The sequence below is a fragment of the Pristiophorus japonicus genome, chromosome 2 (assembly GCF_044704955.1).
Source record: "Pristiophorus japonicus isolate sPriJap1 chromosome 2, sPriJap1.hap1, whole genome shotgun sequence".
In the NCBI taxonomy this organism is placed as follows: Eukaryota; Metazoa; Chordata; class Chondrichthyes; family Pristiophoridae; genus Pristiophorus; species Pristiophorus japonicus.
The window spans coordinates 245,820,069-245,964,247 of NC_091978.1; the positions used below are offsets into that span (position 1 = coordinate 245,820,069).

The following is a 144,179-nucleotide window of genomic DNA, read 5'->3' on the forward strand; positions in this document are numbered from 1 at the left end:
GGAAGCAAATTTGTATACATTAGAGACCTTTGGTGTTTGTCACCTCTTCCCACTTTCAACTGGGTCACAGAGAACATCTATTTCTGTTACCTTTTACTCCCCGAGGATTTCTCTCTGTCTCCCTTTCACCTCAGTTTCAAAAGGGGAAAAGTTAGAGTCTTAAGCAATGATGACAAGGACAATACATTTAACTAACAAAGAGGGAGAAAATTGGCAGACATGACGGTCACAATGTAGATCTTAGACTCAATAGGATAGATTCAGAGGGGGTGCAAAGTCCATATGATTGGCGTCCCGGTGGAAGTGCTCGGATCTACAAGCTGGTGACTTCCACTCCTGATCCCTCCAGAATATGCAGGATTGGTGGGGGGGGAGCTTTCCTTATTTAAATATTGCCAGTGTGCATCCACACCACCAGGGACATACTTGGGTGTTTGCCAGAACAAGAGGTGCAGGAACTGCAGCACTGGCAAGATGCTTGCTGCCTTGCAAGCACTATTGACCTGAAACAAAGGAAGGCAACCTCCCTGGTCACCTTTTTAAAAGAACTGAAAAATCTTTAAACTCCTCAAAATCTTTAAACTCCTCAAAATCTTTGTGTTCCAAACCAAGTCCCAGGTCTGGACCGTCAGGTGGATCAAACATCTGTAGGCCAGCAGGCTGGTACAACTATTCTTACCCAGCATACTTGCAGCAAGTTCTCAGGCTGGTGCAAAGGAAACTCCCAGCCTGGGAGTCCCCTGCCCTAGCTTGGGACTACACTGTCTCTTCGACACTGGTAACCTTTTTTGGGGTGGAACTTCCAAGGATACTTGAAGCAGAGGCCAGGGCCTAGTATATCCAGGACCCAACCTATTTCCTGGGCCTTCCACACGATTTCTGATGGATGGAGAAATTCAGGGTCAAGAATTTTGTTATAAAAACTTCAATATGTTCCTTGAGAATTTCTGTGGGGTTCTCCCTCCCAGATGTCTCGCCTTAATTTCAGCGGAAAATTGACAGGAACCCTGAAGAAATGGCGTAAAGGGCCATTTTAGGTATTTCCACCATCTCTCTGGGTGTCCTGCCAATCTTACACTGAACTTGCAGCAGTAAATCGGGAGAACCATTGCAGAAATTCCAGGTGGTTAAATTTTGAAAATGTTTCTTTGTCCACTGGAGGTCTAATGCTCGAAAACATTGACAAACAGGAAAATATTCAGAAAGTTAAGTCTTCTGTTTCTTAAAAACTTTTTCTCTCTTGTGCTGCCTTGCTTCCTAATTTTAACGTATTTACTGAACATGTCACTAAAGTTCTCTGTCTGTTTCAGTTGTTACAGGAATAGCAGTTTAGCACCTGGAAGCAATGCTGGGTTTTCACAATGAGCTTTTAAAAGAAGAAAGCAACCTGCAAGGAGTTTCCTGTTTAGACTTCGAACTGGTTGCCAAAAGTCCATGATTTCTTTATGCCAGTGAATAATTTCCAGCAGTAATTCAAATGAGGGAAATGGCACGTCACACAATAAACTTCTAAAGCTCCACTCTTTACTTAGAAAAATAAATACCCCCCAAAAAATTCACATTCATGGCTGTTTTGTTGTAACCTAGGTTACAGGCTTAGATTGGCCTGATTCCTTGTTTTTTCAACTCCTTTGGGTATTTTGTCTCAAAATCTTTATGGTTTTCAGCTAAGGACTGTAAGTCGACATTTAATTTGACTGACTCAGAGCAGCCTCTTACAAATACACTTTCTTGGAAATGCAAACAGGTTTCACACTCACCAGAAAACATAATACACTTGTACTGCACTTTTGTAACCTTACCCATGCACAACTGAAATAAAGACACTTTCTTATTGCTTAACATGTCATAAATTTTAAAAGTCTTAGCAACTTCCTGACCTTTAAAGTGCTGAGAAAGTAAGCCCCTTTTTCTATTCTAAACAGGATACAGCTGGAAGCAACTTCACCAAGGAGAGACAACTTACATTTGACCAGGCTGGTTGCTGGGAGCTAATAAAACTTGTGGAAATAGTACTGGGATGCCAATGAGCAAATTGCAGATTTCCCACAACCTAATGTGTGGCAGTATCCTTGTATGTGCTAATTAACTCTGTAGAATAGGCTTTTTTGAGTCCTCACCTGCTGGCAGCACATATTAGGAAATCGCAGACAGCACTTACACAATTTTCCAACATGCATTGGTGGTGAACATATGCATCAGTAAAACTTGAATTTTTAATGTAATTACCCACATGCTATATAAACATGATGCACACATTTGTGAACACTGGAATAATAGCCTACTTATTCAGCTTGTTCGGAAGTCTTTCAGAAATATTTCAGATATGACTGTCGATCATGAAATTGGAGGATTTTCTTACTCATGAAATAAATTGGGTATTCCACTGCTATGGTCCTTCATTGTGTGCTCTCTATTTGTTATTTTGTTTCATGTGTCGCCCTTTTTTTTACTTGTCTTGAATTAGAGAAATACCCTAAAGCATCTCAGTACAGCCAGATATGAAGTATAGCAGGAGCAATATCAGTATAATGTTGTGGGTATAAAACCAAACAATCTGATATCACTCTCAATCGCGATAGAATTATATCACTACCTGAAATGTTTTAACTGTAGTATAAATACTACTTAATATTCAGAAGCAGTATTGAAGATACTCAACTTGAATTTCACATGCTATTTGCATACTTTCTAGACCCAAACACAAAGGGGATGTTTCGCCCAGGCGTGGAGAGAACAGCGCCCCTCCCCTCGCGGGGGTTTTGTGGTGGCGCTAAAAGGTAACCAATCACTCCTGCCGATAGCGCCCTACTCGGCTGCACCCGGCGATGAGGCTATTCCCAGGCTATTTCGGTAGCAGTTCTTCTGCATCAATTTCACTGAGGAATGGTGTGTTCGAAGACTGTGCTTCAGCAAGGATGTGGTCACAGAGCTCTACCATCTGCTGCAACCAGACCTCGAGCTTCAGACCAGGGTGGAGACGGATCTCTCAGTGGCAGTCAAGGTCACCATTGCGCTCAATCTCCACATCAATGGATCCTTCCAGAGTGCGACAGGAGACATCTCCAACATCTCTCTGTTTGCCGTCCATTGCTCCATCCGCGAGCTGACAGATGCTTTGTACAGAAGGAGAAAGGACTACATTTCCTTCCCCATGACCAGAGAGAAACAGCATGAGCGTGCATGAGGCTTCGTCAAGATAGCAGGCTTCCCCATAATGCAGGGTGCCATTGTCTGCACCCATGTCTCTTTGCAGGCACCGCATAACAATCCTGAGGTATTCCATAACCGCAAAGGCTACCACTCACTGAATGTGCAGTTGGTGTGTGACCACACATGCAGAATCCTCACCGTCAATACCCGCTATCCTAGCAGCAGCCATGATACCTTCATCTTGTGCCAGACTGGTGTGCCAGATCTTTTCCAGCCACCACATCAAACTCGCAGCTGGTTAATCGGCGATAAAGGCTATCTGCTCTCCACGTGGCTCATGACTCCCCTCCGCTACCCCATACAATGAGAGCCATGCCACCACCAGAAATATCATTGAGCAGACCATCGGAGTGCTCAAGCAATGGTTCCGCTGCCTTGACGGCTCAGGAGGAGTCCTCCAGTACTCGCCTGAGTGAGTGTACCTATTTGTTGTCGTCTGCTGCATACTGCACAACATCATGAGGGCACAGCCATTGCCAGCAGGCATATCCGCACCACCTGAGGAGGAGCAGAAGCAGCAACTCCAGCAACGGAGGAGGCAGCCACTCAATCGTGATTCTGCAACCATCGCATCAGAATTCAGTTCCAGTGAATTCCATCCCACTTCTCGGTTCTTCTGGATGTCCCCATCACCACATCAATTTGCCCTTCCATCCCAAAGCCCCAAAACTGAAATGCGAGACAACAGAAAAGATGAAACATTCCAATAAACATTTATATAATAATAATACTGAACTGTATCATAATGTATTTAAGAATCACCCTTGTGCATTTCCTTATATCCCTTCTTTGCTTTAACTATTCTAGTGCTCCTCTGCAGTGTGTCTCCTGTGGCTGCAGCACGGCTGGTGGAAGGCTGCGTGTCAGGGCCAGAGACAACAGATGGCCTTGCAAGATGCCCACGATCCAGCTCTGGGCCTGGAAGGCTCGGCTGTAGACTGCACCTCCTCAGGCTGGGCAGCGGCTGGCTGGGTGGCAGACAGCGACGTGCAATGGCGGAGTGGCAGTGGTGGAATCATGAATGCTGTCATTGGGAGAGAGGACAACAGGTTCCTGCTCCACTGATCCAATGCCACTTCCCTGGGGCAGCACCATAGCATCCCCACCAATCTGCTGGAGCACCGTTTAGTGGGCTGCAGCGACACAGTGAGATCCCCGGTGGACTGTGGTGGACCCAGTGGCAATGGCAGCAATCAGAGCATGCATGGCATCCAGCTGAGATTGCACAAGAACAGTCTGAGACTCAGTGGCACCAACCATGCTCTGCATCACAGCAACAAGACATTGCGTTGCTTCCGCCTGTGCTGCAATGGAAGCTGCCACATCGCATCATGAGGTCTAGATACACACGATCTCTTTGGGAGTCCACCATCATCTGTACACTGGCAAAGATGGGCTAAATGGTGTGCGCAGAGCTCTGCAATGCTGCAGGCGGACTCCTCCATGCTCTTTAGCACTGCCGAGAGGCTCTTGGGCACCCTTGCCATTACACCCATATGTCAGAGTGCATGGCAATCACCCTTTATGTGAACGCCTCCTCATCGAGATCCTCATCTGAATCCTGTGCTGCAGAACTCGTGCATGAAATTGCCCTCTGGGGAGATGGTTCCCGAGGTTCCCTTTCCCCTTTTCCTTCTCCTCCTCCTCCTCATTCTCTTCCTCCTGACTGGCTGTTTATCTGAAAGCATAAATTGCACAAGACTCATGTTAAGTTGAGGGCAGGGGGGAAGGAATAGACCAAGGAATGCAGACAATATCAAGAGCTGAAAAGTGATAAGGCCTTCTGGTTTTACAGGGAAGTGGGATGAGAAAAGGAGAGGGGATAAAGATACCGTTGTTGCCCCCAGCGGGGTCAATGTCTCCGCCGGCCATGCGCCCACCACCTGTGGGCCAATGAGCTGCAGCACTTGCTCCTTAAGGTCACTCAGCTTGTGCAGTTCAGGTTCTCATCCTCCAGGCTGCTGCTGCTCCCTCCTGTTATGTGTCATCTTGGCCTGCAAAAGAAAGGAACTTCTTTGAATAACAATCCAGCTATGTATGTGGAAAATATGCCTGCTGTGGTTGAATAGCTGTGAATGTAGGCAAGGCATGAGATGAGGATGTGAGTGTGAGTTGCTGCAGATGCTTGGTGGTTGAGTGGTCTGGAAGTAGTGGTTTGCACAGTGTGCACAGACAGAGGTTCAGAGGCCGGTATGTAGGAGGTGTGGAAGCATGTACTCATCTTCACCACCCGACTGAGGTCGTTGAATTTCTTTCGGCACTGTGTGAGGGTTCTGTCTACCACTGAGCTGGCCGACACCTCCTCGACCACCTAACACCAAATGGCCCTGAATACTTGTGGAGATGGCCTCCTTCCAGATGGAGGGAACAGCGACTCCCTCCTTCTCTCCACTGCCCCCACCAATGTCTCCAGCGCCACATCATTAAACCACGTGGCCCTCTGCCTTGACGCAGGATTCGCACCAGCTATTGCACAAAGCTGTCTCAGTTGCTGAGATGTCTGACTAAAGTGCAGCAATGCTGAAAATGAGCAGCAGCAGTTTGAAATTACCTCCCCTTTAAGAGCTAGATTGAGCTGGAGGCAAGGATTGAAGGCTGATTGCTGAATGCAAGTCAGCTGAAATTGGATAACTCTCTGTCAATAGCGCCACTGCGGCACCCAACTGAGGCCATTAGCACCTCATTTACCACCCTTCACACCTGGGCGAAAATGCCCAATTTCCCGCAATTTTGCAAGCCATTTCGCCGGGAGCAAAATTTTCAAAAAGTTAACAGATAGCACCCGAGACCGAATTACGCCCCCAAAGACTAAGGGGGAGAAATTTGGCTGGTTTGTGCCTCCCATTAGTGTCTGCAGGGGCGGTAACAGGGCGTTAAGGGGTTACCGACCGGGCGCAGCAAAATCACTGGCGGTTTTGCGCTGGCACTAAGACTTACCGCCTCGATCTCTAGCGCCCCATAGATCGTGATGTCATGTGGTGCGCAGCATCCTGTTACTGCCCCAGATGTAATATTCTCTTCCACCCCTGCAGCATCACCAGGGGTGAAAATGACAGCTATAGGAGGCATTGTCACCTCAGCTTGCCTTTTGGGTGTGCTATTTTAAAGCAGTAGTGGGCAGGTAGGGCATTCTGGTGCCTCCTGCTTTCTTTTGTCCCTGCGATTGCTCAGCCCTGCCCTCTCTTAGCGCGCTTGGGGCTGCTATGCACATAGCACAAGTGCCGCTGCCCAATAGACACAGCCTTAGGATTCAATCAACGCAGCATTGGCCTTTCCCTTTAAGGGAGGGATGGAGCCTGTAAAGATGGCAGTGCTGCCCTGAATATTTATACAGCCCCTCTCACTCCCTTTAGCACTCTGAGGGAAGTGGTGGTGCCTGCTTCAGTGCTCCACTTGCCACTTGGAACACTGAAGCAGAAGTTCCCAGCAGAATCAAATCTTTACCAGCCTGAAAAGTTCTCGCCCCAAACGGGGTGCTACACAATTTCGAGCTCTATGTGTATGTGCACTGATGGGACAATATTGTCCTCATAGTAGAGAGATCACTCTCGGCTTCTATAGTCTGACTCACTGAAGAGACACTCTGATCTTTTAATCAATTTAGAAAAAAAAAATTAGTTTAATAAAAACTGAGAAATTAGCTTTCTCTACGTCTAATGTAAATTCAGCCAGGCAACCACTTCAGATCTAAAGATGGTTTCTCCCCTTTACCTGTCCCCATATCGTTTCCTAAAAACCATCCTGGCAGAAATGGAGGGCGAAAAACTCAGGTGTAAAATAATCTACTGCTCTCAACTGAATGCCATCAATGTATGGAGCACTGGGTTCTTCAAATCATTCCAAAACTTTCTGGAATGATGTCTACAACCCACAAGCCAAATCTTAGACTTTGTATTGTTGGGTGTAGTTGTTCTCCTGAGTCATTTGGTTAATGTGCTATTTCACTTCCTATTCTCATCCATTAATACATTTGTTCAATCTATCAGTAATTTCAGCAAGAAGTCATTACGATCCCTTTTCCCAAATAATAGTTTACTTCTCTACTATTTTGAAATGCCTTATTTCCAAAAATATGAATAACTTCCTTTTATACTAAATCATTGCATTATGATATTTCACTGTAAGTGGGAATAGGGGAGGATACTTAGTATGTTTGATGCAATGGAATGCCTGAAACTTCTGTGGGGTTATTCCAATTTTCTGCCATAACTTCAATGGAAGATTGGCAGAACCCACTGGAGAAACTATGCAAATGGCTAAAAATATCCATTTATGCTGTTTCTCAGCGGCTTCCACTGATTGTCCAGCTTAGTCACAGCAGAAGAATCCTGTAGAAATGTTCCCGAAAAAGTTCAACACTATCACTAATTTAAACCCATCCTCCTCCCTCCATAAATTCCAACTTGTACCGTGCTAAATCTCACTTGCCTATCATCCCCATTCTCAAAGACCTAACATTGGATTCCACCCCCATGTTAAATTTCTCATCTTCATTGTTGTCTATAATTTCCTCCTAGGTCTTGCCCCACCCTCCCTCTGCAAGCTCCTCCATCTCTCTAACCTCCCTCAAATGTTCTGCTCTTCTGTTTCTGGACTCCTGTTATTGCCCTTTTCCTTTGCTCCAATAATCAAGTTTACAATCACCCTTCCTAATCTCTCTCTTCATCGCTTGCCATCCATTTCCTTACATCCATCTGGAAAGAGCCTCAGGATGTTTTGTTACGTTAAAAGTACCATATAAATTCAGGTTGCTGTTGTAATAGTGCTGTTCTGTTTACCATATAATGAGCTATTCCATTCCTTTACGCAATGGTGCAATTTCTGTTGTGTATCACAATTCATATCATCATCATAGATAGTCCCTCGAAATGAGGATGATTTGCTTCCACGCCAAAAAAGGATGAGTTCACAGGTGTTTCAATGAAGGACCTAATATTCCAGGTCCTGAACTACATCCTGAAGGGTGGAAGATGCCTGAGTGTGGATTTTTTTAACTTGTGGTGGCCGTTGCACATCAGCCACCACACGGGCTTGACAGAGCTAAGTCTTGGTCCAGTGGCAAGAGTTATCCAAGACGACTGGAGACTTGCTCTGCTGCACGGACCTAGTGCGCACATATATCGCAGTGTGGGCTGGCCTGTGCTGCCCCTGGGCCCCTGGCCCCGAAATCACGCCTCCTGGGATCACAATTACACGTACATTAATGCATCATTTTAATGTGCACTATTGTTACAGTTTGAGGTTTTTAGAACTATCCTCTTAATGATCTAACAACAGTTTCAGTAAATGGACCTTGTTTTCTGTGATTGGAAGCTGCGACTTTTCTGTATTATGACCACCTCACAATGATGCGTATCCATTGGACTAACAATTTCCCCATTGCACCAATCTGCTTACTGCAATTAGTGTATACTTGTGCTACAATACCACATTTCCTTTGAAATGGTAGCGATTATCACACAAAAGCATAGTAATCTATAAAGCAGAGTCTGTGAAATGTACAGAACCTTTTTTTTCAATCAGCTATCAATCATGTTTCTTTCATAATCCATGGCATAATCTCTTAAATAAACCGATGGCAGATATCACATTCATGCCTCTTCCCATGGTCTGGGCCTCAGCTAGCCACTAATGGTCCATGTAAGAGAGTGTTGCATGTTAACATTCTTGTAATTTTCCTACAGATATGTTTTGGAGAAGCACTTCAGCTGTTGTCAGCTCCCGTGCCACAGTGCAAATGTGTGGCACCACTGAGCCATCTCACACACAATGGGCTAGATTTTCCATTATTTTTGCATGCATAACGCCCACTTAACATACAATTTAATGCTGAAATGATGTATAACACCCAAAAAATGCCCATTTAGCCACAAAATGGAAACTGACGCCCATTTCTCGGTCACTTATCGCTGAGCGTTACTTTCCGCATGTGCATAACGCCGAGAAAAAAATAATAACGCCCGGCCACTGTTTTTTGTCGTAAAGATCACATTTGCCGGAACTAACGCCCAGTATATCACCCATCCATACTTTCAGCACCTCACACACATCTCGCCTACAATATCGCTCGCCGAAAAAAACGCCTGGAAAAAGTGGAACTACTCACAGCGTTATGGATGCCATGTTCTAAATCACATGTCGCATCATTTAAAAGGCTGCTCTGCTTCAACCTCGGGGGAGGGGAGTTCGGATGTACTCTGGAGATATTTGGAGGTGATGTGAACATCTGAACAAACATCATACTGTGGACGATTGGAATTTAATAGGTGACTTAGGGGACATTCATTCTTTGTGACCAATCGGTGGAAAACAGATAGCTATTGGAATGGAGCCTGTCCTTTCTCACCCTCTCTTGATGACCACTTACATGCTGCAGACTTGAGATGGCAGAAGGTACACTCGACAGCATCATGGGCCCAATGTAAGACGTGACAGACTGATGAGGAGGACCAGATGTTACTGCCCCCCGCAAGTACAGGGAGAAGCAGTCTTACCTCAACTTGTGCGACACCACCTGCCTTCGGAGACTGCTCTTCCACACAGAGGTTATCACTGAGATATGCCAGCCCATCAGGGGAGATCTGCAGCTTGCTAGCACCATCAAGACCGCACTGTCCGTCGAGGTCAAAGTCACTGCGCCACTGTCGTTCTACACGTCGGGTTTTTTTCAGGCCTCAGCTGGCAACATTTGCGGTATGTCTCAGCATGTCATACATTGCTGCATTAGACAGGTCACTGAAGCCCTGTACGCACACAGGATGGACTTTATCAGCTTCCCTATGACCAGGGAGGCTCAGACTGAGCGGGCTTTAGGTTTCTACTGAATTGCTAACTTCCCCAAGGTGCAGGGAGCAATAGACTGTACGCACATCGCAATGCGGGCACCTTTTCGGGATGCAGAGGTTTTCAGGAACCACAAGGGATTCCACTCCCTGAATGTGCAACTCGTTGTCGACCACCAGCAAATTATTCTGGCAGTGAATGCTAAATTTCCGGGCAGCATCTATGATGCTCATATCCTGCATGAGAGCACTGTATCTGATTTGTTTAACAATCAGCCACAAGGTCAATGCTGGATGTTTAGTGACAAAGGATATGGCCTCGTCACCTGGCTGATGAACCCCCTCCACCCCCCCCCCCCCCCGCGTGACACCCACACCGAAGCCGAGAAGCAATACAACGAGAGCCACAGAGCCACTCACAATATCGTGGAGAAAACCATTGGAGTGCTTAAGCAGCGCTTTAGATGCCTGGACCACTCAGCAGGCGAGCTCCAAAACCACCCTGAGCAGGTAGCTCAATTCTCCATGCTGCACAACTTGACTATCAGGAGGGGTCAAGAATTGCCAGAAGGGTGTTACGGGCCACCTCAGGAGAGAGAAGACAAGGAGGTGGACGCTGACCTTGGGCCACACAATCAGGCTGACGCTGAAGTCATGCCCCCGCCCCCTTGTAGATCGCAGCAAAGGGCCTGTGGTGGCATCATAGCTGAAAGACTCTTTGGTCAGGAGCTCATAAATGAGCGCTTTGCCTGAAAGAACATTAGTGATATTTACAAGGCTGACACACTGCTGGGTGTGCAGGTCATACATCAATGGTGGGCATCACCTTGGTGACAGTTAAAGTTTAAGTTGATTGAAATTAAGTGTAATTATACCCTTTGATGTTAAGGAATCACCAGTGTGTAACGGTGCAGCTATCTGAGTCAATGCTCAACAAGGTTATGTTAAATAAAAAACATTTGAACCGACCATTTGTATGAAATCATTACATCTGTAAAAAACAACCCTCCCCCCCCACCCCGCTTCTCGTCCCCACCTCTACCCCTTTCCCTTCTGACTCCAAGCCATCTGGCCGAGGAGTTCCTTAGGCGCTGCTTCATTGGGTGGGGGAAATGACGGCCGAAACGCTTCTTGGACGGTTATGCGAAAGGACGGTTCCGAGGTGGGAACATGCTCCGAGCCAGAAGCAAGATGTTGCTCCTGGCTCTCATGTGTCATTGGCAATGGAGGTGCGGCATCTTGGAGTGCAGTGCCGTGCTCTGGGACCACTGGGAGCCCTCTGCCACCAGTGTTCCTGGCTAACAGCTCCAGGGCCTCCTTCATCCCTTCCATATTATATATTATTTGTTGGACAAAAATTCAGTGCCAACTATGTTCTTGGTGCTTAGTAGGCTTTTTGCTGCTGGTGAATCTCCCTCTTGCCACCCACAACAGCCAAACAAGCACATACCACACCCACACATGCTTTCAGTCCCTCTCTGCTCCCTCTCTCTCTGTCTCCTCTTCTGCACATGTAATGATGACCCCTGATCTCCTGACTCGTGGAAAACGAGCGTTGCCATGCCGTTGCTAAGGACAGCGACACTTTACGGCAGAAGGTCAGAGAGATTTAACGCCCATTTCATATCACTCGCGGTAATGCCCAATTTTTAAAATGGAGACAAGGGGCTTTGAAAATGGGTGACAAGCCGGCGATCTGAAAACCCATTTTTACCACCCACGTCGGAAATAACGCCCATTTTTGGGCGATCTGCACAAAAGTGTAAAATCTAGCCCTACGTTTCTTTACTCATAGAAATCTTGGAATAAACTTACCAAGTGTGATAACGTCATTCTTTATTATTTCAGTATACAAAGATTAATATTCAACCTTGATATTAACTGAAAACTGTTAAGTGCTTTGGAAGCCCATTGTCTTGCTTATCAGTGAACACATATTTGGATTGCTGTGGTTTCCATAGTTCAGCCTTGGAGTGGTTTTACATTTATGTAACACTGAAGAGCACCCAAGTTATTTAGTTCTATGATGTTTGTAATTATACTGATCATTTTATTCATATTGTATCGAACCTATAATTTGCACAGCATTGAGGCAGGCCTTCTCAAAAAGGTCTTTGCAAAGTTTCAGGTATAGAGCTTTTGAAAGAGGATTGTTTTAGCAACTTTCCCTTTTTCATTTTCGTTTACACTGTCATTGTTATGCTGCATGGTGCAAGTTATTTCATGTCACCAAAATGTAGGAATTTGAGCAAGAATAATAAGTCCTTTATAGATAAGTACCTCTGATGGAAATGAGATAATACAGTTGTCATTAACATGGAGGATATTTCACTGCTACAATGGTTAGCTGGCTGGGAAACTTCGGGAGGGACTGCTATAGATGTTAGATATATAATAGAAATTATCTGAAGCAAGGCCAACTTTTTGCCTTGCAAACTGAGCAGCCCAAAATTAATGTGCTTTATGAAGCAAAACCTAATCTATAAATATCTTGCAAATTGTATGCAGTACCTATTTGTTGAGCACTTCAGCTATGTACATAATAGATACAATCACACAAACAATACTCCAGATGTAATTATACAATCTAAATTGTTCTTAAACTGACAGTTTATCAGAGGCACAATGTGGTGGAGCATCAGAGCATGGTGATGGGGTTATTTGGATATTGGCTTGATTCCCAAATTTACTGAGATACTGATCTGAGGTGTACTGGTGTGGGGAGGTACTGAGCAGTTGACAGGTGCTCCAACCACCACAGAGAAGAAGACAAAATCTGAGGGAGGCGATTTAAGCCAGTCTTGTACATTACAAGATATGTGGTCTAAGAGCAGAGGCCTGAAAGTGAGTCAGTCATGTGCTCATTTGACCATCAGTTGGATGGTCCAGTGAGATTAAAAGTGAAGGAAAACAAAGGAAAAAAATTGAGTATAAATTTATCTTCAAAAATCAACAGTGTCTGGTAACAGTATACAGAAATGTCCAAGAAATATAGAATATTTTCTATGTATTAGCACTAATACGGACAGTAGCTGATATCCACAACTTCACAGCATTAAAGATGTATTTGTTCAGTTCTATAAAACAAGATTTTGCACTATCAAGCAGATGTTTAGGTTAAAAATCATTGTTATTATGTTGAAACACAAGGGAGAAATGGCCCACACATATTGCCGTTGCTACAAATGGCCTTTCTACAAGATTGCATTTTTTTCTGAAAAATGGTTATGATGAGCACTAATGTCACATTGGCCCCCTGCCTAGTCAGAGAAAGGAATACCAATACTGACAGTTTTAATTATTAACCAGCAGAGAACTGGGTGGTCGAGTAGCGTTCGCATACAATCCTTTCACCTCTGGGATCTGAGTTAAATTCAGCTAGCTTTGGGATAAAAGTCTCCTCTCTCTGTTGATTCCAAAGATCCAATGGACAAGTGGTTGTGTTGCTGGACCAGCAATCCAGAAGTACTGAGTTCAACTTCCACTATGGCAAATTATGACATTTAATTGAATAAATCTAATCGTTTGTGGGCAACATAAGAAAAACAATCATGAAATAAAGTTCAATAATAATAAAATCAGACAGACCTAATGGCAACGGCCCAGACATTGTATCAGCATAAGACTAAGGTAATCTCAGCTCAGTCAAGCCTGCAATGTCCTCACCAACATCTGGGAATTGCTGTCCAAGTTGGGAGAACTCTCCCACAGACTAGTCAAGCAACAACCTGATATAGTTGTACTCACGGAATAATATATATTACCCAACATCCCAGGGTTCTCCATCACTACTCCTGGGTATGTCCTATTCCACTGGCACGATTGACTTACCAGAGGTAAGGGCACAGTGATATACAATCAGGTGGGAGTGGCTCTAGTAGTCCTCAACATTAAGTCTGGACCTGACAAGATCTCATGGCTTCAGATCAAACAAAGTCAAGGAAATCTGCTGATTACCATCTGCCACCTCCTTCATGAGACCAAGCAGTACTCCTCCATTTGAACATCACTTGGAAGAAGATCTGCGAGAAGCAAGGGCACAGAATGTCTTCTGGATGGGGGATACCAATGTTCACCATCAAGAGTGGCTCAAGTAATAACACCACTGACTGAACTGACCATGTTTGAAGGGGTAAGCTACTAGGTGCTGAGGAAACCAACATAATGAAGTAACCTACTTGACCTTATCCATGCCAACCTACTTGGCAGAAATACATCTATCCTGAATAACATTGGTACAGGTGACCACTGCACAGTCTTTGAAGAAGAAAACTCATTTCCACCGTGTAGTGTGGCACTACCACTGTGCTAAGTGGGACAAACAAAGGATAGATCAAGCAGCCAAAAACTAGACATCTCTGAAGTGCTGTGGTTCATCAGCAGCCGACTCTTATACCACCACAGTCTGCAACCTTATGGCCTGGTACATCACTAACTGCTGACCTAGCTTTTGGTGACCTGCACTAATTTCTACTTATACGGCTCGGTTTCAATTTTTTTATCTCATAACATTCTTGTGAAGCGCCTTGAGGCATTTCACTACGTTAAAGGCACTATATAAATACAAGTTGTTGTCTAATCATTGTCTGGCCAGGACCAGCCCTGGTTCAATGAGAGGTGTTTAAGGCATGCCAGGAATAGCACCAAGCATATCTTAGAATCAGGGATAAACCTAGTGAAGGCTAAACACGTGCTATAAACACATGGCTCCCTGTGTGCTAATCACCAAAAGCAGCAGACCATACACCGAGATAAGTAGTCTCACAAAGAATGGATCACAGAATCCAGTCAAGAATGGGGGTGGATAACCAAGCAACTAACGGGATGAGACTCCATGAACATCTCCATCCATGATGGAGCCCAGTATGTGAGTGCAAGAGCATGAGACTGAAGTGTTTGAAAACATCTTCCACCAAAAGTGCTGTGTGGACGATCCTACTTGGACTGCTCCTGAGGTCCCCATCATCAGCGATACTACCAATTTGGTTCACTTCATTTGATATAAAGGATCAGCTGAGTGCACTGGACACAGGAAAGTCTACATACCCTGATAGCTCTTGGTGATAATGCTGAAGACCTTTTCACCACAGCTAGCCACTCCCGCTAAACGAAGTTGTCCAGTATAGTTTTGACAATGGCATCTACCCAACAATGTGCAAGATTGCCCAGTAATGTCCTATTCACAAAAGGAGTGGCGAGCGGCGGCCATGGGCAGCGTGGAGACCCCGACATGCGAGGGAACATCAGCGGCAGGTCGGGGCCATAAAAGGAGCGTGGAGAAGTGGCCATGCACAGCGTGGAGGCCCCGACCTGCAAGGGAACATCAGCGGCAGGTCGGGGCCATAAACGAAGCGACGAGCAGCAACCAGGGGCATACCACTTCAGGGAGCAGCGCGAGCTGGTGCAGGAGGGCGACGGCAGTAAAGAGTGACGTCAGCAAGGTCCAGGTCAGTGAGTGGAGCGTGGGCAGGTACAGCAGGAGCGGTGAGGTCGGGGCGAAGGAGCGGCAAGCGAAACATAGAAACATAGAAAATAGGTGCAGGAATAGGCCATTCGGCCCTTCGAGCCTGCACCATCATTCAATAAGATCATGGCTGATCATTCACCTCAGTACCCGTTTCCTGCTTCCTCTCCATACCCCTTGATCCCTTTAGCTGAAAGGGCCATACCTAACTCCCTCTTGAATATATCCAATGAACTGGCATCAACAACTCTCTGCGGTATGGAATTCCACAGGTTAACAACCCTCTAAGTGAAGAAGTTTCAGTCTTAAGTGCCTTACCCCTTATCCTTAGACTGTGTCCCCTGGTTCTGGACTTCCCCAACATCGGGAACATTCTTCCTGCATCTAACCTGTCCAGTCCCGTCAGAATTTTATATGTTTCTATGAGATCCCCTCTCATCCTTCTAAACTCCAGTGAATACAGGCCCAGTCGATCCAGCCTCTGCTCATATGTCAGTCCGGCCATCCCGGGAATCAGTCTGGTGGACCTTCGCTGCACTCAATCTATAGCAAAAACATCCTTCCTCAGATTAGGAGACCAAAACTGAACACAATATTCCAGGTGAAGCCTCACCAAGGCCCTGTACAACTACAGTAAGACCTTCCTGCTCCTATACTCAAATCCCCTAGCTATGAAGGCCAACATACCATTTGCCTTCTTCACTGCCTGCTGTACCTACATGCCAACTTTCAATGACTGATGTACTATGACACCCAGGTCTCGTTGCACCTCCCCTTTTCCTAATCTGCCGTCATTCAGATAATAATCTGCCTTCTGTTTTTGCCACCAAAGTGGATAACCTCACATTTATCCACATTATACTGCATCTGCCATGCATTTGCCCACTCACCTAACCTGTCCAAGTCACCCTGCAGCCTCTTAGCGTCCTCCTCACAGCTCACATTGCCACCCAGCTTAGTGTCATCTGCAAACTTGGAGATATTACACTCAATTCCTTCATCTAAATCATTAATGTATATTGTAAATAGCTGGGGTCCCAGCACTGAGCCCTGCAGCACACCACCAGTCACAGCCTGCCATTCTGAAAAGGACCCACTTATCCCGACTCTCTGCTTCCTGTCTGCCAACCAGTTCTCTATCCACATCAGGACATTATCCCCAATACCATGTGCTTTAATTTTGCACATCAATCTCTTGTGTGGGACCTTGTCAAAAGCCTTTTGAAAGTCCAAATACACCACATCCACTGGTTCTCCCTTGTCCACTCTACTTGTTTCATCAAAAAATTCCAGAAGATTTGTCAAGCTTGATTTCCCTTTCATAAATCCATGCTGTCTTGGACTGATCTTGTCACAGCTTTCCAAATGTGCTGCTATTTCATCTTTAATAATTGATTCCTACATTTTCCCCACTACTGATGTCAGGCTAACCAGTCTATAATTACCCGTTTTCTCGCTCCCTCCTTTTTTAAAAAGTGGTGTTACATTAACTACCCTGCAGTTCATAGGAACTGATTCAGAGTCAACAGACTGTTGGAAAATGATCACCAATGCATCCACTATTTCTAGGGCCACTTCTTTAAGTACTCTGGGATGCAGATTATCAGGCCCCAGGGATTTATCGACCTTCAATCCCATCAATTTCCCAAACACAATTTCCAGCCTAATAAGAATTTCCTTCAGTTCCTCCTCCTCACTAGACCCTCGGTCCCCTAGTATTTCCGTAAGGTTATTTGTGTCTTCCTTCGTGAAGACAGAACCAAAGTATTTGTTCAACTGGTCTGCCATTTCTTTGTTCCCCATTATAAATTCACCTGAATCTGACTGCAAGGGACCTACATTTGTCTTCACTAATCTTTTTCTCTTCACATATCTAGAGAAGCTTTTGCAGTCAGTTTTTATGTTCCCGGCAAGCTTCCTCTCATACTCTGTTTCCCCCCTTCTAATTAAACCCTTTGACCTCCTCTGCTGAATTCTAAATTTCTCCCAGTCCTCAGGTTTACTGCTTTTTCTGGCCAATTCATGTGCCTCTTCCTTGGATTTAACACTATCCTTAATTTTCCTTGCTAGCCATGGTTGAGCCACCTTCCCTGTTTTAGAGATTGTAGAGGGTCGCGATCGGGGCCCAGGAGAGGGACGAGTTCAGGGCCAGGGGCAGCACGGGCCAGCCCATACTGCGATATGTGTGCACACTAGGTCTGTGCAGCAGAGCTGTTGTCTTGGGTAATCCTTGCCACTGGTCCAAGACCAAGCTCTGTCAAGCCCGTGTGGTGGCTGGAGTGCAATGGCCACCGCACGTTAAAAAAAAATCCACACACAGGCATCTTCCACCCTTCAGGATGTAGCTCAGGTCCTTCATTCGAAACACCTGTGAACTCATCCTTTTTTGGCGTGGAAGCAAGTCATCCTCGTTTCGAGGGACCGCCTATGATGATGATGATCCACAAAATTACAGGATAAATCTGAAAGGCCAATTACCATCCTAACAGCGCCCTCCCAATCATCAGTAAAGTGATGGAAGGAGTCACCAACAGTGCCATAAACCAAAACCTACTCACCAATAACTTGCTCACTGACATTCAGTTCAGTTTCCAGGCATTGTCACAGTCTTGATCCAAATATAGATGCAAGAGTTGAAATCCAGAGGGGAAGTGAGAGCAGCTGGCCTGATATAAAGGTAGCATTCATCCAAGTATAGCATCAAGGAAGTTTAGCAAAACTGAAGTTAATTTGGGTCAAAGGAGAACCCGTCATTGGTTGGAATCATACCTGACATAAAGAATGATAGCTGTGGTTGTTGGAAACGAGTCATCACAGCCCAGCATATCACTGCATGAATTGCTCAAGGAAATTTCTATGGTCCAACCATCTTCAGTTGTTTAATCAATTATCTCTTTGTCATAAGATCAGGAGTGAGGTTGTTTGCTTTTGATTCCACAGTGTTTAGCACCATTCACAATTTCTCTGACAATATCAGCCTACAGCTAGATCAGGATAACATCCAGGCTTGTGCCAACAGGTGGCATGTAACATTTGCACAAACTAAGTGCTAGGTAATTACTATTTTAAATTGGAGACAGTCCAGCCACCTTCCACGACCTTTAATAGTGCCTACCCATAACATTTAAAGGATCACTAACCAGAAGCAGAACTGGACCAGTGACATCAATACTGTTGCTGCAAGAGCAGGTAAAAGGTTGGGTACTCTGCAGTAAGTGGCTCGCTTCCTGACCCTTCAAAGTCTCAACCATATAAAAGTCAGATGGCTGGGCCTGCAAACGCTCCAAGTCTCACACCATCCTGACTTGGACATATATTGCCATTCCATCATTGCTGGGTCAATGTCCTGGAGTTCCCCAGCTAACATACTTTTGGGAGCTCCATCACCAGTGTTCTGCAGTGGTTCAAGGAGCAGGCCTACCACTACCTTATCATGGCAACTAGGAATGGTCAATAATTGTGGCCTTGTCAGCATCATCCAAATCCTGAGAACAAACAAAAACAAATGTGACACACATTTGATCCATCTAAAACACTTCCTTTGAATTTGCTAACAACAGCCCAATGTGCCAAAACCTATTATTTATTTTTGATTCATAGAAACATAGAAACATAGAAAAAAGGTGCAGGATTAGACCATTCAGCCCTTCGAGCCTGTACCACCATTCAATAAGATTATGGCTAATCATTCACCTCAGTACCCATTTCCTGCTTTCTCTCCATACCGCTTGATCCCTTTAGCCGTAAGGGCCATATCTAACTCGCTCTTGAATATATCCAATAAACTGGCATCAACAACTCTCTGCAGTAGAGAATTCCACAGGTTAACAACTCACTGAGTGAAGAAGTTTCTCCTCATCTCAGTTCTAAATGGCTTACCCTTTATCCTTAGACTGTGTCCCCTGGTTCTGGACTTCCCCAACATCGGGAACATTCTTCCTGCACCTAACCTGTCTAGTCCCATCAGAATTTTATATTTTTCTGTGAGATCCCTTCTCACCCTTCTAAACTCCAGTGAATACAGGCCCAGTCGATCCAGTCTCTCCTCATATGTCAGTCCTGCCATCCCAGGAATCAGTCTGGTGAACCTTCGCTGCATTCCCTCAATAGCAAGAACATCCTTCCTCAGATTAGGAGACCAAAACTGAACACAATATTCCAGGTGAGGCCTCACTAAGGCCCTGTACAACTGCAGTAAGACCTCCCTGCTCCTATACTCAAATCCCCTAGCTATGAAGGCCAACATACCATTTGCCTTCTTCACCACCTGCTGTACCTGCATGCCAACTTTCAATGACTGATATACCATGACACCCAGGTCTCGTTGCACCTCCCCTTTTCCTAATCTGCCGCCATTCAGATAATATTCTGCCTTCCTGTTTTTGCCACCAAAGTGGATAACCTCACATTTATCCACATTATACTGCATCTGCCATGCATTTGCCCACTCACCTAACCTGTCCAAGACACCCTGCAGCCTCTTACTGTCCTCCTCACAGCTCACACCGCTTAGTGTCATCTGCAAACTTGGAGATATTACACTGAATTCCTTCATCTTAATCATTAATGTATATTGTAAATAGCTGGGGTCCCAGTAATATGCCCTGTGGCACCCCACTCGTCACTGCCTGCCATTCTGAAAAGGATCCATTTATCCCGACTTCTGCTTCATGTCTGCCAACCAGTTCTCTATCCACATCAGTACATTACTCCCAATACCGTGTGATTTAATTTTGCACACCAATCTCTTGTGTGGGACCTTGTCAAAAGCCTTTTGAAAGTCCAAATACACCACATCCACTGGTTCGCCCTTGTCCACTCTGCTTGTTACATCCTCAAAAAATTCTAGAAGATTTGTCAAGCATGATTTCCCTTTCATAAATCCATGCTGACTTGGACCTATCCTATCACTGCTTTCCAAATGCGCTGCTATTTCATCTTTAATAATTGATTCCAACATTTTCCCCACTACTGATGTCAGGCTAACTGATCTATAATTACCCATTTTCTCTCTCCCTCCTTTTTTAAAAAGTGGTGTTACATTAGCTACGCTCCAGTCCATAGGAACTGATCCAGAGTCGATAGATTGTTGGAAAATGATCACCAATGCATCCACTATTTCTAGGGCCACTTCCTTAAGTACTCTGGGATGCAAACTATCAGGCCCCGGGGATTTATCGACCTTCAATCCCATCAATTTCCCTAACAATATTTCCCGCCAAATAAGGATTTTCTTCAGTTCTTCCTTCTCACTAGACCCTCGGTCCCTTAATATTTCCGGAAGGTTATTTGTGTCTTCCTTAGTGAAGACAGAACCAAAGTATTTGTTCAACTGGTCTGCCATTTCTTTGTTCCCCATTATAAATTCACCTGAATCTGACTGCAAGGGACCTACGTTTGTCTTCACTAATCTTTTACTCTTCACATATCTATAGAAGCTTTTGCAGTCAGTTTTTAGGTTCCCAGCAAACTACCTCTCATACTCTATTTCCCCCCTCCTAATTAAACCCTTTGTCCTCCTCTGCTGGATTCTAAATTTCTCCCAGTCCTCAGGTTTGCTGCTTTTTCTGGCCAATTTATATGCCTCTTCCTTGGATTTAACACTATCCGTTTATTTCCCTTGTTAGCCATGGTTGAGCCACCTTCCCAGTTTTATTTTTACTCCAGACAGGGACGTACAATTGTCGAAGTTCATCCATGTGATCTTTAAATGTTTGCCTATCCACCGTCAACCCTTTAAGTATCATTCGCCAATCTGTTCTAGCCAATTCATGTTTCATACCATCGAAGTTACCTTTCCTTGAGTTCAGGACCATAGTCTCTGAATTAACTGTGTCACTCTCCATCTTAATAAAGATTTCTACCATATTATGGTCACTCTTCCCCATGGGGCCTCGCACAACAAGATTGCTAATTAGTCCTTTCTCATTGCACATCACCCAGTCTAGGATGGCCAGCCCTCTAGTTGGTTCCTCGACATATTGGTCTAGAAAACCATCCCTAATATACTCCAGGAAATCCTCCTCCACTGTATTGCTACCAGTTTGGTTAGCCCAATCTATATGTAGATTAAAGTCACCCATGATAACTGCTGTACCTTTATTGCACGCATTCCTAATTTCTTGTTTGATGCTGTCTCCAACCTCACTACTACTGATTCATTCCTGGGTGTCGCTAGCAAGGCTAGCATTTATTGCCCATCTTAATTACCCTTGAGATGGTGGTGGTGAACCGCCTTCTTGAACTGCCGCAGACCCTGTGGTGAAGGTACTCCCACAGTGCTGTTAGAGAGGTAGTTTCAGGATTTTGACCCAGCGACGATGAAGGCACGGCAATATATTTGCAAGTCAAGATGATATGTGACTCAGGGGAACCTGGAGGTGATAATGTTCTCATGCACCTGCTGCCCTTGTCTTTCTAGGTGGTAGAGGTTGCAAGTTCGGGACGTGCTGTCGAAGAAGCCTCAGCAAGTTACTGCAGTTCATCTTGTAGATGGTACACACTGCAGCCACGGTGCGCTAGTGGTGGAGGGAGTGAATGCTTAAGGTGATGGATGGGGTGGTATGCAAGCAGGTTGCTTTGTCCTGGATGGTGTCGAGCTTCCTAACTGTTGTTGGAACTGCACTCATGCAGGCAGGTTTCCATCACACTCCTGACTTGTGTCTTGTAGATGGTGGAAAGGCTTCGGGGATTCAGGAGGTGAGACACTCGCCGCAGAACACCCAACTTCTGACCCGCTCTTGTAGCCACTGTATTTATGTGCCTGATCCAGTTAAGTTTCTGGTCAATGGTGACCCTCAGGATATTGATGTTGGGTGATTCGGCGATGGTAATGCCATTGAATGTCAAGGCAGGTGGTTAAACTTTCTCTTGTTGGAGATGGTCATTGCCTGGAACTTGTGTAGCGCGAATGTTACTTGCCACAATGTTATCTGCCTAAATGTCTTCCAGGTCTTGCTGCGTGTGGGCATGGACTACTTCATTATCTGAGGAGTTGAGAATGGAACTGAACACTGTGCAGTCATCAGCGAACATCCCCATTTCTGATCTTATGTTGGAGGGAAAGCCGTTGATGAAGCAGCTGAAGATGGTTGGTGTTATAGATGTGGACTTGTATTTACTCTGTACAGCCACCAGAGGGCTCATTCACTGGAGTCCCAAGGGATCCCATAATCCCTTGGGAGCACAGGTATTTAAGAAGGCTTCACAGGTTAAAGAGGCACTCTGGAGACCTGCAATAAAAGACTACGGTCACACTTTACTTTGAGCTCACAGTGTTCAGTCTGACTCTTTCTCCATACACAACAACTGGCGATGAGATACAGATAGCGAACCCAAAGATGCAGAGAACAGTGGGCATCCTGGAGAAATTTTCGGAGGGAGATGATTAGGAAACTTTTGTGGAGCAACTCGACCAATACATCGTGGCCAATGAGCTAGATGGGGAAGAGAGTGCTGCCAAACGTAGAGTGATCCTCCTCGCCATCTGTGGGGCACCAACATATGGCCTCATGAAGAATCTGCTCACTCCAGTGAAACCCACGGAGAAATCGTACGATGATTTGTGCACACTGTCCGAGAGCATTTGAACTCGAGGGAAAGCATTCTGATGGCGAGGTACTGGTTCTACACCTACAAAAGGTCTGAAGGCCAGGAAGTGGTGAGTTATGTCGCCGAGCTGAGATGCATTGTGAATTTAAAGGACATTTGGAGCACATGCTCAGAGATTTTTTCGTACTTGGCATTGGCCACAAAACCAGATTTCGCAAGCTTTTGACTGTAGAGACCCCAACCTTGAGTAAGGCCATAGCAATAGCCCAGGTGTTCATTGCCACCAGTGACAATACTAAGCAAATCTCTCAGCACACAAGTGCTGCTACAAGTACTGTGAACAACGTGATGTTGTTTTCGCATCATAACGTACAGGGCAGGTCACACATACCTGCAGCTACACGTCCGCAATGTCTCAGAGTCCACCATCAAGGGTGAGGAATGCAAGACCATTAACACCTTGTTGGTGCTGCGGGGTGATCATCATTTCCATTCATGCCGATTCAAAGGATACGTTTGCAAGGGCTGGGAACAATGGGACACCTCCAATGAGTGTGCAGGTGAGCTGCTAAGCCTGTTAAACCTAAAAACCACCACATTGCAGAGAAGGACAGATCCACGGAGGATCACTACGAACCAGAACCTCAGATAAAGGAGGCAGAGGTACATGGGGTGCACACACTCACCACGAATTGTCTCCCGATAATGCTGAATTTTGAACTAAATGGACTGCCGGTGTCAATGGAGCTGGACACGGGTGCGAGCCAGTCAATCATGGGCAAAAAGACTTTCGAAAGGTTGTGGTGCAACAAGGCCTCAAGGCCAGTCTTAACTCCAGTTCGCATGAGACTAAGAACTTACACTAAAGAACTGATTCCTGTAATCGGCAGTGCTACCATAAAGGTCTCCTACGATGGAGTGGTGCACAAGCTACCAATCTGGGTGGTACCAGACGATAGTCCCACGCTGCTCAGCAGGAGCTGGCTGGGAAAGATACGCTGGAACTGGGATGACGTCCGAGCGCTATTGCCCGCTGATGACACATCGTGTGCCCAGGTCTGAAACAAATTTCCTTCGCTGTTCGAACCAGACATCAGGAAATTCCAAGGAGCAAAAGTGCAGACCCACCTAATTCCGGGGGCGTGACCCATCCATCACAAGGCGAGAGCAGTACCGTACATGATGAGAGAAAGGATAGTGATCGAGCTAGACCAGCTGCAACGAGAGGGCATAATTTCACCGATCGAGTTCAGCGAGTGGGCCAGTCCTATTGTCCCAGTCCTCAAGGGAGACGGCACCGTCAGAATCTGTGGTGATTACAAAGTAACTATCAATCGTTTTTCCCTGCAGGACCAATACCCACTAGCAAAAGCCGACGACCTCTTTGCAACGCTGGCGGGACAAAGACGTTCACAAAGCTGGATCTGACCTCAGCCGACATGATGCAGGAATTGGAGGAATCATTGAAGGCCTTCACCTGCATCAACATGCACAAGGGTCTTTTTGTTTGTAACAGATGCCCGTTTGGAATCCGATCAGTGGCGGCAATATTCCAGAGAAACATAGAAAGTTTACTGAATTCGATCCCGCACACCGTGGTCTTCCAGGCCGACATCTTAGTCACAGGTCGGAACACAGTCGAGCACCTGCAGAACCTGGAGGAGGTTCTTAGTCGACTCAACTGCGTGGGGCTCAGGTTAAAACACTCAAAATGCATTTTCCTGGCGCCTGAAGTGGAGTTCCTGGGAAGGAGGATTCCGATGTATGGGATCAGGCCCACCAACGCGAAGACGGAGGCAATCGATAAAGCACCGAGGCCACAGAACGTGACGGAGCTGCGGTCGTTTTTGGGACTCTTGAACTACTTTGATAACTTCTTACCGGGTCTCAGCACACTGCTAGAACCACTACATGTCTTACTACGAAAAGGGGGCGAATGGGTTTGGGGCAAAAGCCAAGAAAATGCCTTTGTAAAAGCGAGAAAATTGTTATGCTCAAACAAATTGTTTGTGTTGTATGATCCATGTAAGCATTTGGTACTAGCATGTTCTGCGTCATCATATGGTGTCGGGTGTGTATTGCAACAAGCTAATGATTTTGGCAAACTGCAACCGGTTGCTTATCCATCCAGGAGTCTGTCTAAGGCCGAGAGAGCCTACAGCATGATTGATAAAGAAGCGTTAACGTGTGTCTATGGGGTAAAGAAAATGCATCAAAACCTGTTTGGGCTAAAATTCGAATTGGAAACTGACCATAAGCCACTTATATCCCTGTTTTCCGAGAGTAAAGGAATAAATACCAACACATTGGCCCGCACCCAGAGATGGCCGCTCACATTGTCCACATACAACTACGTCATCCACCACAAGCCAGGCACAGAAAACTGTGCCAATGCTCTCAATAGGCTGCCATTGCCCACCACGGGGGTGGAAATGGCGCAGCCCGCAGATCTAGCCATGTTTATGGAAGCATTTGAGAGTGAGCAATCACCCGTCACTGCCCGGCAGATCAAAACCTGGACAAGCCAGGACCCTTATTATTTCTAGTCGAAAGCTGTGTGCTTCACGGGAGCTGGTCCAGTGTCCCAGTGGAAATGCAGAAAGAGATAAAGCCATTCCAGCGGCGCAAAGATGAAATGTCTATACAGGCAGACTGCCTTCTGTGGGGCAATCGAGTAGTGGTCCCCAAGAAGGGCAGAGACACCTTCATCAATAACCTCCACAGCCCCCACCCAGGTATCGTAATGGTGAAAGCAATAGCCCGGTATCGATGCGGACATGGAGTCCTGCATTCACAGACATAATACATGCTCGCAGTCAAGCAATGTACCCAGAGAGGCGCCGCTAAGTTTATGGTCTTGGCCCTCCAAACCATGGTCTAGGGTACATGTTGACTACGCAGGCCCATTCTTGGTTAAAATGTTCTTTGTGGTTGTAGATGCGTACCCCAAGTGGATTGAATGTGAGAAAATGTCGGCTAGCACGTCCACTGCCACCACTGAAAGCCTGCGGGCCATGTTTGCCACTCACGGCTTACCCAATGTCCTGGTGAGCGACAATGGGCCATATTTGACCAGTGCTGAGTTCAAAGAATTCATGACCCATAACGGGATCAAACATGTCACATCTGCCCTGTTTAAATCAGTGTCCAATGGTCAAGCAGAGAGAGCAATGCAAACCATCAAGCAAGGCTTGAAGAGGGTAACTGAAGGCTCACTGCAGACTCGCCTATCCCGACTCCTGCATAGCTACCGCACGAGACTCCACTCACTCACTGGGATTCCCCCTGCTGAACTGCTCATGAAAAGAACACTTAAGACAAGGCTCTCGTTAGTTCACCCTGATCTACATGAACAGGTAGAGAGCAGGCAGCTTCAATAAAGCGCATACCATGATAGAGCAAATGCGTCACGCTCGATTGAAGTCAATGATCCTGTATTTGTATTAAATTATGGACAAGGTCCCAAGTGGCTTCCTGGCACTGTCATGGCCAAAGAGGGGAGCAGGGTGTTTCGGGTCAAACTTTCAAATGGACTCATTCACCGGAAACACTTGGACCAAATCAAACTCAGATTCATGGATTACCCTGAGCAACCCACCTTGGACTCTACCTTTTTTGATCCCCCAACATACACACCATTGGCAACCGGCACCACGGTTGACCACGAAGCAGAACCCATCATCCACAGCAGCCCTGCAGTGCCCAACACACCAGGTAGCCCAGCAAGGCCAGCTGCACAGCAACCCAGCGAGGGCCCAACAAATGATTCAACAACACCAGCTTTCACACCGAGACGATCAACCAGGGCAAGAAGGGCCGCAGATCGACTCATCTTGTAAATAGTTACACTATTGACTTTGGCGGGGAATGCTGTTATATATGTGGACTTGTATTTCCTCTGCACAGCCACCAGAGGGCTCATTCACCGGAGTCCTAAGGGATCCCATAATCCCTTGGGAGCACAGGTATTTAAGAAGGCTTCACAAGTTAAAGAGGCACTCTGGAGACCTGAAATAAAAGACTCAGGTTACACTTTACTTTGAGCTCACAGTTTTCAGTCTGACTCTTTCTCCATACACAACAGTTGGGCTGAGGATACTGCCCTGAGGAACTCCTGCAGCGATGTCCTGGAGCTGAGATGATTGGCCTCCAACAACTACAACCACCTTCCTGTGTGCTAGGTATAACTCCAGCCAGTGGAGTGCTTTCCCCTGATTCACATTGATTTCAATTTTACTAGGGCTCCTTGCTGCCACACTCGGTCAAATGCTGCCTTGATGTCAATGGCAGTCACTCTCACCTCACCTCTGGAATTCAGCTCTTTTGGCCATGTTTGTCCCAAGGCTGTAATGAGATCTGGAGCCGAGTGGTCCTGGCAGAACCCAAATTGAGAATCGATGAGCAGGTTATTGGTAAGTGCCACTTGAAAATGGTTTAGTTTGGAGTGGTTTGAAGTGGTAGAATTCCAGCATAACAATAGCTAATGTTGGGTAATGGAAATATCTAGTACACCGAAGGTTTGGGTTTAAGTATGTTGTTGAGCCAGAATAGAGGGAGCTTTGTTCCACATCTGGCTCATATAGCTGGCCAGGGCATGCTTGATCCTGCAATTGAGTGTAAATAGTTAAAAGAAATTCCAATCCTCAACATTGACAACTCATTTTGACCACATAAAACCGAAAAAAAACCGAAAGTAGCAAAACATGGATACAGTTGCTACCGCTATGCTGATTTCAAGGTCAGGTGTTTGATGTTGCAGGCAAGGAAATTGCTTGTGGTTGCCCTGCAGTACTCAAGGACGTTTGCCTGTCATCCTTTAAATATAATGGCAGACACAATATTAATCAAGGGAATAAATTATGTTAATCTAGTTATACGTTGTTAGATAGCACCAATGCCACACATGTTGTGTGGTGATGAAATGGAAATGCCCACGATCTTCAGTGAAAAGCATTGTAATATATTTGCTTCAGTTATTTTCTTCAATTTTTCACACTTCACTCTTTAAGACAGTGAATCATCATGAGTACAGTTTCACAGGTGGTGATATTCCTTTGGTACATCAATGAGTTTCCATTCTTCATTTATAAGCCCAGTGAAGTTTGGCAAACTATTTGAACCTGGAGGCTATAAAAGCTGAGGTTGATTCTGGGCCTAATCATTGCCTACACACATGATGTTCCAGTGGGATAGCTGGATTATGATCAGGATCAGGAATTCTGGCTGTCTTTTTCTCTCCCTAGGCCAGAGGCACTGAGGCAAATCACAGCACCTTTACTGCAGGCTTGACCAAAGTCATCTTATTCTGATAAACCAGGGATGAAAGCTGGAACTTTTCTCGCCACTTTGAATTAGTGCTACACCAACCATTGTATTTAAACACTGAGCCATTGAGGAAGATGAATTTTTACTAGAGCAACCATGCCACATCATTTAACCAGCAAATATGAAGTTCATGTATTTGATGATCTGATCCCCTGTGCTAAATACTTTTTGGAAATTGTACAATTTTAAGAACTTAGAAACACTTTACAAGTCGATTACTTTATAATGGATGATAAAGGAGCATCAATTGACGTGGCTGCTTACTGTCAATTCAGTCAAATCATGTTTTATGATCTCATGGGTGAGGATGGCATCTAGAAAAGTGCTTTTGCAGATTATATTCTCATGACAAATGCAACTGAAGGAGATGACGATTGGTATTGGTTAAGGAAAGATGTTATGAGAAATATATGTGTAAATTGATTTTTCCAACAATTACAGCATTCAAAGGCTCTGACATTTCTTTGTTAAATGGTTTGGAATACATTCTTTCAAAAATTTCAGTTTCTCCATGCATGAATGATCACCAGAAATGTCCACAGAAGGTCATACAGCCACTTTGTGATTTTGTCTGGTCAAACGAGTGCACAATATTTTCTATGGTGAACGAGGTATGGAATGCATGGGTTGTGCATTTGCACGTGTGTGCACTATATACAAACAATTTTACAAAAATTGATTTCAAATGCATTTTTGCAGTAAATGTGCAACTATTCCCATGGTATTTTCAGCAGCCAGTTGTGATATGCTAAGTTCCTTCCTCTCAGCAGCATAGTGTAAAGATGTGTAGCTATTGGAAGAGAATTAGCCAACTCAGTGGACAATTGAACATTTTACTGCAAATTTGACGTTTAAATTTTATTTGAGAATAAAATGACTCAGAGGAGCAAGAACAACTTTGTTGCCTTTAAGGTGAAAGTGTTTGAGGTTCTTGAGGATAAGGCAACAGAGCAGTGACATGTGAATTCAACATAAGCAAGTCTAGCATGCACGACTGGCAAAGAAGGAAGGCCTAATATGGTCTAACGAGAAAGTGGCCTGAATTAGTAAAAAAGGATGCAGTTATTTGCACTGTGAAAATGATCATTGGCTCTCCATTATCACATGATCTGATTGCTGATTGGTCCCCTTGGAGTATAAGCCACACCCAGAATGTGTAATTGGAACCGTCCAGCCCACGTTCTGAGTGACTTTGCAAAGTGTAATTCGAGCCATTCTGACTTCAGAACCCAGAGAGGATAGAGCTCCACCAACCCAGCAAAAGCCTCCCAAGTTCCTGACCCCATCCCAGCCCAAGTTCATGCCCCCCCCAGCCCAAGTTCCTGACCTTACCCCCACCCCCCACCATAGATGGGTATTGTGTGTGGGTCACGGATTGTTAACAGGTTTACTGGTTATGAAGTGAATAATGACAGTGTCGTGACTTCCGGATTTCATCCACTCCAATGATGCCTCTTGTAATACACGCACAGAAATTTCCGAGAAATCGGATGTGGGTGTAAAGGGGGTTGGAAGAATGTGATACGTCTTCCCTGAGTTCCCTCTCTTCCCACTGATCCCTCTGTCTCTCCCCTCATCTCTCTCCCTCCCCGTTTCTCTCTCTCTTCCCCCCTGGTCACTCTCTTCCCCTCGTCTCTCTTTCTCTTCCCCCGCCCTCGTGTGTCTCTCTCTCCCCGTCTCTCTCTCTCTTCCCCGTGCCTCTCTCTCCCCCCCGTCTCTCTCCCATCTCTCCCTTCCTCCAGTCTCTCCCTTCCCCCAGTCTCTCTCCCCCCATGTCTCTCTCCCACCCCCCCCCCCACCCACTCACCGCCTCTCTCCCCCCACCCACCCGCCGCCTCTCTCTCTCTCTCTCTCTCTCTTTCCCACTACCTCCGATGTTTTCTTTCCCACAGAAGGCCGTGAAAATGTTGGAAAATCAGTAGCATCTCGTTGCGGGGCCCCACTTCCAGTTCCGGTTCCGAAGAATCTGCACATGCACGAGAGGCGCCGGGGATGGAGTCCAGAGGACGCAAGTGCAGAAAAAACACAATGCAAATTGTCACTCTGTAGTAAAAAAGTAAAAAAGCTGCTGGACTGAGAGTTAGTAACAAAAGCAGTTTGAAGAGCAATTAGCACAATCAAAATGTGACTGCAGGCCACAGAATATCCCTTGGAGAGGAATCTCACAGGTTACAAATTGATGATTCTTCAAATAAGACCCTTCAACACATGAAAAAGTATTCTTCAGCATTATTGTCAAGTGTGACACAAAAGAGTAAGCTGACTGGAGTGCCGATGGTGGAATGAATCAAGGCTGTTTGGCATTACTGCAAAAGAGATTTTTTTAACCGAGCACTTGACTTTGCACAGACCCATAGACTGAATAGTTTTAAAACTGTGCTGCAGCATTAGTTTGACTGAGTTTATAACACTTTCACCTCTGAGCTAAAATAATGCAGCTTCAAGCCCTGGTCCAGGATTTGAGCTCATCCAGTACAGAATTGTCGAATATGCCATTTTCTAGGTGAGATGTTAAACTGAAATTTGTTTACTGATTCAAATGGATGTTAAAGATTCCATGATACTACTCAAAGAACAGGAAGGAGTTCTTCCTGTGTTCCAGCCAAAATTCCACCTTCAACCAAAAACAACTCAACTGGTTATGTTTGCAGGATCTTGCAGGACAGAATGACTGTCATGTTTCCACATAACAGACAACGCACTTCAAAATAATTTATTGTATGTGAAGCACATGTGGACTTTTTAAAAGTTGTGATAAGGTGCTGAAAGCGAATCTTTCTCTCAATCAATCAATCACTCAACCAATCACAATTCCAGAGCGGTGGATTAAACAGAGTGTTTTATTTGGGAAGTCAGAGAAAAGGGGGAAGGACCTAATTGGAGATGCTATCAGCAGCGTCAGTACTTAAAACAGAGGGAGACCAGGCAGTGCGGACCTAATTGGAGGCAACATCAGCGGTGGCAGAACCTTCGACGATTTCCCCAAAAAACAAGCAGTGATGTCACAGGATAGCAGGTAAGTGATTGGTTGGTGAGTGCTAAGATTTTTTTTCTCCCTTTTCTCTCTAACCTAGGACAGTGGTTTAAACTAGATGTGGGAAACTATAAAGCACAGTATTAAATTTAAAGCTTAACTAGTTAAACTAATTAATATAACTATAAATAATCATTGAATACTTTAACTTATTAAATAAATAAAATAAGGCTAGACTAAGATATGGCAGAGCAGGTTGTGTGTCTGGATGCAGTATATGGGAGTTTGTGGACAGCAAGACTGTCCTGAGCAAACATGTCTGCAGGAGACGTCTCGATCTCGAATCTCTCCAACTCAGAGTCATTGAGCTGGAGTGTGAGTTGGAGACACTCCGACACATAAAGGAAGGGGAAAAATACAAAAAGATTAGGAGAGAAGTCAGAGAAACAATTAGGAAGGCAAGGAGGAACTATGACATTAAATTATCAATGAATATAAAACAAAATAGTAAAATATTTTATAGGCACATCAATAAAAAAAGGAAGGTTGCGATTGGAATAGGGTCATTCGGGGGTGGACAGGATAATACCACAGGTAACGATGGAGAGATGGCAGAAATATCAAATAATTATTTTGCTTCAGTGTTTACCAGACGGATAGAGCAGGTGGACATGACATTGGATGATGAGATTAGTAAAGAGATAAGTGCATTTAAAATAAAAAGAGGCTATATAATAAATAAGCGAATCAAACTCAAAGGGGATAAAACCTCTGGTCCGGATGGATTGCATCCATACATTTTAAAAGAATCTAGGGAAGAGAAAGCAGGAGCATTACTACACATAGTTAATAATTCATTAGAAAAAGATGTAGTGCCAGAGGACTGGCGGATAGCTAACATAATACCTATATTTAAGAAGGGGGATAAAATGTGTATAGGGAATCATAGACCAGTCAGCTTAACATCAGTGGTAGTAAAAATAATGGAATCCCTACTAAAGGAGAAAATAGAAGCAAAAAATATAATAATGAATAGTCAGCATGGATTTCAAAAGGGAAAGTCTTGCTTGACCAACCTCATTGAATTTTTTGAAATGGTAACAGCAAGAGTAGACAATGGTAATGTAGTAGATGTAATTTATCTAGATTTTTAAAAGGCCTTCAATAAAGTACCCCATAATAGACTGATGAACAAGGTAAGAGAATGAGGAGTCAGGGGACAAGTAGCAGAATGGATAATTAGCTGGCTTCAAGACATAAGGCAGTGAGTAGGGATAAAGGGTAGCAATTCACAGCGGCAGAATGAGGGTAGTGGTGTTCCATGAGGATCAGAGCTGGAACCACTGTTGTTCACAATTTATATTAATGATTTAGACTTTGGAACCAAAAACACAATTTCTAAATTTGTGGATGACATCAAATTTGGGGGGGGGAGGGGGGCAGTGGGGGGAAATCAATACTGAGGAGGACTGCAACAAATTACAAGGGAACATTAATAAAATTGTAGAATGGGCATATAATTGGCAAATTATGTTCAACACAGATAAATGTGAGGTATTACATTTTGGTAGGAAGAATAGGGAGGTCACTTATTACTTGGAAGGTGCGAGTTTAGGTGGGTAGAGGAACAAAGGGATCTCAGAGGACAAATACACAAATCACTAAAGGTTGCGACACAGGTTAGCAAGGCCATAAAAAAGCAAACCAAGCACTAGAGTTTATTTCTAGAGGTATAGAATTGAAAAGTAGGGAAGTTATGCTAAACCTGTATCGAACCTTGGCTGGACCACACTTAGAGTACTGCGTTCAGTTCTGGTCACCATATTATAAAAAGGATATAGAGGCACTGGAAAGGGTGCAGAGATGATTTACAAGGATGATACCAGAAATACGAGGGTATACATATCAGGAAAGGATGAACAGGCTGGGTCTCTTTTCTCTTGAAAAAAGAAGGCTGAGGGGTGACCTAATAGAGGTCTTTAAAATTATGAAAGGTTTTGATAGAGTGGATACATAGAGAATGTTTCCACTTGTGGGGAAGAACATAACTAGAGGCCATCAATATAAGATAGTCACCCAAGACATCCATTGGAAATTCAGAAGAAACCTCTTTACCCAAAGAGTGGTGAGAATGTGGAACTCGCTACCACAGGGAGTGGTTGAAGCAAATAGTATAGATGCATTTAAGAGGAGGCTAGACAAGCATATGGGAGAGAAGGGAATCAAGGTTTATGCTGATAGATTTAAATGAGGAAAGATGGGAGGAGGCTCGACTGGAGCATAAATGCTGGCATGGACTGGTTGGGCCGAATGACCTGTTTCTGTGCTGTATATCCTAGGTAATCCTATGTAACCATCTATGATATCTGGACATCATCCAAGATTAATCAGATGTTAGATGCTGCAGTTAATACCCCATTCAAAATTACTGTCAGGGAGCTGCGGAAGATCTAGAAAATCTGCGAATCTTTACTACAGGTGGCAGAAAGAGGAAGGCCCCTTATCTATAGTTGTAATCAGATATACTTTAATTGTATTCTGAAATCAGTGATGATGACTCACTGGAGAATCATCAAAGGTTTCTTTGGAAGATTATTCGGATGGAGTAAAATGAGTTATTCCAGTTAGACAATGGTGGTTTCCAACTTTAGTGCTCACACAAAGGAGTCTCACTCACACTAATGCTAAAATGATGCAATGTAAATTCAGAGTTGGGATTCTAACTAACTCTGAAGCAAAGCAAAATAACATTTCCGAGGGAGTCTCACTACTTTGCTGCAGTATCAGATCAGATTCTAAATCTGAATTTATACTTCAATTTTAATGTCAGAGCAAGCTACAGCTACTGTGTTTTTACTGGGCGGCAATCAGGCTTTGAGGGGCTCTTGGGAAAGTCTAGCCCCATGAATTTTAAAAGAGTTTATTAGCTCTGGTCCAGAATAGTGACTATAGCAACACATATCAATAACAAGTTTTTTTGTTATTTTGTTACATTGCATCATTGATTTTTGCTTGTTTATTTTTATAATATTTCACTGTTGATTGTGTAGTTCAAAGATTATAGTTGGGACAATCAATTTGTTTTGGTGCAATATAATGTGACAAACCTTGCAATGTTCACCCTACAATGCAATTTTGCCTGTCAGTATTTCTACTCAGCTGCACTTTAAAGCATACCATTGATTAAAATTAACGCAATTTAAAAACTGTGAGGAAGTTGCAGGTCAAGTGGCTAAAACTGCTACCATTTGCATGAATATTTCCTTGAAGAGCTAATACGATTTTCCACTCATCGCACTTTAATTTTAATCAGCAATATATTTTAAAGTACGAATATTCTACCATGCTCAGTCCCATAAGAATCAGGCATGTTTTTAACTAGTTTGGATAACAAGTGTTCATACAGTCAGGCAAGGGCTCAGCTCATTGGCACTGTAACAAGGAGGTCATTAGTCAACATTCAGTAGCCTTATTGGAAAAAAAAGATTGGACTTATATGATGACCTAGTAAACAACTCCACTGCCTGACGAAATCTGGAGCCAAACAGATCAAAACATTCTTAAGTTCAATCTCTGGTCTATGCTAAATATTTGCAGAGGCAATGGGGAGAGGGGACACACTCCAATTGGTGCCTGGAGTTGAGAAGGGAAAAATCAGTCATGGGTCGCATTCCTGTTTCATATCTGATGACTTCTGCTTGAAGTACTTGTCTGAGAATTTTGGATGAGAACAGCTTTGAACTTGGCTGTGATATCCTTACGAGTTGCTAACACTTATCGTCAAGCCTCATGTGAATGGTCACTTGATAGCAGACTCCTTTCCATAGAACAACACGCCTGTGTTAGTCACTGTTTCAGGACAGAGAGGAAATGAGTGAAAATTGAAAGGAAAGAAAAAGTAGGGAGAGAAAAAGTTATTGTAGTTGAGAACTGAATGAGAGGTGTGCAGTGCAGTTTTGATAGCATAGGCTGTTAAATTTTTCCAACAGAGAATTTCACTATTTAATGTCTTTGCAAAAATTGAGACTACAAGATGATTAATCAAACTGTTTTAGACACAGGACAGAATAACCAATTAGATCACCTGAATATTTTGTAAAATATTGTGAGCCTCACTGCTAAGCATAGGAATACAATCACCAGAAAAAATAATTGTGCTGACAAAGCTTTACTGACTGGTATGCTGCTAAATCAAAGCTTTTTAAAACTATTTCAACTTGTGGGGCAAACAAAACATGGACAGTAGCTGGTATAGCAGGTTTTTTATATTTGATTAAAAATTAGGCCTAGAATTTCCTTGGATTTTCTGCCGCTGCACCACTGTAACTTTGCCAGAAATGCAGCGGAAACTACAGCTATTTGTGTAAATTTTGGTTCCGACGCACTACTGGCAAAGTTACTGCAGAGCAGCAGCAGAAGTTCCTGGAAATTCAGGGCCTGACTAAAAATCAACACATTAGCCACTGGTTTACATTTCTTTACATACTGTTTGCAAATGCTTATGTTTATTTGGACTATTTTGTAGTTTGGTATGAATAATTGTTAGGTTGAAGCACAAATAATATATATGTATATTGAAGGAAAAATGCCTTGTCTGTATATTCAAAAGCACCATAATATTTTAGAGGTCATCTGTTTCAGGAATGATTGCTTCCAAAGTCAGATCTTCAAATACAGTTGGAACGTTGTTAGATGTCCAGCCCTGGGCAGTTCTGTTGAAGCTTGGCCGACCAGCGGTACCATCTTGGAAGACAGGCAACCTGAGCTCTGGTTCCAGTAATGCAAAATCCAGCTTTGGCAGCTTGAAACTCATCATTTTGGAAGCTCTGTCAAAACCACCATAAGGAGTTGCAACTCTGTGGATTTAGAAGTGAAAAATCAGAAATGGAAACAGGCAGAGTTTAGCCTTCTTAGCGGTCCCTCATTTGATCTTTTGTAGAATTCTGGGTAGTAACTGTAAGGCTGGAAACTGCATTACTAGGTTGAAACTGTAAAGCCTCTTAAATTTACTAGTTTTAATTTAAAGTTCTGTTCACTGCCTTTCCCACACTCTGCCTCCATTGTGCGATGTTTAGCTTCAAATGGGACCACGTTAAGTATCACATCCATGCTTCAGATCCCAGAGTACATTACAACAGCAACTACACTCCAAAAATGTATCATTGGTTGCAAAGCACTTTGGATGTCCTGACATCAAATGGAAGTCTTTCCTTTTAAGGTTGTGAGAAATACCACTGGATATCAGTTAGTTTATTGTAAATACGACTGAAAGTTGATTTTCACCTTTTCAATTCTGAAGTGTTCCAAATGCAATCAGTGATCGACAGAATTTTACATTTAATTTAAGAAATATGGAGGAGGCTTGTGCAGGCCTGACCTTCCCTACTCTACCCTAGTTCTGCTCGGTATTTATGGTTAGAATGGTTATTTTATGTTGGAATTGTTTAACAGAGAGCTCACAAAAGCCTGCGATACTGCAAAGTCCTTTAATTAAATCAGATAACATAAGAATATAAGAAATAGGAGCAGGAGTAGGCCATACGGCCCCTCGAGCCTGATCTGCCATTTAATACGATCATGGCTCATCCGATCATGGATCTTCTATTCAAATATAGTATCTCATTTATAACAACAACAATAATAATAATTGCATATAGCGTCTTTAACATAGAAAAATGGCCATTGCGCTTCAAAGAGATTCAATCAGATAAAGAAGGAGATATTAGGAGGGGTGAAGAAAAATTTGGTCAATGAGGTAGGTTTTAAATAGGTTAAAAGAGGAGAGGGTGGTGGAGAGGTGGAATAGGTATAGGGAGGGAAATCCAGATCATGGGGCCTAGACGGCTGAAGGCATGCGCCAAATGGTAGGGCGAAGTGTAAGTGGGCAGATGAATGGACGTGTCTGGGAGGGTTGTAGTGCAGGAGTAGGTTACAAAGATAGTGAAGGATAAAGGGATTTAAACACAAAGATGAGAATTTTAAATTGGAGGCATTGGGAGACTGGGTGCTAATGTCAATCAATGAGGATAGGCACGGTAGGTGAGTGGGACCTGTGGCAGTAGAATATGAACAGCATTTTTTGATGAGCTAAATTTTATGAATGGTGGATAATGGGAGGCCAGCCAGGACAGCATTGCAATAGTCTTGTCATGAGATCACAAAGGCATGGATGAAGATTTCAGCAACAATTGAACTGAGGCAGAGGAGGAGCTCGGTGATATTACGGAGGTGGAAGTAGGTGGTCTTTATGAAGGAAAGGATATGGAAGCTCAGCTCAGGGTCAAATAGTACACTGAGGTTGCAAACAGCTGGCTTCAACCTCAGACAGTGGCTAGAAAGGGATGGAATCGGCCACAAGTGTACAGATTTATCTGATGGGGGCCAAAGATGATGGCTTCGTTCCTGTTTAACTGGAGGAAATTGTTGATCTACCACGATTGGATATTGGACAAACAATCTGTCAACACAGAGCCAGGCTTGGGAGAGGTAGTGGAGCAATAGAACTGGTGTTGTTAGCATTCTTGTGGATCCCATGTCTGCGGATGATATCGCCAAGGGACAATGTGTTGATGAGGAAGAGAAGGAGACCAAAGATAGTTCCTTGTAGGATTCCAGAGGAACCAGTGTGGGGGTGGAAAGAGAAGCAATTGCTGGAGTTGCTCTGGCTATAGATGGGTAAGGGTGGAACCAAGCGAGGTCAATCCCACTCAGCTGGACAATGCAGGAACAGCATTGGAGGAGGATGGTGTGGCCGACCTTGTCAAAGGCTGCAGAGAGGTCAAAGGGAATGAGGAGGAATAATGCACCATAGTGACAGTCACAGAGAATACCATTTGCAACTTTGGTTAGAGGCATTGCAGTATTGAGGCAGGGATGGAATCCTGATTGAAGAGATTCAAACATGGAGTTGCAAGAAAGATGGGCACAGATTTGGGAGGTGACTTAAAGAAGTAGTGCATCAGTAAGCAGATATAACATGAAGGCTTGCTGTTTGTTGCATGCTGCATTTTTCTGGGTGAATAGAAATGACCCAGTTTCCAACAGAGGCTTATGACCTTTGTATTCAGCGTGTTATTAGGCATGTCCGCATCCTGATGTTTCACAACAACTCACTTTAGGTCATTAGCAACAGACCCTGTATTGTAACACAGAACATTAAAGTTACAATTCATCAGTTTTATAGCTGCAACACTAGAGCTGATGAAATCATTCGACTACTTACATGGAGAGGCATGGAAAAACTTGAAATTGTCAGGCTCGTACAACGAGTTACCAAAAATCTGGACCGAAAATAGCCATTCATTAGTTTAACAGTTGCAATACTGTGGACTTTCAACAAAGCGGTCTGGGTTTAAATTCTATTTTTGTCTGACATTTGCATTCAGGCTGTCCCTTGGGAGTGAATTTTGCCAGACGCAGACACATCATTCCACAGAAGGAAAGAAAAACTGCGTATGAAAGGAGGGAACTTCCATTTCAACTAAACCTCTTTGCGAGCTGAAACTATGAAATTGACAGCATTTTAGGAGATGCCTGCAGGTTTAACTATCTTAGTCTTCCAAACAAAACATAGTAAAGGAATCTGATTTGGTTTGGGAGGAGGGAGAAAGGAAATAGGATGAACTACAAAGTCAAATCTATTTGAAAAAATAGCCAATGTAGTCAAAATCTCACTAATGTGGTGGATCATACATTTTATCATGAGGAGAAATAGCAAATGTATATGTAAATATATATAAATATATTCTCAGATATACCACAGGCTCTGATGTAACACTAATAAATTGTGGCTCTCTAGTATAGAAAATTACACTTTTTCTTTCTTCTGCTTAATATATATTTTCCAAGGCTGTTCTTAGAGAAAGGGTGCAATGCAGCAAATTAAATCATTGTTACACTATTGAAAAACATGGCAATTCTTAAGAAGTCTCTAAAAGATCTATTGTATCACACCATACGATATAATCTGGATCTGCTGTTCTGAGAGCTTATGTTATCATTTAAACTTATGACTGCTTGGTGGTCAAGTCAAAATGTTCCTCTTGTTATTTTTTTCATGTTCTTTGTGATAAGTATCTGATCTTTCTAAAATACTTATCTAAGTACGAAACAATAGAAGAATGTTTGGAAGGCTCTACACTATTAATCGTGCCATTGAGAAAGTGTCACCCCAGCAAGAGTGATATTTTGAAATGCATCACAGAGTCGCGGCATATGTAAAGACAAACAAACAATATCACCGTGAAATTTGGCACCTTGCTAGTCACCATCTTGGTGAGGGAGATAGCATGGGCAGGACGTGCGTGTGCCGGCGGTATTTAGAGTAGGCAGATTATGACGTCAGTCAGCGTGTAACACTGATTTGATGCATGACCTGCCATTATCAACATCGCCATTCCACACGACACCCTCTCCTAAACATGCACAATTGAGCTGCGTTCAGCTTCATGAGGAACCCCCACCAGTGCAATTTAAAGGGAAACATACAATTTTAAGTTAAATTGATTATTTCTCTTGTACTGGCTCTTGCAGAGTTTATATGAATAGTGGCTTGCTGGAAGGCATTTATAATGTTGTTAAAGCATGCAGAGAGTGTTTCTGGATGTTGAGAAGGTGTTGGCTGCTACTGAAAGGCCACTGACTACACCACTTGCTCCCACTCACGGTGGCTCTTATTGCAGCAACTTGACAGGGAGATGGAGCAGAGGCAGTAAAGTCAAGCTGCTCACAGAGGGAGGAGGAGGAGGAGAAGGAAGGCTTTTAGCAGGAGGCCTTGCCCACCTCGGGCCTTCAGGGAGCACTTCTCCTCCCTACACCTAAGCCAGGAGCAGTGTGTCCAGTGGCTCTGCTTCGCCAAGGAGGTGGTCACTGAACTGTGCCACCTCTTGGAACGAGACCTTCAGCCTCAGAGCAGGGCGATGAAGGCTCTGCCAATGGCCCTCAAGGTGACCCTGAATTTTATTCGCCAGCAGAGTCTTCCAGGCTGGAGCAGGCAACAAAGCAAACATCTTGCAGTTCGTCGTCCATCTCTGCATCTAGGAGGTCACAGAGGCTCTGTACTCTCGGAGAAGAGACTTCATTGTCTTCTCTCTAAACAGAGAGAAGCAGGAGGAGCAAGCACATAGCTTTGCCAAGTTATTGGGCTTCCCCATGATGCAGGATGCCATCATCTGCACACATGTGGCTTTGCAGGCACCACATATCAACGCTGAGATGTACCATAAATACAAAGACTACCACTCACTTAATATGCAGCTGATGGATGACCATGCCCAGCATATCATGATGGTGAATCCCCGGTATCTTGGCAGCAATCATGATGTTTTCATCCTGTGTCAGTCCACTGTGCCAGCAATCTTCCAGCCACCATGCCAAATCCAAGGGTGGCTGCCCGGAGATAAGGACTATCCATTCTACATCTGGCTGATGATTCCCCTCCGCAACCTCACTACTCATGGCCGGCAATTATATAATGACAGCCATGCTTCCATGAGGAACCTCATCGAGTAGATTATTCGGGTGCTCAAGCAATGGTGCCGCTGCCTTGACCGCTCGGGAGGAGCTTGCCACTACTCACCAGAATTTCCCAATTCGTGGTGGTCTGCAGCATCCTCCACAACTTGCCACCACAGGTTCTGTGACTACTTCAGGAGGAGGAGGAAAAGGAGAAAGAATAAGAAAAGGAGGAAGGGAGGAAGCAGACTGTCCCCGTTCTGGACAGGCTGACATAAGCACATCATCGGACTCCGATTCCCCTGAATGAAACCCCAGATCCGCGTTGCTCAAAAGTTCCTCAGCTTACCATCTCTCTGTCATGGAACATCACAGCGTCCTCTTGCTACAATACTGAAATGAAAACGACCACAAAAAAAACATTCCAAACATAATTATAAATGATTCAATTCAATACTGCATAACAAGGTCAACTAACCACACTTGTGCATTCCCTTAGTGACTGTCTTTCATGTTCCTTTGCTTGTTCTGTTGTTCCTATATAGTGCTACCCTAGTGGCTGCAGCATGGCTGGTGGAAGGTTGCTGACTTTCCATGGAAGACACTGCAGATGGCCATGGAGGACGAGCAGCTCTGGGCCTAGAAGGCCCAGCTGTAGACTGTACCACCTCGGGATGGACAGCAGCAGTCTAGGCTGCCTGGCTGACAGGCATCTGCAATGGCACTGGCAGTGGTGGTGGAAGTACAAATGCTGTCATCCTGAGAAAGGACAATAGATTCGAGCTCCACGGAGCCACTGCCACTTCCACCAGTGGTGCATCAGCATTCCTAGCCAACTGTTGGAGGGGCTGGACTACTGTGACACCCTGCAAGCTCGTTTCCACACTTGTAAACCCAGCCACAATAGCAGCAGTCATATCTTGTGTGGCAGCAAGCTGAGCCTGCATGAGAGCAGTCTGAGCTTCCACTGCAGCACTCAGACTCTGGGTCCTATGTTTCCTCTTATTTTTAATTTTATGCGCAGTTCCTTGAACTGGCTGCGCATTCACATTTTTGTGCATGCGCAGGTTCTTCCATACAAAAGTCAGTGAGCGGCCTGCCTGGGACCACCAGACCGCTGTGCGGTCGTGTGGTCGCACAGCTTAGCGGTAACATTGGTTGGGTCACTGCTGCAATGGAAGCTGCGACATCGCCCATCGTACACACCATTTTGGTTAGGTCCACATGCACTCCGGAAATCATGGGCTCCAAGCTCCGTGCAAAGTCTTGTGCAAAGTTGGAGTCAGACTCCTCCATGCTCCTTGACAGTGACGTGGCTCTCTGCCAATGCACCAAGCATTTTTGTGTGCATGCCCATCACCCTTCTTCTGTAGGCCACCCCATTGAAGTTCTCCTCTGCAGCAGAACTCGTGTGCGACCTCACCCTCCAGGGAGCTGGCACCTGCGCTACCCTTTCCCTGTGCCCTGGCTACAGCCCACTTGTGCCTGGTGATTCACTACGTGCAGACCCTGCCTCTATACTATCCTCTAAAGCTTGTGCAGTGCCATTTTCTGAGGTGGTGCCTGGGAGTGTCAGTTCGAGTGATGGTTTCTCTTCTCCATCCTCCTCTACTGCTTCTTCTTACACAGGCTGGGCTGGTGGCAGTTCTTGGGTATCTGAAAGAACAAAGGCACATGGGTCAGGTTGTGGTGAGGGGAGCAGGGAGGGGGGCAAACCAAGCTGTGCATGCTTATACCATCAGCAGCTTGTAAGCAAGAAGAGATTGTGGGATGGGGGGGAAGTGGAATATGAGAAAAAGGATTAGGTATGAGCATACCATCATCATTAATGCTTTCAGCCTCGCCGATCACCATGACCTCAGTGACAGCCCCTCCAATTATCTCTGGAATTGTCTCCTCCAGTGGGGTCAGGTTCTATGGCCACACTTGCCCTCCCTCCCCCCCCCCCCCGCCCCCCAACCCTGTCTGTTAGATCCTGCTTGCGCCGGTTATGCATCGCCTTGGCCTACAAGAGAAAATGATGTGTGTCAGTGAGTTTGGTGCAATGTGTTTGAGTCATGTGTCTGTCATGGTTGAGTAGCTGGCAATGTATGCAAGGTGTGAGATGCATGAGGCTTGTAACTGTTATATATGCAGACTATAGTTATACTCTCTGTGTAGTCACTGTATAGTTGCACAAGATGGAGACTTGTTACCTGATGTACTATTAATAAGGTTTACACCATGTATATACTATGCTGCTACCACTAGAGGGTGCAACTGGTGGAGATTAGGGTTTCCTGCCCCTGTGGCAGAGGCTGTCCACCAAAGGGCACTGTGGTGGGAGACCTTAGGGTCACCTCCATAGGTGTGCAGGGCCCAGTATAAAAGGCTGCCCACCATGCGTGTGCCTCACTCTGGACTTAGAATAAAGGACCAAGATCACTACAGTTTGAGTACAACACATTGCCTTGTGGAGTCATTCAGAAGTGCATGACAGATATAACAACTGGCGACGAGAATAAAAACTTTCATGCGATTATGGCTACCTTTGGCACACTAAAAGACTGCGAGGGTGATGATTGGGATGTCTCCACGGAAAGGCTCGAGCAATATTTTGTGGAGAAGCGCAAGGCTATACTGCTGACCAGTTGTGGGCCCGAGGTCTACCACCTCGTCAGAGACTTGTTGGCACCCACGAAAGCCAAGGATAAAATATACGATGAGCTGACTGAACTAATTCACAACCAACTAAAACCAAAAGAGAACATCCTCATGGCCAGGCACAGCTTCTACACTCACCGCAGACCTGAGGGCCAGGAGATTGCAAAATATGCTGCCGACTTCAGGAGACTTGCAGCACCGTGTGATTTCCATAATGAAGATGTCTCGCAATGCTTCATTGAGGTGCATCTTCGTTATGGGAATTGGCCACGAGGACCTCCTTCACAAGCTATTATCTGCCGACACCACAGTCAACCTGCAGAAAGCCATCGGCATCAGTCAGGCATTCATGACCTCGACCTGCAGCACCAAGCAAATTATTCATCCTGTGGACTCAAACCCGGCAAGTACTGTACACAGAATGGTGCCTTTCACAGGCAAGACTGTAGAACATGGCTCTGCTCAGGGCAGAGAGCACAGACCTCAGGGTTTCAGAACTCAGAGTCCGCCGAGGGGTGCTAATCGAGTAGCACCATGCTGGCATTGCAGAGGAAACCATGGGGCTCACCAGTGTCGGTTTGCTGAGTACGTATGCAAAGCCTGTAACATGAAGGGCCGCCTCCAGCATATGTGTAAAAGAAATACGACTCACATCTAGCAGAGGAGTTGGTAGATGCCTTTGAATTCAGCGGGGAATATGATGATTTTGCCAGAGAGGCAGCTCAGCCCCAAGAAAAAGTGTATGGAGTGTATACCTGCACCACCGATTGTCCTCCAGTGAAGATGGAAGTCGAGATAAACGGCGTTCCAGTCTTCATGGAAGTGGATGAGTGAGCAAGCCAGTCAGTGATGAGCCAGGATGCCTTTGAGAGGCTATGGAACGAAAAACAATACGAGCTGGTTCCAGTACAGGAAAAGCTGCGCACCTACACCAAGTAGCTGATCCCAGTCCTTGGTAGTGCGGATGTAAGTGTAATCCATAATGGCATGGAGCACAAGTTACCTCTGTGGATTGTTGCAGGTGATAGTCCAACGCTACTCGGAGGAAGGTGGATGGGGAAGATCCAGTGGAAATGAGAAGACCTCTTCACTCCAGCAATCGATGTCCCCCATACTCAGAGGCAGAGCAAAACCTCACCTTCACTTGGGCCAGGTACCAGAGAACAGACCAGCGCAGCACCTGAGGCACAGACCGTCCATCACGACTGTGTGGCAATGATCCAACCGGAATGAGCTAAAAGTACCTTCCCGGCTCCAGTGGCAGGACTCCTGGGGAGGAAGATCGAATTCACAGGCACTCTTCCAGTTTTTGTGGCAGAATCGTGGGAGAGAAGGATCAAGGCACTCGACCTCAAGGACAGAGGCAAGATGGCGTCCCTGCTGCAGCGAGGTGTAGCATGGCTGAAAAAAAAGATGCCCGCGATGATATCACGAGGTGCAACACTGAGGGACCAACAAAGGATTTGATTGGGGTAAAGCAAGCAGGGTTCTCTTAATGGAGACATAGAAACATAGAAACATAGAAACATAGAAAATAGGTGCAGGAGTAGGCCATTCGGCCCTTCTAGACTGCACTGCCATTCAATGAGTTCATGGCTGAACATGCAACTTCAGTACCCCATTCCTGCTTTCTCGCCATACCCCTGGATCCCCCTAGTAGTAAGGACTACATCTAACTCCTTTTTGAATATATTTAGTGAATTGGCCTCAAAAACTTTCCGTGGTAGAGAATTCCACAAGTTCCCCACTCTCTGGGTGAAGAAGTTTCTCCTCATCTCGGTCCTAAATGGCTTACCTCTTATCCTTAGACTGTGACCCTTGGTTCTGGACTTCCCCAACATTGGGAACATTCTTCCTGTATTTAACCTGTCTAAACCCGTCAGAATTTTAAATAGATCCTCTCTCATTCTTCTGAACTCCAGTGAATACAAGCCCAGTTGATCCAGTCTTTCTTGATATGTCAGTCCCGCCATCCCGTGAATCAGTCTGGTGAACCTTTGTTGCACTCCCTCAATAGCAAGAATGTCCTTCCTCAAGTTAGGAGACCAAAACTGTACGCAATACTCCAGGTGTGGCCTCACCAAGGCCCTGTAGTAACACCTCCCTGCCCCTGTACTCAAATCCCCTCGCTATGAAGGCCAACATGCCATTTGCTTTCTTAACCGCCTGCTGTACCTGCATGCCAACCTTCAATGACTGATGACACCCAGGACTCGTTGCACCTCCCCTTTTCCTAATCTGTCACCATTAAGATAATAGTCTGTCTCTCTGTTTTTACCACCAAAGTGGATAACCTCACAATTATCCACATTATACTTCATCTGCCATGCATTGGCCCACTCACCTAACCTATCCAAGTCACTCTGCAACCAACTGAACTTAAAGAGACATTGTATGCATGGCAGTCAATATAACGAACCGATAAAGATTGTGAACAAAATGTTGTTGCAAGATGTCGGTACTATTCCTAATGTAAAGAACAAAATATTGTTGCGAGATGTCCGGTATAGATTGTCCCCAAAAGTAGCAAGCGACCGAATTCAGGAGGGTAAAGGCGTTGATCCTGATGCAGGCACCCGATGGCACTATTTGCCACGGACCTGGAAACGAAACCGGCGCCAATACGTGCAGTCGGCCGCCGTTGCCCACCACCCGGGTGGAGACGATGCAGCCCCCAGACCCAGTCGCTACCTCGGCCATGTCTGGGAGCGAAAGGTCAGAACCAACAAGTTCCCCAAACGGGACCTGGAACAGCCAGGTTCCCAACACCGTTAGAGAGCAGGCAGAAGATTCTGCAGCCCTCAAGGGAGGACAGGGAGGCCACACACATCTGTGGCTCTGCCCCACACTAGGCAAAGGCAAAGGCCCTGAGTCCTGGCTAGATGAGTGAATCAAACCCACCCCGCTAGCAGGGGGCGCAGCACCGCAAGCAGACGACTAGGACCCCGTCCGGTTGCTCTGGAACCTGCATCCTCGCAAACCTGTACTACTACCTCAGTACTTACCATGACTGAACCATGAATGCAATTTACCCAATCCTAGCAAACGACCACAAAACGTAACGAATGTAAGTCACTGAACCAAGGTGTCACGATACGAAGTGTAATTTCCTTTCTTTGTACTTGCAGTGTGTCTGATCCTGTATGTTAATTTAATGGGCCAGCTGCACGACCTTATTGTAGGGGGGGGGGCAGGGGGAAATGGATGTATGTAGCCATGGACACACACATTGATCTCACCCAGACCACACTGGAACCTCCACTGCATCATCGAACCATCCAAACTGGTAACCACTACCCAACATTGTGGCAAAAGGACTTGGGGGTTAACAGACAGAGAGCTAAGCCAAAGCACAGCCAAGGTGCAAGGGCCATTGGTACTTAAGTCTGGGGAGAGCTAAGCCAGAGCACATAGTGCAAAGATAATCGGCACAAAGGACTTGGGGGAGAGTGATATGCAGACGATAGATATACTCTCTGTGTAGTCACTGTACAGTTGCATAAGATGGAGACTTGTGACCTGATGTATTATCAATAAGTTTACACTGTGTATATACTATGCTGGCACCACTAGAGGGTGCAACTGATGGAGACTGGGGTTTCCTGCCCCTGTGGCAGAGGCTGTCCACCAGAGGGCACTGTGGTGGGAGACCTGAGGGTCACCTGCATAGGTGTGCAGGGCCCCGTATAAAAGGCTGCCCACCATGCTTGTGCCTCCCTCTAGAGTTACGAATAAAGGACCAAGGTCACTACAGTTTGAGTACAACACATTGCCTCATGGAGTCATTCATAACTACACTACAGACATAACAGTAACAATGGTAGGTGTGTGAGGGTGACGTAAATCTATGATTGTGAGGTATGAGTCATGATTGCTCGAGATTGTTAGTAGTTGAGTGATGGGGGTGTGCTATTTCAGCCATCCAGTGGTAGCACCCTCACCTGAGTCAGAAGGTTGTGGGTTCAATTCCCACTCCAGGACTTGAGCGAAAAAAATCTAGGCTGACACGCTAGTGCAGTACCGAGGGAGTGCTGCATTGTCTGTCCTTTCAGGTGGACATAAAAGATCCCATGGCATGATTTGGAAGAAGAGCAAGGGAGTTATCCCTGGTGTCTAAGCCATTATTTATCCCTCAACAAATATCACTAAAGCAGATTATCTGGTCATTATCACATTGCTGTTTGTGGGAGCTTGCTGTGCGCAAAATTGGCTGCTGCGTTTCCTACATTACAACAGTGACTACACTTCAAAAAGTACTTAATTGTCTGTAAAGCACTTTGGGATGACCAGTGGTCGTGAAAGGTGCTATATAAATGCAAGTCTTTCTTTTTTTTGGTGCATTGAGCAATGTGTGAGGCCATTGTTGCAGTTGGTGATGTATAGCAGTTGAAGATGCATTCATTCACTCACCTGAACCACTCATGTGAGGTCATTAAATATCTTCCGGCACTGGATCCAAGTTCTGGGGGAAAGACTGGTGGCACTGACTGCTTCAGTGATCTCCTCCCACTGCCTTTGAATAGTGGTTTTGGAAGGCCGCCTAGTCCCCTGTGGGTAGAGGATCTGTCCTCCTTCTATAGACCACCAAGGTACCCTTCCTCTTCCCTGTTGTGACATTGCTAACTTTTCCGTGGCGTAGTTCCAGTCAAAATTAGGTATTTCTTTCTTAATGCACCTCCCCTTTAAGAAGTGCAGACAGCCTTTCGCTCTGCAGGCAAGCTTTAAATACAGAGCAGACTACCCATGATATTGGGCCCCCGGTGAGCACTGAGCCAACGAGCAGTGCATGTAGTACTGCGCTCAGTGCTTCAATCATGTGAATGAGCACGCAGCATGAATTTCACATGCTGCCTGCATTACTTACAAAGGGCACAGGTAGATCACGCATTGTGGTCCCCATGCCTGTTTTGGGGCCTTCTCCAATTTGGCCCCCTATATTTTTAACTATTCAGAGGATAATGGTGTCCAAATTCCTTTCTACAATCAATTTCTTAAATGAAGCTGATTCTTCACATGACTAATATCAATTTTTTTAACAGTTAATTGTGCATGTTTAATTAATCTAGTTACAATAAATTAAAAGGCATGACTCAGGCTTGTAGTTTTCTTGTTACATTTCAGTTGGATATTGTAAATTGGTTTCTATTAAAAATAAAAGCCGTGAAATTGAACACCTTAGTGCTGGCTGTTAAGGCCACTATAAACAAAAAAATGGCGGCAGCCTCGCTTCCACCCACTTCCAGCAGGGCCGAGGCGGCTGACATTTTGGGTGGTTAAGTTGTGCGGCCATTGCCTGCGTTTTCCAGAAGATTGCCAATGAGGCAGATTGTGACATCAATCAGTGTGCAGTGCTATTTTAGACATTGCTGCTTGGCTGCACACCTTCTCCAAAGCACGCACAGCTGAACGTGCATTCAGCACCACGATGGATCCCCTGAAAGTACTACTTAAAGGGACACATGCAACTTTGAGATAAGTTACTTTTTGCTTTTGTACTGGTTCCTGTCCAGTTTATTTGAGCAAAGGCTTGGTGGAAGACATTTAAAACATTGTTAAAGTGTCCAGAGAGTGCAGCTGGGCATTTGCAAGGCTTTGACTCTTAAACAAGGCCTCTGAGAACACCACTTGCTCCCAGTCCTGGGGGCTTTAGTTGAAATCACCCTTGGGCTGCAGCATGACACAGAAATGGAACTGATTCGGCAAAGGAGTCAGGCTGCTTGCAGAGGGAGGAGAAGGAGGATGAAAAGGAGGAAGAGGAAGTGAAAAAGGAAGAAGCGGAAGAGGAGGAGGCAACCCCTTTCTGGTTGGGACATCCAGGATCGAATCACCCACCTGCAGTACCAGTGAACACAACCTCAATTCCCCTTTCAACATTAGTCCCACAGCTTACCTTCCCTCTGTTACTGACCATCACAGCGTCCTCTTGGATGTAATGCTGAAATAAAAGCCACCATAAATTAAACTTTCCAATCCAACATTATCCATATACGCATCCAATATTACATCAAAAATCAACTTATCACCCTTGTGCATTCCCTTAGTGACTGTCTTGAATGTGCCTTTGCCTATCCAAGTGCTCCTATGCAGTGCTACCCCAGTGGCTACTGCATGGCTGGTGAAAGGCTGCTGACTTTCAGTGGAGGACACTGCAGTTGGCCTTGCAGGACAACCTCGGAGTTCTGTGCGCAACAGGCCTGGCTTCGGACTGCAAAACCTCAGCATGGTGGCAGTAGTCTGGGCTGAGTGGCTGATAGGCAACAACAAGGGTACTAATGCCATGGCAGTGGTGGGAGGACAGATGCTATCATCCTGAGAGAGGACAGCTGGGTTGGCCACGCCCAGGGCAGTGCCTCAGCATTCCTTGTAATCCGATGGAATACAGATTGCTGTACTGCTGTGACATGCTGCAAGCCTCTTTCAACACTGGTAAACCCAGCCATGATGACATCAGTCTGTGGTTGCGTTGAAGCAAGCTGAGCTTGCATAACTTCAGTCTGAACTTCCATTGCAGCACACAGACTGATAATTGGGTGGCTTTTGCTTGTGTTGCAATAGATTATGAGACTTCAGCCATCAAAAATGGTATAATGTTTGGGTTGAACAAGGTCTTGATCCAGTGGTAAGGGGGTCCAAGACAACTGGAGACCAGGCACTGCTATATGAGCCTCTTATCAACAAGAGCAGACATTGACGGCGAGATTCAACACCGCCTCCAGTGCAGCCTTCGGTCGCCTGAGGAAAAGAGTGTTTGAAGACCAGGCCCTCAAAACTGCCACCAAGCTCATGGTCTACAGGGCTGTAGTAATACCCGCCCTCCTATTTGGCTCAGAGACATAGACCATGTGCAGTAGACACCTCAAGTCGCTGGAGAAATACCACAAATGATGCCTTCACAAGACCTTCAAATCTCCTAGGAGGACAGACGCACCAACATTAGCGCCCTCGACTCGGCCAAAATCCCCGGCATTGAAGCACTGACCACACTTGATCAGGTCCGCTGGGCAAGTCACATCGTTCGCATGCCAGACACGAGACTCCCAAAGCAACTCTACTCAAAGCTTCTTCACGGCAAACTAGCCAAAGGTGGTCAGAGGAAACGTTACAGGGACATCCTCAAAGCTTCCCTGAAAAAGTGCAACATCCCCACTGACACCTAGGAGTCCCTGGCCAAAGACTGTCCTAAGTGGAGGAAGTGCATAGAAACATAGAAAATAGGTGCAGGAGTAGGCCATTCAGCCCTTCGAGCCTGCACCACCATTCAATAAGATCATGGCTGATCATTCCTTCAGTAACCCTTTCCTGCTTTCTCTCCATACCCCTTGATCCCTTTAGCCATAAGGACCATATCTAACTCCCTCTTGAATATATCCAATGAACTGGCATCAACAACTCTCTGCGGCAGGGAATTCCACAGGTTAACAACTCTCTGAGTGAAGAAGTTTCTCCTCATCTCAGTCCGAAATGGCCTGCCCCTTATCCTAAGACTGCGTCCCTTGGTTCTGGACTTCCCCAACATCGGGAACATGCTTTCCGCATCGAGCCTGTCCAGTCCAGTCAGAATCTTATATGTTTCTATGAGATCCCCTCTCGTCCTTCTAAACTCCAGTGTATAAAGGCCCAGTTGATCCAGTCTCTCCTCATATGTCAGTCCAGCCATCCCTGGAATCAGTCTGGTGAACCTTCGCTGCACTCCCTCAATAGCAAGAACGTCCTTCCTCAGATTAGGAGACCAAAACTGAACACAATATTACAGGTGGGGCCTCACCAAGGCCGTGCACAACTGCAGCTAGACTTCCCTGCTCCTACACTCAAATCCCTTTGCTATGAAGGCGAACATACCATTTGCCTTCTTCACCGCCTGCTGTACCTGCATGCCAACTTTCAATGACTGATGAACCATGACACCCAGGTCTCGCTGCACATCTCCTTTTCCTAATCTGCCGCCATTCAGATAATATTCTGCCTTCGTGTTTTTGCCCCCAAAGTGGATAACCTCACATTTATCCACATTATACTGCATCTGCCATATATTTGCCCACTCGCCTAACCTGTCCAAGTCACCCTGCAGCCTCTTAGCGTCCTCCTCACAGCTCACACCGCCACCCAGTTTAGTGTCATCTGCAAACTTGGAGATATTACACTCAAATCCATCATCTAAATCATTAATATATATTGTAAAGAGCTGGGGTCCCTGCACTGAGCCCTGTGGCACTCCACTAGTCACTGCCTGCCATCTGAAAAGGACCCGTTAATCCCAACTCTCTGCTTCCTGTCTGCCAAACAGTTCTCTATCCACGTCAGTACATTACCCCCAATACCATGTGCTTTGATTTTGCACACCAATCTCCTGTGTGGGACCTTGTCAAAAGCCTTCTGAAAGTCCAAATACACCACATCCACTGGTTCTCCCTTGTCCACTCTACTTGTTTCATCCTCAAAAAATTCCAGAAGATTTGTCAAGCATGATTTCCCTTTCATAAATCCATGCTGACTTGGACCGATCCTATCACTGCTCTCCAAATGCGCTGCTATTTCATGCTGAATGATTGATTCCAACATTTTCCCCACCACCGATGTCAGGCTAACCGGTCTATAATTACCCGTTTTCTCTCTCCCTCCTTTTTTAAAAAGTGGTGTTACCTGAACGCACGCAGCATTCGAAATAAAGTAAATGAGTTGACAGCACAAATCATTACAAATGGGTATGATTTGGTGGCCATTACAGAAACATGGCTGCAGGGTGGCCAAGACTGGGAATTAAACATACAGGGGTACCTGACAATTCGGAAGGATAGACAAAAAGGGAAAGGAGATGGGGTAGCTCTGTTAATAAAGGATAATATCAGGGCAGTTGTGAGAGATGATATTGGCTCTAATAAACAAAATGTTGAATCATTGTGGGTGGAGATTAGAGATAGTAAGGGCAAAACGTCACTGGTGGGTGTAGTTTATAGGCCCCCAAATAATAACTTCACAGTGGGGCAGACAATAATCAAGAGAATAATAGAGCCATGTGAAAAAGGAACGGCAGTAATCAAGGGGGATTTTAACCTACATATCGATTGGTCAAATCAAATCGCACGGGGTAGCCTGGAGGAGGAATTCATAGAATGCATACGGGATTGTTTCTTAGAACAGTATGTTACAGAACCGACAAGGGAGCAAGCTATCTTAGATCTGGTCCTGTGTAATGAGACAGGAATAATAAACGATCTCCTCGTAAAAGATCCTCTTGGAATGAGTGATCACAGTATGGTTGAATTTGTAATACAGATAGAGGCTGAGGAAGTAGTGTCTCAAACGAGTGTACTATGCTTAAACAAAGGGGACTACAGTGGGATGAGGGCAGAGTTAGCCAAAGTAGACTGGGAACACAGACTAAACGGTGGCACAATTGAGGAACGGTGGAGGATTTTTAAGGAGCTCTTTCATAATGCTCAACAAAAATATATTCCGGTGAAAAAGAAGGGCGGTAAAAGAAGGGATAACCAGCCATGGATAACCAAGGAAATAAAGGAGAGTATCAAATTAAAAACCAAAGCGTATAAGGTGGCCAAGGTTAGTGGGAAACTAGAAGATTGGGAAAATTTTAAACGACAGCAAAGAATGACTAAGAAAGCAATAAAGAAAGGAAAGATAGATTACGAAAGTAAACTTGCGCAAAACATAAAAACGGATAGTAAAAGCTTTTACCGATATATAAAACAGAAAAGAGTGACTAAAGTAAATGTTGGTCCCTTAGAAGATGAGAAGGGGGATTTAATAATGGGAAATGTGGAAATGGCTGAGACCTTAAACAATTATTTTGCTTCGGTCTTCACAGTGGAAGACACAAAAACCATGCCAAAAATTGCTGGTCATGGGAATGTGGGAAGGGAGGACCTTGAGACAATCACTATCACTCGAGAGGTAGTGCTGGACAGGCTAATGGGACTCAAGGTAGACAAGTCCCCTGGTCCTGATGAAATGCACCCCAGGGTATTAAAAGAGATGGCGGAAGTTATAGCAGATGCATTCGTTATAATCTACCAACGGACTCTGGGGAGGTACCAGCGGATTGGAAAGCAGCTAATGATTTGCCTCTGTTTAAAAAGGGGGCAGACAAAAGGCAGGTAAATATAGGCTGGTTAGTTTAACATCTGTAGTGGGGAAAATGCTTGAAGCTATCATTAAGGAAGAAATAGCGGGACATCGAGATAGGAACAGTGCAATCAAGCAGACGCAATATGGATTCATGAAGGGGAAATCATGTTTAACTAATTTACTGGAATTCTTTGAGGATATAACGAGCATGGTGGATAGAGGTGTGCCGATGGATGTGGTGTATTTAGATTTCCAAAAGGCATTCGATAAGGTGCCACACAAAAGGTTACTGCAGAAGATAAAGGTACGCGGAGTCAGAGGAAATGTATTAACATGGATAGAGAATTGGCTGGCTAACAGAAAGCAGAGAGTCGGGATAAATGGATCCTTTTCGGGTTGGAAATCGGTGGTTAGTGGTGTGCCACAGGGATCAGTGCTGGGACCACAACTGTTTACAATATACATAGATGACCTGGCAGAGGGGACAGAGTGTAGTGTAACAAAATTTGCAGATGACACAAAGATTAGTGGGAAAGCGGGTTGTGTAGAGGACACAGAGAGGCTGCAAAGAGATTTAGATAGATTAAGCGAATGGGCTAAGGTTTGGCAGATAGAATACAATGTCGGAAAGTGTGAGGTCATCCACCTCTGAAAAAAAAACAGTAAAAGGGAATTTTATTTGAATGGGGAGAAATTACAACATGCTGCGGTGCAGAGGGACCTGGGGGTCCTTGTGCATGAATCCCAAAAAGTTAGTTTGCAGGTGTAGCAGGCAATCAGGAAGGCGAATGGAATGTTGGCCTTCATTGCGAGAGGAATGGAGTATAAAAGCAGGGAGGTCCTGCTGCAACTGTACAGGGTATTGGTGAGGCGGCACCTGGAGTACTGCGTGCAGTTTTGGTCACCTTACTTAAGGAAGGATATACTAGCCTTGAAGGGGGTACAGAGACGATTCACTAGGCTGATTCCGGAGATGAGGGGGCTACCTTATGATGATAGATTGAATAGACTGGGTCTTTACTCGTTGGAGTTCAGAAGGATGAGTGGTGATCTTATAGAAACATTTAAAATAATGAAAGGGATAGACAAGATGGAGGCAGAGAGGTTGTTTCCACTGGTCGGGGAGACTAGAACGAGGGGGCACAGCCTCAAAATACGGGGGAGTCAATTTAAAACCGAGTTGAGAAGGAATTTCTTCTCCTAGAAGGTTGTGAATCTGTGGAATTCTCTGCCCAAGGAAGCAGTTGAGGCTAGCTCATTGAATGTATTCAAATCACAGATAGATAGATTTTTAACTAATAAGGGAATTAAGGGTTATGGGGAGCGGGCGGGTAAGTGGAGCTGAGTCCATGGCCAGATCAGCCATGATCATTTTAAATGGCGGAGCAGGCTCGAGGGGCTAGATGGCCTACTCCTGTTCCTAATTCTTATGTTCTTATGTTCATTAGCAACCCTCCAGTTGAGAGGAACTGATCCAGAGTCGATAGACTGTTGGAAAATTATCACCAATGCATCCACTATTTCTAGGGCCACTTCCTTAAGTACTCTGGGTTGTAGACTATCAGGCCCTGGGGATTTATCGGCCTTCAATCCTGTCAATTTCCCTAACACAATTTCCCGCCTAATAAGGATATCCTTCAGTTCCTCCTTCTCACTAGACCCTCAGTCCCCTAGTACATCCGGAAGGTTATTTGTGTCTTCCTTTGTGAAGACAGAACCAAAGTACGTGTTCAATTGGTCTGCCATTTCTTTGTTCCCCATTATAAATTCACCCGAATCCGACTGCAGGGGACCTACATTTGTCTTCACTAATCTTTTTCTCTTCACATATCTATAGAAGCTTTTGCAGTCAGTTTTTATATTTGCAGCAAGCTTCCTCTCATACTCTATTTTCCTCCTCTTAATTAAACCCTTTGTCCTCTGCTGAATTCTAAAATTCTCCCAGTCCTCCAGTTTACTGCTTTTTCTAGCTAATTTGTATGCCTCTTCTTTGGAATTAATGCTATCCTTTCCCATTTTATTTTTACTCCAGACAGGGATGTACAATTGCTGAATTTCGTCCATATGATCTTTAAAGATTTGCCATTGCCAATCCACTGTCAACCCTTTAAGTATCATTTGCCAGTCTAATCGAGCCAATTCGCGCCTCATACCATCAAAGTTGCCTTTCCTTAAGTTCAGGACCCTAGTTTCTGAATTAACTTTGTCACTCTCCATCTTAATAAGAAATTCTACCATATTATGGTCACTCTTCCCCAAGGGGCCTCGCACAACAAGATTGCTAATTAGTCTCTTCTCATTACACATCACCCAGTCTAGGATGGCCAGCTCTCTGGTTGGTTCCTCGACATATTGGTCTCGAAAACCATCCCTAATACACTCCAGGAAATCCTCCTCCACCGTATTGCTACCAGTTCGGTTAGCCCAATCAATATGTAGATTAAAGTCGCCCATGATTACTGCTGTACCTTTATTGCACACATCCCTTATTTCTTGTTTGATGACTACTATTTGGTGGCCTGTACACAACTCCCACTAGCGTTTTCTGCCCTTTGGTATTCCGTAGCTCCACCCATACCGATTCCACATCATCCAAGCTAATGTCCTTCCTTACTATTGCATTAATTTCCTCTTTAACCAGCAACACCACCCCGCCTCCTTTTCCTTTCTGTCTGTCCTTCCTCAATGCTGAATACCTTTGTATGTTGAGTTCCCAGCCTTGGTCACCCTGGAGCCATCACATCATATCCGTTAACTGCTATCTGCGCAGTTAATTCATCCACCTTATTCCGAAAACTCCTCACATTGAGGCACAGAGCCTTCAGGCTTGTCTTTTTAAAACACTTTGACCCTTTAGAATTTTGCTGTAAAGTGGCCCTTTTTGTTTTTTGCCTTGGGTTTCTCTGCCCTCCACTTTTACTATTCTCCTTTCTAGCTTTTGCTTTTTTCTCCATTTTATTTCCCTCTGTCTCCCTGCATAGGTTCCCATCCCCCTGCCATATTAGTTTATCACCTCCCGAACAGCACTAGCAACCACTCCCCCTAGGGCATTGGTTCTCATCCTGGCTAGGTGCAGACTGTCCGGTTTGTACTGGTCCCACCTCCCCCAGAACCGGTTCCAATGCCCCAGGAATTTGAATCCCTCCCTTCTGCACCACTGCTCAAGCCACGTATTCATCTGAGCTATCCTGCGATTCCTACTCTGACTAGCACGTGGCACTGGTAGCAATCCTGAGATTACTACCTTTGAGGTCCTGCTTTTTAATTTAACTCCTAGCTCCCTAAATTCGTCTTGTAGGACCTCATCCCGTTTTTTACCTATATTGTTGGTGCCTATATGTACCACAACAATTGGCTGTTCACCTTCCCTTTTCAGAATGTCCTGCACTCACTCCGAGACATCCTTGACCCTTGCACCAGGGAAGCAACATACCATCCTGGAGTCTCGGTTGCGGCCGCAGAAACGTCTATCTATTCCCCTTACAAATGAATCCCCTATCACTATCACTCTCCCACTCTTTTTGCTGTCCTCCTGTGCAGCAGAGCCACCCATGGTGCCATGGACTTGGTTGCTGCTGCTCTCCCCTGATGAGTCATCCCCCTCAACTCTACCCAAAGTGCTGTATCTGTTTTGCAGGGGGATGACAGCAGGGGACCCCTGCACTACCTTCCTTGTACTGCTCTTCCTGTTGGTTTTCCATTCCCTATCTGGCTGTGTACCCTTCTCCTGCGGTAAGACCAACTCACTAACCGTGCTATTCATGTCATTCTCAGCATCGTGGATGCTCCAGAGTAAATCCATCCACAGCTCCAGTTTTGCATCCGGGAGGGCGCTGATCACCTCGTGTCTCATCGCTGAGAGCATGCAGAAATCAAGCGCAGGCAGCGGAAATGGCGTGTGGCAAACCAGTCCCACTCTCCCTTTCCTTCAACGACTGTCTGTCCCACCTGTGACAGAGTATGTGGTTCTCGTATTGGACTGTTCAGCCACCTAAGGACCCATTTTAAGAGTGGAAGCAAGTCTTCCTCGATTCTGAGGGACTGCCTATGATGATGATTATGATGATGGATGCTTGGGTCCACAAGTACATTAATAATCTGCCCACCCCTTCCACGCTGGAAAGTATGGGCTCCAAGCTCTGTCCACAGCACTGTGCAAGGCTGAAGCTGGATTCCTCCGTGCTCTTTAACATTGCATTCAGGCTTTATGGCAGACCTGCTAATGCACAAAGCATTTCATTGGGCATACCCATCAGCGTTCTTCTGTAGGCTGCCCCATCGAAGTTTTCATCTGAATCCTGTGCAGCAAAACCTATTTGTGACCTCGCCCTCCAAGGAGCTGGCACCTGTGCTACCCTTTTTCCCTGCCCTGAGTGCAGGCCACTTATGCCCAGTGTCTTACCACATGCACATCCCAAGTCTAACCTATCCTCTAAAGTACGCAGTGTGTCAGTATTTGAGCTGGTGGCTTGGGGGTGTGAAATAGAGTGGCAGCGTTTCTTCTTCTTCTTCTTCTTCACTCCTCTCTCCCTCTTCAGTTGACCCACTGGCTGTGCAGGCTGGATTTCTTTGATGTCTGAAATGAGAAAGGCACAAGGATAGGGTTGTGGTGACGGGAACAGGGCGGGAGCAAGAGGTGCAGGCTTACATCATGTGCAGATTGTAAATCAGAATAGATTGTAGGTTGTAGGATGTAGGGGAAATGGGATGTGAGAAGGAGGATAACGTATAAGGATACCAGCATCTTGCATTCTTTCAGCCCCACCGCTTGCCATGGGCTCAGCCATGCCCCTGCCAGGATTGGCCAGTAATTGTCACCTCAAAGTGGATGAGGTGATGCAGGCGAGCCTGTCCCCCACCAATTAAGATCTGCTGCTGGTTATGTGCCACCTTTTCCTGCATGAGAAAGGGAAGTGTGGTTGAATAACTGACAGTTTGTCCAAGCTGTGAGATGTGGATGTGCGGCTTGCAGCATTGGTAATTATATGAGGGTGAGGTGAAGCTATGATTCTGACGTATTCCTCGTGTTTGGTAGAGATTGTTGGTAAGTGCATGATATGATGTGTTGCATTGAGCAGTCTGTATGGCTAGTGGTGCAGTTGGTAGGCGACAGCTTTAGAAGATGCATTCACTGACCTTGACCAATGGTCTGAGGTTATTAAGCTTCTTTGGGAACTGGAGTCATGCAATGTGCGGGGGGGGGCGGGGACACAGTAACCGCCTCGGTGATCTGGTCCCACATCCTTCTTATAGTATTTCTCGAGGGCCTCCTGGCCCTCTGTGAGTGGAGGACTTCTCTTCAAGTGTTCACGCCCTGCACAAAAGCCTCGTGCATCTGAGACCGTGGATGCCCTTTCCCTGGCCTGTTGAGCCATTTTGTTTCATGCTGAAGCAGTTTTAACATTTTTGATTGAAGGAAGGCAGCTCATCTTTAAGAGGTGCAGACTGCCCTTAAGAGGTGCAGACTAGTAAAGCTAGCCTCACACGAACATTGCAAACTTTAGCCCTCTGCTGAGTCCACAGCTAGTCAGCAGTGCATTCAGCGTTGTACTTTGCGCTGCAATCATGCAAAGTAGCAGGCAGCATGAATTTTACATGCGGGCACAGGCCGGTATTCAGGCTTCATCCATTTTCACCCCCAAGAAGTACTAATAATGGTTTTTTGAGATAGATTTTAAACTGAAAACATTCCAATGGATACTGAGCCTTCTGGTAAACAGGGAAAACATTTGTGAGATACTCATTATTAATATTTATTTATATTTTTTGTAATATTTCCATATTATATCTGAGACTCTTGTATAAAGTTGGATCATAATTAAATTATATAGATCAAGTTAAGGCCTACCAGAAGCAGTTCTTGCATTTTGCTTTCAAGTGTGCCGAAGTCCAATATTATTGTACCTCTCATTGGCCATTGAAAAGAATCAAACCAACCATTATTTTCTGAGTTGACAACATCCCATCATCAAATTTACAAATTGCTGCAGTTTCCATATTATGTTTCCAGATTAAATTACACTTCCAGAGTTATAAATATAAATTCACCTTTGAAGTAGTTAATCTCATTTATATGGTTTGCATTCGATTTTTTGTTTTGATATCTTACTTTTAATCTGCTCGGAAGGATAGGTACAGAACCTGCTCCTTGTCAATATTGCACTGGAAATTTCCACAGAAGCTGTACAATAGCAGGCCTAATGATTTGGCTGAGATTGAAGAATCGCTGAGTGGGGTATCACGGTTAAGTGAGTCTCTGCGAAGACAACTATTTATCAAGAGCCTATTTTGCTGTAGTACCACTGCATACCTAGGAAGAAAGTCTATTTAAAATTATTTTCTAATGTTACTGTGTGAGAGTTTCAATTTTGAGCATATTAACTGTGATGGGAAATCTGTATTTTTAAAGATAAGTTTAATGGCATATTTATGTATAAAAAATCCCTTGATTTACTGTAACCTTATATAAGACAGCAATGACTTCAGTGAAGTATAAAAGTTGTTAGACTGCTTATTCATGTAATTTATAAAATGCTAAATGCCTTCCTTATAGAGGCATCAGGAAGAGCTGGAGCTGAAACTCGTGATTAAATCATGTTTAATTCCCTTTGACTTGTATATCTCTGACATCTCCCAAAAGCAGTTATCCGACTGTGATGTGCAAATCAGGAAAACACTGATGCAGGTTGCACTTTCTGGAGTGGATAGTTTGTTAGTGTGTTGACACACATTGATATTCCCATGATGTATATGTTACTGGGAGTTGTATAAAGCAGTTGGAGGGTAATATTAATAGCTACTCTGGCAGAACTGGTAAGTTATTTATTTTTGTTAGAGAATTGCACTGTCTCAATAGTTGAGATACATAATTGAAAGTTTCCCGAAGGACTTTCTAAATGTAGTTGCTTGCTGGATTAAATTTTGGAATGTTCTTATAGAGAATTCCATACAAATATGTTTGTAAATATGATTAAATAACGGAAAGTCTCCATCCTTCATTTTATAAAGCCCAATGTAATCAACCTAGTGGATAAGTTTATTAAACAGTAGGAAAAGTTGTTAATTCATGAGGCTCATCTCACTGTGGTTTGGAACTACAGCTGTATAAAAAATGGGGTCATTTTAGGGTGTTAGTCACCAGGGTGTGTCATGTAGCTTTCTGTGCAAGCCACCCAACTACCAACAACATGGGATGCAGCATTTTCCTTTCAGCATTAGCGTGACTTCTAGCTAGTGAGAAGTTAACCACTCAATCAGAACAAACAAGAAATTATGCTGTTGATCTCCATAATACACCAAGTGGGTGGTTACCCAGATATCTTGTTCAGAAAATTGGAACAGGATGATACTCAGCTCTACTTCTCCACAACAACAACTTGCAAATATATAGCGCATTTAACATAATAAAATGTTACCCTCTTGACCCCTTCACGGCTTTTATGTTGTCAGACTGCTTGTGTGAAAAGGATGAGCTACAATTCTGTCCAACACATCACTGGCTACACTAAAGGATCTTCAGCTCATGCCACAAAGTCCGTATCCTTCCCACTGATTTCATCCCCACCTGCCGCCTCCCCCCCCCCGCCCCGACCCCACTCATCAACATCTCCCCCGCCCCCCAGCCACTGTCTTCTGTGGAACTAGACTGTTTGCAAACTCACTGATCTACTGGGCTCCAAAATAACCAAAAATAATCCAATCCGGTCAATTACCGCCCCATCAGTCTAATCTCAATCAGCAGCAAAGTGATGGAAGGTGTCATCGACCATGTTATCAAGAGACATTACTCGTCAATAACCTGCTCACTGATGCTCAGATTGGGTTCTGCCAGAACCACTCGGCCCCAGACCTCATTGCAGCCTTGGTCCAAACATGGACAAAAGAACTGAATTCCAAAGGTGAGGTGAGAGTGACTGCCCTTGACATCAAGGGAGCATTTGACCGAGTGTGGCATCAAGGAGCCCTAGTAAAATTGAAGTCAATGGGAATCACAGGGAAAATTCTCCACTGGCTAGTGTCATACCTAATAGAAAGGAAGATGGTTGTGGTTGTTGGAGGTCAATGATAGAGAATTCAAACAGGCTGCATTTAGACAAGTTGAGAAAACACAGACTCCAATGACTACGTGCAGTTCAGCATGTTGCATTAAGTCATCAATCAACTTGACATTTTAGGACCTTGGGTAGCGAGCCAATTAAAAGGTTAAAAGACTATTAATTGAGCCAATAAGGTCAAAGAAGGCGAGTTCTTTTCTGTAAATTGATCCAGGTATAAGTACAGCCATTTTGACCATGTGGTCCCAGAAGGACAAAGACCTGGCTTAAAGCCAAGAACTTGTTACTGCTGTCTGCCAAAAATAAAGCAGTTAAAACTACAATCGGAGTTCGTATTTCATTGGAAATTAAGAGATCTAACAGTCAATCATCACAGCCCCAGAGCAGGAGTTCCTTAGGGCAGTAACCTAGGTCCAACTATCTTCAGCTGCTTCATCAATTACCTTCCCTCGATCATAAAGTCAAACGTGTGGAAGTTCACTGACAATTGCACAGTATTCAGTTCCATTCGCAACTCCTCAGAAAATGAAGCAGTCCATACACGCGTGCAGCAAGAGCTGGATGATATTCAGGCTTGGGCTGATAAATGGCAAGTAACATTCATGCTACACAAGTGCCAGGCAATGACTATCTCCAATAAGTCAGAGTCTAACCACCTCCACTTAATACTCAATGGCATTACCATCACCAAATCCCTCACCATCAACATCCTGGAGGTCATCATTGACCAGATACTTAACTGGACCAGCCACATAAATAATGTGGCAACAAGAACGGGTCAGAGGCTGGATATTCTGTGGCGAGAGTCTCACCTCTTGACTCCCCAAAGCCTTTCCACCATCTACAAGGCACAAGTCAGGAGTGTGATGGAATATTCTCCACTTGCCTGGATAAGTGCAGCTCCAACAACACTCAAGAAGCTCCACACCATTCAGGACAAAGAAGCACACCTGATCAGCATCTCATCCATCAACGTAAACATTCACTCCTTCCACCGGCACACCGTGGCTGCAGTATATACCATCTACAAGATACACTGCAACAACTAGCCAAGGCTTCTTCGGCAGCACATCCCAAACCTACGATCTCTACCACTTAGAAAGTCAAGGGCAGCAGGAGTATTGGAGCACTATCATCTGCAACTTCCCCTCCAAGTTGCATACTATCCTGACTTGGAAATATATTACCATTCCTTCATCGTCGCTGGGTCAAAAACCTGGAACTCCCTCCCTAACAGCACTGTGGGAATTCCTTCACCACAAGGACTGCAGCGGTTCAAGAAGGCGGCTCACCACCACCTTCTTAAGACCAATTAGGGATGGACAATAAATGCTGGCCTTGCCAGCAATGCCCACATCCTGGAACATATAAAAAAAAACATTCTGAATCCATGTCCTCTCCATCACAAAGACTACTTATTTCCATTTCAGTACCATCACTTGCCTCTGGCCCTACCTCAGCCCATCTACAGCTGAAACCTTCAGCTATGCCTTTGCCACCTCCAGACTTGACTAATCCAATGCTGTCCTGGCTGGCCTCCCATCTTCCGTCCTCTGTAAACTTCAGCTCCTCCATAATTGTGCAATATAATATTGTAATATTCAATCCCATACCAAGTCCTGCTTATTCATCATCCCTTGACGATCTCCATTGGCTCCTAGTCCCAAAATACCTCAAATTTAAAATTCCCTTCCTTGTATTAAATCCTTTCATGGCCTTGACCCTTCTTATCTCTGTAATCTCCTTCAGCCCTATAAACCCCTCCTCCTGAACTCTCTGTTCCTCTGACTCTAGCGTCTTGTGCATCAGTTGAAGCATTTGACAGGAAATCTGAGGAAAAGGTTCGGCATCAAGAAAACAAGGAAGGAAAATGTTGCCACCAATGTGACAAGAGTACTCGTGATTGATGGAAAAGGGGGTCACATTTCTCATTGACATCAGCCTATGAAATAGATTTGCATTCACTAGTGTTTAACCTTAGCATTTCTATTGGTCTATTCAACTTGGGATAATCTGTTTCCTTTCAATATTGAAATAACCAAACAAGGGATCGTTGCGATACTTGCACAAGTACAGGCTGAAAGAGAACTGTCACTAGAAATATTTTCTGGATATTATGCCTGTATATTAACATTTTTATTAATACGCCTTTGGACACAAGTACAAATCATGAGTGTCTCTCTAGCCTTGTTAGAGAATTTAAAAAATCCAGAAGACAGTGGGTAAATGGCCCACTGAATTCTAGTTTTAGGAACAGTACTGTAAAAGTCAGCTGAAAGTGATAACTTGTTACAGAGACCAGATGCTGACAGAAACCATTGCTAAAGAACGAATGAGATGGAACAAAAACTGTCACCTTATAAAATTAACCCTGACAAGTCTCATAGGGGGAGAAATTCGGTCGCGCCTCATTTGGGGCGGTAACCCAGGCGGAGCGATAATTTTAGCACCTTGAAAAAATTTGCGCCTCCTGTCGAGAAACTTGTCAGAATAGGATGAAGAGCTGAAGGTGGTGCAACATCAGCTATCACACACTTGACCTGGGGGGGGCGCTAACGAAAATGCTGCACTAAATTTGACCGACCCATTTCTCATGCGCCAAACTCCGATTCAGATCGCGGGAAAAGCCGAGTCTTAAAGCCGCTACATAGTTATGCACCCATTAAAGTTTTCAAAACTACTTGTTTTCAAGCTGTACTGTTATGTCTGTCTGCCGCTGAAAACTCGGAGGCTCATGCACCGTGCTCTGTGTAAACGTTGCACTGACTATGACCTCTGAGGGAAGCGCTTCCTCATCTCTTTAAGTAGCCACCAGTTAACTACTTTGCAAGCATGTCCGACTGTTTTACCAGACGTTGTTATTTAGTGGGCGCTAAATGAAGCCTAATTTAGTGAGCTGGGTGCGAGCATGGGCGTTGCACCAGGACTGACGTCATGATCGGAGTGATCACCAGCAGCCAGGCGCTAGCGGTTTGCGCCCCCGCTAAACCTCGAATGAAATTTCCGGTGGGGCGCTAAAAGCTGCGCACCCGGTCACTAAGCTGTAATGCTCGCACTACCAACCCCTCTGGGTGCTAATCCAGCCCATTGTTGCTGAAATCTGAGATTAAAATTTAATGCTATACATCAACCAATGGTGACTTAAAGGCAATACTCGCCTTCCTATCAACCTCTAACATGAAATTAGTGAACTTCCACTGACAATCCTTAGCTGACAGATACAACCAAGAGATCTCTAACTGGTAAAAACTTCGTACAGATCAGCTTTTGCAAAAAACCTCACCTAAAGGTTCTATTGTAAAAATTATGGACGAAAAATTGGATATGGTCACGAAATGGGCAGTGCCATGGCCCAACGATATTAAGCTGTGCCAGGTCAAAATGGTCTAGGTAGTATGCAAAATTCATGCTCAGTCCCGATTAACATAATTATAGTCTTGCTCTCAGTGCTAAAACTGCTGCTCATTGGTTTACCGCTCATCAGGTCGGCCAATATCGGATCCAGTCTAATTCCCAATCATGTTTGGCACAGGCTTTATTCAATACTTAAAGGAGAGGTGCATTGATGCTACAGTGCCTCATTTTCAATCCAGTTCTAACTTCACCTGGAAACAGATGGCTGAGCATCAGCACAGGGAGAGAGCCTGTAGATTCTCAGATGAGACTCTTGAGACACTGGTAGTGGCTGTGGGGGAGGAAGCAGGCTGTCCTCTTCCCATATACTGGCAAGAAGCCCTCGCCACATATAACTCGAAGGCTCTGGCAGGAGATAGCTGGCTATGTGACGGCCAGTACTGTGGTCCCAGGTCGGCGATCCAATGTCGCAAGAAGTTTACTGACTTCACAAGGCAGGACAAGGTGAGTGAAGGCTTCAGCAAATGCATGTGCTCCACATGTTCAATGTACCATCCCCCCAGCACTCACCTACCAACGATCTCTCCCTATCACCACTCAGATTTTACAATCAGAGCTTCGCTTCACCCTCACAATCTTACCACTACTGCAACACTTACATCCACATCTTACAACTGGCACACAATGACAGCTATTTACCTATGGCAGGCACATCACCCAAACACATTACACCACATTCACTCACACACTTCCCTTTCTCTTGCAAGCCAAGGCCACGCATAATCGGATAGAGCATGGCAGACAGGCGGGGAGCGGGGGGGGGGGGGGGCGGCGGCAAGGTGCCATCTAGGACCTCTGCCAATTGGAGGAGCGAATGCTGGAGATTATTGGGTGGCAGATAATGGAAGCCATAGCAACTGACGAGGTTGAGGCCCATGGAAATGCTGGAAAACTCCTGAAGAGACCGTCTCGACCTAGACATGATGCTGCGTGTGATGGGCAATGTAGCAGCTTCCATTGCAGCACAGGCGGAAGCAACCCAGCGTCTTAGTGCTGTAGCTAAAGGGCAGACCGAACTTATGCAGCCTCTGCTTGATGCCACCCAAGCTCAGACCACTTTAACAGATTGCTAGGAATGCTGAGACGCCTCCCGTTGTGAGTGGTAGTGGGTCAGTGGAGCAGGAACCTGCTGTCCTCTCTCAGGACGACAGTATTCCTATTCCCACCTCTGCCACTTTGCCAGTACCCTTGTCGCTGACTGTCAGCCAGCCAGCCCAGACTGCTGCCGCCCATGCCGAGGTGGTGCAGTCTGCAACCGTGTCTTCTAGGGCCAGGGCTGCTCAAGGTCATCCTGCAAATCCATCTGAAGTCTCTCTAATGGAAACTCAGTCGCCTTCCACCAGCCATGCTGCAGCACTGGGGGAGCACGGCGTAGGAGCACTAGATCAGGAAAGGGCACCTGAATGACAGGCACTATGGGATTGCACAGGGGAGATTAGTTTATATCATATGTGTAAATTCAGTTTTGATAAATTTATTAATTTTATGTATAATTTTTTGTGGTGGCTCTCATTTCAGATTTGTGCCCAGGAGGACACTGTGATATTCGGTGACAGAGGGGTGGTATGATGGGAATGTGATGAGCAACAGGGATCTGGGGTTTCATTCATTCGAATTGGAGTCTGATGAGATGCTCACAGACAGCACATCCAGGAGGGGGATTGCCTGCTGGCCTCCTCCCTTCCTCCTATTTCTCTTCCTCTTCCTCTTGCTCATCTTCCTTTTCCTCCTCTCAGTCGTCGTCCTCCTGAGGTGATCCCGCAATCCCTGATGGCAAGGGCTGCGCTCTCTTGATGACCAAGCTGTGAAGCATGCAGCAGGCTGCAACAAAATGAGAAATCCGCTCTGCCAAGTACTGGGGGTTCCTCTTAAGTGGTCAAGGCAGCGGAACCATTGCTTCAGTAGGCTGATGGTCTGCTCGATGATGTTCCGAGCATAAGCCTGGTTCTCATCATAAGAGTGCTAGGCACAAGTGTTGGATTAGCCTTGGGTGAAGGGTAGCCTCCTGACCCTTCTTCTCTCTCTGTGCGCATCTTCTCGTCTTCTTCGTTGCCTCCATTCTCTCGCCCTAAGATACTCGAGCACGGGCGGGACTGCGAGTAGACTCATGACTGTGAGAAAATGTTGTCAGCAGAAGTCTTTAAATAAGAATGAAGGTGTTCTCCACTTGCAGCAACACTCTTTGTTACTGTAGAACATTGAAATAAGTTAACAAGCTACTAGAGTTGCTGAAAATTCTGTAGAACCAGTCAAACTAAAGAAACATATCAGGTGCAAGTTGTTGCTGATGATCCCTTTAAATATCACTGGAGCCTCCTTCCTGCTTCTCAACACTTGCTCATCTGATCACACTTAAGGCATGCTGGTAACTGGAGCGGTGAAGTCGAAACTCACAGATCAAGCATAAAGTGAGCATTGCACACTGTCTGATGCCATGATCTGCATCATCTCCATAATTTTGGCGAGCACCGACATTGGAGGTGCCAATCGACATTGGTCTAGATCACCAAACTCTGACTGATAAAGGGCATAAGTGCATATTGATATTCAGACTATTTCACAAATTAGATGTAAGCATATTCTATCAAGGATCAAAAAGCATAAATGATGGTGAGTTTTCATATTAGATGAATACATTTGTAGATTCAGAGCACCATCTATCAGATAATGTACAAGGGAGAAACTTTGAAACAGCTGAATTTCAGGAAATATGTAGGATCGAGAAGACCTAGATGGCCTCTAGGGTAGCATCTTTAGTATTGTAGCATAGCTATGATTAAGAACATAAGAACATAAGAATTAGGAGCAGGAGTAGGCCATACAGCCCCTTGAGCTGGTCTGCCATTGAATATCATGGCTGATCTTTGACCTCAACTCCACTTTCCCACATGAGTCCAAAAATCTATCTATCTCAGCCTTTAATATACTCAATGATTCAGTATCTACAGCCCTTTGATGTAGAGAATTCCAAAGATTCACAACCATCTGAATGAAGAAATTCCTCCTCATCTCAGCCTTAAATGGCTGACCTCTTATGCTGAGACTGTGTCCCCTAGTTGTAGACTCTCCAGCCAGGGGATACAATCTCTCAGCATCTACCCTGTCAATCCTCCTCAGAATCTTATGGTTCAGTGAGGTCATCTTTCATTCTTCTACATTTCAGAGAGTATAGGCCCAATCTACTCAATATAATTGATTGAGAAGATAACTGCTGTATTCTCTGTTGGCTAGCTTGATTGAGCTTTTCAGCTGAACTATAACAAGATTTTCTTTCAGTTTATGTCAACAAATCAAATAAATGATTGGCATCCCATGATAAATGATGGAAAATGACAATCAGTGAAAGTATTATGGCACTGAATATGGTACTGTTTGGGGAAGGGATTTTTCTGCAGGGGCCAGTCTGTTTGAGGTGATCTTTAAGTGGCTAACGAGAAGCAGAAAACCCATTATGATTTGAGCTTCACAATCAGTAGTACTGGAGAAGTTGATGGCTGTGCAATATTGCACAAGAAGCTATAATATTGGCAATGTAATTAATAGACAACATTTCAATTGTGATGTGTCCTTTGCCACAGATGGATAACTATTAACAACTAATCAAAGTTTCTTAATTTGTTTACTATTTAAGTTACAGAATGTTCCAGTAAATTATGACACTGAGTTCTAATCATCAAAGGAAACAGTTCAGTTTCCCGACAGTAAGTAAATGTTGGATCTTCTTTATCCTAGCATCTGTACATTCAAAGTATGTAATGAAAAGTTCATGCACCAGATTATATATTAGTCTCGTGACTTCAGTCAGAGCAACAGATTTGCTGGAACTCTAGATTGAAATCATTGTAGCTGTGACCAGGTCATTTCAATAAAGTCACTCACAGGGGAGAGGGGAGAGGGGAGATAGAAAACATGAGGCGGGGAGTGGGTACGGGTGGGATGCAATTTTCAACTGTCTCTTGCCTATTTCTCACCTGAAAAATGATAATCAGCAGAGGAAAATCGGATGGGCACCTTCAAGCAGGCAGCAGGCTGTTTAAATATGCAAATTGCAGACCTATGCCAGTTGTAAGATCCTATTACCATTTTTATGTACAAATGGATGGAGCATGTACCATGCATGCTTGTATCAGGTGTTGAGTGGCCTAACCAATGGTCCTTAAAAGGACAGCTAGAGACTTGTCTAAAAACAGCCTGGGTTTTTTTGGAGCGGGAAATTTTTGAAGGGTCCGTAGGAGCAGGAGACAAATAGCGGAGCATCTGTTTGGTACCTGCTGCTCGCCAGTTAAATTTAAATGAGGCCTGAATCTGAATATAGCTCGGGCCTCCAGGCAGTGGCTTTGGGCCGGTGTTACAGATGCACTGCTGCCTTTACCATCATTTTGAGACAAAGGGGCCGAAATTCATCAACTCACCGCCCGCTGCCGCCGACTGCCGCCCACTGCCACCGACATTCCTCCTGAAGATCCACCCAGTGCCAATTTGGAGGTGGCCTGGAGCAGACCGGAGCAGGCGGGAGGAGAGAGCCGCCGGGAACTGCCCGCTGATGTCAGCGGACGGCTGAGTGGCGCAACTGACCTCCCGCCCGCCGACATCCCAGATTCCTGCAGGCAGGACTCATCGGGACTCGGCGGCAGAACGGGGGTGGATCGCTGGCTGGAGGCTGGTCTGTACCCGGCGGTAAGTAGGAAGAACCTGAAAAAAAGGTAAGTGAACACTGTAAAAAAAATTTCCAACAGCGACTTACCTATATGGGGTCCCTTGAAGGACTTCGGATAGTTTTTTTATTTTTTAGTGTTGATTTTTTTTTTCAGGTCTTCAACCCTCCGTGGGCCCGACTCTATCCTCGGTGGCACTTGGGCTGCGAGCGCCTCTGCCACTGAAAATGTGACCTCCCACCTGCTACCGCCCAGATTGGCAGCGTACGTCGTTCATGTGCCGTCCGCCGACCTTCGAGGGACCTCGGCCATGAATATCCCACCAAAAGTACCGTCCAGTACCTTGGCGCCATCGGCAGCACTTTGGGCAGCACTTGGTGGGCGGAGGCCTTGATGAAAATCGGCCCCAAAGTTCAAAACATTTCTCGAGACAGGGAAAATTGGTGGCTGCGTCAACCTGAGTTTCCTTTAAGGTTGGATACACAGAAAGATATTTAAAACCAGTTTTGATTGCCAAGTTAAAAACGTATTTTTATTTGTGTGTTTTTCAATTTTTATTTTTCACAAAATGGAGGAGCAAATTTGCAGAGAAATTATAGAGACATGCAAGAACTATAAAGTAGTTATAATGGTGGACTTTAACTATCCTTATATAGACTGGGGTATTAATAGTGTAAAGGGCAGAGAGGGAGAAGAATTTCTGAAGTGTGTTCAGGAGAACTTTCTTGATCAGTATGTTAACGTTCCAACAAGGAAGGAGGTATTGTTGGATCTGGTTCTGGGGAATGAGGTAGGTCAAGTGGAGCAAGTGTCAGTAGATGAACATTTAGGGAACAATGATCATAGTATCATAAGGTTTAGATTAGCTATGGAAAAGGACAAGGAGCAATCTAGAGTAAAAATACTTAATTGGAGGAAGGCAAATTTCAGTGGGATAAGGATGGATCTGGCCTGGGTAAATAGGAATCAAAGATTGGCAGGAAAAACTGTGGTGGAACAATGAGCTGCCTTTATAGTTTGAGTACAGTTGAGGTACATACCCACTAGGGAGAAAGTAGGGCAACTAAAGCCGCAGCTCCCTGGATAACTAAAGAAATAGAGAGTAAAATGAAGCAGAAAAACAGCATGTCTGACAGATGTCAGTTCGAGAATACATCTGGGAATCAAGCTGAATATAGAAAGTTCAGAGGAAAAGTGAAAAAGAAAATAAGAGGGGCAAAGAGAGGATATGTGAATAGAATGGCAGCTAACATAAAAAGTAATCCAAATGTCTTCTATAGGCATATAAATAGTAAACGGATAGTAAGAGGAGGTTGGGGCCAATTCGGGACCAAAAAGGAGACCAACGCATGCAGGCAGAGGGTATGGCTGAGATACTAATCATAGAACCATAGAAAAATTATGACACAGAAGGAGGCCATTCGGTCGAAAAAGAGTTACACAGCTTAATCTCACCTTCCAGCACCAGGTCCATAGTTTTATACATTATGGCTCAAGGGGAACCAATTTTGGCCATGATTTGCTCCAATTTCTTTGGAGTAAGTTGGTTTTTCTGGCTTAAGTTAAAAATTGCAATTTTCCCCAATAAACTTGCTCCAGAGTAACTCGGTTACGTACGATTTTTTTTAGTTAAGTTTCTTTTTCAAAAGGGGGCGTTCCCAGCCACTTATGCCAGTTTTGGCCATTTATGCCACTTTGACCAATTAAAACTTACTCCAAATCGACTATGTGGCCAGCTCTGAAAAACATTGCGGGCAGTTAAGAATTCGGTGCAGGTTAGTATATTTAAATCACCACAGTTCCGAGCTTCACACCATTTATTCTGATCTATCTTTCTTGGGTCCAAAGTCGATAATCTCAGCCAGGGGAAACAACCTTTCAACATCTAGTTAATCAACTTAACATAGTTTTTTTAACTCATTACTTGATCTAGTTTAAGTTATAGGTAGATTATATGAAATATTTAAATATGTAACATGAACCACTACAAGTATTGAAGCCAAAAAACAAAACCTCCTTCCCTTCTCTGCACCGCATTCCCACTTACCAAATTCCCAACTTTTGCACTCCGTTTCTGACAACTCTGAGCGGCCCTGAATAAATACTGCAGGATATTCCCCACTCACCAGGCGAATATCGGGGCATTCCTTTGGCCAGGGATAGAGGCTGCGAGCATCGGGTCCTGCTCACAGCCTGCAGGACACGCTGGGAGGGCGAGGAGCATGCGCGCAGACTCCACTGCGCATGCGGACATCTACTGGCAGTGTTTTCTGCACTGGGCTGTTGCTTCGCCCCCCCACTGCACTATGTAGGACACGGGCAGGATGGGGCCACTTTTTCTCGGCACCATTTCCAGCGCGCATAGTCGGTGCATTTAGGGCAAATGCACCAAAAAAAGGGGTTGGGGAAAATTGGACCCTTTAAGTGCACATCCAAGTACTTTTGAAATTTGATGAGGGTTTCTGCCTCTACCACCGTTTCAGGCAATGAGTTCCAGACTTCCACCACTCTCTGGGTGAAGAAATTTTTCATCATTTCCTCTCTAGTCTTTCTACCAACTACTTTAAATCTATGCCCCCTTGTTATTGACCGTTCTGCCAAGGGAAATAGGTCCATCCTATTCACTCTATCTAGGCCCCTCATAATTTTATATACCTCAATTAAATCTCCCCTCAGCTTTCCCTGTTCCAAGGAAAACAACCCCAGCCTATCCAATCTTTCCTCATAGCTAAAGTTTTCCAGTCGTGGCAACATCCTCTTAAATCTCCTCTGCACCCTTTCTAGTGCAATCACATCCTTCCTGTAGTGTGGTGATTCGAACTCCATGCAGTACTCAAGCTGTGGCCTAACTAGTGTTGTACACAATTCTAGCATAACTTCCCTGCTCTTGTAGTCTATGCTTCAGCCAATAAAGGAAAGCATTCCATATGCCTTTTTAACTTCTTATCAACCTGTCCTGCTACCTTTAAGGATCTGTGGACATGCACTCCAAGGTCCCTCTGTTCCTTCACACCTCTCAGTATCCTCCCATTTATTGTGTATTCCCTTGCGTTGTTGCCCCTCCCCAAATGCATTACATCACACTTTTCCAAATTGAATTCCATATTAAATGAGTACTTTGCATCTGTCTTCACCAAGGATGAAGATGCTGCCATAGACATAGTAAAGGGGGAGGTAGAGGAGATACTAGAAGGGATAAAAATTGAAAAGATGATGTACTAGAAAGGCTGGCTGTACTTAAAGAAGACAGGTCACCAGGATGGTATGCATCCTAGGATGCTGAGGGAAATAAAGGAAGAAATCACGGAGGTACTGGGCATAATCTTCGTTAGAAACCAGGTTGGTGCCAGAGGACTGGAGAATTGCAAATGTTACACCCTTGTTCAAAAAAGGGTGTAAAGATAAACCCAGCAACTATAGGCCAGTCAGTTTAATCTCGATAGTGGGGAAGCTTTTAGAAACAATAATTAGGGACAAAATTAACAGTCACTTGGACAAGTCTGGATTAATTGAGGAAAGCCAGCATGGATTTGTTAAAGGCAAATTGTGTTTAACCAACTTGACCACATTTTTTGATGACGTGACAGAGAGGGTTGATGAGGGAAATGCAGCTGACGTAGTGTGCATGGATTTCCAAAAGACGTTCGAAAAGTGCAACATAATAAACTTGCCAGCAAAGTTGAAGCCCATGGAATAAAAGGGACAGTGGCAGCAAGGATACGAAATTGGTCAAGTGACAGGAAATAGGGAATAGTGGTGAACGGTTGTTTTTCAGACTGGAGGAAGGTGGTTTTCCCTAGGGGTCGGTTCTGGGATCGCTGCTTTTCTTGATATTTATTAATGATTTGGATGTGGGTGTACAGGGCACAATTTCAAAATTTGCAGATGACACAAAATTTGGAAGTATAGTGAACAGTGAGGAAGATAGTGATAGACTTCAAGGGGACATTGACAAGCTGGTGGAATGGGCAGACATATGGCAGATGAAATTTAATACAGAAAATTGCAAAGTGATACATTTTGGTAGAAAGAATAAGGAGAGAAAATATAAACGAAAGGGTATAATCCTAAAGGGGTTGCATGAATAAAGAGACCTAGGGGTATATGTGCATAAATTGTTGAAGGTGGCAGGACAGGTTGGGAAAGCAGTTAAAAAACTTATGGGATCCTGGGCTTCATGAATAGAGGTATTGAGTACAAAAGCATGAAAATTATGATGAACCTGTATAAACACTGATTCGGCCTCAACTGGAGTATTGTGTCCAATTCTGGGCACCACACTTTAGTAAGGATGTGAAGGCTTTAGAGAACATGCAGAAAAGGTTTATGAGACTGATTCCAGAGATGAGAGACTTCAGTTACGTGGACAGACTGGAGAAGCTGGGGTTGTTCACCTTAGAGCAGAGAAGATTGAGAGGAAATTTGATAGAGGTGTTCAAAATCATGAGGGGTCTGGACAGAGTAGATAGAGACAACTGTTCCCATTGGCTGAAGGGTCGAGAACCAGAGGACACAGATTTAAGGTGATTGGTAAAAGAACCAAAGGCGACATAAGAAAAAACATTTTTACGCAATGAGTGGTTATATTCTGGAACGCACTGCCTGAAAGATCAGGAGATAAAAATTGGAGATCAAAATATTATTTTCTTGGGTCATAGTGAATTGCATTTGCAATGTTGGCTCTCAGCAGTATCTCAGCCATGCAATGGGAACCTGCCACTGCTAGAGAGGATGTTCCTGTGCTGCTGGATAAGGGCAATTGTTGCAGCACTTCAAAAGTGCCTGAAGCTGCCTAAATGCTTCTGGCCTACATTTAGGAGTGTGCTTGGAATAATTCCAGCTTCAAGTTCTACAACCACGGATGGTCTGAGGCATAGACAGATGGCCATTGTTCACCTATTACCCAGTCCTCCTGCCTTAAACCCCCTCTAACCCCAACCTCCACACCACCCACCCCCTCCAACCCCACCCCCGGTTCCCCATCCCCCTGCCTTCCACTGCCTCCTTACGTCAGTTCTTCTTTGGCCTCAGTGATAAGTGAGGGAAATTGTACAGGGTCTTAAGCTTCACTCTCCACCATCATCTCCATGTGACGGGACAAACCCTGGGTGGGCAGCTGATGTCAGAATGGGGGAGGAAATGTTGGAGATCTACAATGGGGTGAAAAATTGGTGGTAGGTCTCTCTGTTCTATTTTATTTATGATACTGCTTTGAAGCCACTGAAAACAAATGGATTCCAGGAGAAAAATTCAGGCCCAGAGCTTTGTGACTTCACAGTAAATCATTTTCATTCTATAAGCTATTGACATATTTTACTCAGCTGTTGACAGTGGACAGTAATGAGTACTAGTTATGGTGAGAGTGACAGCAATTCTTTAATTTAATCCAAGAACTGACTGATCACTAAATATTACTTTACATTTATGAAATAATAACCCTTATAGATAGGAACATTACCACTTACACTGGTATGAATGTGTTTGAATGAATGTGATTGATCACCATTATTTACCTGTTAAAAGTCTTGTACTCAGCCAGTTCTACCTTAGGTGTAAGCTCTGGCATACTGGGATGTAAAGTTGAAAGCAGCTCTGGGTCCTCTGCAATGGCTTCCTCCCATGGTGTTTGATATGATTTTGGTACAGCTGTTGCATTAAATTTTTCAGGTGGAATTTCCTTCAGTGGTCCAGTATATCCTATGTAGAAGGGCAATGTAAAAATGCATTATATTATTTATAAATCAAGGCATGATTGGAGTGGCTGTCCAGTGTATTAATATGTTATTTGCTCTTGCTGTTCCCACAGTACAAGCTCCAACTTTTGCTGGGCTGTCAGGTGGAGACAGCAAGTGGAACCTGGCTGCTTCCCCAATGGGAGAAGGGGAAAGTATGTGCCTTTTTCACATACCCTTTACACCCTCACGAGAATGGTTTTCACTTATCTTATTGTTGGCAATAACTGTTTCTGAGACATCATTAACCACTTTACCACTAGGTGATATTAAGAGGTTAAAATAAAGGAAATTATATTTTTTAGTGCTCCTATCTCGGAGAAATCCTGCATTTTACCAGGTCTTCAGTTAAAAGAATGGAAACAAGCAAAGAATTCCAGAGCAAAGTGAAAGAAGTTAACATTACAGTAAGAGCTGTTGACCTAGTGAGGTGGGAAGTGAATCAGTCCTTTACAAGGTGTTTTGCTGAGAGCAGTTTATGGCTGTGTGAAAGATAGAAACAACAGTAGCAAGTGAAGAAAACAAATACTAGCAGCAAGAAAGCAAACCAGATAAAAAAAGAAAACCAAAGACATAACAGCAAAAGAAAAACCAAGTCAGAAAAGAATAATAGCAATAAGATGCAAAGAGAATGAAGAGCATAGCCTTGTGAAAGTATACAGAAAAATTTAAATATTAAAATATAATCTTGTATTAGGGAAAACTTACACGCACACAACTGAAAACCCAAAGAAAAACTTGAAAATGTTATTGTTTCTATACTTGACATGTTCTCAGTTGCATATATAAAGGGAAATCGAATGAAATAGAAGAAAAATGCAGAGGAAAAATGTGATATATTGGAAAAGTCTTTTAATAATATGAACATACTGCTGTGACTAAAAGAATGTTCTCAACAGATTGTCTGATAGCCATTAAACTCAGAAATCTTAGATCATTATAATAAGATAATAATTTAACTGGTATCACTGACACTACCCAGGAATATGTAAAATGCTGAAAAACACATTGTTATGGTGGTAGATGAGATTTTTGAAAAACAATGATTTTCAATGTTAAATTTTCTTTTTCATCTGTATTTTTGTTGACTAGTAAGTGTAACAGCAGGTATGGGAAGACAAATGGTTGAACATTGTATTATGTGGAATGGTTGGGGATGAATCAGCATGACCTTCCCCAGCTCTCAGAGCTACCTTATACATTTAAAATGCTGTAACTGTGGCACAATCCAAAACTACAGTATATGTAGTGTAGGCTAAAGTGTATGTCTCTTACCTGGAGCAATAGAATCTGGATTTGGTGGAGTCCTTGGATCAGGAGTATTTGGAGGTGTTTTAGGGGTGTTTTGTTGCCCATCTTGCAGTTCATTTCTCATGGTTTTACAATTCTCTGTTCCACCATCACAATGTGTTATGGAAGGAATATAACTCTGGAAAAGATTCAGCAAAACTAGGGTACATTTGTTATAGTGTACTAAGTATGGGTTAATCTTTTATTGAGAACATTTTCTCAGGCATCAATTGATTTCCAATGTAATCAAAATAAATGGTTGTGTATTTATTAGAGATAATCTGATAAAAAAACATTATACAATGCATTATAAAAGTTTAATTAATAATTATTGAAATAATTACTTTTGTTTAGGCAATTTTCTGCCAAATCTTGGTAAATTAATTTATGTTAGATGATTTTAGATATCTGAAATTGGAGAAAGAAATGTTTCTTCTTAATATTCATTACCATTTTTCAAAGCAATTGCTAAAAATCAAGATTAACTTGTTATGATTGGATTATATCCCTCTTTTGGAGTTTATCAAGAAAAACAAAAAATGGATTTCAGATTGGATTATTTAATTTACTTAGCAAACAACGTCACTACAGAATCACACATCTACCAGCAATGGCCCTGAAATTCCGCTTTGTCCTTCCCACGGGCATTTTAGAGAAAAAATACACACCTACCTTAAGCTACTGCCCACGTTCGACTTTCCAATGCTGAGGCCTCCTTCTACTGCGATTCGCAGTACGTGCACGTCAGGACGTGCGCAGGCCTGGAGCTGGAATCACATGACTCTGGCCGGCCAATCAGGTAAGGTATCATAGTAATAGGAGTTCCATGAGGTCCTAAACTCCTATTACATTGATAGAGAAGCAGCCCCAAACACTCAAAACACAGCCTCAAACACCCAAAACAGAGCCCCAAACACCCAAAACACTAATAAAAAATAGAAAATATACACTACATTCATTTAAATTAAAGTTATTGTCTTAAAAATATATATATTTTCCCGATTTAAAAAAACGTTTTTTTAAATAAACATTGGTTGTGGGAGGGTTTTTAATGATAAAATATGTTTTCATAACTTTATTTTTTTCAGGCGCAAGATTTTTGAGGACATTTGTATGCGTAAATATCAGAAATTTGCACTTACAAATGTCCTCGCTCCCGATCAGTGGACAATCTGTCAGATTGGAAAAACTGGTTTTCAGCGCATGCGCATTGCGCGCCGAAAACCGGCTTTTCCAATGCCTTCCCGGGTCTGTACAAACTTCATACGGACCCGGGAACGTTGGAATTTCAGGGGCATTATTTAATTTGATGAAACCAAATCTATGACACAACCAAAGTTTATGCAATGTGTCAGTTTCTATGTAATAGTTTTCCATTGTGACCCAGTGTATGTTCAGTTTGTATCTATTCCTGAGGTGAGTGCATTTAAACCCAGCACTAATTCAGCATGTATAAGTTGCATGAGCAGATTTATCAATGGGGCTGAATTGGGTCCAATTTTGAAATAGAAGATCAAACAGCAGAACAAATATACTTGTTTCAACAGCAGTATTAATAATCAAGCAGCATGGTCCTTTTCCAAATACATTTGAATCATGAATTTAGCAGAATTCAATATAACATAGAAAAAAAGCAGAATAGACAAGTTTTGATTCCAGTTTATCTAATATTGACGATAGAACCACGAGAGATTTTGTGTGAATACATACATTCATTTGTGAATTGACAGAGTTCTGGAATCCCTCAAATGTGTATTTCTCAGATCTCCTTTGCCGCTTTTTAAACAATCTGGCCCCTCTGTTGGAAAGGAGGGAAAGCTCTTCCAGCATTATGTCTTTGGGAACGCTGATCTTTTTTCCATAGTCCACATCTAACTCTGAAACATACCACAAACAATAACTCCAAATGCAAACTTTCAATTTTTAATACAGTTACATTTTCTAAATGTCTTGGGGCCGAAATTGCCCAGTACTGGAAACGGGGTGCACGCACCCCATTTCTTGTGTTTTTTACCGCTGCAGTGGATGCGGTGGCCTCTTGAGCAAAATTCCGCTCTTTGGCTTTTTTTTCAAGCGGACCGGAAGTCGCTCATAATAGGGAGGATATGCGGTGGCATTAGAGGGACGGAAGTTGGAGGGGTGTAGTTTCCTTCACTTAAAGGGGAGATCCAGCATGATTTTTAAATTTCGATCCACTGGACCACCAGGGAGAGTTTCGGCCGGGCCAGTGGCCTGGCACCTAAGAGGGGGTACCAGGCTGCCTTTTGGCAGCCCGGCCGAACCCTGAGGGCATAATTGTCAGCCCGACATGGCAGTCAGCCGACAAAAACAAAACATGGCAACAGCAGCAGTGTGTCCTCCCCTTTAATGGGAGCTGCACCACCATTGCAGAAGGCCACAGCCACACTGCACCATCTCAAAAAAGCAGGTTTTGGCACTGCCTGGCGGGAGGAAGACACTTTCTGAATGGAATTTCGCATTCCGGGTGGGGGGGCTGGTAGGGAGGGGGAACATCGGCGGTGCGCACTCTGATGACACACTTAGGACGGATCGCAGCAGCGGAGTGGTGGGTTGTGGGGGGGTGGGGGAACGGGTCGCCGCCGGATACTGCAGGAGCAGAATTTTGATAATGGCGGCCATTACTCGAAATGTCGGCGGCCATTGCACTCCGCAGAGTGGCCGCCGATTTCCGGTCTTAACAGGCCTTAAGGAAAGGAGCAATTTCAGCCACCTTGTATCTTATTGTATTTGTATATATCTGTGCAAAGTATTTTTTCAAGCCAAAAATCTAAGTAAGATATGGATGGCTTCGTTCACTTGGAGGCTTGATAAGGAGATCATTATTTGGATTATGAACTGCACATTCTCAGTGGGAGTAATAATATAATGCATTATAAAATATAGCACTTACAGGCATTTATGGATTTGTCACATTGATTTACTTGATGATATTGTGATCAAAGTTGCAGTAGCTGGTAGACCATTGAATAATCACCAAGGGCTGGATTTTCGGCTTTTTGTATTTCGGGGCACTATTTGCGGCTGTGAGCAAAAGTTAGCGCCGGAAAATAGATTGCGTCCTCGTCGGGAATTTTCAACAAAAAAGTGATCTGGAGGAGCATTGGCATTAAGTCAGGCAATGCCTGACTTTGTGCGGCGGAGCCGAAACTTTCCACACTGAAGGAGGTGGCCATTTTGCGCATGCGCATGGAAATATTTTTTTTCTCTTCTTGGTTTCTTTTCCGGTCACAAACACAAATGCAGGGCGCGCCTCACATCAGCGGCTTCTCCCGAGATGGGGGAGCAGGATGGAAGGCAGCATGCCAGGCGCTTCAGCCAGGAGGCTAGTGAAGCGTTGGTGAGCGCGGTAGAGAGGAGGTGAGCCTGATTCTATCTTGTTGAGGGAGCGAGACCACTCCCTCCTGTGTTTAAACACATATGGAGTGACATTGCACAGGATGTATCTGCTGCAGACACTGTGCCCGAGACTGGCACACAGTACCGAAAAAAGTTCATCAACCTTATGAGGGTCATCAGGGTGAGTACCATTTGCATCTATGCATGCCTCCGTGACTTCTAACATTAATCTCACACACTATGTGAAGTTTTTCATGCACCTGGTCCCTCTCAACACTCTGTGGGGTGGCTTTCACAATGCATAACAAAGATGAAGGTTTACTTCGGCACCTATTGGCTTTTAATGTTCTATACACATTATTTGTATCATTAACATTGTCCCTAGCAATATACTTCAACTGCTCCTATCGCTTTCTGAAAGATCACTTACAGCCCCATGTTAGATGCTTCTAACCTGCGAATACATACTGACAAAGTACATGCAAGATCCAAATAGATTGAACGGAGGCCACCAGAACATTCACATACTATTACCTATTCTACTGTGGTAGGCATATGTAGCACAACAGCAAAGAAACCCTTTTTGAACCCTTCCTATTTTTCTCTTTGCAGACCAAGCACTCCCATAATCGAAGGGAGCAGCTGCTGACAGCCGGGTATCCATGCAAACAATCCCGCTGACGGATGTGGAGGAAAGAGTCTCTGCCCTCATTGGAGTCCTAGACTGGACAGTTGCCGGGGGCGATGTTGAGCCTCCTTCGGGTACTGAGGGGATGTAAATGGATGGCTCGACACAAGACACTGCATTGAGACATATTATGGAGTTGCAACGGCCCTTTCTCATGTCACCCTGCCCCTTCCTCTGTTGATAACCACTCGTCTGTTGTTTTCTACTTCCAGATGACCATCCAGAGGCACAGCATCCTTTGAGGGACGCCTCCACTTCAGGCCGTGCTGCAGATGACGACGAACTGGAGGAGACTGCTCCAGTGGAACATCAGAGCTCACCAGTTGCCCCATCTGCATTCACTTCATCTGGTGACAATGCTGACTTTCCGGGATTTGAGGATTCAGAGGCTCCTGGCCCCAGTGGCGTACATCAACGCAGTGCTGGGGTAGAATCTCGCAGGCCAGCACTCCGGAGGGTGAGTCGGTAAAGACGGACTGCTCAGAGACACGCAGACATTGAACTGAACCTGGTGTAAATGTCCAGGGAAACCACAGTGATGCTCCATGACCTTATGGATGCATTGGGACAGATCCCAGCGAGCATCGACAAGCTCACTGCGACAGTTGTGGCGGCAGCGTCGCAGATTGTCATGGCGAGTCGTGAGTCCAGTGAGGTCATCATTGCCCACACACAGAGGCTGGTGGCCTCAAGCAGTGACAGTGGAGTTCCAGAGAGTGTGGAGTATGTCCGTGATCACGTCGCAGACTCGGGCACATCACAGGCACAAGCTTTGCTTCAGCTTGGGCAAGTGATGCAGTCCATGTATGCTTCCATACTCTCTGCGTTCCCCACTGTCCCACAGAGAAGTGACGGTGCCGAAGCAGGCCAGCAAGTTGTGCGAAGACATCATGTTCCGGTTGTTAAGTCCCGTTGGAGAGTGAGTGACTCCAGGGAAATGGGAGGTGGTGTCCTTTCTCAGGATGACAGCATTCAGGCTCCCACCATTCACTCGCCAACCATGCACCATACACGGTTGACATCCCAGCCACCTGTGACTGGTAACGCCGAGGAAGAAGCGCCCCAGTTGAAAGACGGGCCTTCCAGGTCAGGAACTGGTCCAGTGTGTCCTCAGACACCGTCTGCATTGTCTGGCCCACCAATATAGCAGCCCTCCAGCAGCCTCGCTGTATGCCCTGAGAACTCTTTGAGGAGGAGCAGCAGGCATGGGAGGGGATTGAAGAGAAGGGGGAGGAAAACTCTTACGAAGACCCATTAAGGGCTGGCAACACTTCATTGACAGGAATGTTTGTACCATTGCCCCCATTGTACATAGTTGTGTGATAACAATGCACCCCTGTTCAATGGTGTCACTGCATGAAGCAGTCTTGTGTACTATCACATTTTTTCACTGCAGGGTGCAGTTTTGTGTAACTTTACATTTTGTTCACTGCGTGAAGCAATTTTGTGTTCTTTCACATTTTGTTCGCTGCATGAAGCAGTTTTGTATTACTTTAGATATTGTTGCGTGCAGGGAGCAGATTTATGTTAATTTACATGTTGCTGACTGCAGCGATCAGTTCTGCGTTCATAAATCTTCAACCATTGTATAGTTTTTGGTTTTGGAGGGTGGGGAGAAATTGAAACTGTTGCATTTTGATAAAAATTGTTGTTTGACTTTTGACATTGCTGTCTTGTGTCTCATTCACAGAATCAGGTATAGAATAGCCAGCATGGTGGTATAGAGTAGCGAGACAATGCTCCAACCTCCCCTTCCCCGTTCAAGCAAACCGGTCAATGATGAACTGCCTTCGTAAGGCTCTTTCTGCGGCCACATCTCCACGCTGCCTCCGCTGTGGTTGTGGTGGATGTGGTATGGATTCCTCAGCAGGCTCCTCTTCCTCGTCCTTCTCCTGAGATGGTTCTGCAATCCCCACTGACAATGCCTGTCCCCTCGTGATGGCTAAGTTGTGTAGCATGCAGCACACGACAATAAACTTGGAGATTTGTTGAGTGGAGTATTGAAGGCTGCCTCAAGAGCGGTCCAGGCATCGGAAGCACTGCTTCAGCACGCCAGTTGTCTGTTCAATGATGTTGCGGAAGGCTGCATGGCTCTCATTATAGTGCTGCTCGGCTTCTGTGGCAGGATTCCGAAGGTGGGTCATGAGCCAGGTGGCCAGGTCATATCCTTTGTCCCCAATCAGCCAGCTCTGTCCTTGTCTTTGTCTTACACAAGATGAAAGCATCTTGTGTGCTCCCTAGATAGCAGGCATTGACTGTGAGGATGCACTGCATGTGGTCGCAGACCAGCTGAACGTTTAGGGAGTGGTATCCCTTTCGGTTTCGGAAGACCTCTGCATTCTATATTGGTGCTAGCAAGGTGACATGTATATGGTCAATGGCACCTTGAACCCTGGGGAAGCCTGAAAATCGGCCAAACCCTAAAGCCCTCTCATTCTGGCTGCCCCTACTCATTGGGAACTTTATGAAGTCCATTCTGCGTGCTCTTGTCACTTGGTGAATGCAGCAATGTGCAGCGTGCTGTGAGATGCTGCATATGTCCCCTGTTGCTGCCTGCAAGGAGCCGATGGCATAGGAGGCTATCACCACTGTAACCTTCACCTCGACGGGCAGCGCAGTCCTATTGGTGCTGGTAGGCTGTAGATCTGCCTGTAGGAGCTGGCATATCTCTGACAGCACATCCTTTCTGAAGCGCAGCCCTCGAACACACTGAGCATCAGAAATATGGAGATATGAGCGATGTTTATAGAAACATAGAAACATAGAAAATAGGTGCAGGAGTAGGCCATTCGGTCCTACGAGCCTGCGCTACCATTCAATATGATAATGGCTAATCATTCACCTCAGTACCCCTTTCCTGCTTTCCCTCCAGACCCCTTGATCCCTTTAGCCATAAGGGCCATATCTAACTCCATCTTGAATATACCTAATGAACTGGCATCAACAACTCTCTGCGGCAGAGATCTTCACAGGTTAACAACTCTCTGAGTGAAGAAGATTCTCCTCATCTCGGTCCTAAATGGCTTACCCCTTATCCTTAGACTGTGACCCCTGGTTCTGGACTTCCCCAAGCTCGGGAACATTCTTCCTGCATCTAACCTGTCCAATCCCGTCAGAATTTTATATGTTTCTATGAGATCCCCTCTCATCCTTCTAAGCTCCAGTGAATACAGGCCCAGTCGATCCAGTCTCTCCTCATATGTCAGTCCTGCCATCCCAGGAATCAGTCTGATGAACATTTGCTGCACTCCCTCAATAGCAAGAACGTCCTTCCTCAGATTAGGAGACCAAAACTGAACAAAATATTCCAGGTGAGGCCTCACCAAGGCCCTGTACAACTGCAGTATACTCAAATCCCCTAGCTATGAAGGCCAACATGCCATTTGCCTTCTTCACCGCCTGCTGTACCTGCATGCCAACTTGCAATGACTGATGTACCATGACATCCCAGGTCTCATTGCACCTCCCCTTTTCCTAATCTTTTGCCATTCAGATAATATTCTGCCTTCATGTTTTTGCCACCAAAGTGGATAATCTCACATTTATCCACATTATACTGCATCTGCCATGCATTTGCCCACTCACCTAGCCTGTCCAAGTCACCTTGCAGCCTCTTAGCATCGTCCTCACAGCTCACACCGCCACCCAGCTTAGTGTCATCTGCAAACTTGGAGATATTACACTCAATTCCTTAATCTAAATCATTGATGCATATTGTAAATAGTGGGGGTCCCAGCACTGAGCCCTGCGGCACCGCACTAGTCACTGCCTGCCATTCTGAAAAGGACCCATTTATCCCGACTCTCTGCTTCATGTCTGCCAACCAGTTCTCTATCCGCGTCAATACATTACCCCCAATATAATGTGCTTTAATTTTACACACCCATCTCTTGAGTGGGACCTTGTCAAAAGCCTTTTGAAAGTTCAAATACACCACATCCACTGGTTCACCCTTGTCCACTCTATGAGTTACAGTCTCAAAAAATTCTAGAAGATTTGTCAAGCATGATTTCCCTTTCATAAATCTATGCTGACTTGGACCGATCCTGTCACTGCTTTCCAAATGCGCTACTATTTCATCCTTAATAATTGATTCCAACATTTTCCCCACTACCGATGTCAGGCTATAATTACCCATTTTCTCTCTCCCTTCTTTTTTAAAAAGCGGTGTTACATTAGCTACCCTCCAGTCCATAGGAACTGATCCAGAGTCAATAGACTGTTGGAAAATGATCACCAATGCACCCACTATTTCTAGGGCCACTTCCTTAAGTACTCTGGGAAGCAGACTATCGGCCTTCAATCCCATCAATTTCCCTAACACAATTTCCTGATTAATAAGGATTATCGCTAGACCCTCAGTCCCCTTGTATTTCCGGAAGGTTATTTGTGTCTTCCTTCGTGAAGACAGAACCAATATATTTGTTCAATTGGTCTGCCATTTCTTTGCTCCCCATTATAAATTCACCTGATTCTGACTGCAAGGGACCTACATTTGTCTTTACTAATCTTTACTAATCTACTAGCCTTGGTCACCCTGGAGCCATGTCTCCGTAATCTCAATTATATCATATTTGTTAATAGCTGCCTATGCAGTTAATTAGTCCACCATATTACGAATACTGTTTGCATTGAGGCACAGAGCCTTCGGGCTTGTCTTTTTAACACACTTTGTGCCTTTAGAATTTTGCTGAAATGCGGCCCTTTTTGATTTTTGCCTTGGGTTTCTCTGCCCTCCACTTTTACTTTTCTTTTTTCTATCTTTTGCTTCTGCCCCCATTTTACTTCCCTCTGTCTCCCTGCATAGGTTTCCATCCCCCTGCCATATTAGTTTAACCGCTCCCCAACAGCACTAGCAAACACTCCCCCTAGGACATTGCTTCTGGTCCTGCCCAAGTACAGACCGTCTGGTTTGTATTGGTCCCACCGCCCCCATTATGGGTTCCAATGTCCCAGAATTTGAATCCCTTCCACCTGCACCACTCCTCAAGCCACGTATTCATCTTAGCTATCCTGCTATTTCTACTCTGACTAGCACGTGGCACTGGTAACAATCCTGAGATTACTACCTGAGGTCCTGCTTTTTAATTTAACCCCTAGCTCTCTAAGTCAGCTTGTAGGACCTTATCCCATTTTTTATCTATATCGTTGGTACCTATATGCACCATGACAACTGGCTGTTCACCCTCCCCCTCCAGAATGTGCTGCAGCCGCTCCAAGACATCCTTGACCCTTGCACCAGGGAGACAACATACCATCCTGGAGTCTCGATTGAGCCGCAGAAATGCTTATCTATTCCCCTTACAATAGAATCCCCTACCATTATAGCTCTCCCACTCTTTTTCCTGCCCTCCTGTGCAGTAGAGCCACCCACGATGCCATGAACTTGGCTGCTGCTGCCCTCCCCTGATGAGTCATCCCCCCCAACAACACCCAAGGTGGTTTATCAGCTTTGGAGGGGGATGACCGCAGGGGACCCCTGCACCAACTTCCTTCCACTGCTCTGCCCAATGGTCACCCATTCCCTTTCTGCCTGAGTAACCTTTACCTGCAGTGTGACCAACTCACTAAACATGCTATTCATGACATCCTCAGCATCGCGGATGCTCCAGAGTGAATCCATGCACAGCTCCAGTGCTGCAATGCGGTCTGTCAGGAGCTGCAGCTGGATACACTTCCTGCACACATAGTAGTCAGGGACACTGGAAGCATCCCTGACCTCCCACATAGCACAGGAGGAGCATGGCATGGGTCTGGGCTCTCCTGCCATGACTTAACCCTTCAATTAACTTAATTTGGCAACAATGTCAAATGTTCCCTACCGATAAGGAAATAAAAAGAAGGAAAAAAAGATTAAATACTCACCAATCCACCAGCTAATCACTTGCCCGCTTGTCTGTGACGTCACACTTCGATTTTTTTAACTTCTTTGTTTTACCTTCTGCCTTGATCTCCCGAATTGCTGCTCCTCCTCCTGAGCTCCGCACCCTTTTATCAAGGCCTCGATCTCCTGAACTGTCGCCTGTTCCCTGTAAACCCAAGGGGAGTAGGGCCTCCTCCCCAAACGTTTGTGACCTCTTCGATTCCGTTGCCCATCATGGACAAGAACTCTGCTTCCAGCTTGAAACTGCCTGCCAGTAGCAACCAGCATGATTTGCTGGCGAACTAGCATTGCCCCCATTGAACTCTCTTACTAACCTTGAGAACAAAGGGTTACGTCACGTAAAAGTGTTGCTTTAAACTGTAGACTCACGCAGCGTTCTACACTCAACCGTGGCAGTCACTGAAGGCTGCAATATAAGATTCTCCAGCCTCCATTTAAATATGCTGTCAATTGCGCCTTCTGTACCTTGCGGCCCGCCTGTTTTGTTTTGGTTGGTTCCTGGGGCATTCGCTAAAACAAGTGTTAGGGCCAAAAGTTCCACCCGGATCGCTAGTGCAGCCTTGCACGATGATTTACGTCATCGTGACGATCAAAACTGAGGATAGGGCAATATGTTTTTGCACCACCGCAAAACAATTGGTGAAACTTCCGGCTGGGCGCTAAATCCTGGATGCCTCGTTTGACGCCCACAAATACCATTTACCACACCACCGGGGCACAAAACGAGGCACAAAATAGCGGAAAATCCAGATTCAAGTGTTGTAAGTTTACATAAACTTTCTTATATAAAATATTTTAAAATGCTTTTATTTTGAGATTTTTAATGACAGGTGTGTTTGTCACACTGACACCAATCACATAACTTATTAGCCTGCTAACTGATCACATGCTGAGTACTGCACACTGTAAACAAATAAATGCAATGGGCAAATCCGACTGCTAGGTGGATGTTTCAGGATTTGGAAAAACAGCACTTGTGTCTGAATTACAAAGCAGATACAATTTTGAAAATAATTTTGCAGTTTCAATATCTGCTAGTAACATCACTCTACTTAAGTGAAGATGGGTAAAAAAAAGTAGCCAAAAATAAATATATCGCCAATCCCAAATTCTCCCTGTCCTCACTGTCAGTGATGTAATTAATTTGCTATTATTGCCTTCAAAGCCTTGGACAGAAAAGATATATATGTGGCATGCTGGGCTCTGAATACTTACAGTGGAGTACTGGTAACAGTAAGTACTGGCTAGCTATATGACCCATATGGGATGTTGGAGAGGGCTTGAAACATTTGGGCTACCAATGGGTATGTTTCTTTGGACAGGCACTGCTGCTGTTAATCTATAAATTAGAAAATGAAGACTAGTCCAGCTGTTGCCTCTGACTTTCGGAAATATCTTTTGGTTCACACAATTGGAAAACAGAAGCCAAATTGTGCATTCATTTGATTCTGATTTGGTACTTTAAATGGGGTATAAGTACCTCTTGTATCACTGAAGAATAGGTCCCTCAAACAAATCCACAGAATGAGGACACTGAATGTCACAAGGCACATTCCTTCCTGTTCTTCTGAGTTATTTGTTGCAGACTTGGCAAAGTCCAGGGTGATTTACTCATCAGCTTACAAGTATGATTTTATCCTTCTATCTCCAATCGTTCACTGTTCATTCTTTTGTTTTATGCTTTCTTTTTCTGTTGGATTCTTTGTGGGTTGTTGTAGCTGTTCCTGCTCTCTGATTAGCTCTTCATCTGTACCAATGCTTTATTTATTTTTTCCTTCTTTAGGATTCACTGCTTCTTAAACTTAGAGCTTTTGGTGAGTGAAAAATTAATTTAATTGAGTTCTAAAAAATGTTCTGCTTACTAAGTGGCAAGTAACTTTAAAATGTAAAATCCCAGCAGTGTTGATAAGTGACACTGGTAAGAGGGAGCTGCACTTGATATGAAAGAGGAAAAACATACGAGATGATAAAATTATAATCTATTTCTGGGTTTGAATTCCAAGTCATGGTGTCACACTCAAATAATCAGGACTGACATTTAATAGTGTGAGACAATGTGATCAAATTACTGACGGATGTTTGTAACTTACATTTTCAACAACAGCTGTGTGCAGCACATTCAGATAATGGAATATGTTGTTATTGTATTTTATAGGGTGCTGTCTAAAATATCGCCAACTAGTACAAACTATATTGATCACAACATTTGTAATCAATGTTTGTTGTTGTTACTGGTATTAAATTATATGGAATCAATGTTTATATAGCTACTCAAAGGCACTGACCTCAATGTTGAGGATCTGGCATTTTGACTCCCTCCTATCTTCCAGAATTAACTATCATGTGTGGAAGGAAGTCTTATGATGCAAATGCAAATGCTTCCAAGTATCCTTAAAAACAACTTTGATGTAATTTTTTCTTATAAGTTATCTTATGTTTCTTTGTCCTGCCTGGACTCACACTTGTGCCAACTTTGAAATATTTATTTAAACAAGTGACCTTATTTATTAAAACAAGAGAGGGTCAGGTTGGACATCTGGGGTAGGTAAGCATGGGGAAGGAAGGTCCAGGTGGAGGGTGGTGCACAGCTCAGAGTCAGGATAGGAGTGTGCAGGAAACAAAGTTAGTTTTTAGAGATTAATTTAAAAAAGAAAGAAAATTAAATTAAAACAATGTTTAATTCAGGACAGAAAGGGAAAACAAGTGCACGGGCCTGGTGGAAAGGAATGCATGTAAGAGTGATTGAGAACAGAGTGTGAATTTCTTAAATTAAGTGTAAGGTTTATGGCGACCCAATCCAGGCTGACCCTTTGTGGAAAGCATCTTGGCAAATTACATTGGAGAATTCTTTTTGGCTCCAATCTAATTGGTTAGAGTTTTTAATTTGATAGAATGCTTTAGGAAAGAACATTGAAATTGGGAAAAAAGGGTTTACATTATATGACTGGTGATTAACGGAAGTAACAAATAACCAGTTAGAAAATGCAGAGTTGTAAGCATTTAACCAATAAGGAGGACAAAAATAAACAGACTCAACAATCATAATGAAGATGACAGACTTGACTGATACAAGAAAAGTTATTATTAAGATTTGGACTTATTGAGGTAGATTTTCAACTTGTCCAGGCATAAAACTAACGTTGCAGATCAACCATCTGCTATACATGAAAGATCACCAACCAGAAACGTTAACTCTTTTTCTCTCTCCACAGATGCTGCCTGACTTGCTGAGTATTTCCAGCATTTTCTGTTTATATATATGTTATAGCAACTGCTTATTTTTAATATCTATTGTAAAAGCATTGTGAATGGAAATGAAAATTAGGTAGTTTCTGTTGTGTATGCAATAACTCAATGGACTGAATACTGTAAACTCTGAACAGATACAAATCTGGCTCTTCTTTATTAGGGCCCAAGTGATTACATTACAAGATGGTTGGCCTTTTATAGGTGGGCCACACACATGTGCGCTCAGCCCAATGACCTCCGACAGTGGCGCCACCTGGTGGCTAGTACACCCAAGCATACATACATGACAATATCTCCCTTTAAGATATTAGTAACGGTCTTTTTACAAATTGAGACGGTCTGGGGCTTTCCGCTCCTGAGTTTAACATCTCAGTTCAACTCCAGCCTTGGGCGAGCGTTTTGAGTCTGTTATGACTGAGAGCTGGGTAGCCGATCTGATGGGAGTGGCAATGACCACGTCAGGGATTGAAAGTCCAGATTCATTGACCATGTCAGTGATTGAAAGTCCAGATTCATTAATGACAGCGGAGTCCTCTGATGATTGTGGATAGGTTGGTTGGCCACTGATTGTGTCTTCCTCAGTCTGTTCCGCTTCATTCGTATGCCGCAGTTTTATCTGATCAACATGTTTTCTGCATGTCTGCCCATTCTTGAGCTTAACGATAAACACTCTGTTACCCTCATTGGCCGCAACACTACTGGCGATCCATTTGGGACCTTGACCATAATTCAGTACATATACAGGATCATTGACAGAAATGTTGCGTGACACATTAGTGCGATCATGATACCCTTGCTGACTTTGACGTCTGTATTCAACACGATTATTCAAGCCAGGGTGGACAAGAGAGAGCCTAGTCTTGAGACCTCTCTTCATCCATATTCAGCAGGGGAGAGCCCGGTAAGCATATGGGGTCTTGTCTTGTACCTAAGCAATATGCGTGACAAGCGAGTTTGCAGTGAACCCTGAGTTACACGTTTCATACTTTGCTTGATGGTTTGGACCGCATGTTCTGCTTGTCCATTGGATGCGGGTTTGAATGGTGCTGACCTCACACATTTGATACCATTAAGTTTCATGAACTCTTGAAACTCCATACTGGTGAAGCAAAATCCGTTGTCGCTTACAACGCTGTCAGGCAGACCATGCGTAGCAAACATGACACGAAGGCTCTCAATGGTAGCTGTGGATGTGCTGGATGACATGATTGTACACTCTATTCACTTGGAATAAGCATCCACCACAACTAAGAACATCTTTCCCAGGAAGGGACCTGCAAAGTCGATGTGGACCCTGGACCATGGTTTAGTTGGCTACGATCACAGACTCAGTGGCGATTCCGCTGGTGCTTTACTTAGCTGCATTCAAGTGTTGCACTGATGCACACATGATTCCAGATCAGAGTCAATTCCAGGTCACCATATATGAGACCTGGCAATGGCTTTCATCATGACAATACTGGGATGGGTGCTATGTGGATCATGCACAAATTTCTCTCTGCCTTTCTTGGGCATAACAACATGATTACCCCACAGTACACAATCTGATTGAATGGATAGTTCGTCTTTGCGACGGCTGTAAAGTTTGGTCTCCTCACACATTTGCTTAGCTATGGCAGACCAATCACCACTAAGGATACAACGTTTCACAACTGATAATATCGGGTCCTGGCTGACCCAGGTCTTAACTTGTTGGGCAGTGGCAGGGGTTCCTTCACTTTCAAAAGCATCCATGACTAACAGTAGGTCTACTGGTTGTGGCGTTTCCACCTCTGGTGTGGGCACCGGCAGACAGCTCAATGCATCGTCACAATTCTCAGCGCCAGGTCTATGGTGAATAGCATAATCATAAGCAGATAATGTCAGCGCCTACCTCTGGATGCGGGATGATGCATTGGTATTGATTTCCGAAAACAATGAAATGAGTGGCTTGTGATCTGTTTCCAGTTCAAACCGAAGACCAAACAGGTACTGATGCATCTTTTTAACCCCATACACACAGAATATTGCTTCTTTTTCTACCATGCTGTAGGTTCTCTCCGCCTTTGACAAACTTTTAGAATCATTCGCAACAGGTTGTAGTTTACCCGACTCATTAGCTTGTTGAAGCATGCAACCAACTCCATATGATGAAGCATCACAGGCCTATACTAGACACTTACACAGATCATAATGTACCAGCAGCTTGTTAGAACAAAGCAGATTAGTAGCTTTCTCAAAAACTCTATCTTGAGACACACCCCAAACCCAGTTGTCGCCTTTTCTTAGCAGCATGTGCAGTGACTCTAATAAGGTGCTCAATCTAGGTAAGAAATTACCGAACTAGTTGAGTAGACCAAAGAACGAACGCAGCTCCATCACATTCTGAGGCTTGGGTGCATTTTTGATGGCCTTGGTTTTCGAGTCCGTAGGCCTGATACTATCAGCAAAGATTTTCCTCCCCAGGAATTCAACTTCCAGTGCCACGAAGACTCACTTCAAGCGTTTCAGTCTGAGTCCCACTTTGTCCAGACGATGTAGAACCTCTTCCAGGTTGTTCAAATGTTCGGCAGAGTCACGACCTGTGACCAGTATGTCATCTTGGGACACCATGGTTCTCGGGACGGACTTCAATAGACTCTCCATGTTCCTCTGAAATATGGCTGCAGCCGAATGAATTCTAAAAGGGCACCTGTTGTAGCTAAACAGTCCTTTATGAGTGTTAATGCACGTAAGTTTCTTCGACGTGTCGACCAGCCCCTGTGTCATGTAGGCCGACGTCAGATCTAGTTTTGTGAACGACTTCCTCCTGGCTAGCGTTTCAAACAGGTCATCAGCCTTCGGTAACGGGTATTGATCCTGTTTCAAAACTCGATTGATCGTAACCTTGTAGTCTCCACAAATCCTGACAGTGCCATCACTCTTCAACACGGGAACAATGGGGCTGGCCCATTCGTTAAATTCAACCGGTGATATGATCCCTTCACGCTGGAGTCTGTCCAGTTCGATTTCGACCTTTTCCTTCATCATGTATGGAACTGCCCGAGCTTTATAATGGACGGGTATTGCATCCGAGTCCACGTGGATCTGCACCTTGGCTACCGTGAAATTGCCGATGCCTGATTTAAACAGCGAGGGGAACTTGCTCAGCACTTGAGCACATAGAGTGTCCGACGACGACGACAATGCTTTGATCTCGTTTCAATTCCATTTGATTTTTTCTAACCAGTTCCTGACGAATAGCATTAGATCATTGCCTGGAACAATCCATAATGGTAAATCGTGAACCGCACCATCATATGGCACTTTGGTTACTGCACTGCCAATCACCGTTATGAGTTCTTTAGTGTACGTACACAACTTGGTATTGACTGGACTCAGTTTAGGCCTCACAGCTTTAGTATCCCACAGCCTGTCGAATGTCCTCTGGCTCATTATTGATTGACTCGCACCTGTGTCCAATTCCATCGCTACCGGCACATCATTTAGTTTTACATTAATCATTATCGGTTTTCTCTTTGTTAGGAATGAATACAGTCCTTACACTTCCTCCTCTGGTATCTCGGATTACATATCCGGATCCACGCTAGACTGTTCATCATCCTCCACGTGGTGTGTCGCAGCATGCTTGCTCAGTTGCGGACACATGTGGTGGAGATGCCCCACTCTTAAACAGCCTTTACAAATATACTGTTTAAACTAACACTGATGATGCCGATGATTTCCTCCACAACGCCAATGGACAATATCGGATTCAATCCCGTTGGCGGACTTTGAGCAGCCACAGGTTTCGTGTACGCAGTCAGGTAGGCCCTCCCAAATGCAGCTCTGCCAAACGACGATACTATCTTGTTTACAGTACTTGCCGAGTTCCAATTTTTCAATGATATCTGCTTTAAGCTTTTGTCCATCGTCATGCATGATTGGGCAACCGTGATGGCCTTGCTCAAATCCAACGTCTCTGTCGCCAGCAGCTTATGAAAGATCATTTCGTAGTTGATGCTGATTACAAAGAAGTCCCACAGCATGTCTGCCAATGCAATTTCGAACTTACATGTCCAGCTAGACGTCTGAGGTGAACATCGAATTCCGATACATCCTGGCCCTCAGAACGAACGTGCGTATGGAATCGATATCTTGAGATGATGATGCCTTCATCTGGTTTGAGATGGTCACGTACCAGGGCACACAATGTTTCATAGTCCTTGTCCATTGGACTTAAGGGCGAGAGGAGATTCTTTGAGTCCATAGATTTTCGGACCACAAACCGTGAGGAGGACCACCCGGTGCCGAGCAGCATCTGCCTCTTCCTCCATTGTTTTGGCCACAAAATACTGGTTCAAGCAGGCGACAAAGTCTGCCTGATCTTCTCCCTCCACGAATCACTCCAGAATTCCAATTGTGCTCATTTTTGCATGCGAACGTTCTCGTTAACTCGTCGCCAAATGTTGTGTATGCAATAACTCAATGGACTGAATGCTCTAAACTTCGAACAGGTACAAACCTGGCTCTACTTTATTAGGGCCCAAAGTGATTACATTACAAGATGGCTGGCCTTTTATGCCTGGGCCACACACACATGGGTGCACAGCCGAATGACCTCCGACAGTGGCGCCACCTGGTAGCTAGTAAACCCAAGCACACATACATAACAGTTTCCATAACAGACAGCTTATCTACAACATTGATTTTATGCCAAGCATCAAGTTCAAAATCTACCCTATTGTGTGCATTTGCGCTCCTGAATGGGATAGATACGAATGCTGATTAATGGAAGATGAGTGGTCTGTGCTTAATTCCCAGGCATTTATTGCACAAGTTAAATGAAATGTAGACTATTCTATATCCTAATCATATGCCTGAAATCCAGCCTCAGAAAAGTATCTTCCACTACACAAAGATTATAATTCAATTTCCCACATTGTCTACATTTATAATTCTCTGAGTATAACTGCAGAGTTAGTTTGAGATATGCCAAATATAAGGGGACTTTTGTACCGTGGACTTCCATCAATTGAATGCTAGTTGAGATTTAACATCTACTATAGAAATGTTTTTATCCCATCTGTCTGAGCTGGATTAAAATTAAAACTGCAAGGGCTGGATTTTCGGTCTTCTGTTGCCCCTGTTAGCGCCCCGGAGGGCCGGCAATGGCGGCAGTAAACACTTCCGGATAGGCGGCCAGCTTCCAGCGCCCCGCCGGAACATTCGGTGCTGGTTTCGAGCGGGCGTGGAGCATTACCGCCCGGAAGAGGTGAGCCGGTGTGCAACGCCCCTGGTTGTGACACTGGCTCGATATTTGGTTGCCGTCCGATCCGTAGCGCTCCGTAGTGCGCCCTAGTGGGAACGCCTTTGGAAGCTGCTGTTCCAAGCTGTAGTGGCCGCAGTGAGGTAAGTAATGTTGACCTGAGGTAAGTGTGATTGATATTTTATTTTTTTATTTGTGTAATTGATGTTATGATGGTGTGAGTAATGTATTGGGAATGTTTTTGTTGGCTTTTTACAGATTTTGTTTTTTACGGAAGTCTACTTAGGGTGCTCTGAGGCCAGCTGTTTATCTCAGGATTTTCAGTTGCTCAGTCAGCCTAGCGCCCTAAAAGAGGTGTGGAAGGCCTCCATTTGAACTCCTCTCCACTCAGGGCCCAGCTAGTAGATTTTATAGCTGGAGACGCAAACCAATTTCCCGTGCAAAATTTACCGCTCCGCCTGCGTTCACGCCACAACAGAGGCGTGACCGAATTTCCACCCCCTAAGTTAATGTGCACAATTTTGCATGAGCTTAATTACTTGGACACTTGTGGAATCAGATTTGTTTGACTATCATTGTTTGACAGAGCCCCTTTGTATTTGATGTTTGAACAGCTTTATTATTGTAATACTAGTAGTTGTTTCAACATCACAATGCATGAACTGATAACCTACAAATCTGGTCAGCTCAGGGAAACAGGAATTTCCCAGGATCATAAAACAGTCTAAGGGTTAAACCAAAAGTAAAGGAATTATATAAGACTGCTCTAAATTTAGAACAACTTTTTCAAACTTTTTCCTAGTTCTTTGTTTTTCCCTGTCAATATATATTCTGCAGTTAAGAGGGCACAAGGTTAACCATTAGTCCATTGAGCTGGTTGTTCCTTGTGATTTTTTTCTCCTACCCTCTGGAGAAATACTAGCTTCTACCTGGTACTTCCATAATAGTGTAAATCAGGAATTGCAGGTGAACACCAAACCTGTTCCTGCTACTACCATGATACTGCTGAATGTTGGTGCTTCAACACATAGCAGAATTCTGTAACTCTCATTAAAGTGTTGTTTGGAACTCAGTGGGAGTAACTTAGATTTTGGTCCAGTGTTGTTAGTGACATCAACCAGAATTTGGTGTGACTGTAATCTGATGTGAAATAGGGTAAAATACTTTGTGCATGACAAAAGTGAATTACTGTGGAGAGTTGATGAGCAAATCCAAATAACTAAAGCTTTCTGGTTTGAAATGGTGACCATGTCAAGGTAAGTATATCATGACATCAACTCAGTTGTCATTTATATACAATCATTCTGTCTGTGTTTCTGCCTATGTATATATTTTATATACACACAAGCATACACATAAATATACACATGCACACAAAGCCCCCCCACCCCCCACCAAAAAAATGTATTTTGTAAATGAGACTATTGCTGATCTAATTTCTAACATAGGTCAGAAGGGCTGTATATCGGGAATGTACGTCAGCTGTCAAAGTTCTCAGTGTTCTACAACAGCTACACACAGTTGTTCGAACCAAAAATAACTTTTAAAGGACAGTGGTAATGACAAAAGGATTACTTACCATAGTCAGTAAGATATTCCATTAAATTATTTTTGGTAAAATACACACACACTCCAACATTTGATACTAGACTGGATTGCATGTTAAAGCATTTCAGTATGACTTTAGAGATGACAGTTTAACAGCATCCTACCATTTCCTTGGATTTCTTTTACAATGGCTGTTGCTTGCTGCTTGAATTCCTTTGTGAGGGTACTGTGTGATTGCATTGCGTATTCTTTCCTTACTGTTGAAAACTGTAATGAATACAGTATACACGAATATATGAAAACCTAGCCACTTAGTTCTTCAGTGTCAAAGATCATAAGCTACCCTAACTGGTAATATCATCTAAATAAATAATCAAATTATCTTACTAACTCAGACATAATGTCATACGGCCTGTACTTTAATATAGTGTATTAACAGGAATTAGTTAGAAATTAATAGAAATCTTCACCAAAAATTCTCTATTACTTATAACATTCATAATTTTTCATGGAAACTTATCCAGTGAAAATGTACACTTTGCCCATTATACACATGCTGCTTCCTGCTGTCTGACTTCTTACTATCTCATACTTTGTGTTTTAAAACTTAATGACATTTTTGTATTGTTGTTTATTATATTTGAACACTGATATTAATGCTCTGAACTCTTGCTAATGTTACATTGCATTTATGTACATCATCAACCAGACATAACTTTTACAGTAAGTCAGAAAACTCTAAAATAAAATATCTTTGGATTGTTACAAATTATCAATTTATACATTGATTAAGAAGTTTGACATGCCTTTAAGCTATATAGCAATATTTTCTCATGACTCCTATCATTAAACACTAAGCTTCCTAAACATTTCCATGAACAAATTAGGTTACCTGTGTTAAAACAGTTCAGATCCTTTAAGAAAATTAAAAATATATATGATCGCCTCCTTCCAGTAGTTTTCCAGTGAAATGGTTGGCGATGTCTCTCTTTGCTCAGCAAGTGACAGATCTTTCTAGGATCACATCTGCCGTGGTCTGCACACCCCCAACACCAAGATTAACTGGTCTCTAGGACTGGCAGTAACTGTACATCAAACAGCTATATTTAGTTCTCAGCAATTCAGCCACTCCATTCTACTCAGTAAAAGGTTGAAGATAGAGAACATTCAGTATAGTCATTATCTGGAGTAATGTCTATTAATCCAAATTGTGCAAGACACTATTATGTAAAAAAGACTGGAAAAAATGTCAAACTTAATTAACTTATGAAAAAAGGAAAAATGATAAATATACCAAACCAATAGATGATGTACTTTAATTACTTCAATGAGGAAGATATTAATAACTGGTTAAAATATGTATTTTCACTGTAAATCCAAAACTATTCTCGTGGGCTTATTTTTACAGTTTGTGTTTACATTTTAATTGCAAAAATTAAACTGTTGCAAAATTTTCACTTAACATAATAGCAAAGATCAAAGGTGATAAGTTGCAACATTAAAGCTAAGTGAATTTTTCTTTAAATTCACTTTTTGAAAATTTACTGCACAAAATAATCCTATGTACAATATTTCCTTCAGTTAAGGAAGAATAAAGTTAGTCGTAAAACTGATGGGCTATATACAAAAATTAAAAGCTTTACAAGTTGCTATTCTTACAATTGATTTACGCAGTATGCTTATTTATATCAATAACCAAATGCGGGATAGTAATTATCGCACATTACTGTATACCCTGTATAAGACTTAGGGTAGTTTTCCTGTGGTGAATACAGGCCATCAATGTAATGGGGAGAATTACTGAAAGTCTTGAGCCTATGCTATCTAACTGAAATTTATATTTGATTTTTAATCCTTACAGTGTTCTCCTGTTTCTTCCTTTACAGTTTTTTGAATTGAATACATGTTTGTGGTTTGCACAAAGCAATCTTAAAGGGAGTGGACTTAAACAGAGTGGATTATTTGGGAATTTGGAAAGAGTGAGTCTTTCTGGTAAGTATTGGGTAAGTAGAAGCTGTAAAAAGTGAAATTTAGTTTTAACATTTTGATTTAAACCTAGAACTTTAAAACTGTAGTTCACAGAAGTTGCCCGCCAGTGGCAGGTAGAGTGGTCTGCACAGAGTGGACTTAAAGGGCCTGAAATTGGTGAAGATCCCCGCCCGCCCAAGTGCTACTCAAAGGACAGCCGATGGCCGCCGAGGTACCTGATAGTACTTTGGACGGGATATTCATCGTGAAGGTCCTTCAAAGGGCGGTGGGTGGCAAATGAGGGACTTACGCCTCCAATCTGGGTGGCAACTGGCGGAAGCTCTCATTCTCGGTGGCAAAGGCGCTTGTTGCCCAAGTGCCACCGAGGATGGAGACGGGCCCATGGAGGGTCAAAGACCTGCAAAGAAAAATCATCAGGACAAAAAAAAAATCATCGGAAGACCTTCAGGGGATCCCATTGAGGTAAGTCGCTGTGGAAAAAAAAATGTTTATTAACCGTTTTTCAGGATCTTCATACTCACCTTCAGGAGCTGACCAGCCTCCAGCCAGCGGTCCTTCCCCATTCTGCCGGCAACTCCCACCCGCAGCAATCTGGCATCTGGGTGGGCGGGAGCTCAGTTGCACCACTTGGCCGTCCGCTGACGTCAGTGGGTGGTTCTCGGCGGTTCTCCCCTCCCGCCCGCTCCAGCCCGCGTCGAAAGTTGCACTGGGTGGATCTTCCAGAGGAATGTCGGCGGCAGTGGATGGAAGTTGGCGGCACTGGGTGGTGAATTCATCAATTTTGGGCCCAAAGAGTGGTTTATTTGGGAATTTAGAAAGAGTGGGAATTCGGAGAAGAGGGGGAAGGTTTTGTGGTTTTTTTGCCCACACTATTTGTAGTGCTTTCTTTTACTGGTATATATCTAATTTCATTACCCATTACTTAATCCAGATCAATTAAGAAGTCAAGGAACTAAACTGTAAACTAAGTTACTTAAATACAAATGTAATTACATTTAATTAAATAGAACAAGGTTTCTAAACTTGGGCATTGGTTTAAATTAAGAGCTGTGGTACAGATTGAAAACTATACATAGATAATTTGATATTTCAAAACTTGAAAACCTAATTAGTTAAACAAAATACTATAGAAATGGCAGGGCAGGCTATATGTTGCAGCTGTAGCATGTGGCTGCTGGTGGACACTGTGATCCACTGTGTGATCCACTGCGGCCACATCTGCAGCAATTGTTGCCGGCTCGAGGAACTTTAGCTCAGAGTTGATGAGCTGGAGTCTGAGCTTCAGACACTGCGATATATCATGGAGGGGGAGAGTGACTTGGATGCTGTGTTCCAGGAGGCAGTCACACGCCTTAGATTAAATAATTCAAATTTGGTCCATGGTCAGGGACAGGAGGATGTGACTATGAGTGAGGCAGGTATGGGGATCCAGAAGGTAGCATTGGATGAGCCTCAGCGCTTACACTTGTCCAACAGGTACGAGGTTCTTACTCCCTGTGTGGATGAGAACAGAGACTGCAGGTAGGATGAGCAAACTGACCACAGCATCGTGGTACAGGGGGCCATTCAAGTTGGGGGAGTTAAAAGAAATGTAGTAGTGGTCGTGGACAGTATATTTAAGGGAATAGATACTGTTTTCTGCAGCCGAGAGTGTGAGGCCCAAAGGCTGTGTTGCTGCTCGGTGCCATCTCCTCTGGGCTGGAAAGGAACTTGGAGTGAGAGGTGAAACATCCAGTTGTCGTGGTCCACGTAGGTACCAACAACATAGGTAGGATAAAGAAAGAGGTTCTGCTGAGGATGTATGAGCAGTTAGGGATTAAATTAAAAGGCAGAACCACAAAGGTAATAACCTCTGGATTACTACCTGAGCCACGAGCACATTAGCATTGGGCAATAAGATTAGAGAGATGAATGCATGGCTCAAAGATTGGTGTGGGAGAAATGGGTTTCAATTCATGGGGCACTGGCACCAGTACTGAGGACGGGCAACACTTGAACCATGTGGAGACCAGTGTCCTGGCGAATTGAATAACGAGGGCTGGAGATAGGGCTTTAAACTAAATAGTTAGGGGCTGGGTTCAGGTGAGGGGTAATTTAAAAATTCAAAGAGAAAGGAGAAGGCAATAATGCAGGATAGCGATAGGGGTAATGATAACCAGAGTGTGACAGGAAGGGACATAAGACTGCACCAGAAAGTAGAGTCAAAGTAGGGAAACATGATAAAAAGACATAATTAAAAGCTGAATGCATTCAACAAATAGAAATAAATGGGAATGATCTGATAGCCATGACAAAGTTGTGCTTGCAAGGTGACCAAGGCTTAGAACTGAATATTCAGGGGCATTTAACATTTCGGAAGGATAGGCAGAAAGGAAAAGGTGGTGGGATTGCTCTGTTAATAAAGGATGAGATCAGGAGAGTAGTGAGAAATTATATTGGCTCAGAAGATCAAGATGTAGAATCAGTTTGGGTGGAGATAATAAATAATAAGGGAACTAAGTCACTGGTGGGAGTAGTCTATAGGCTCCCTAACAGTAGCTACACTATTGGACAGAGTATAAATCAAGAAATAATGGAGGCTTGTAAGAAAGGTATGGCAATGATCATGGGCAATTTTAATCTTCATATAAATTGGATAAATCGAATTGGCAAAGATAGCCTTGAGGACGAGTTCATAGAGTATTCGGGATGGTTTCTTAGAACAACACGTTGTGGAACCAATCAGGGAGCAGGCTATTTTAGATCTGGTAATGTGTAAGAACATAAGAACACAAGAAATAGGAACAGGAGTAGGCCATACGGCCCCTCAAGCCTGCTCTGCCATTCAATAAGAGCATCAGCTCCACCTCCTCGCCCGCTCCCCATAACCCCTTATCCCCTTATCATTTAAGAAACTGTCTATTTCTGTCTTAAATTTATTCAATATCCCAACTTCCACAGCTCTCTGAGACAGCGAATTCCATAGATTTACAACCCTCTGAGAGAAGAAATTTCTCCTCATCTCTGTTTTAATGAGATAGGATTAATTAATGATCTTATAGTAAAGGATCCTCCAGGAAAGAGTGATCATAGCATGTTAGAATTTCAAATTCAGTTTGAGGATGAGAAATTTGGGTCTCAGACTAGTGTCCTGAATGTAAATAAAGGCAATTACAAAGGTATGAAGACGGAGTTGGCTAAAGTGGACTGGGAAAATAGATTAAAGGGTAACATGGTAGAAAAGCAGTGGCAGATATTTAAAGAGATATTTCATAACTCTCAGCAAAGATAGATTCCAGTTAGAAGGAAAGACTCTCAGAGAAGGATGAACTATTTGTGGCTATCTAAGGAAGTTAATGATAGTATCAAATTGAAAACAAAGGCATACAATGTTGCAAAGATTGGTGGTAGGCCAGAGGATTGGAAAATTTTTAGAAATCAGCAATGAACAACTAAAAAAATAATAAAGTGAGAGAAGATAGATTATGAGAGTAAGCTAGCAAGAAATATAAAAACAAATATTAAGAACTTCTATAGGTATATAAAAAGGAAGAGAGTAGCTAAAGTAAACATTGGTCCCTTAGAGGATGAGACTGGAGAATTAATAATGGGGAACAGTGAAATGGCAGAGACTTTGAACAAATATTTTGTATCAGTCTTCATGGTAGGACATTAAAAGCATCCCAATAATAATAAATAATCAGGGGGCTATAGGCAGGGGGGAACTTAAAACAATCACTATCACTAGAGAAAAAGTATCAAGCAAACCACGCAAAAGGTGGTCACGTCCCCTGGACCTGATGGCCTGCATCCTAGGGTTTTAAAAGAAGTGGCTGCAGAGAAAGTGGATGTATTGGTTATAATCTATCAAAATTCCCTGGATTCTGGCGAGGTCCCAGTGAACTGGAAAACTGCAAATGTAATGTCCCTATTTAAGAAAGGAGGGAGATAGAAAGCGGAAAACTATAGACCAATTAGCCAAACATCTGTCATTCGGAAAATGGTGGAGTCCATTATTAAGGAAGTAGTAGCAGGACATTTAGAAAAGTATAATACAATTAAGCAGAGTCGGTATGGTTTTATGAAAGGGAAATCATGTTTGACAAATTTGCTGGAGTTCTTTGAGGATGTAATGAGCGTGGTGGAAAAGGAGGAACCAGTGAATGTTGTGTATTTGGATTTCCAGAAGGCATTCGATAAGGTGCCACATAAAAGGTTACTGCACAAAATAAGAGCTCACGGAGTTGGGGGTAATGTATTCGCATGGACAGCGGATTGGCTAATTAACAGAAAACAGAGAGTTGGGATAAATGGGTCATTTTCCAGTTGGCAAACTGTAACTAGTGAGGTGCCACAGGGATCAGTGCCGGGGCCTCAACTATTTACAATCTATATTAATTACTTTGATGAAGGGACCGAGTGTAATATAGCCAAATTTGCTGATGATACAAAGATGGCTGGGAAAGCAAGTTGTGAAGAGGACAACGAATCTGCAAAGGGATATAGATAGGTTAAGTGAGTGGGCAAAAAATTGGCAGATGGAGTATAATGTGGGAAAATGTGAGGTTATCCACTTTTGTAGGATGAATAAAAAAGCAAAATATTATTTAAATGGAGAGAGACTACAAAATGCTGTGGTACAGAGGGATCTGGGGGTCCTTGTACATGAAACTCTTTTAGAGTCTACCTGCAAAACATAAAACATGTATCCGTGCCACCCGACCTGGATGACACACACAAGACATTTACAAGGCCCTTTTTTGTTTTTTTTGGGGGTTTTTTGTGTTTTTTTTTTGGGCACTAAAATCAAATTTTTCCTTTTTCCAGTGCCCCCTATAAAAGGAGAGGGGGACACTAAAAGCACCGGCAATTAAAACAAATTAAACTTAAAAACTTAAAATCAAATTAAAATTTGGTTGCCGGGCGTGATGATGCACTCCAGTCCCTCCGGTGCCCACCTCTCGCGGAAGGCCGCGAGCGTACCGGTGGACACCGCGTGCTCCATCTCCAAGGACACCCTGGACCGGATGTAAGAGCGAAAGAGAGGCAGGCAGTCAGGTTGAACGACCCCCTCGACCGCCCGCTGCCTGGACCGGCTGATGGCACCCTTGGCCGTGCCCAGGAGCAGTCCTACGAGGAGGCCTTCGGACCTACCCGCTCCCCTCCGCACAGGGTGCCCAAAGATCAGGAGAGTGGGACTGAAGTGCAGCCAGAATTTCAGGAGCAGCCCCTTCAAATAATGGAACAGGGGCTGCAACCTCGTGCACTCAATAAAAACATGGAACACGGACTCCTCCAGACCGCAGAAATTGCAGGCGGCCTGGGAGTCCGTGAACCGGCTTAAAAATTTGTTGCACGGCACTGCTCCGTGCACCACCCTCCAGGCCAAGTCCCCGATGAATAGTGGGAGGACCCCCGCGTAGAGTGCCCTCCATCGGGGACCCCCGCCTCCTCCGGACGGCAAGATGATACGCCATGGCGTGTCCGGACGGCCGGCGAGGATGGCAAAGTTGAGGGTGTGCAGGAGCAGCCCGTACAGGAAACCCCTCCGCGCGGAACTGAAAGGCGCGGAGGGGATTTCCCCGAGGCGGCTCAAGTTGTGAGGCGCCGGCCCCCGAGGGAGGTTCCGGGGTTTGGCGCCGATGAGGAATTCCGTCCGGACGGGGGTCAGTTCGGACGGGATCTCCCCACGTGCTTGAGCCTCCTCGATGCACCTAACGGAGTCAGGGCCCAGAGCTGTTTTTAGCGACTCGATGGCATCGGCCGCGTGGCGGACGCTGGCAGAATTTAGGCGCCGCGCCAGCGTGTCTGGCGCCATCCAGCCCGCTCCTCCGCCATCGAGCAGGTCCCTGACCCTGGTCACCTCACCAGCCACAGCCCTCTCTTCCGACCGCCACATAAAGCCTCGGCCGTGGAGGTACGGATTCCCGAGCAGCGGTTCCTGCAGGACGGCCGCCACTCCAGCCGGCGGAGAGCTGCGCTTGGTGGAGACTTTGTTCCAGACCCTGATGAGTTCCCTGTAAAAGACAGGCAGCTCCCGGAGGGCGGTCCTGGCACCCCCCAAGTTCACAAACAGGAGCTGCGTGTCATAATTGAGGTCGAGCTGCTGGCGGAAGAAATACCTCGCCAGAGCACACCACCTAGGAGGGGGCTCGACGTAAAGGTATCTCTGCAGGGTCTGAAGACGGAAAGTCGCGAGCTGGGCGCTGACGCACACCAACGATCCTTGTACATGAAACACAAAAAGTTAGCATGCAGGTGCAGCAAGTAATTAGGAAGGCAAATGGAATGTTGGCCTTTATTGCAAGGGGGTTGAAGTGGCCCTTACGGCTAAAGGGATCAGGGGTATAGAGAGAAAACAGGAATGAGGCACTGAAGTTGCATGATCAGCCATGATCACATTGAATGGTGGTGCAGGCTCGAAGGGCCAAATGGCATACTCTTGCACCTATTTTCTAAGTTTCTATAAAAGTAGGAAAGTCTTGCTACAACTTTACAGGATGTTGGTGAGACCACCCCTGGAGTACTGCTGACAGTTTTGGTCTCCTTATTTAAGGAGAGATATATTTGCATTGGAGGTAGTTCTTGGAATGTTCACTAGGTTGATTCCTGAGATGAAGGGGTTGTCTTATGAAGAAAGGTTGAACAGTTTGGGTCTATACTCATTGGAGTTTAGAAGAATGAGAGGTGATCTTATTGAAATGTACAAGATTCTGAGGGAGCTGGACAGGTAGATGCAAAGAGGATGTTTCCCCTTGTGAGAAAATCTAAAACTAGGGGGGCATAGTTTCAGAATAAGGGTCACACATTTAAAACAGGGGCACGGAGAAATTTCTTCTCTCAGTGGGTTGTAAATCTTTGGAATTCTTTACCCCAGAGAGCTGTTGAGGCTGGGTCATTACATATATTTAAGGTAGAGATAGACACATTTTGCATGAAAGGGGAGTCGAGGGTTATGGGGAGCGGGTAGGAAAATGGAGTTGAGGCCAAGATCAGATCAGCCATGATCTAATTGAATGGCTGAGCAGGCTCGAGAGGCCAAATGGCCTATTGCTGCTCCTATTTCTTATGTTCTTATGGTGCCAGAAATAAGACATCAAACCAGGACACAATCAACAACTTAGCAAAGTTTACTTGAGGGAAATGGATACATTTGAGCAGTTTTGGAATATAGCTTTAAACCCAACTACCATGGGTTAAAGTGTGCTAGAGTGGCTTTCTGGTTCTTGACTCACTTGTACAAAGGTGAAAACTGGATAGCAAATGGTCTTGCAGTGTAGACAACTAATGTATGTAGATGCATTGATCTGCACATACACCACGCACGGACAGAATTGATTTGATTGTGAGACTTGATGCAGAATTCCATTATCATGTACATTGTTCTGTGTACATTTGCTGGCATTTAGCTCTGCAAATGCAGCACATACTGAAGAAAGTAAGGCCTTTAGCATCTGGTCTCAGTAAATTGATCATTGAATCAAGGAAGCGCAAGTAAATGTAGATCATTCTAATTTGTTGCATTTTAAAACTAGTTTTAAATAAAAACTGGAAAATTAATATCCGTTCATCTGTGAAGTAATTTGTCCCACATTAATCATTCCTGGATCTCTCTAATCTTTTTCTCAATGATCTTCCCCAATCTCGAAAGGTATTTTTTTGCCAGCCTCGGTTTTCTTTCATGATCTCAACAACTGTTTTGCTGTTTTTTGATGATACTGGAGAATGTTCATCAACCATACCCTGACTCCTTGGGGGGAATTTTAATCTAAAAGTAGCTTAGGCGCATGCGGCGGGTTAAATTGTTCAAAATCGGAATCCCAACCTCATCCCGCCCACTTCTGGTTTTAACGGAGGCGGGCAGCCAATGCTGCCAGGAAGCGGGACGTCAATTTAAATATTTTCCTGAGGCTGGAAGCCTCTTCTTTAACCTCCATTTTGTTTATAACTATAGCTAGTTGGGTTTTACACACTTTGTAAAACCCAGCAATTACAGCAAGGCGAGGACTGCGGCATCCAGGAGATAAGTTCTTTTACACCTGCCTCCTGGCTCTAGGGTCCCTGCCTAACCCACGATTGGAGAACCCCACCTCCATGAGACCCCCAATCACCTTCCTGGACCCCACCTCCCTCACCGATGATGCTGAGGCCAGCCCTGATCTTCTCTCCCCCTATATCGATCCTCCAGTGGCCAGCCACGAACTTCCCTTCACACCTGCCTGATCCGGCCCCGATCCACTCTTCTTCCTCCCCCACCCAATCTTCTGCCTGTGCCCCCTCCCCCCCCACCTCCCCCCGATCCTCTTAAAAGCCCGGACCAACCCCCCATCTTCTGCCTGACCCCCCCGTTCTTCTTAATGGTCCAGTCACCACGCAAAGCCTCCCTCCATCCACTCTGCGGCCTAGTGCCGCAGGCCTAACTGTCTGGAGCCAGCCAGACTCTCAATCTGGCTGGTTGCGAGTAGGAAACAGAGGCCTCATATGCAAATTAGGCCCTGCTGTTAAAGTCGGCAGGGACTGCGGGTAAACCAGCCTCCTGGGATTCCCAAACGCCTCAGAGTCGCCCCCCACATCCCGCCCCCAACCAACCTTCCCCATTACAATCCAGCCACTTGTTTTCCTAATTGCTCCATTGACTTGAAGTCTTATACAGTTCTGCACCACCTCCTCAGGTAGTGTGTTTGTGCAGGCTCTCCCTAATTTGAAACAGTGTATCAGAGATACATTCGTTTTACTTCCCCTATCGACCATTAGGGAAATTATATTGACCCAGAAATCGCGGCCTCCCCAGGTCCATACGAAGTTTCTACGGACCCACGAAGGCATTGGAAAAGCCAGTTTTCAGTGCGCAATGTGCATGCGCTGAGAACCGGCTTTTCTGATCTGTCAAGTTTCTGGCTTGACAAATCCTCCATATCTCGGGAGCGAGGACATTTGCCAGGGCAAGGTGCAGAATTTACGCATATCTAGCCCAGAAAATGTCTTCAAAACTCTTGCGCCTGATAAAAGCAGGTGCACAGCCTACTTTTACAGGTGTAAGAGTTTAAAAACATACAAAAATATAATTAAATTAAAAAACACATTATTTTTAAAAACCCTGCCCACTACGTTACATTTATTTTTAACCATAATTTAAAACTTTTTTTAAAAATCGGCAAATTTTTTTTCATTTAAAAACATTTCCATCAACTTTAATTTCTATAATGTATTTACGTGAGGTGTTTTTGTAATGTTTTATGTAGTGTTTGGGTGTTTGGGGTGTTTCTCATTCATAGTAATAGGAGTTTTGGATTTACGAAACTCCTATTACTATGAATGAGAAAATGCTTACCCGTGATTGGGTGTCCAGGTCCACGTGACTCTTGCGGAGGTCTCAACGTGAAAGCGCTCCATCGCGCAAGAAGAGGAGGCCTCGAGTCTGGGATCTCTGGCGGGCATTCAACCAAACGGAAAGTGCGCATCTTTTCTCTTACTTTTAGTCGAACGCCCGCAGGAAGACGAAACAGGGATTTCTGGGCCATTATTTTTTTAAATCAATTATAATAAGTTAGAACATTTAGTTTAGATCGTTTTTTTAATACTTTTTAAAGGGGCTGGTAATTCAATTCCGGCCACTTTGCGGCGTTATTCCTGCCAAGGCGGTAAGTATAGCGCTGCCTAGAACTTTGCGCCTCCTACTGGGAAATTTGTTTGAAATGCAGCAAGAGGGAAAGGGGTCGCTAAATCAGGCGTTCCACACCTGTACTCGGGCGTGCCATCTGAAAACCTCTACGCTAAAATGGAAGGTGAAATACACATGCTCCGAGGCCCCCGAAAGATCCCGGGCCCAGCCGATTCTTAAAGGCTTGGCACTATATAAGTATGCGCACGCGCAGTTCCAGCTGTGCACTCTGAGCAGAGCAGGAAAATGGAGTGGCAGGAAGGATGCCAGCGTGCACACCGCTTCTCAGCCACGGCTGCTGAGGCATTGATGGAGGCTGTTGAAAGGAGGTGGCATGTGTTGCAGCTTCCCGGAGGAAGGAGGCCCGTCCCACAAGTTTATCGCAGGCTTTGGAGGGAGGTGGCCCAGGATGTCTCAGCTAGAGACACGGTGCTGCGAATTGCGACACAATGTCGGAAGAAGTTCAATGACCTCACGAGCATTGTCCGGATGAGTGCCCTTTATATTAATGCACCAATGCCATGATGTGAACCTCACTGTCTCACACAATTTAAAGTCTTTGCAGTACCTACCCCTTCTCTATGTGTTCCAGGCCATGGTCTTGGTTGTTGAAGCCACCTGAAAAGTGCATGCTCAGTTCACCAGCCATGCCCTGCACAGCAAGTGTTGCACACTTTCTTGTTCCCTACTCAGTCTCACCCCTCCTTGCACTACATTTTGACTCTTGATATGCGTTTACAAAACATCAGCCTAATCCATAATCCTAGGTGGCTCTCACCTCATCCCACCATTCCCAGATGCACTGTGTGCTGCCACGCAGATTCTAATGGACAGCTATACAGTCGGAGCTACTCTACTATGGAAGGCACATGTGTCACATGATGAGCTGCACACTCACTCACACTTTCTTCTTTTTCTTATTGCAGGTGAAATTGGCTCATAATCGTCGGGAGCAGCAGCGCACCGTTGGTGACGAGCCTGATCTACAGGACCTCATTCAGGTCGAGGAGCGAGTGTCCGCCCTCCTGGGCACACCAGTTGGTACAGTGGCAGGTGGCAAAGCAGAGCCCCCTATGGATAGTGGCGGTATGTGAATGGCGTTTGCGACTTATGTGAGTTCCCTGACCCTTGAAATCAATTGGCCTACCCCCTTTACATATAAATGTGCAATGCCACCTTCCTCTTATCTCCCTGTCCCCTCCCCTGCTGCTAACCACACGTCTGTGGTTTTGTGCTTACAGATGATGAACCAGAAGCATGGCAGCCTGCCCTGATCCTTCTACATTGGCCAACAGGGGAGATGACGAGGGAGGGGAGAACAGGTTGGTCACTAAGCGGGACACTCCATCTGTCCCACCAAGTGGGAACACCACATCGGTGGTGGAGCCTGAATTCATGGGGTTTGAAGAGTCTGAGTCTCCTAGCCCCTGTGGCCTACAGCAATGCACAGTGTGAGGGGAAGCTCGGAGGCTAGCTCCCCAGAGCGTGAGTCGGCCCAGGAGTCCTGCTGAGAGACAGACCGTTGCGGACCTAGACTTGGAGGCTATGTTCAGGGAGTCCATGCAGATGCACCGCAAGCTGATGGGTGCATTGGAAAAGGTCCCGCAGAGCATGGATGCACTTGCACTGAGTTATGGGGGAGGCCGCCTCAAGTATTTCCCGTGCCTCTCAGGAGTCCAACAAGCCCATCCTTGCCCGCTTACAGAGGGAGATGGGCCCAACGAGTGATAGTGGAGTCCCAGAGGGGATGGCACGTGCCATGCTTGACGTGCCAGCACCTATCGCATCACAGGCCCAAGCCATGAAAGGACATCATGATGTGATACGGTCATTGATTGTTGGCATGAACTTGTAGATTGCTGCGTTTCAGGCTCTGTGCTTTGATTCAGTCGCAGAGTGATGCCATGTACACACTGACTGCTGCCATCCTCTCTGTGTTCCTCACAGTCCAAAGGGGAACTGATGGTGCCGAAGCAGGCCAGCAATCTGTGCTCCCACAGATTGCTCCTAATGCTGAGGCTCTGCCCCGGGGGAGTGACAGTGGGGCACTGGAAATGGAAGGTGCTGTCCTGAAGATGACCGCATTCCAGCTCCCACCACTGCCACTCCGCCTTTGCACCTGTCGCGGTCTACACCCGAGCCATCCCAGACTGCTGCCGCCGATGCTGAGGCAATGCATGCCGCAGCTGAGCCTTCCAGGCCCAGAGCTGGTCCAGGGCATCCTGCTAGGTCATCTGTATTGTCTGCCCCACACACACAGCAGCCTTCAAGCAGTCTTGTTGCAGGCACTGAGGCAAAATTGAGGAGGAGCACTAGGCATGAGAGGGGTGTAAAGGTAAGGTGTGGCAATTGTCAGAGGAAGTCTGAATGAGGAGTTTGCCCACTATGGACAGATGTCCCCATCATGTTAATAATGGTTCTAAATATGTTGTTGCATTGTTTGACGCAATCTATTGTTGTGAGTGTGTATGCCTAATGTGCCACAAGGATGCTGCTGTGGGATTACTAATGGAAGGGGCGTTTGTTTAGACATTGTGAGGCTGTAATGGGGCTGTAATGGGGCATTAAGGCCTTTCTGACTAGAAGTTGGCCTGAAAATGGCGGCCACTCAGACTCTTCACAAGTTCATTGAGATGGAAATTTGGTTGTGTAGCGCCTCTGTTAGCGCCCTAGAGGGGCGATAATGCGTCTTGAGTCGCTTACCGCCTGGCCGCACAGCTTGCAATGCCCCGCCGGGAAATTTGGTGTTGGTTAGCGGTGGCGCAAAACGCTACCGCCTCGCTGTGTACTTTCACTTAGATCATGACGTCAGTCCTCATGCAAAGACCCGCTAGTGCCCCGGTTGCAAAATTAGGGGCGATCGCCTCATTTAACGTCTGCCCTTAATCACGCCCGAGAAACCAGGTGGTCCCACCTTCCGTTGGCGCTATCGGCAGCCTATTTAAAGAGAGGGAGGAGGAGCATAAATCGGAGGTAACATTGAGCGCAACATTTTCGCACAGCACGCTGCGTGAACCTCTGACTTTAAATTGGAAGAACGATCTTCCATTACAGGGTTCTTGCAGCTTGAGTGAAATAATTTAATGGGTGCATTACTAGTTTGCCAGTGTCACCTACTCCATGCTCTGGTTAGGCGGCGTGAAGATAAAAGGGCTGTTGGCCATGTAGGGCCACGAATGAGGAGAAGCTGCTGATGTCTGGACAGGGGGCCTTACCCCCCACGAGTTTACAGGCAGCAACACTCAGACCTCCACCTCTCTGAGGAGCAGTGTGTGAGAAGGCTGCACTTCCAAAAGAAGATGCTAAGAGAACCACCTCCTACAGGCAGACCTACAGCCTCACATAAAGAGGACGAGGACGAGGAACAAGAGCGTGACGAGGCCCGAACGGCCAGGCACACCAGGAGGAATACCATCCATGGTGAAGGCAGCGTGGCAAGAGCCTCATGTCAGTGGCTCAAAATGCATTGGTTCCCTTGAATGGAGGAAGAAGAGGGATGCAACTAATACTGACTGCGCTATGTGCCACGCTAATGGCACATCTCCGTTAAAGTCCACAATCATACACAAAATGCCAATGCAAAACGGTCAAAGTAAAACTTTATTGACGACACCAACGTAGTCGCATCAAACACCAGAACCAAACCCCTCCTCAGCAAGTAACAAAACAAAACACAATGTCCCATTGAAAGACCATCAAACACAATGGGCTAAAATTTTGATAGCCCCGAAAACTGCTGCAGGGAATTGCGATGTACGATTAACCCACACCCATTCAAAGTAATGCAGGCAGCATGCAATCTTGGTGATAAATGGTTGCATGCTCAGCAGGAACCCAAGTTCATGCAGGGCTAGCACCAAATAAAGCTAGCAGAAGGCAGCTTCGACTGGGAAACATTGAGCAATGGCGCATCAGACCAGAGGAAGGGCTCCAAGGTTTTCAGACGCAGCACTGGCGACCTTAGAACAGGAGGTGGAGAGGAGAAGAGAGTTCCTGTTTCAATAGGGGGCCAGGAGGCTCTCCGGACAGACGCCATGAAGGTAGTGGGAGCAGATAGCCACGGGTGTCAAAGTGTTGCCCTATGGACCTGGATGCAGTGCTATATGAAGTTCAATGAACTCACACGAGTGTTCACAGTCAGTGAATGCATCTTCAAATGCCATATCCCGTAAACTGCAACACGAGCCTCCATAAGAACATAAGAATTAAGAGCAGGAGTAGGCCTTTGGACCCCTCGAGCCTGCTCCGCCATTCATGGTTGATCTTCGACCTCAACTCCACTTTCCTGCCCAATCCCCATATCCTTTAATTCCCCTAGAGTCCAAAAATCTGTCTATCTCAGCCTTAAATATACTCAATGACTCAGCACCTACAGCCCTTTGTGATAGAGAATTTCAAAGATTCACAACCCTGTATGTTATATATGTGGACTTGTATTTACTCTATACAGCCACCAGAGGGCTCATCCCCTGGAGTCCCAAGGATCCCATAATTCCTTGGGAGCACAGTTATTTAAGGTGGCTTCACAGGTTGGAGAGGCACTCTGGAGACCTGCAGTAAAAGACTAAGGTCACACTTTACTTTGAGCTCACAGTGTTCAGTCTGACACTTCCTCCAGACACAACACTGACAAGTCCAGCATTTATTGTCCATTCCGAGTTGCCTATGAGAAGGTTGTAGCTGTTTGATATAACTGAGTGGCTTGCTAGGCCAGTTCAGAGTGCAGTTAAGAGTTAACCACATTGATGTGAATCCAACGTCATGTATAGGAGAGACCGCGTAACGACAGCACTTCCCTAAAGGACAGTAGTGAACCATTTGGGTTTTTACGACAATCCAACAACTTCATGGTCACTTTTACTGATACCAGCATTTTTAAATTTCCAGATTTATTTATTAATTTTAACTGAATTCAAATTCTTAAACTGCCATGTGGAATCTGAACTCACATTCTCAGAATTATTAGTCCAGGCCTCAGGATTACTAGTCCAGTAACAACTCTGCACTACCTTACCCATATTTGTTGCATTGAATCAATAGATTGTAAAAGAAAGCAAAAATAAGCAAAATTACGACAACTTGCATTCATATAGCATCTTTAATGTAGAAAAACACCCCAAGGTGCTTCACAGAAGCGTAATCAAAAAAAATTGAAACCAAGCCAAGGATGGAGATATTGGGAAGGATGACTAAAAGCTTGGTCAAAGAGGTGGGTTTCAAGACAGGTCTCAATGGAGGCTGAAGTGAAAGGGGGATTCACAAGACACCAGAGTTGGAGGAATGCAGAATCTCGGAGGATTACAGGGATGGAGGCAGTTACAGATAGAGGGTCAAGGACATGAACGGATTTGAACACAAGGTTGAGAATTTTAAATTGGAGGTATTTGGACCAGGAGCCAATATAGGTCAGTGAGCACAGAGGTGATGGATGAACAAGACTTGGTACAAGTTAGGATACAGGCAGCAGAGCTGCAGATCTTTGGATGAGCTGCAGTGTATAGAGAGTGGAAAATGTTAGGCCAGCCAAGAGAGCATTGGAATAGTCATGTCTGGAGGTGACAAAAGGCATAGATGAGTTTTTTGGCAGTAGATGGGTTGAGCTAGGGGCAGATGTTTGAGGTGGAAGTAGGCAGTCTTTGTGATGGAGAGGATATGGAGGCGGTAACTCAGACCCCAAGGTTGTGAAGAGTCGGCTTCAAACTGAGACAGAGGTCTTGGAGGGAGAAGGAAATGGTGACGAGTGTAAAGAGTTTGTGGTGGGGACCAAAGTCAATGGCCTAGAAATTTGTGACCATCACAAAGGCTGCCAGTGCCCCCATGGCTGGGTGGTAATGGCTGTCAAAAATAGTGGCACTGGCAGAACCAAAAAATTGGTGCTGGGAAAATTAACATTAACCCAATGCTTAACTCACAGTGCAATGCCATCCTGGTAGTGTTTGTCCCAGCAGCAGACCCCAATGTAGCGTGGCTGAAGTGTAGTTGCAGCTGGAACAGCCTTCTGACAGTGAGGCTATCTTTTCAGAAAGCATTGTCGATTTCTTAAAGGGGCAATGCCTTCTGAAATGAAAAAAATAAAAATGATGTAAAAAATATGGGACTGGAAATTCGTTATAGCCAAGAAGTGGGCAGTGTTCAGACTAAAAATTGTTAAGTAGTGCCAATTGAAAATGATTGCAGCCATGATTCTCGTCTACAATCCCAAGCTCATTGCCGATACCCTGAAAAGATGGACCAATATCCGGTGTAGTCTAATCTCAAGTAATGATTGCCACCAGCTTTTTTCACTACTTAAATGGAAGATTCATTGATGCTGCAGCACCTCATTCTCAGCATCTTTGGGTGTACAGCTGCCTCAACAACCACAAGAAGAAGGACAAGGAGATGAAGCGGTTATTTACAAATCCTGATGGCAGATCGCCACCGCAGGGAGAGAGCCTGGAGGTTTTCGGATGAAGCTTTGGAGGGTTTGGTTTTAGCGGTGGAGAGAAGGCGGGCAGTTCTGTACCAACTGGCAGGTGGCTCTTGCCACAAGTCTGCCGGACTATGTGGAGGATGATGGCACACTACATCATGGCAGCACTGTGGTCCCCAAGACTCACACCCAGTGCAGGAAGAAGTTTAACAACCTCACACATGTGGTCAGGGTGAGTGAAGGCTTCAACAAATGCTACATAGCACCAACTGTCCCACAAACTTCACACACTTCTCAATGCACCACACCCCCAGTACTCACCCACTAACAATCTCTACCTAGCAACACTCACACCCACATCTTACACCTTGTACACAATGACAGCTATTCAACTATGGCAGGCATAAGGATCATTAGTTATTAGAATTCATGTCATATGTGTGATGTTTATAGATACATTTATTAAGTGTATTTGGAATATTTAGTGGTCTCTCTCATTTCACCTTTGCACCCAGGAGGACGCTGTGATGCGCCATGAGACAGGGATGGTATGAGTGAGGATATGGTGAGCTACGGGGATCTGGGGTTTCATTCATGCAAATTGGAATCTGATGAGCCGGTCACGGACAGCCTGTCCAGAAGGCCGATTGTCTTGCTGCCTCTCTCCGCCCTCCTGTTCCTCCACCTCCTCATCCTCTTCCTCCTTGTCCTCCTCCTCCTCATCCTCCTTCTCCTCCTCATCCTCTTGCTCCTTATCCTCTTCTGCTTCAATGTCCTCCTGAGGTAATCCCTTGTCCTCCTCCTCCTCATCCTCCTTCTCCTCCTCATCCTCTTGCTCCTTATCCTCTTCTGCTTCAATGTCCTCCTGAGGTAATCCTGCAATCCTGCAGCCCCCATGACTGTGCGGAAAGGTTGTGAGCAGAAGCCTTTAACAAATAATGAGTGACTTCTGCACTTGAATCAACACTCCCTGTCACCAAAAAAATGTCACTAAAGCCAGCTGTTTCAATTGCAGGAAGTAGCAAACAGGCACTGACACTGCAGAACCATGTTAGTTGGAGCTGATTGGGGATGGTAACTTTAAATATCACTGTTGCAGCCTGCTTCCTGCTGGTAGATGCCAGCTCTCCCTGTCGTTGCTCTGCGCTACCATTAAGGTAAGTGGCTACAACGAAGATGGGAGATCAAATGTCCAGTGAGCGTTGCACACTCACTGACGTCACGATCTCCATGATGATGAGATCCCTGGAGATCGAGTTTACTGGTAGCTCTACCCACAACACTGATATGGCATGCGGCGCTGGAACTGGCATCAGCTGTTGTTACGGCTGTCAATAACATTTTAGCGTCATCTTGTGGCACTAACATGTGGCATGTGAATTTCTAGCCCCATGCAGTTTTTAGCCCTTACAGCTCAACTGCCTTCTGAATAAAAATTAACGTTTGCTCAGAAATCCCGGTTTCTCCTTCTGTGTTCGACTGGATTCTAGAAAAAAGAAATGCACTTACCTGAAGCAGCTGCACCCACGGGAACTCCGTTGGAGTTCCCATTATTATGAATGAGAATCACCCCTCCCCCCAAACACACAAAACTCTAATAAAAAATAGAAAAAATACACTACATATTTAACATTAATTTAAATTAAAGTTATTTATGTATTATTAAAAAATATATATTTTTCCGATTTTTAAAATTTTTTTTAAAATTATGCTTTAAAATAAATTTAACATAGTGGGCAGAGTTTATAAAAATAAAATATGTTTTTTTAATTTTACTTTTTATGTTTTAAGTGTGTTTTAAAACTCTTATGCCTGTGAAAGTAGGCTATGCGCCTGGTTTTATCAGGTGCAAGAGTTTTCAGGACATCCGCTGGGCAAGATATGGATAAATATTACAATCTTGCCTATGCAAATGTCCTGTATGTGGAGATGCGTTGGATCCGTCAAGCTCCAACTTGACAGATTGGAAAAGCTGGTTTTCAGCGCATGCGCATTGTACGGACCTGGGAACGCCGGGATTTCTGGGCCATTGAAAAGAAGGCCCAAATGGGGCCTCTTCAGCTCTTAAAGCTGAATTCCTTTCTCAACCTCAAAAAATGGGAAAAGGGTTTCAGCACTAACATAAATGGCTCAGTAAGCCAGGGATGTAGCACTCCAGTGTAGTGTAGGGGATCAACACTGCAAGGCAGGTCCTCTACACACAGGGGCTAGGAGTCCCTCCAGAAAGAAGGATCTGGGACCACATCACCGAGGGGGTCACTGCCAGCAGTGTCACCCCCGCGACTTGGCTCCAGTGCCCAAAGAAGCTTAATGAGACCAGTGGTCAAGGTCAGTGAATGCATCTTTCAAAACCGTCTCCTACCAACTGCACCACTAGCCTCACATACTTCTCAATGTACGATATTGATTCAACCGTCCATTCTACATAGAATCATAAACGCTTACAGCATAGAGGGAGGCCAATTATGCCTGAGCCGGCTCTTTGAGAGAGCTATCCAATTAGTTCCACTCACCCGCTCTTTCCCAATAATGTTGTTCCTTTTCAAGTGTATATTTTTCCCCTTTTGATAGTTACTATTGAATTTGCTTCCATCACCCTTTCAGGTAGTTCATTCCAGAACATATCAACTCATTGTGTAAAAAGATTTCTCCCCATCTCCCCTCAGTTCTTTTGCCAATTATCTTAAATCTGTGTCCTTGGGTTACCGACCCTCCTGCCAGTGAAAACAGTTTGTCCCTATCTACTCTATCAAAACTCCTCATAATTATTAAATCTTCCCTTCACCTCTCTGCTCCAAGGAGAACAATCCCAGCTTCTCTAGTCTCTCCACATAATAGAATTCCTCACACCTGGTATAACTCTGGAAAATCTCCTCTACATGCTCTCCAGGGCTTATATATCTTCTTTCCAGGATGAGTGAGGACTCCATCACTACTCTCTGTAGTTAGTTGTCACTGGTGGAAGGTGCGTCCCCAAGATGCGCCTTTAGGACATGGGCACCCACCCAGGCCCAGTCGATTCAGTCTCTCCTCATATGTCAGTCCTGCCATCCTGGGAACCAGGCTGGTGAACCTTCGCTGCACTCCCTCAATAGTCCTTCCACAGATTAGGAGACCAAAACTGAACACAATATTCCAGGTGAGGCCTCACCAAGGCCCTGAACAACTGCAGTAAGACCTCCCTGCTCTTATACTCAAATCCCCTAGCTACGAAGGCCAACATACCATTTGCCTTCTTCACCGCCTGCTGTACCTGCATGCCAACTTTCAATGACTGATGTACCATGACACCCAAGTCTCGTTTCACCTCCCCTTTTCCTAATCTGCTGCCATTCAGATAATATTCTGCCTTTGTGTTTTTGCCCCTAAAGTGGACAACCTCACATTTATCCACATTATACTGCATCTGCCATGCATTTACCCACTCACCTAACCTGTCCAAGTCACCCTGCAGCCTCTTAGCTTCCTTCTTACAGCTCACACTACCACCCAGCTTAGTGTCATCTGCAAACATGGAGATATTACATTCAATTCCTTCATCTAATTCATTAATGTATATTGTGAATAGCTGGGGTCCCAGCACTGAGCCCTGTGGCACCCCACTAGTCACTGCCTGCCATTCTGAAAAGGACCAATTTATACCGACTCTCTGCTTCCTGTCTGCCAACCAGTTCTCTATCCAGGTCAGTACATTATCCCCAATACCATGTGCTTTAATTTTGCACATCAATCTCTTGCGTGGGACCTTGTCAAAAGCCTTTTGAAAGTCCAAATACACCACATCCACTGGTTCTCCCTTGTCCACTCTACTAGTTACATCCTCAAAAAATTGTAGAAGATTTGTCAAGCATGATTTCCCTTTCATAAATCCATGCTGACTTGGACTGATCCTGTCACTGCTTTCCAAATGCGCTGCTATTTCATCTTTAATAATTGATTCCAACATTTTCCCCACTACTGATGTCAGGCTAACCGGTCAATAATTACCCATTTTCTCTCTCCCTCCTTTTTAAAAAGTGGTGTTACATTAACTATCCTCCAGTCCATAGGAACTGAACCAGAGACGACAGACTGTTGGAAAATGATCACCAATTCATCCACTATTTCTAGGGCCACTTCCTTAAGTACTCTGGGATGCAGACTATCAAGCCAACTAATTGCCATTTACCTTCCATGTGAGCAAATAGTCTTATTCATATTTTACATCGGATTACACAGGATTACATAGGATATTCGGCACACAAACAGGCCATTTAGTCCAACCAGTCCATGCCGGCATTTATGTCCACTCGAGCCTCCTCCTGTCTTTCCTCATCTAAATCTATCAGCATATCCCTCTCTTCCCTTCTCCCTCATATGCTTGTCCAGGCTCCTCTAAAATATATCACACCCTTTTCCTGTATCCTTGTATCACCTGTTCCTATATCCTAAATCTTTCTGTCACCTTTTCCTTCAGCCACCTGTACAATTTAATCTTGAATGTTGATACAGTTGCTGCCTCATCCACTAACCTCAGACTCACAGCTCTCTGTGGAAAAATGTTTCCCTTGCTCTCTGTTTAAAATCTCTTAAATTTAATCTTGTATCTATGGTCCCAGATTCAAGACCCCTCAACTATTGGAAATTGCCTGTTTTTATTGACCCTGCCCCATCCTTTCATCATTTTAAACACTCTTCTCATATTGCCATCTGCATTGTTCAGATGAAAAAATTTCAATTTTTCAAGTCTTTCTTATATTTGAATTTCCTCATACTAGAAAACATCCTATTGAATCTGCATTGAACCCTCTCTAAAGCCTCATTATCAACATCAACATCTTGCATTTATGTAGGAATGTCCTTTAATGTAGGAAAATGTCCTAAGGCCATTCAGAAAAGCGTTTTCAGATAAAAATTGATACCAAGCCAAAGAAAGAGATATTAGAAGAATGACTAAAGTAGTGCGGAACACAATACTGCAGATAGTACTCTCACTGAGGATTTAGTAAGGTTTTAGATTTCCTCATCAATATCTCTTGGCTTTTATATTTTACACTTCTTGAGATAAATGGGTGAGAAATTGCCCTTTGCTCTGATTGGGGGCAGTAATCTTGCTGGGCCGGGACTTCCTGCAAAGCCAGCAAAGAAAGACTAGAAAAAATAAAGAGAGGGAAGATAGATTATGAAAGTAAATTAGCACATAATATAAAAACAGATAGTAAAAGTTTCTACAGGTACATAAAAAGGAAAAGAGTGGCTAAAGTACATGTTGGTTCCCTAGAGGATGGGACTGGGGAATTAATAATGGAGAACAGGGAAATGGCAGAGACATTGAACAAATATTTTGTATCGATCTTCATGGTAGAAGACACTAAAAACTTTCCAATAGTGGATAATCAATAGGGAGGGAGGAACTTAATACAATCACTATCACTAATGAAGTAGTACTCGGTAAAATAATGGGACTAAAGGCAGACAAGTCCCCTGGTGGCTTATATCCTAGGGTCTTAAAAGGAGTGGCTGCAGAGATAGTGGATGCATTGGTTGTAATTTACCAAAAAAAGGAGGCAGACAAAAAGCAGGAAACTATAGACCAGTTAGCCTAACATCTGTCGTTGGGAAAATGCAGTAGCAGGATATTTGGAAAAGCGTAATTCAATCAAGCAGATTTATGAAAGGGAAATCATGTTTGACAAACTTGCTAGAGTTCTTTGAGGATGTAACAAGCAGGGTGGATTAGGAGGAACCAGTGGAGGTGGTGTATTTGGATCCCCAGAAGGCATTCTATAAGGTGCCACATAAGAGGTTACTGCACAAGAGAAAAGTTCACGGGGTTGGGGGTAATATATCAGCATGGATAGAGGATTGGCTAACTAACAGAAAATAGAGAGTCGGGATAAATGGGTAACTTTCTGGTTGGCAAACAATGACTAGTGGGGTGCCGCAGGGATCGGTGCTGGGGCCTCAACTATTTACAATCTATATTAATGAATTGGATGAAGGGACCAAGTGTAATGTAGCTAAATTTACTGATGATACAAAGATGGGTGGGAAAGCAAATTGTGAGGAAGGCATAAAAAAATCTGCAAAAGGATATCGACAGGCTAAGCGAATGGGCAAAAATTTGGCAGATGGAGTATAATGTGGGAAAATGTGAGGTTATCCATTTTGGCAGAAATAATAGAAAAGCAAATTACAATTTAAATGGAGAAAAGTTGCAAAGTGCTGCAGTACAGAGGGACTTGGGGGTTCTTGTGCATGAAACACAATAAGTTAGATTGCAGGTACAGCAAGTAATCAGGAAGACAAATGGAATGTTGGCCTTTATTGCAAGAGGGATAGAGTATAAAAGTAGAGAAGTCCTGCTACAACTGTACAGTTGGTAAGACCAAACCTGGAGCACTGCATACAGTTTTGATCTCCGTATTTAAGGAAGGATATACTTGCATTGGAGGCTGTTCAGAGAAGTTTCACTAGGCTGATTCCAGAGATGAGGGGGTTGGCTTCTGAGGATATGTTGAGTAGGTTGGGCCTATACACATTGGAGTTCAGAAGAATGAGAGGTGATCTTATTGAAACATGTAAGATAATGAGAGGGCTCGACAAGGTGGATGCAGAGAGGATATTTCCACTCATAGGGGAAACTAAAACTAGGGGGCTAGATTTTACACTTTTGTGCAGGTCGCACAAAAATGGGCGTTATTTCCGGCATGAACAGTAAAATTGGGTTTTCAGATCGCCGGCTTGTCGCCCATTCTCAAAGCCCCTAGTCTCCATTTTTGAAATTGGTCATTACTGCGAGCGATCTGAAATGGGCGTTAATGTTAAATCTCTCTGACCTTGGGCCGTAAAATTTCGCCGTCCTTAGCAACGGTATGGCAACACTCGATTCCCGCGATTCAGGAGGTCAAGGGTCATCATGACATGTGCAAATGAGGAGACAGAGAGAGAGAGAGGGAGCTGAGAGGAAGTGAAGGCATGTGTGGGTGTAGTGTGGCTGCTTTTGGAGGAAGGAGGGAGAGTTTCGAGCTTGATACCAAATTGGGAAGAAAAATTAGCTGTTACCAGCCAGATATTTTCCCACATTTGGTGCCTATAATGAAGGGAGAGGAGGAGGTGACACAGCACATTGTGGAGACTGACGCTGGCAAGAGCAGTGAGCTGGGAGAGGAGCATATTGGAGGGCGCAAAAGAGCGAGGAGGTTCTTGGACGAGGCAAATGCCTCTCTCCTGCAGGAGGTTGAGTTATGCTGGGGTGATTTGACACAGGGAGGGCGTAGGAATCCTACCCCAAAGGCCTACCAGAAGACATGGGCTGAGATACCAGAGGTGGTCTCGTTGGCGACCAACGAGGTGCGTGACGGCAACCAATGCCGCAAGCGATGGAACAACCTTGTTGGATTCGCAAGAGTAAGTATTACATTTATTTAAATGTACTTACATATTTATATAATTTGATTTGTAAGAGTCATAAGTGACTATAATCAGATGTGAGGTCTTTCACTTTTACCGGGAATGTTGTACTCAAAGCCTGCATTCATGGTGTATGTCTTTTGGTAAAGAATGATAATTATCATAATAATCATGATTACATCTGTCAGTTGTGTGTTGTATCAGTGTCTGTGACAGTACCTAGCAATGATATCACACAATGATCTCATGCCATGTCGTCCTGTTACCTTTTACAGAAGAAGCTCTCGATGATTAGGTCCACGCAGAGGCGAATGGTTGGGGGGGCCACCAGTCCCCAGCGATATCACTGACATCGAGGAGCACGTGCTCACACTTGTGGGGAGGCACACCCGGATGGCCACGCAAGCAGCTGCAGACCCTGAAGTGATGCCGCGTGAGTAAAGTCTACACCATTGCGTGATCGAAAGTCAATTGATGCCATGACCACTCATATCCAAACAATAATATATCTTAGATGGTTTCTAAAATTGTCCTATAAATAATGCTAGCCTAATGAAAATCATTGCAATGCACAATGTGTTGAGGGTCATTGTTATATATCTAAACCTGTAAATACCTTGTTTAACCACCAGAGGGTTCATCCCCTGGAGTCCCAAGGGATCCCATAATCCCTTGGGAGCACCTGTACATAAGGAGGCCTCACAGCTGGAGAGGCACTCTGGAGACCTGTAATAAAGGATTACGGTCACACATTACTTTAAGCATACAGTATCTGGTCAGATTCTTTATTCAAGACTTAACAGTCATGAAATATGATGTCTGTGATGATTTTGATAGCGGTGGTGCTTTTGTCGTGCACATGCTGTGTGTAGCGCTGGACTCACCTTGTGATCCTAGCACCCTCTTCTCCTCTAATAACCTCAATTGTGTTTGGCAGCTCAGCCAGCAGCACGTCCCAAGGCAAGACCACAGAGGCCAGAAGGTGGGGGCGCGAGGCTGGACTCGGCGGGCGATCCTACAACTGCTGTTGAGGAGCTCCGATTCTTGCCTGTCAATCCACTGGGTCTGTTCTCTACGGATGAGAGCGCCGATTTTGAGGAATCTGCCTCGCCACGCTCCAGAAGGCATTCTACTCCAAGGCCATCTAGTGCTCCTCCAGCCATTCCTGCATCCACTCTGAAGGTACCGGACCCAATCACCTCGCCACAGGGCACCTCATTTGTCCCCAGGACGGCGCCGACTCCGTGGAGGTTTTGTGGACGCAGCAGGTCTGGTCCACGAGTGCCAGATGAGAGCGGAGAGATGGTTAAGTTGTCCAGGAGAACTGTCAACATTGGTGACCAGATCCTCAATGCATTGGGGGGCATATCCTGACCATTTCCGGCACCATGACTTGAGTACGTTCCGCAGATGGTGAATGTCCTGGAGGCGATAGCCAGGAACACTGCTGGCACAGGCCTCCCAGTGGTCCAGGGGTGCGGCACTCCACCCCTAGGTTCTGTACCACCAGTGCCAACGGCACATGAGAGGCAGGACCAAGATTCTGCTTCTGGATCCGAGAATATTCCCACCTCGGCACCCCCTGATCCCGTACCTGTCCAACCATCGCCTCTGCCTTCATCCCTCCCCAATGAGGCACCGCCTGAGGAGTTCTTTGGCCAGGTGCCATGGAGTGAGGAGGGGAAGGGGTAGAGGTGGGGAGAAGAAGGGGAGGGGGGAGGAAAGTGAGGTGCATGTCCTCAGGTGATGGCTGTGTTATATCTCCATCTGGGTGTATGCAATTTGTTGTAATGTATTGGGGGAGGGGGCCACTCTCCTGCTTTACATTTGTGTTCTGTGTTGCTGGACATGTTGACCATTTGATTGATGTCGAAAAGGTGGGGTGGTGGTGTGGTGTTTTTGCCCGTGATACTTATGATTTCAGACCAATGGTCGTATAAAATGTTTTTTATTCCACATAACCTTGTTGCGCATTGTCTCAGAGAGCTGGACCGTTACACACTGGTGATTCCTTAACATGAAAGGGTAAAATTAAACTTAACTTGAATCAACTTAAACTTTAACTGGCACCAAGATGATGCCCACCATTGATGTCTGAGCTGCACAGACAGCAGTGTGTCAGCTTTGTAAATTACAGCAACGTTGTTTCAGGCAAATTGCTCATTTATGAGCTCCTGACCTAAGAGTCTTGCAGCTATATAGTCACCACGGGCCTTTCCTGCAGTCTGGAGGGGGGTGTAGGCATGGTTGCATAGTCAGCCTGATTTTCTGGCCCTAGCTCAGCATCCAGCCCCTCGTCCTCCTCTTCTTCTCTCTTGTGAGGTGGACCATCAGTCCCTTCTGGCAATTCTTATCCCCTCCTGATAACCAGATTGTGCAGCATGGAGCACACGACCACAAATTGAGCTACTTGCTAAGGGTTATATTGTAGCTCCCCTCGTGAGTGCTCCAGACATCTAAAGCCCTGCTGTTTAAGCAAACTAATTGTTTTGTGGACCACATTACGTGTGGCTCTGTGGCTCTCGTGGTATCGCTTCTTGGCATCGGTGTGGGTGTCACGCGGGGGGTCATCAGCCAGGTGGCTAGGCCATATTGGTTGTCAACCAAGCATCTAGCATTGTCCTTGTGGCTGACTGTTAATCATGTCAGAGAGAGCGCTCTCATGCAGGATGTGAGCCTCATCGAAGCTGCCCGGACATTTGGCATTCACTGCCATTATTATCTGGTTGTGGTCGACAACTAGTTGGACCTTCGGGGAGTGAAATCCTTTTGTGTTGCGAAAAAGCTCTGCGTCCTGAGAAGGTGTCCGCATGGTGATGTGAGTACATTGTATTGCTCCCTGCACCTTGGGCAACTTAGCAATGCGGTAGAATGCTCCAGCCATGTCAGTCTGAGCCTCCGTGGTCATGGGGAAGCTGATAAAGTCCATCCCACGTGCATACAGGGCCTCTGCGACCTGTCTAATGCAGCGATGTGTGGCATGGTGAGACAGAAGGGAAATGTTGAGGGCGGAGGCCCGAAAGGAACTGGACATGTAGAACAACAGTGCCGCGGTGACCTTGACCTCAACGGATAATGATGTCCTGAAGGTGATGGCAGGCTGCAGATCTGCCCTGATGAGTTGGCATATTTCATTGATCACCACTTTGTGGAAGCGCAGTCTCCGAAGGCAGGTGTTCTCGGACACATTGAGGTAAGGCCTCTTTTCCCTGTAAGTGCGGGGTGTGTATGGTCTGGATCTCCTCATCATTCTGGCACGTCGTAGATTGGGCACATAATGGTGTGCATTAGACGTGCCATTTGCACTCTGCAGCATCTGCGTATTAATCGATGCAGGCTGAGAAATGGCTGGCCCCATTCCAATGAACGTATAATACCGATTGATCAGAGGCAATAATTTCAACACTAAAAGACACCTACAGTAAAACCCAATTGTCCAGAGTCTGAAAATGTGTCTGTTGAGATAGTCACTTCACCTGAGAAGAACTCCAGAGTCAATCCAAACACCCCCGAAGTTGAAGCAGCCTTTTCAATGAAGCGACCTGAGATTTATAAAATGGCGCCCACACCGCTGGCTTTAGTTCACAACAGTTCCACTTTTTCAGAGCAGTGTATCGGGTGAGCGATATTGTGGGCGGGACGTGTGCGAGGTGGTGAAAGTGATGCTGGGCGATATACTGGGCGTTAGTTTTGGCAAATTTGATCTTTACGACAAAAAAAGTGGGCGGGCGGTATTATTGAATCTCGGCATTAATTATGTGCCAAAAGTAATGCTGGGCGATATTATGGCCGTTGGTTTTGCCCATTCTGATGATTCAGCCCCAAAAGTGGGCGGGCGGTATTATTTTTGCTCGGCGTTACATACATGACAAAAGTAACACTCGGCGATAAGTATCCGAAAAATGGCTGTCAGTTTTCATTTTGTGGCTAACTGGGTGATATCTGGGCGTTACACCTCATTTCAGCGGTAAAATGGACATTAAGTGGGCGTTATGCATGCAAAAATAATGGAAACTCTAGCCCATAGTCTCAGAATAAGGGGATGCCCATTTAAAACTGAGATGAGGAGAAATTTCTTCTCTGAGGGTTGTAAATCTATGGAATCCTCTGCCTCAGAGCACTGCAGAGGCTGGGTCATTGAATATATTTAAGGTGGAGATAGACAGATTTTTGAGCGCTAAAGGAATAAAGGCTTATGGGGAGCAGGCAGGGAAGTGGAGCTGAGTCCATGATCAGATCAGCCATGATCTTATTGAATGGCAGAGCAGGCTTGAGGGGTCAAATGGCCTACTCCTGCTCCTATTTCTTATGTTCTTAAGTCGCCAACACGAAATTGGGCCACTTCCTTTGATGGGCGCTCCGGGGACGTTTAAAGGGGAGGGCCGCTGCCACTGGGCCACCAGGGACACGTTCGACCGGGCCAACAGCCCGACACCCAAAACGAAGTGCTAGGTTGCATGATGGTGACCCGGACGACGCAAGGGCCGCTATTATGGGGTCAATTCAAGAGTCGGCTGACAACTTCAAAAATACTGATTTGACTGTAAAGTGCTTTGGGATATCCTGAGGTCATGAAAGGTGCTATATAAATACATTTTTTTTTTCTTTCTGGATTCAGATCAGTGAACAGAAGTGACCCAGAACAGAACCTTGTGTGACAGCACTATCCAGTTTCAACCACTTTGCAAAATGTTTCTTAACTCCAACTTTCTGTTATTGCCTTTCTAACCAATTTTTAATTTAGTTTGCTATGATCCCTCTAATTCAATACCCCTTAATCTTCTCTAATAATCTCCAATGTCGTACCTTCTCAAAGCTATTCCTAAGTCCATGTACACTACATCAACTTCATTTCCCTCATCTGCCATGTCTGTTATTACCTGAAAAAGGGCTAGGATGTTTGTCAAGCACAATCATTTTATTTTAATCTGTGCTGGCTACTTCGAATTACTTTCGCTTTATCTAGCTATTTGCCAATTTCATCCTTAATTAAAGACTCTAAAATGTTCCCGACCACAAATGTTAAGGTAACTAGCCTGTAGTTACCTGGATTAGTTCTGTCTCCTTTTTTAAAAATGCGTACTACATTGGTCACTCTCTAGTCTTCCAGGACACATCACACTATAACTAAGTCCAAATTAATGTATGTGGAAGGAAAGGAGATGGGTTATTTCAGTTTAACATCACAGGTTTCGGTGTAATGAACTTTGTCTCAAACAAAGGTGCATACTTCATACTTCAAATGACATATAAACCAAGCATGCAATTTTCAATGTAAACTTTTGTAGCAGTGCAATTGATTTGCACTGATTGGGCTTTTGAAAATCAGTTTTAGGCACCAGATTGGCATTAAGGTACTAATTTGCTTCTTGTTGGAATGAGTTGAATTTAACCAGCTACAAATAAACATTTGTGTCATTAGTATAAAAGCCATCCTATTAAAGAACCAAAGGGGACCAAAACTGGATGCGGTATTCCTAACTAGGGCTTGTACAATGACAAGACACTGTGCCTTGTTTTATATTGAATGGTTCAATTTATGCAACCTGATACCCTGTTTGCTTTGGCTATGGCTTCTTAGCATTGGCCATGAAGGTTTAGAGAACAACGAACAATAATACCAAGATCGCTTTCTTTCTCAACTGATTTTAATTTGGTACCATGTAGCGTGTAAATACACTTGGTATTGATCTTGCCCAAGTGCATTACACCGCCATTTGCCAACATTTGACTCATTCCCCCAACACATTTACATCCATTTGCAGAAGTTCTTTCTTCTGTGCAGTCTTGACACTCAACCAAATTTGAGCGTCATCTGCGAACTTGCAAACCATTCCCCCAACACCTATTACAACAACAACTTGTATTTATATAGCACCTTTAATGTAGTGAAACTTCCCAAGGTGCTTCACAGGAGTATTATGAGACAAAAAATTTGACACCAAGCCACATAAGGAGAAATTAGGGCAGGTGACTAACAGCTTGGTCAAAGAGATAGGTTTTAATGAGTGTCTTGAAGGAGGATGGAGAGGATTAGGCAGGGAATTCCACAGCTTAGGGCTTAGACAACAAAAGGCACGGTGACCAATGGTTGAACAATTATAATCAGGGATGCTAAAGAGGGCAGAATTATAGGAGTGCAGACGTCTCGGGTAGATTGTGGTGCTGAAGGAAATTACAGAGATAGGGAGGGGAGAGGCCATGGAGGGATTTGAAAACAAGGATGAACATTTTGAAATCGAGGTGTTGCTTAAATGGGAGCCAATATAGGTCAGCGAGCATAGGGGTGATGGGGTGAGCGGAACTTGGTATGAGTTAGGACACGGGCAGCCGAGTTTTGGATCACCTCTAGTTTACGTAGGGTAGAATGTGGGAGGCCAGCCAGGAGTAGTGAAGTCTAGAGGTAACAAGACTTGATGAGGGCTTCAGCAGCAGATGAACTGAGGCAATGGCAGAGATGGGCGATGTTACAGAGGTGGAAATAGGCGGTCTTAGTTATGCTGTGGATATGTGGTCGAAAGATCCTATCAGGTTCAAATATAACACCAATGTTCCAAACAGTCTGGTTCAGCCTCAGACAGGAGTTGGGGAGAGGGGTGGAGTCAGTGTCTATGGAACTGTGGTGGGAACTGAAAACAATGGCTTCGGTCTTCCCAATATTCAATTGGAGAAATTTCTGCTCATCCAGAAATGGATGTCGGACAAGCAGTCTGACAATTTAAAGATCGTGGAGGGGTCGAGAGAAGTGCTATTAAGGTAGAGCTGGGTGTCACAGCGTACATGTGGAAACTGAGACTGTGTTTTTGGATGATGTCTCCAAGGGGCAACATATAGATGAGAAATAGGAGGAGGCCAAGGATAGATCCTTGGGAGACACCAGAGGTAACGATGCGGGGGTGGGAAGAGAAGCCGTTGCAGCTGATTCTCTGGCTATGATTAGGGTTATGCTAAGTGTGTGGGCAAAAATTTGGCAGATGGGGTATAACGTTCGAAAGTGTGAGGTCATGCACTTTGGCAGAAAAAAATCAAAGAGCACGTTATTATTTAAATGGAGCAAAATTGCAAAGTGCTTCAGTACAGCGGGCCCTGGGAGTACTTGTGCATGAAACACAAAAGGTTAGTATGCAGGTACAGCAAATGATCAGGAAGGCCAATGGCAAAGGGGATGGAGTATAAAAGCAGGGAAGTCTTGCTACAGCTATACAGTGTATTGGTGAGGCCATACCTGGAATACTGCGTACAGTTTTTGTGATGTATTTGCAGCCATACTCTGTGCCATGCATTGTACCAAGTAATTACATGTAATAGCCAACAAATGGGGAAAGCCCGGGAGGCACACATTACTGCACCTCGTGCTGCCTCCCTAAATAAAGCAGGCTCCCCCTGCAGTGCTCACTTTTGGAGTTTACATTAACCCTAAAGGTCACAAGGGATCAGCTCCAGCATGGGCCACGTGTGATTTATTATAGTGATAAGCATACGTATCAGTTTTGGTTTCCATATTTACAAAAGGATATACTTGCTTTGGAGGCAGTTCAGAGAAGATTCACTAAGTTGATTCCGGAGATGAGGGGGTTGACTTATGAGGAAAGTTTGAGTAGGTTGGGCCTCTACTCATTGGAATTCAGAAGAATGAGAGGTGATCTTATCGAAAAGTATAAGATTATGAGGGGGCTTGACAAGGTGGATGCAGAGAGGATGTTTCCACTGATAGGGGAGACTAGAACATGGGGGCATAATTTTAGAATAAGGGGCCGCCCATGTAAAACTGAGATGAGGAAGAATTTCTTCTCTCAGAGGGTTGTAAATCTGTGGAATTCGCTGCCTCAGAGAGTTGTGGAAGCTGGGACATTGAATAAATTTAAGACAGAGATAGTTTCTTAACCGATAAGGGAATAAGGGGTTATGGGGAGCAGGTGGGGAGATGAACTTGAGTCCGTGATCGGATCAGCCTTGATCGTATTAAATAGCGGAGCAGGCTCGAGGGGCCATATGGCCTACTCCTGCTCCCATTTCTTATGTTCTTATGTTCTTATGTAGATAAGAATGGAACCAGGCGAGTGCAGTCCCACCCAGCTGGATGATGGTGGAGAGGTGTTGGAGACTGATAGAGTTGTCAACCATGTCAAAGGCTACAGACAAGTCTCGAAGTTTGAGGAGGGATAGCTTACCTTTGTCACAGTCAGAAAGGATGTCATTTGTGAGTTTGATGAGAGCCGTTTCGGTACTGTGGCAGGCGCAGAAACCGGATTGGAGGGATTCAAACATGGAATTGCGGGAAAGATGGGCATGAATTTGGGAGGTGACAACACGTTCAAGAACTTTGGAGAGGAAAGGAAGTTTGGTGATGGGGCGATAGTTTGCATGGATGAAGGGGTTGAATGTTGATTCTTTGAGGGGAAGGCTGATGTCGATAGATCTGAGGAGAGAGAACCATTACCAATGTCAGCTAACATGGGAGCTATAAAAGGAAGTTGTGTGGTCAGGAATTTGGTGGGAATAGGGTCAAGGGAGCAGAAATTGGGTCTCAAGGACAGGATGAACTCGGAGAGGTCATGAGGGGAGATCGGAGAGAAACTGGAGAAAACGTGAGGTCAGGGCTAGGGCAGGAGGGATCCTGAGAGGAAGTTTGGCCCGGTGAGCTAGCGGAAGAAAGGGAAGAGGCAGAGGCAGCTGAACGGATGGTCTCAATCTTAGAGACCAAGAAGTCCATGAGCTCCTTGCATTTGTTGCAGATGAGGGTGGAGACTGGGGAGAGGGGCTTAAGAGGATGGTTAGCAGTGGAGAATAGAAGCCGTGGTTTATCTTTACATTCTGGAATGATTCTGGAATAGTGAGAAATTTTGGCAGATGAGAACAGGGCCCGATAATGCTTTATGTGGTCCAGCCAGATCTGGCGGTGAATGGTTAAACCAGTTGTCCGCTATATTCATTCAAATCTGCGTCCCTTGGACTTAAGGGAGCAAAGATCAGGGCTGTACCAGGGGAATGGCCAGGGTGAGAGAGAGTAATTGTTTTAACAGGGACTAGGGCATCAAAGTGGGTGGTGAGGGTCTGATTGAGCAGATTGGTATCTGCAGAAATGTCATGGTGAATGGAGGGCCAAAGGCTGGATAGTTGGGAGTTCATAAGTGAAGTTGTAAGAGAGGCGGGAGACAGTTTTTCTCAGGGGCAGACACAGAAGCAGGTAGAGTTGGGGGAGGGTGGAAGGGAGATATGGGTGAAGAGCGATACGAGGAAGTGATCAGAGATGGCCTTATCTGCGATTGACACGATGGGAGTAGCGAGGCCATGAGAGATGGCAAGGTCGAGGGGGCGTCCGTGAATATGGGTTGAGGAGTTTACTTGGAGGAAGAGATTAAGGGAGGATAGTGAACTCAGAGGAGAGAGAGCATGATGAATTGAGATGGAGTTTGAAATAACCGAGGATGAGAAGTCATTCGGTGCAGAGGCTGAGGGAGGAAAGTAGTGAAGAAATATCAGTAATAACATTTTTATGGTACTTGGGTGGCTGGTAGAGAACAAGAATTTTAAATGAGAGGTGAGAAGGGTAGAATAAGATGAGATGCTCAAAGGAGGAGAAAGTCCCGGATGAGTAGGGGGACAGAGCAAGGTGTGATTTGCTGATGAGAGCCACACCACCGATGAAATCTAAGTCATTTATGAAAATAAAAAGAAGCATTGGACCCAAGACAGCATTAGCAACCAGCCTCCAAGCAGATCTACAGCCTTTAACCACAACTTTCTGTTTACCAAAATCTAGCCAATTCTTAATCCATAGTAATAGCTCCCCACCAATACCATAAGCTTCTGTCTTGTAGAGTATTGTACAGTGAGGTACCTCAGCAAAGGCATTTTGGAGCCCAAGTAGACTTCATCTACTGGGATACCCTTACCCATGAACCTTGTAACTTGCTCGAAAAATTATAGCAGCTTAGTTATTGTAAGGTTACTAACCTTCAGAAAAACACAGACCATGAACTAAAAATTAATCCAAGCTTTTTGAATTATGCTGGACAATTAAGGACATTCTGTGGTCAAGGACATAAAACTGACTTCATGCATAACAACAATGGAGTTGTTATCTGAGGCTTTGAACTTGATTGACCAGGGTGGGGAAAACAGCCACTGGAGATAGTGAGTCTATAAAAAGACTGGACAACAAAGAACCCCATGGAATGCACATTTTTTGATAACAGCATTCAGCATAAGGAAATATCTTTTGCATTGTCAACTCCGTGTGCAAATTAGTAGCCATTCAAACTGATCACCACAACCAGTTAAACAAATCACCATATAGATAATCAAATCTCAGCCCAGCTGGATAAATATGCGAGCAAGAAAGCAGCTCAGCAGAAGGACAGGCAACACAAGAAGGACAGGAAGACAGAAGAAGCAGCAGAAAAGGAACAGAAGCTGCAGAGAACAGCCGGAAGAAGAAACAGCAGGTTACGGAATCAAGGACCACGAATCTCTGATGATTGTATGTCTAAAGTCAAATTTCTCTCAGCAGTTTAGTCCTGTAGTTTTAGTCCGTTTTTGTTGTGTAATTAAACTGACACTGGGTTAAGCCTAAATTTTGTGCCACATGTTGTCCTTTTCCACTATAAGTTCCGAGGTCTAAGAAGCTCAGTAGAGTGGAAAACAAACACCGTACAGAAATTGGCGAATGGCGACAGGACTTCGGCATTGGGAATAGAATCACGGACACAAAACCAGGGTAAGAACCCAGAGGGAGGCTTGGTTAAGTCTAAGGTCGGCTAAGGTAGTCGAAAAGGATCTTTTCAGAGGCAGCTAGGGCAGCCAGCAGAGGAAGGAAACAGTCTTGGGTAGGTTGGAGTAATCCCGGGTTGACTAGGTTAGCCACGGAGAAAAGAAGTCGCAGGTAGTCTGCGCAGGGGTCTCAGGGAGACCATAGTAATCCCACGGACAGCCAGGGCAACCAGAGGAAGGAAACAGTCTCGGATAGGCTGGAGTAATCCCGGTTGGGGTAGTCACCGAGAGAAGCCAAAAGGTAGTCGCGGGTAGTCTGCGAACAGGGGTCTCAGGGAAGCCAAGGGTGATATCAAGGGTGATCTCAAAGGCGACTAGGGGGCCAGGAGAGAAAAGTCTCTGACAGGCTGGAGTAGTTTTGGGTCAAATAGGGTAGCCAAAGAGAAATGCCTGAGTAACAGGAACAACAGGTCACTGCGAGGTGGTCTCAGGGGAGATCAAGGTAGTCAGGGAGAATTTCTCAGCCAGGGGCACTGGAAATGGACTCACCGCAGCAAAACGCAGTAGAGCCCGTGATTACGAGCAGTCGTAGAAAGTCCATGGAGGCTAAGATAGCTGCATATATATGCAACAAATTGGACATTTCAAAACCATGGGCACGGGAAATGCTGCACTCTGGGAATCTGCAGGAAAAAGCGGCAGAGTGGACAGTCAGTAGTAACCACAAAGGGTCAAAAGAGAAGGCAGTTTGGCTCATGTGCCTGCAAAAGCAGACACAACTGTTAAGAGAAAAGATAGAAAAGCTGGAGGAGGAGAATAAAAAGCTAAAAGATGAGGCAGCCAGTTTTGAGAAAGAAAGACAGGACCAGGGTAGGAAGGAAGAAACTGCATGGAATCACTTAGAGTATTTACAGTGCCAGGTGACCGAGGCTAAGTTCAACGAGAAAGTCCTCCGAGAAGAAAATTACCGACTAGCAGAGAGAGCTGACAAGGCTGAGAGTCAGTTAAAAGATATAAAGGTGGCAAAGGTGACGATGTATAGAAGGCACCTCAAGTCGCTGGAGTTATATCACCAACGATGTCGCCGCAAGATCCTGCAAATCCCCTGGGAGGACAGGCACACCAACATCAGTGTCCTCAACCAGGCTAACATCCCCAGTATTGAAGCACTGACCACAATCGATCAACTTCGCTGGGCAAGCCACATAGTACGCATGCCAGATACGAGACTCCCTAAGCAAATGCAATATGCAGAGCTCCTTCATGGTAAACAAGCCAAAGGAGAACAGCGGAAACGTTATAAGGACACCCTCAAAGCCTCCCTGGTAAAGTGCGACATCACCACTGACACCTGGCTGAAGACCGCCTGAGGAGGAGAAAGTCCATCCGGGAGGGCGTTGAACTCTTCGAGTCTCAACGCAAAGAGCATGAAGAGGCCAAGCGCAGGCAGCAGAAGGAGCGCGCGGCAAACCAGCCCTACCGACCCCCTCCCCCGATGAATGCCTGTCCCACCTGTAATAGGGTCTGTGGCTCTCATATTGGACTGTTCAGCCATCAAAGAACTCACTTTGGGAGTGGAAGCAAGTCCTCCTCGATTCAGAGGGATTGCCTATGATAATAAAGGTGGCAGGCAGGATAGCTCAAAATCGGGTATGTGAAGAGGCCGATCACGTGCCCTGTAATTAAATAATCAGTAAGGTGACCCTAGCATTATCCAGGGTCAGGAGTATGGCTTGTCTTATCACACCGGGGGAAGTTGGGGTAGATAGGGATGAGGAGAGAAAGGAGCCCAATGATGGGACCCAGAATAGTGAGGGTCGGCCGGCTCCCGAAGCATTGGGACCACTGGAACCGATCAATAACTTTGATGAGAACGAATTGGCAGCATTGAGCCGGGATATAGGCCCCATTAACTCCATGGATAGTCTGCTGGATGTTAATAGACGCTGGGCAGATTTTTGGAGGAGTAATCCGGAGTTGGGGGATGTGAACTTGAAGCAGATCCTTCTCAGTAGCTGCAAAAGCAGTATTAGAAATTTGAAAGCTGACAGTAAGGTAGTGCAGGAAAAGGTGAAACAAGGTGAGCAGAAGGACCCTGCAGGATCCAAAAGGAATCACAAAGCATGGCAGTGAAGCATTGTGTTTACGGCAGTAAACCGTTTATTTAAGAGATGAAAAAAATAGAAAAGCATTTCTGAATCTAAGAAGGTGAACCCGACACTTAAGCTTCTAACTTTCGTGCCGAGAGAAATAAAACATAGAATTTCTGTGTAAAAACCTCTGATGTGTTCAGGGAGTATGTTTAAAGTTAAAAACATGTGGATGTTTATTTGTCTGTGTGCCTGTAGTTTTTTTCAACTGGCACTGTTTGAGATTGGTTTAGATTAATTTGGAGTTATTAAGATTCATCATCATAGGCAGTCCCTCGGAATCGAGGAGTGAAAACCAGATTTTCATTATGGCCATGGTGGAATTTTTGGTTGGTTTAAATTGTGTGAAAAAACTTTTGTTCCAGACATGAGGCAATCACATATATTTGGTATTTTAAAAATAAAAATTTCCGAATAATTCAAGAATGTGTGACCAGTGGAGACAAAGGGTGTGGACTGCTATTATGCATGGAGGAGAGAACCATTGTAATGTGTAAGCTATTGGTATGCGTGGTGTTGCTTTACAGATGTGTGGTACCATTGTTATGTGTTTGTCGAACTTTTAAAATGCGAAAAAAAGGAAGGTAACTCTGTGCACAAGACTTCAGAAAGCAACACCTTGTGAAGAATCGAATCAATATTCTGAACATTTGTAAAATTTTAAAGAAAATTTTCAGTTTGGAATTTGAGTGGATGTTTTTCCTCAGTAACAGAAAGGGGGTCAGAATTGATGAATTAACCTATTGGGCGGGCAGAAAAGCCACAATGGATGTTCTTTTTCTTTTCTTTTAAGCAGGAATGCAAATTACCGAAAGAGGTCCTTTAATATGGAAATTACCTCAAGGTGTTACGGAACTTGAACTTTGAGAGGAAGCAGTGATCATAAAAAGGTGGTATGTAAATATGTGAATAACTGAAGAAGGATCTGTGACGGGGAGGCCCCACAGAGCAAAATAATTTTCTTTCATTTTTTTTGTCTTAATAGGAATGAATCGAGCCAGGGATACGAGATGAGGTGGACGTTGTGGATAGGCCTGTGGATGGCCATTATTATTAAAGGATGGGGAGATCAGGGAGACACCGAGACATTCCTTACAGGGTGTGTGGGAGGAACCGGTCCAACTGTAACTCAAGGGGAAGCCATACAGCACAACAAGGCACAAACGCCTATGCTCACACTGGGAGTTGGCCAGGGTGGTTAGGGTCAAATTCAACCAAGTACTCCAGACAAACCGGTAACAAACTTGGGGAGATGTCAATATCCTGCCCCAGGCTAAACATCACGACCAGAAAGGTACGGGTGAGAGAGGGTAGACGAGTTTGTCTGGAATGTAAAGGGATTACCCTCATCATCATAGGCGGTCCCTCGAACGAGGATGACTTGCTTCCACGAGTTCACAGGTATTTCAATGAAGGACCCAATGTTCCAGTCCGGAACTCCAATTGAGGGGGTGGAAGTTGCCTGTGTGTGAATTTTTTTTTAACATGTGGTGACCATTGCACACCAGCCACCACACGGGCTTGACAGAGCTAGGCCTTTATCCAGTGGCAAGTGTTAACCAGGACGACTGGAGACCTGCTCTGCTGCACGGAAGGTGTGGTCTCACCAACATCCTGTATAGTTGTAGCAAGACTTCCCTACTTTTATACTCTATCCCCCTTACAATAAAGGCCAACATTCCATTTGCCTTCCTAATTACTTGCTTAACCTGCATGCTAACTTTTTGTGTTTCATGTAAAAGGACCCTCAGATCCCTCTGCACTGCAGCATTTTGTAGTCTCTCTCCATTTAAATAATAATCAGATTGTTTATATTTCCTACCAAAGTGGATAACCTCACATTTTCCCACATTATACTCTTTCTGTCAAATTTTTGCCTACTCAATTAACCTATCAATGGGCTAGATTTTCCTATAATTTCTCGGCGATCTTCTCGGTGGTACAGCTGTTTTTCCGCCCGGTGAAAGTTTCCCCTTAAGTTTTTTCATGGTATCGCCCACAGCTGAACACCCCCGCCGGGACCAAACCACCCATATGCAACGCCGAGAACAACCGCCAGGGCATAAGTTTGGCCTCAACCGCTGACGTCCAGATCACCGAGAGAACCGCCCTGTAAAAGCTGCTTAAACATCATCATTGTCATTGGCAGTCCCTCAAATCGAGGATGACTTGCTTCCACGTCAAAAAATTCACAGGTGTTTCAATGATGGACCTAAAATAAATCTTGAAGGTGGAAAATGCCTGTGCTTGGATTTTTTTAACGTGTGGTGATGGTTGCACACCAGCCACTACAAGGGCTTGACAGAGCTAGGTCTTGGTCCAGTAGCAAGGATTAACCAAGATGACTGGAGACCTGCTCTGGTGCACGGACCTAGTGCGCACACATATCGCAGTGTGGGCCGGCCCAGGCTGCCCCTGGGCCCTTGCCTCTTCTGGGCCCCGAACTCACGCCTCTCCTGGGTCCTGATCACGTCCCTCTACAATCTCTCGCCGCTCCTTCGCCCCGACCTTGCCGCTCCTGCAGTACCCGTCCACGCTCCAATCACCGACCTGGATCTTGATGACATCACTCTTCACCGCCGTTGCTCTCCTGCTCCAGCACGTGCTGCTCCCTGGAGTGGTATGCCGCTACGCTGCTTCTTCCGCTCCCTGGCCTGCTCCAATGGTGCTTGCAGACAGCATCTCAGGAGCCTATAATCAGCAAGGGCAGACATCGACGACGAGGTTCAACACCGCCGCCAGGGTCTTTATTTTTTTTACTTTAAAACAGCGATTAGGTATAAAAGTGTCTTGGGAATGTTTTGTATGTTGTTATTTTTTTTTTTTTAATTTTTAAAAAAGTTTTCCACCCTCCCTAGGCCCAATTGCAGCCTCGGACTAAATTTTAAATACTTACCGTCCATTCCGGTAACGACCGAACATGTTACTAAGTTTCCACTTAACCGCCGAGAAAACCGCCGACAATGAGTGTGCAACACCCATTTTCTCAACGGGCGATTAGTTTCAATTACTTTCAACAAAAAATGGAAATTCTCACCAGCGTTACTCACCGAACGTTAGCGGTTCTTCTCAACGTGCAATCGGGCGTTGAGGGGCTCGTAGGAAAGTCTAGCCCGATATCCCTTTGCAGATTCTTTGGGCCCGAACTTGGTCAAATCCACCCAAGTGCTGCCCAAAGGACCGCTGAGAGGTCTGGCGGTACTTTGGCAGGTAGATTCCTCAAAAAGAACTGCCAGTACCGCCTGGCGGCAAAAAAACAACTTACGCTCTAAATCTGGGCGGGAGCTCTCAATCTCGGCAGCACATGCAATTCTCGCAAAAGTGCCGCCGAAGATTGAGTTGGGACCAGGGAGAGGGGAGCACATAAAAATAAAAATTTACACAAAAAAAAAACACCACTGGAAGACCTTCAGGGGACCCCATCCACTTAACTCACTGGAAAAAAAATAAATAAAAGAAGTTCACTAACCTTTTTTTGCAGGTCTTCTTATTTACCGTTAGGGTTAGACCTGCCTTCATGCAGCAGTCCTTCCCCCTGCAGCCGCCGACTCCTGCCTGCACCAAACTGGCACCTTGGTGGGCGGAAGGACATTTACGTGCCTTGCGCGCTAGCAGCCATCAGCAGGCAGTTCCCAGCGGTTCTCCCCACCCACCGGCAGAAGGCCTAGTGGAAACTGGCACCGAGGGCAGACCGCCCAAAAAATTCGGCGGCAGTCGGCGGCAGCAGGCGGTGAGTCCACCAAGTTCAGGGCCTTTGTGTCCTCTTCACAATTTGCTTTCCCACCTGTCTTTATATCATCAGCAAATTTGGCTATATTATACTTGGTTCCTTCATCCAAGTCATTATATAGATTGTAAATAGTTGCAGCCCCGGCACTAATCCCTGTGGCACCCCACTAGTTAGTTTGCCAACCTGAAAATTACACATTTATCCCGACTCTCTGTTTTCTGTTAGTTATCCAAACCTCTATTCATGCTGATATGGGAGCATGGTGGTGGTTATGGAAAACAGACAGGGGAAAAACTAATGTATCCAAAGAGTGGGAGAAACTGGGTAATAGTTCGAACAGACGAACCACAGGAACAAAGGAAGGGGCGAAATTATGTTGGGAAAAGTGGTGAAAGGAGGAACAAGGGATTTATGTCTGTGTGGTTGGATCTAGCCACAAGTGCAGGGGAGGTGTAGGTATTGTTTTTAAAAGACAATGGCAAAATTCTGGGTCAGGAATGTTTTGATTCCTGTGTAACCTTGAACCCACCAAAAATAGTCAATGCAACCGAGCTGATCGTGAGCAAATTAAAACCTCTCCCTAAAATGCTGGAGATTCCAAACCAAGAAATTCCATGTCCTGTCCTAAAACCCTGACCTAAGAATGGGCTGGTGTTAATCCCAACAGGGAAAATGTTGTATCATTCTGTATGTTATGAAGTAGCGTCGGTTATTCTAAATTTAACAGAGTTACAATGGTGCCCGCCAGAAACGGAAAAATTATATGAAAAATTGTTAAAGAACATGTTCAAACAATTCTATCAAAAGAATTACGGGGATGAGAGTCAGGGGGAAGCGTACAGACCGAGATGGAAAAGGGGGCTAATGAGTGATGTAGCTACAGCATTCAATACTGGGACATCACTGGTAAATAATGTGGACAATGTGCAGTTGCAAGTCCAAGTGAATAACTTAAGGGACCAATTTAAGAAAATACTGGAGGAGGGTAGTGACATAGCGGGTAATGAACTACAGGAGGACCAGGCAATGACAATTCATTTGAAAGAGATGGTAGCTGAAGTGGATAAACACACTCAGACCACCAATGCTTTAATCAAGGAGGGTAGAAACGCGTCAGATCAAGCTGCTCAGAATGACGTGTGTGTCATGTACGGAGCTTGGTTGTTAGATGGAGGATGTAGTAATTTAGAGGATTTCAAACAAGGCCACATACCGTCGTGGGTCAGTAACAAGCATCTAAAAGCATTGAGTGTCTATAACAACCTCCTAAATTCGTGCCAGCTACGGTCAGCCTCCGAAGCGTATCCAGTCCTGGTCAACTATGGTCAAAGTAAACAATCCATAATGGGGATAGTGCTTCAAATAACGGTGTTGGATCAGTCACAACGATCTGTACCAATATACTGGGTGGAAAACATTGGGGTAATTCGGAACGGGATACATGTGAAACATCATAAAATCCTGCAGTATGTGGTAAAATTGGGAGAGTCAATAACTGGTGCTAATCTGGAGGGATGCCAGAGAGGGGGTACACAGGTGATATTGTGACCCTATCATTTGAATCCTTTCGACTGGCCGGTAAGTGGGTTCAGGTATGAGGACGGGCAGCCTATAAGCTGTATCATGGAAGTGACGGCTCACAACCATGTTCCGCCACAGGTTGTGTACAAGGGAAACGGGACATACTGTGTCACCACCAGCGAAAGTTGGTATAGAATGCACCAGGACATTGGTGCCCAGTGAGGGATTCTATCTTTTGTTTCAAACCCCAGGTAGAGACACAAGTAGCACAAGAAAGGATAATTCCTATTTCAGACCATGAACACACAAGTATCACAGTCAACGGTACTTTACTGAACCTCCAGGAATCGGGTTTTGGATACGATATTCCGCCATTACCCGAACATGTGACTGAACTATTAAAGAACATCGAACTGTCCCACAAACATTATTACATGTTACACCAGGAGAATGATAAAGTAAGGGGAGAAATCGAGGAAATGCTGGCCCCTCCACAATGGGATCTGGGACTCAATATTGAAATCCCCCTGGGTTCGAAACGTATCACACTCATTAGTAATTGTACAGTTGATAATAGTGTTGTATCTACTTGTCCTGTCCTGTAAATTAAAGAAAAGGATGAAGGAAGGGAATCTGGAAGGTTTATTAAAGTAAACCCAGGCCGAAGTGTTTGTAAAACCGAAGTCAGGATAAGGTCAAACATGGTTTTGTTGTAAGAAACACTGTTGTATTGTAAAAACATTGGGTTTTGTGTGTAAAAAGAGATGTAATGGGGAGATTTGACTGAAGGTTGCAATCACCCAAAACGCTCGTGGAAAAAGAAGACGCCACCCAGAATAATGACTCTGAGTTTATTATAAGAGGTATTAAAAGGAGGGATTGTAAGGTTACTAATCTTCAGAAAAACACAGACCATGAACTAAAAATTAATCCAAGCTTTTTGAATTAAACTGGACAATTAAGGACATTCTGTGGTCAAGGACATAAAACTGACTTCATGCATAACAACAATGGAGTTGTTATCTGAGGCTTTGAACTTGATTGACCAGGGTGGGAAAACAACCACTAGAGATATCGTGTCTGTAAAAAGACCGGACAACAAAGAACCCCACGGAATGCAAGTTTTTGGATAACAGCATTTAGCATAAGGAAATATCTTTTGCATTGTCGACTCCGTGTGCAAATTAGTAGCCATTCAAACTGATCACCACAACCAGTTAAACAGATCACCACATCGATAATCAAATCTCAGCCCAGCGGGGAAACATTCAAAACCTGGATAAATATGTGAGCAAAAAAGCAACTCAGCAGAAGGACAGGCAACCCAAGAAGGACAGGAAGACAGAAGAAGCAGCAGAAAAGGAACAGAAGCTGCAGAGAACAGCCGGAAGAAGAAACAGCAGGTTACGGAATCAAGGACCACGAATCTCTGATGATTGTATGTCTAAAGTCAAATTTCTCTCAGCAGTTTAGTCCTGTAGTTTTAGTCAGTTTTTGATGCGTAATAAAACTGACACTGGGTTAATCCTAAATTTTTGCCATGTGTTGTCCTTTTCCACTTTGTTCCGAGGTCTAAGAATCTCAGTAGAGTGGAAAACAAACACCGTACATTTTACACAACCTCCTTTTCCAGCAACCATGCTAAGTGTCTCTGATGAAGTCTCTTGAATGGATGTGGCTGACAACTGATTCAGCCGTTCACCGCTAGATCTTAACACTTAAAACATTATCGGCTCCTACTCTTGTCTACAAAAACTGCTCACTATTCCAGGATCATTCTGGATTGCAAAAATAACCCCCGGCTACTATTCTCTACTGCTGACTCTCTTCTTAAACTCCTCTGCCCTGTCTCCACTACACTCACCTTGAACAACAAGTGTGAGGAGCTCATGGACTTCTTCATCTCAAATATTGATACCATCCGATCAGCTGCCTCTGCGCGTTCCCTTCCTTCACCTAGCCCACAGGGCCAAACTTCATTTGAGGCTCCCACCTGCCCTATCCCTAAACTCATATCTTTCTCTAGTTTATCTCTGATCTCCCCTCTTGATCTCTCCAAACTCATCTTGTCCATGAGACCCAATTCCTGCTCTTTTGACCCTATTCCCATTAAACTGCTGACCACCCAACTTCCTTTTTTACCTCCCATGTTAGCCAATATTGTGAATGGTTCTCTCTCCTCAGGTACTGTTCCCTCTCCTTCAAATCTGCTGTCATCACCCCTCTCCTCAAAAAAGCAACTCTTTGACCCCACTTTGCTTGCCAGCTATCACTCCGTTTCCAATCTCCCTTTCATGTCCAAAGTACTTGAACATGTTATTGCCCCCAAATCCGTGATCATCTTTCCTTAAATTCAATGTTTGAATCTCTTCAATCTGGTTTTCGTCCCTGCCACAGTACCAAAATGGCTCTCATTAAAGTAAAAAATGACATCCTTCTGGACCTATCTGCAGCCTTTGACACAGTTGACCATTCTATCCTCCTCCAATGCCTCTCCATCAACATCCAGCTGGGTGGGACTGCATCGCATGATTCCATTCTTATCTATCTAATCGTAGCCAGAAAATCTCCTGCAATGGCTTCTCTTTCCACTTCTGCATCTTTACCTCTGGTGTCCCCCAAGGCCCCCTCTTATTTCTCATCTATATATCCTTATCCGAAAACATGGAGTCAGTTTCCACATGTACGCTGATGACACCCAGCTCTATCTCTCTGCCACTTCTTTTGACCCCTGCTTGGTATCTAAATTTTCAGATTGCTTGTCCGACATCCAGTACTGGATGAGCAGAAATTTTCTCCATTTAAATATTGGGAAGACCGAAGCCATTATCTTTGGTCCTCACCATAAACTATGTTGCCTAACCATTGACTCCATCCCTCTCCCCAGCATCAATCTGAGAGTGAACACGACTGTTCGCAACCTAGGTGTCATATTTAACCCTGAAATGAGTTTCCAGCCACATATCCACGGCATAACTAAAACCGTCTTTCTCCCCCTCCCTAACGTTGGCTGCCTCCACACCTGCCTCAGCTCTTCTGCTGCTGAAACCCTCATTCATGCCTCTGTTATCTTTAGACTTGACTACTCCAACTCACTCCTGGCTGGTCTCCCACATTCTACACTACATAAACTTGGTCAACCAAAACTCAGCAGCCCGTGTACTAACTTGCACCAAATCACAATCACCCATCACCCCTGTATTTTCTGACCTACATTGGTACCCGGTTAAACAATGAAGTAACTATTTGTACTGCACTTTTCTTTAACAGACAGGCGTCCATCCAGCCCTGCGTCCCCCGCCCATCCTGCACTTTTTTGACAGACATGCGACAAGCCCCGCCCCAGTCAAACTCCACCCCCGCTCCTGGCCCGAATCATTCCATGCACGTGGTGCCGAGAAGCAGGAGCTGAGGCTCTGACTTTTTCCCCCAGGGCTGCCTTGGGCCCAAAAGCAGAGTGGAGGCCGTCTTGGGGCCGAGAGCAAGAGAGGTTGGGGGGAGAGAGAGAGGCTGGAGGTAGAGAGAGAGGCTGGGGGTAGAGAGAGAGGCTGGAGGGAGAGAGGCTGGGGGGAGAGAGAGAGGCTGGGGGGAGGAGTGAGAGACTGGGGGGAGCAGAAAGAGACTGGGGGGAGGAGAGAGAGTCTGGGGGGAGGAGACAGAGACTGGGGGAGAGAGAGAAAGAGAGGCTGGGAGAGAGTGAGAGAGGCTGGGGGAGAGTGAGAGGGGCTGAGAGAGTCTGGGGGGGAGAGTGAGAGAGTCTGGCGGGGGAGAGTGAGAGAGGCTGGGGGGAGAGTGAGAGAGCGTGGCGGGGAGAGTGAGAGAGGCTGGGGGGTAGAGTGAGAGAGACTGGGTGTTAGCGCGAATGAATCCTGGAAGAATCACTCATCACTCGGGTCGATTCCAAACGTCAAAACGGTTTTATTTACGCCGGTGGGGAGAAAGCCTCTGGTAACACCAGGCACTCCTCTCCGCCAAACAAAGAAAGTCATCGATACTTATATGTTTTACAACAGTTTACTACAGTTACTCAGCCCATTTCAGCTGGA

General features: G+C 44.8%; 1 protein-coding gene across 1 annotated transcript; it reads right to left on the bottom strand.

Annotated features, from left to right (window-relative positions):
- Positions 1 to 32,384: 32,384 nt before the first annotated feature.
- Positions 32,385 to 97,650, bottom strand: myoz2b (myozenin 2b). Its single transcript, XM_070871131.1, has 6 exons — positions 97,479 to 97,650; positions 96,751 to 96,853; positions 78,344 to 78,510; positions 76,619 to 76,772; positions 75,125 to 75,308; positions 32,385 to 36,165 (listed from the first exon to the last, which is right to left on the bottom strand). Exons 2-6 carry the CDS (start codon positions 96,824 to 96,826, stop codon positions 35,931 to 35,933), a joined length of 816 nt encoding a protein of 271 aa, XP_070727232.1. The 5' UTR covers positions 96,827 to 96,853; positions 97,479 to 97,650; the 3' UTR covers positions 32,385 to 35,930.
- Positions 97,651 to 144,179: the final 46,529 nt, after the last annotated feature.

Excerpts from the sequence above, each read along its gene's own strand:
- myoz2b (XM_070871131.1), bottom strand. The coding sequence starts at position 96,826 with ATGCAATCACACAGTACCCTCACAAAGGAATTCAAGCAGCAAGCAACA. Across the intron at positions 78,511-96,750 it reads AAAAGAAATCCAAGGAAATG|AGTTAGATGTGGACTATGGA; the intron begins GTAGGATGCTGT and ends GGTATGTTTCAG. Across the intron at positions 75,309-76,618 it reads TCCAGATTCTATTGCTCCAG|GATATACTGGACCACTGAAG; the intron begins GTAAGAGACATA and ends CCTTCTACATAG.